Consider the following 144,179-nt stretch of genomic DNA (forward strand, 5'->3'; position numbering starts at 1 on the left):
ACCTATGTGATTGGGTCTCTTGAGTTCATAAGAATAATAGATTTGATTTGATTTAATTTATGTTCTGTTTATTCCTTTATGATCACAGTTATCAAAATTCTTTTTGTGCTTTCATGAAAGCTCTTTTAATAGTTTTTGAAATATTCTAGATTAATTTTTCATTGTAATAGGAAGATACTTTACTGTATCTTTACTGTAATTCTCTTGATGATCCTTAGTAATAGCACATCACATGAAAGGCTTACACTTAAGAACGCAAAATCTTCCTTAAAGTTAAAACACAATTCTTTTGAAGAACACTTACTAGCTCTTGTACAAACTCTTTTCTTTATCTATGGTGCCTTTGTTTGAGGTATGACTTAGTTTTTGATCTTTTACCATCTTTTGTCATCTTTGCCTAAGCTTTTATATTGCAATTTTTATTCATACTTTCAGTTTTCTCTTATATACGATTGTTTTATGGTTTTAGGTTTCTAAAATGTTTTAGATTTTTTCTTTTGTACTAAGATTAGCTTTCTTCTCTCAACTTCCTATGTCTATACTTTTTCCCCCTTTAATTTAAAGCGTTATCTTCTTCAGTAAAGTCTCTTCCTTGCATTGTGTTCTTATGTTCATATTATTCCATTTCTTGTTAATTAGCATGAAGGAATTTTTTAAAAAAGTTTCTTTTTCCATTCACGCCATCTCAAACTTGGGCCTCTGTAAAACTGGCAGAGAACAGATGTCTGGAATTAAAGCATACAGTTTATAAACACTAACTTCTAAAACCAAAAACTGTTCTTTTCAGCAATAAATTTGGATGGTCTTCCCAGCTCTTCCTTAGGAAAGACATTCTTGATTAATTTTTGCCATTTTTACTTTACCCTATTTCCTAAATCAGGCCAGTAGTCACGGAGAAGACTTGTAAGAAACAGGGGATTTGGGAAGGTATTGGTGATTCCTGAGATGTGGCTTTTCGTTGTGTTTCTGTAAGTGTCCTGTTTCAGATGGGACACAAAAGAGAGTGTTTGATCATTAAAGAACCTATGGGACTTCCTGCAAGAGTATGGGTCCTGGCCACATTACAGCTTGGATAATTACATGCTACCTATTTGAATCCCCTGGAGAGTTTTGATTGGATATGGTGGGTATTGTTCACTTTCTGCCCTAAACAGTTGTGTAATACTGCTGCGTGTGTCATTAAACAGCTGCTATATTCCACCCAAGGGGCGTCTGAAATTCAGTTGTGGATGAAGTAAATGATTCCTGTATCTTGTGTCTTACCTACCACCACAGGGGTATTGCAAGACTTAATTAATAAATGTTTGCAAAGGGCCTCGGGATTTGCTGATGGGTGAATGTGCGGAGAAATACCAAAGTATTGATTTGAATTTTCTTTCAATTCCATGCACAATGAGGGACTTCCTCCTTTATGCAAAGTTTAAGGTGATAGCCTCCTTTCTTCTGCTGAAAAGCTATATATGTTTAATATATAGGACTTCAGTGTGAAACTCTCTGATGGTGATCTATGTTAGATTTCACATGGTTGAGGTCCCACCTGTGAATGATGAGGCTCAGCCAGTTAGAAATTTGCTGTATTTGGCTTCTGTTCAAACAGCTGCTGCTCAGGGAGTATTTAAAGTAGAAATGGCAGAGTGGTGATCGTTGTTTATTCGTTCTTTTGGGTTTGCACACTGCAACCATCTCTAACTTCCTAGGCACTTTTCAAACTCTTCCAAACATGCAGTGATCAGATTCATGCTGACATTACAATCTTTCAGCCCCAAATAAAATTCTCCATCAGATTAAAGCCCTCCACTCCCAATCATCCATCTCAAGGAAAAAAGCCTGTTAATACGGTGCAATCTATCCTGAGGGTGAATAGATTCAAGCTCTAGCAGATTAATCCAGGAAGCACATTTCAAAGTGAAGGGCCCTTTACTGAAAATAACATTCCCTAAGCTTCCAGAGAGACGGAGCAGTAGTGGTTGCTACAAGTACAGAGAGGTATGAAAGAAGAACTTTACGTGTATTAGACGAAAGAAAAGAAGTGTAAAAACATAAATATTTGGGGGTCTGCACCAAAGTAAAGAGGGTGTTCTGCACATATCTACACAGCCCACTTGAGATTCTTTGTTGTGATTTTATCATGTCCCTGAATGCTAATTTTATTGCTCTCATTTTAAGGGTGCTTTAAGGGAAATATTCTAGTCTTGTGGAATGCTGTGGAGGCGTGAAAGTGACAGGTAATGGGTGTGATGCAGGAAACCCAGTGATTCCACTTTCATGGTCCCATTGAAATATAAAGCTACTTTTTTGTGCAGGTTCTGTAAGTGGGCTCCATTGGGAGATGTTTAGTTTTCAGAGTTATTCTCTCTACGGACCTGGTCCAAAGTAGATGGAAGACAGTTGGAGTCTTTCCACTTACTTGAGTGTACTTTGGGTTTTAAATTAGGTACTAAAATTCAGGAAGAGTCAACATTAGAAGAGGCTCCTGAGCCAGATACAAGTTCCTCTCATACAAGCACAGACGGAAATCATTTGTTCTGTTGATCAATGGGCATAGATGACCTGAAATAAATTGCAATGGGGCTGTCTCGCCACAAGTTTCATAGGAGGTGTGTAAGACATGGATTAAAGGAAGAGGTGTTAAATATGTGGGCTTAGATGCGCCTCAGCCTTCCCACTTCCTCCTGCAGCTCTCTCACCTGCTTCCTGAGAGATTCCACCGGCAGACACCTTTCACATTAGCTGCCTGTGCCCCTCCACTCCAGCCTGGATTTCTGTAAGTGAGAAATGTGAGCCACAGTCTGCAAAACCACCCCCAGGGTCTGCATAGAGGCATGCTTGGTTAGGAGCTCTGTCTGGTTATAGGTGCAGGTGGAGGAGACAGGAGCAGTGCTGGCACAGATGATGTCTTCCTAACCATAGTAGGACTCCCTCGGACTTCCTCTTACACGTTCCCTGTCAAACTCCTCTGCTAGCAGCCCTCTGGCTGGTGTTTCGGCCTCTGGCTTTTAAAGCCTCCTCTCCTTGGTCCCTCTTATCCCCGGTGAGTCACGGGAAGGAGTTCAAACATTCCCCCGCCCCCACTAACTGCCATGTAACAGAAATCAAATAGTAATTGAAATGCAAACGAATAATCCAGCAAACTCACTCACCCAACATGAACACTACTGAACTCTAAACAGCACAGATGTAAGTTTAATCTACTTGCTTGACCTGTTTATATGTAACTATAAGTTAAATGCTTCCTAGACATAGTTGCTGAAGGAGAAACTTCATGAGTGGGGATCATTTGGTCTGGAGAAACACTGATGATGACCAAACCCAAATGCGTGTTTATCTCTTTACATCTTCTCTGAGAAATGTTCAATTTCTATGTAAATTTCAGGTTCTATATTCTAGACCCAAGAACTCAAAATCCTATTAAGGGCAATCATTACTAGAAAGCACTTCGATACTCCTTGGAATGTCTGTTTGCTACACGAATAAACAAATGTGATGCTGCTGAGTGCTGTTTTCTTTAACATTGATCACATTGCACTCAGAATGATATTTAAGACGCTATAAATGTGACTATCAGTCTTGTTCCATCAGACAATTTAAAAAGCTGCTGTTACATTTGCTGATATCAGGCACTGATTCACTATTTCATATAAATTCCTTAGAACAGTAACTGTCGGTTTACTTGAGCATATAGTAACTTGCTGTGGCTCTGATTTGTGATTGAGATCTTAAGGTGCAAATTTAATACAACTAAAAACATTGCAATAATTGTAATATTCCAAGGTGGTCCTGTACTTATTCATTTCTTAAGAGGCCAACTCTCTGTTTCTGATTTAACAGTACAGGATGGTTATGTCTACACTAGCCAAAAACTTGGAAAAGGCCATGCAAATGGCCGTTTCGAAGTTTACTAATGAAGCGCTGAAATACATATTCAGCGCCTCATTAGCATGCAGGCGGCCGTGGCACTTCGAAATTGACGCGGCTGGCCGCTGCGTGGTTCATCCAGATGGGGCTCCTTTTTGAAAGGACCCCAGCTACTTCGAAGTCCCGTTATTCCTATGAGCAGATAGGAATAAGGGGACTTCGAAGTAGCTGGGGTCCTTTCAAAAAGGAGCCCCGTCTGGATGAACCACGCGGCGGCCAGCCGCGTCAATTTCGAAGTGCCGTGGCCGCCTGCTTGCTAATGAGGCGCTGAATATGTATTTCAGTGCTTCATTAGTAAACTTTGAAATGGCCATTTGCGTGGCCATTTCGAAGTTTTTGGCTAGTGTAGACACGGCCCATATGTCTTTGTGGACAAAACCTTTATTCTATTCTGCTTGTACTAACAAAATGTACCCAACCCTCAAGACTCCTACTCTGCCTGTTCCTTTTTCACTAGCAAAACAATAGGAGGACAACTCTGAGGAGCAAGTGGCCAGAATAGGCAAGTAGCTATCCTGCAGATGACTATTTCCTCATCTTCCCCAGATGAACTATAGGAAAAAGTTTATGTGAAATATCTTCAGAATGAGAGAGATTCCATCACTGGTGTATCCAACACTCTTCCTTTGACTATCTGTTAGAATTAAAATCATGATTATCTGTGAGTTTGATCAGCATTGGTCTGCTGGTTACATCAGCCTTTCATTTACTTTTCCCACAACATCAAGAGGCAGTAAGGGTTTGATAAATCTTTCTCCTCAGATTAAAGGACCCACCTTTAGGTGAGATTTAAATTTAGTGTTTTTCTTATAAATCTCATATTTGAACTGATGGCTACCTGTTCTTTTCTTCACCTGTCCACAAAGAGGACCTTCTTCATGGTCATTACCTCTACCCAAAATTTTGAGGAAGGTGGGGGCTTTGAGGGTAGATAGTGTTTTTCAAGGACAAAGTATTATGTCCTCATCCTAATTTTTTTCCTAGGCTAACATTTCACATTAACAAAGTCAGTCATCTCCCAATTATTTTTCTCTGAAGCCACATCAGACTAGGAAGGATGCTGCTTTCCACATTCTTGATGTCAGGAGGGCACTGTTTTTTCTATCTGGGCAGAACCAAATAATTTAGAACATTATTTGCTATTCAACTAGTCTCCCCAGCTGTTCATCTCATTTTCTGTTAAACCCAAAGTGTCCACAATCTCTTCCCAGAAACACTTGAGCTGGATTTTGAGGTGTTTGATTTCTTGTTACTAATCTGCCAAAGTACAACCTGGTCTTAGGAAGTTAGCCCCTTTCATGAGATGGTATTACTTAAACATGTTCCCATTGCTAAGATGTGCAAGCTGTAATGTGGACTATGATATCTACTTTTTTCCAACTGTTATGTAGTGGTTTATTGTTCTAGATTGGCTGCAGCCCTTGAGAGTGCAATATCGGCTTTGGTACTGGACTCTGTTCCTATGTCTCCTGCTCAAAGGATACTACTTGGAAGCCATCTGAAGAGAAGCACCCTTGGGTCACCCCGCGGAGGAGGAGAGGTTACTCATTTTGTGGTCTAACTAGAGATCAAAACATGTATCCTTCTGGGTTCTCCACTGCTTTTCACCTTTCCCTTTTGCCAAAGTGTCTTACATGATGGAGAAGGAACTGGAGCAAGTTTGCCCATGCAGCACTGTCTATCTTTGGTGGAAGACATGAGGATGAGTTGGAGACATACGTAGATCAAATGGACACTGCTGTTGAAACTCTCCAATCAAAGACACCTGAGGTGCATGTGTATCTGAAGTGGAGCACTCATAGGCATGTGCACCTCAAAGAACTGCGGTTACTTCACAAGCTGAGTGACTTCTTGCGTAATGAGCTCTGTATATTATCTTCTCCTTTCCAGAACAGCAAGATATGAACATGCTTAAATACCATGAACTCTCAAACATCATGCCTCCATTGTTCACTCTTCAACTAGTCTTTTTGTTAAAAAATGACCTACCAGGTGTAAAAATATGGGCTTGTGCCTGTTATTGTTGCTTTAATAATCAAGTAGATGTAGACAGTGCTTGAAACGTTTGTTTTCTGTTTGTTTTGTGCATTAGCATTTTCTTCATCTTGTGTTTGGAAAACTGTTTGATGACTGGAGAACCAGTGAAATGGTGACAAGAGGCAAGAACAGGAGTTCAAAGTAACTGAGAAGGGAAAAGGACTTTAAATTGCTATGCTAAGTCTTTTTTGTGTGCGGTTAATATTTGTTCTTCAGCTGCCATTTGGGAGAAAGGAAGTATTTTCCTCATCCTCCTAGTGAAGTGGTAAAGTTCAAACGTGTGTGACCCTATGGGTCATTCAGAAAGATCTGGGAGGAACAGCCTTGAAATATCTAATATTTCTCAAGACTAAAACAAGCAGGAAAAACCTAAAACCAACCAGGCCTTCTTTTTATGTAGAAATGAAGGGAAAAAAATCTCTGCAGGTTTTTCAGATGACATCTTGTATATTTGTAAAGTCTTCCATTCATTTATTTATTCTTAGCTTAATCTTACAGCCCGTGCAAGAGAAACTCCTAAACTCTGCTTTGGTGGTTTATGTCATACGTAACAGTTGTGGCAGATCAGAGGCTGCAGCTGACAAGTGCCTGGTGGAGGGTGAACATTTTGGGTGCTGGACGAACTCCTTTTTGTTCTTCTCCTAAGTTCCCAGAGGGTGCAGTCCTGCAGGCTGGATAGGCAGCTGGGGCTCATCAGGAGTCAGCCAGCAGCAGGTTGCAGTCAAGAACCTGTGACCAGTTAAGGCCTCCAGGCTCCCTGTAAAAGGCTTTCCCCAGGCAGCGAGAGGAGGAGGTGATGCCCAGAGAGAAGGAGTCTGGAGGTTTGAGAGAAAGGCAGAAGAGGACAGAACAGGGGGAGCCGAGTGACACCAGCCACAAGGCACCAGAGGGAAGTGGTGGGTGACGAGGCCCAGGGAAAGGTTGCTGCCCAGGGGCAGGGGCAAAAGCCTCACCAGCTCCGTCCTTTCCTGTGGTCCCTGGGCCAGAGTCCAGGGCAGTGGGCAGGACTGGACTTCTCCTACCCTTCCCTTGGAGGGCTGCCCAACTTGGGCAAGCCCAGGGCAGCTCAAGACTGGTGGAGAGGGTCCCACTCCACCCCCTACTAGGACTGGCCTGTGATGAGAATGGCTCAGTAGAGGGAGACCCTTTCCTTCAGGAAGACCTCGGGCAACAAAGGGGACTCTGAGTCTCTGAGGCACACAAGGAGATGCCTGGAAGCATAGGACCCCTAAGGAACTGATGAGGGATTTGTCACACAGTATGAAAATAAAGTACCTTTTAGTAGCCAGGTGATGCAGTAAAGGTGTGAGGTGTGCACACCTATCTAAGAGGTGCAGTTAAAATCCATGAACCCCTGGCACTGTGGTTAAGGCACAATAATGACCTAATCTGCCGCTCTCTTTTTTTCTTCCTTTTTAGCATCTTGATCTTTCCTTGGAATCATGTAATCTTAGCTTTGTTTTTATTGGGCTAGTCTTAAATGACAGGCTCTGAAGGGGAGAAAGATTTGGGTACAGGATTGTGCTGGCAGTAGCAACAGCCCATAAGATGAGTCTAGAAAGGTCTGGATGCACATGATCATAGCCCTGTGCAGATACAAACTTTGCACCTGCATCGCACTTGAGATCCATGAACATGGTCTGTGGATATCCACACCTGTGGATGTAAAGCAGATAGCTGTGCATTTGCTAGGCTCAACACATGATCACAACCTGTTCTCTTCTGGGTGGACTTGCTGTTCTTTCCTCCTCTGATTAGCTGATTCACCTCACCATTTCTTTGCAGTCTCTCTACAACAAGTAGACTTTTGACCATGAAAAGAGAGAAATGTCAGAGACTCAGTGAAGCCTGTTTAGGGGGTGGGGGGATTATTCGCTGTTGCTATTGATTTCTTGTGGAAGGTGCTGTGGTACTGTAACCAACCAGGCTCGGGTTCCCCAGAAACGAGGCTGCACCCAGAAGGTGAGTGTTATATTTGGTTTATTGAAAGCGCGTGACACCCGCGACGGGAGCCCTGGAGACGCCGCAGTTACCAGTGGCGGAAAACCCGACGCGTCGGAGCTTCGCTTGGGGAGAGGCTCTGTAACAGGCCTCCTAACACGAGCTGATAAAGCTTAACTCATTAACATAAGATTGCCTAAAATTGCCTATGCATTCCTTATCACTATCTCTTGTGGCCTACTGCCAGCATAGACTTGAAGTGTTGTCAAGCGTGCTTTGTTTTGCAGGTGTTGTCATGGTTAGTTGTTTTGCAGCTTTTCACCTTACACAGACTGGTTTGTTTAGGATTTCTCTGAGGGTTCACAGAGGGGTCGGACTGCTCTCATGAGACCCTTACAAAAGCTTCTCGCACCCTACAGGTACTATAGTGGTGGATGGCACTATAAAACCCTGGGTAGAGTCAGTCCTTACACTGCCAGATTCCATGCTTTTTCCTTCATTCCTGTGATCTTCCCATCCCCCTTTCCTTCCTTGTCAGCGTCCCCTGTCCCTTCCTCCTTCACTTTGTTTCTGTGACCCTATTAATTCACATGCTTTGCCATCCCATCTAGTGGGATTTGTGGGAGGTATTTGGCAGATTGTACCCTGAGTGGAAAAACATCCAGTACATGGGCAAATAGTTAAATGCAAGAAGGCCTGGAGATAACGTTGGTGAATGACTCAGCAAAGGGAAAGCTGCAGAAAAGTAAAAAGAGATTAGGAAGGACTGAACCATTTTTGAGGACAGATTTTAACCTAGTGTGGACAGCAACTGACTCATACCCCCAAAACAATCCTATTATACTTTCTTGTTGTCCTCCAAACCACTCCTAAAGGGCTGCCTTCCATATGGTAAGGAAGACCTTTACAAACTTTTCCAGTTAAAAACAATACTGCGATTAATATAGTGTATGTATGCCCTTTAAATTCTTAATTGTCTGGCTATAAATCTAAATTTAATAGTGAATGATACACTTTAGAAGGTTGTGCAGGCTGTATAGATTAAAGCTGAAATTTCTTCAAAAGAACAAAATGCACTGATTGATGTAATTTTTGTGTTTGATCAGCGTTTACATCTGTTAGTAAATTTAAATAATGAGTTAAATGGTATTTAAATGGCAACATATGAGGGCGTATTCTTTACATAATTACTTCAGATGCTTTTTATAGCTTTAGGATTTGTGCTTGTGATAGTAGGTCTATCATGTTGCTGCCCAACTGTCTGTGTGCCATAATATTCTCCTCATGATGGCTTTCACCTTGTTGAAGAGGACATTCGTTAGGTCTCCCTTTTAACCGGTAATGATAATTTAGTCACGAAGCGTGCATATTAACACTAAAGTAACTTGAATGACGTGAGAAAATGTAACAGTATCCACACTCAGTGTTTACTTTCTTGAAGCATTTTACAGCTGTCCCTGAACTGTTGATCTCAGAGTACCCAAGGATGAGGGTAATTTTGATAAAGGGGTGGAATAATGAAGAGGTTATGGTTGAAAAATTTAACATTTTTAAATTTAAGAATTTTTTAAAATGGTTTGGTTTTGATGTGAAACTTTAATGGCACTGGAGTTGTTAGCAATATCTTTCTAATGGTTTGATGTCAAATCCATGCCTAGTGTGATGGGAAGTAAAGACGACTCATATTGTTGTCCAGATAGTTTTGATCAACACAGGTCTCTATCTTCAAAGGTTATAGAGCCCTAGAAAATTTCATGGCCTGTTTTGGATCACCAGCTCTGGGAACTGTTCCTTATTCCAGAGAACATACAGCCCCCCTGGCTCTTGATATATAGAGCTGGTTTTACTTTTCTGTAGTCACCTGTTCAAGACCTATGCCCAGAAGTGCAGAGTGTATGTATCTATCATGACTATTGTATATAAGAATTGCACTTTGGAGAGTGATAGTGAGCAGTCTTCAGGCCTTGCAGATTTCCCACCACTGGGGATGGGAATTCTACTTTCCATAGTTGACTAACAATCTGTTGAGGAATCCTTAAACTGAGGTCTCCCAGCTGATAGTGGGAGAGGAAGCCGTCTACACATGGTCTTCAGCACCTCTATTCCCTAAGCCAGTGTGCAGTGGAGAGACTGGTTGAATGGCTGGATTGTACTCTGAATGAGACAGGTCCAGGACATAGCAAAGTAGTTAAATGTAAGAGGACATGGAGATAATGTTGATGAATGACTCAGCATAGAGAAAGCTCTAGAAATGTAGAAAGAAATTAGGAAAGACTTTGAACCTCCCATAGTCAAACCTCCCATTTCATAAGAGAGCTCTCATCTACAACCGGTGTAAGGAGTAGTGATGTGTGCTGATTAAAATTAGCTTGTATGCCATTCTTGGCACCCATGCAGGGAGTTGCTGACTCCTGTCCTAGAGGATCTTGTTCCATAGACAACACTTACACCTTAAGAAGATTGAATTTTCCTGAACTTGGCTTATTTAGCTGTGCTGTATTTTAACAACTCTGAATGGTTCTTCCTCCAACAGGGTGTTTCATTTCAGCCATCCAACTATCTTGGCTCATATAAACTTGTTGTTCTTTCACATTTGCTAGTGATTATTATTTCAAAATTGTAAATCATGAAACAGGAGTTTATGGGAAAAGTATGGTTCCATAAGTTATGAAGTATGATTCCAGTACTGTTTTGTATTTGTCCTCGCCCCGCACTGATGCCTTAGCAGATTTAGATGTGTGTGCACAACTGGCATATAAGGGACATGTTGTAGCTTATTGTACAAAACCCCCCACGTTGATTAACCCTCTAAATCAAAACCAATATAGCGCCAATCAGTAATTTAAATATTTTTCCATTAGGGTGAGCTGGTTCCATTGACTTTTGCTCCACATTTCTTCCCTGTGAGTAGCCCTGCTGCTAGGTATGGAAAGTCCTATACTGTAAAGTTGGAACCCTGGGAAAATAAAGACAAAAACTGCATGAAGAAGTTCAAAAGAAATAAAGACTAAGAATGAAGTTTTCAAGCTATGTTCCAAGGCAAGGACTTTTCATCTTTAAACCTTTGAATTGTGAATCAAGGCAGTAAAACTTACTACTAGGTTAAAGTTTAAATGGCATAGAAAAGGCAGAAAAAAGATTAAACATATTCTGTCTGGACAGTGGAACAAAGACTTTGAATCCTTGTCTATGCACCTGTCTATAGAGTATCTAAGTTCCAGGAGTCCCACAGAGGACATGCAATGAGCACTCTTATTGTTCGTATTAAGAACTGAAGTAATTGAAAGGAAAAGTAAGGTAAGGAAAATCAGAAATCAGATGTGACTGCCTGTATGGTTAAAAAATAATTTAAAGGGAAAGTGACTATCAAGCAGTTCATATTATGGAAATATGACCATTGAAGATAAAATAAAAAACATCTATTATTCTTTGAAAGAGTTTTTTCCTCTCCAAGACTTAAATATCATTTGAAAGCCAGCAGTGTTCACTGAGTACCTTACTGGCCAGTGTGAGAGAATCTTTCAAATATATATTTATTTAGTTTTTGGATTGAGGAAGTCTGATGCTGAAGCATGGGAGGAGGCTGTTTTTTGAGGGGAGAGGGAAGTAAATGTGAAAGTCCTTGGAACTGAGTAAACAGATTACACTTACATTTTACTGAACTAAATTTTCTTCAGTTGTCTTTTAAAACACCAGGTCCTGAGTCCAAATTTACCTTTATGAAACAGCTTCCTGTTGATAAAAGAATAAAAAATGTAATCTTTCACAGTCTAGTTAGTAAATTGTGATATTCACTCAGGTTTGAGTTTGTGTGGAGTTGTCTATTTTACAAAAATATCTTGTCTGCCAATTCAGCTGTTCACTATGTGGGAAACAGGGACATGCATTTTAGAAGAAACAGGTGGACCTAGAGAAACTTTTCTGAAACAAATGAGAGCTTTGAATCATGATGAGGGCAACATTAATAATTTCTGGAGCACTTCTGTTTAATGGCAAAAGATAATACACAATGAAAGAGGTAAATATTTTTCAAAGTACATTATGTGTAATGTTGCCTTCAGATACAGATGTGTAACCATAGTTTGCAAAATTAGCTACTATGACAGCAGTTAGTATAGATTTACAAGACACTCAGATACGCACCCCCCATGTGTCTAAGATCAATACGCAACACTACATATTGAATAAAAACATGCACCAGGTAATGATGCATGCTTGCTGTTTGTATTTTATAATGTATATTATAATGAAATAAATTTTATTTTTCCCTGTTGTTTTTTTCCTTAGAGGAATATATAAAGCTCAGTCTGCATTAAGGAAATTTGCACTGCTGAAGATAATTTGATGCAGTTCTGTTAATGTAATTCACTAGCACAGACAGGTGTCAGTACTAGAAATTTGGGCTTACTTTAGTATGAAATACTTGCCTACTTAAATTTTGGAATGTTCATCAGTGTAACTACATAAATAATTGCACCAGTACAAATTTGTCCATTGTAGACTGATCTTCACAATTAATGTGGAAAATTCAAAATGTTTTAGTATCTTAACTGATTACCAATGAAATATGTAATTAACGATTGAAACTTTGGTTAACTATTTGGGGGATATAGACATGTGTAGTATTGTGTGTAAAATTAATCAAGTATCTTTTTCAAATATCTTTGAACTTTCTATTCAACAGACATGAAAATATTCAGTTAATTCTTCTCAGAAAAATATATATGATTTTATTTGAGATCTGCTTGCTTTGCTTTGGCGGAAGGAGGTGAATTAGTAACTTATAAGTCCATCTAAAAATTACAATGACTAGCTTTGCATAAGTAATGGTGCCTTCCAACCTACCTGACCTAAGTTAGTTTGCAAACTGCCGACTTTCTTCATTCATTTCAGAGTATTCAACCAACCATGTTAGTCTTTCATTTCAAATTTTAAAATTCTGTATATAAATGAGAGGTATTGAAAATAATTTTCCTAAAATGTTCCTAATTATTAAGATTTGCCATGATTCAGTTTCCACATGGATATTCCTTTAATAGTCCAAAAGACCAAACTTTGATTATATCCCAAACATTAGTGTAAGTATATACTTAGTCTTATATTCTACCTACAATATTGATACAAGTATTGGCCAAAGAAGTTGCAACAGGAACTGGTCTGAGAGATGCATTCCCCATGTGGTATGATTCCAAAGGGGTGAGGAAAAGCTCTGACAGAGAAACCCCCACAAAACCTTGTTTTTTGTACATTGCAACAAAGAAACACCATAGAATCATAGTCTGGTCCTGGTCTGCTAGCAGACTTAAAAGTAGCTATCCTACAGCAAAGAAATTTCAGGACCAGACTCCAAAGAGAAATTTCTGAGTGACAATTCATCTGCAAATTCGACACCCTCAGCTCTGGCTTAAACAACGACTGCGAATGGCTGGCTAAATACAGAAGCAGCTTCCCCTCCCTTGGTGTTCACACCTCCAGATCAACTGCTGGTAGTAAGCCTCACCCTTGCTGACTGAGCTAACCTTGTTACCCCCACCCTTGCTCTGGCTTATTTATACCTGGCCCTGCAGATTTCCAAGACCAGCATCTGATGAAGTGAGTCTGTGCTCACGAAAGCTCATGCTCAAAACTTTTCTGTTAGTCTATAAGGTGCCACAGGACCCTTCATAGAATCATAGAACACTAGGACTGGAAGGGACCTCGAGAGGCCATCGAGTCCAGCCCCCTGCCCCAATGGCAGGACCAAGTACTATCTAAACCATCATTTCTCCCATCTGAAACCAGATGAAAGAGTTCAGTAGTGAAAGCTGCTCTCTTCATGTTTTTCTCCTGGTCTAACTTTACTATATTTCTTCCTAACTACTGGAATAAATAATTCTTTATTTATAAATTAAATAAGCCAGTTATTCACAGTATTTGGGTGTACCCAATTAACAATCTTTTTTAAAATAATCTATTTTGCCAACCCAAACCTTAAATAAGTTTATATTGATATTCCAAGGATCACTACAAGTTTAACCAAACAATCCTTCTTTCTCGCAAGTTCATTCTTTTTTGGTCACGTGTTTTGAGCCAATTATCCATGCCAATACCCAATCTCCATTAAATACCACAGTCCACCCTTTTCTAATATGGGGCTATATTTCTATTAGGGGATTTTGTTTCCAAAGACCAACGTTTCAAAGTTTGAACTGAAATGAATTTAGTTCCACTGTGAGCTGAAGTGCCTGATGTGATGGGTAGATTCTAATTATGTGTGTTTCATGTGGAACTGGATTAACACATACTCATAGAAAGAATAGATAAAATGAGAATTGTGCTGGTGCAAATTTCTTCCCTTCATTATATTCTGCAGCCTTTCCATCTTCTGATCTAATTTTGTCAGATTTTACAAGCTAGGCATCCAAGATGACCCTACTTATCTGGATAAGAATGCTCTTGGGAGCATTTAAGGTGATGCTTAAGATGGAGCTGAATGGCACCTCTTCCTCCCGGCAGTGCCCTACAATGAGGCTGTTTGACACTGTGATGCTGAAGATGCTCGCTGTCAGATGAGTGAGAGAACTAAAATCTTAACCATGTGTGATAATTATAGTTTTCGAGCTCTTTCTCACAAAACAAAAAAACAAAATGGTGGTGGTGAAGGGGATTGTTACCTATTCCCTCTACCTTGGCCAATATCCAGTTTGGAAAATTACATTTTTCCTATCAAAATTCTCAGTAAAATTCATTTGGATGGAATATTTTTCACATCTTGTCCTAACCTGTTAAGTGTTGCTAAATGCTGTTAGCTGCTGTTTTTCACATCGTAGATGCCTGTATTTCACAGTTGGGTTAAATTATTCTTGCTTGTCAGTGATTTTTTACAACCAAGGATTCTAAAGTACTTTGGGATGAAAAATTATAATTTTTGAATATATTATTCACTGCATTGTCTAGTCTTAAAGGAGGGTAAATCAATTAATGAGAGGTTTGTAGATATTTATTGTTTTGTGTAGTGGATGCATCCAATTGGCATCTTAAAAGCCTGGGCTGAAAATTCATGGTTTTTTTAAACCTATTTTAGTTTATCTCATGTACAGTGTATTGTAGTCATACCATCATTAATTTGTGGAACTTATGTTCAGGTGTGTACTGTACATCATGTCACTTGGTGTCTGTCTTCATTTGTTAGCATGTGAGTGGTATTACTTTTGTCTCCAGTGCAATAGTATGTTAAAGTACTCTTTCCAAAGTTGAGACTCAGGCTTTGGCCATGTAACTCAGTACAATCTGGCACAGTATGGGCACATATTTTAAGGAATCAGAGGCTATGATGTGGTGTCAGGTGTAAGAATCTGGAAAGAGAACTAGGTGGTATCATTTATCCATATTATGCAGTCTGTCACTTTCTGCTTTTATGGAAGGGAGTACCTGCCCTATTTCCGTAGTGTAAATGTATGTCTCAAAGTTAGTTGGAACTGCTGGATTAGACATTCTGTTTTACTTCCATATATTTTCGAAGCAGAAGAGTTTTGCCCTGAATACTGTGTAATAAATGTTGGATAAGTAATCGTTGCCTAAGGATGTAGGGGATTCTTTCTCACTTGAGTCTTGACACGGGGCTTGTCTACACTACCACCTTCCTTCGAAGGAAGGATGGTAATTCAGGTGTTGGGAGTTTACTAATGAAGTGCTGCTGTGCATAGGCAGCACTTCATGAAGCAAATCCCGGCCCCACGGCAACTCTGAAGTTTTAAACTTCAAGGTACCGGCATGCGTCTAGCTGTGGCTCGCCTGCTGGTACTTCAAAGTGCTGGTGCAACTTCGCAGTCCCCTTACTCCCCAAAATGTTAAGGAGTAAGGGGACTTTGAAGTTGCCCCAGCACTTTGAAGTACTGGCGCGTGCGCCATAGCTAGATGCGTGCCGCTACTTAGAAGTTTAAAACTTTGGAGTTGCCGCGGGGTGGGGGAGGGATTTGCTTTAAGAAGTGCTGCCTATGCACGCCAGCACTTCATTAGTAAACGCCCAACATCCTAATTACCATCCTTCCTTCGAAGGAAGGTGGTAGTGCAGACACAGCCAGGATGTATTTGAAAAGATTTATCTAAAGTTGCTGAACTAGATGAAGGAATCGCTAAGTGAAAATCTGTCCCGTGTTATGCAGAAGGTCAGACTGGATGATCCTAAGGGTCTCTTCTGGCCTCTGAATCTGTATTCAGAAGTGCAAGGGATCGTATCACAGTCTGCTTTGTAGTATTCAGGTATCTTGAGTCTTAGGCTGTGTGTACACTATGAGATAAAATCGATTTTATTAAAACCAATTTCTTAAGGCTGGGTTTTATGCATTTGATTTTAAGCATCTTCACCTTCCCACATGCTCCCCATAAAATCGACTTACTGCTGCCACACACAAGTAGCTTAAATAGAGGGCTGCTGCAGTGTACTGTGGGAACATATCCCACAGTTCCCTGAGCTCCGTTGCTTTCTGGCCCCACAAGCAGATGAGGGTATATGATGCCATCTTCCCACATTTCATTCCCCTCTTTCCCCTGCCATGTTAAGTATGCTTAAGTAGACATCCTTTTATTGGTTTGGGGTCAAGACACATGATGCAGCTGGGTGCGGGAATATTCCAGACTATGTAGCGCCTCCAGGGGTAAGGAAGGAGGGGATGTGGGGGGGTCAGGACGACATGTAAATGGCTGAAAAGTTTCTCATACTTCCAGACAAGCGCGACCGCACACGCAGGCTAGCTGACGCATGGTGGGGTGGGGTGGGGAGCCAGGGCTGGAGCCAGGCAGTGCAGAAAAAAAGCAGGGGTATATACAGAACTACAAACCCCACAGCTGCACTCCTAGCAAAGAAAAAGAGAGATTTTTCAGCCTGTCGTGACCGTACAGCCACAGGCTTGCAGGTGCTGAATTGTAACAGTCCTGTTGCTTAATTCCTCTGCAACTGAGAGCAGTGGAGATGTAAGAGGCCAGGCTGGAGAAGTGTGGTGCATTGTGGGGCACATACGGGACATCTGTGGAGGCTAATGAATTCAATTTAAAGATATGGTGCCTCCTCACTAACCTTCATTCAGAATTTTAAATTCAAATTGAACGCTATACCCATCAGGTTACTATAATTGTAGGATTTCGATATCCTGTTGATTTTAGTGGTCCATAAATCAAGCTAATGGAATTTACAGTGAGGACAGGCACTTGGAAAAATCTGTGACTTAAAATTGGTTTTTATCTCATAGTGTAGACATAGCCTTCGTTTGCTTGTTTTAACTCGAATGCACTGGGAAAAGTGTTTTTTTCCTGGGCTAAAGCCATGCCTACGCTACATCATCTCCAGCAGTGCAGTTGTGCTGCTGCAGTGCCTCTGGTGAAGATGCTCTAAGCCACTTGGAAAGAGCTTTATTAGCTTAATGACTCCTGCCTCTGCAAACTGGCAAGCTCTCCTACTCGCATAGCACTGTCTACACAAAGTGGTATAACATGGTGCTGAAAGGCTGTGCCTGTGGATTGTTCACACCCTTGAGTGATTGTAAATTATGCTGAAATAATTTGAAATGCAAACCTAGCCTTAGAGAGACAAAGCTTCTCTGTCCTGTAGACTGAGACCAGGTACTTGCATAGCTGGAATTGACTTATCTACAATCGACTTACCTGCCCTTCCTCACAGAGGGAGAATGACGGGATAAACTCTCCCATTCACCTGCCTTACTCCTCGTGATACTGAGGAGCACATGGGTTGAATCTTGACCTCTGATAGTTAGATTTTGTGCATCCCTATTAGGCACACAAAATCAAACTCCAAAAGATCGACCCTGAGCTTGACCAGGACGAATTTCTGGATAGGGAAGACATACTCTGAGGTTTGGAGACAGCCTTCGGTGCCTTGGGCCTTTCTCCTGCTTTCATTAATATTTCTGTAAAGTCACTCATACTCTCTTTCCTCACACAGTTGAGAAGACTGACTCTTAAGTACCTTTGGCATGGCACTTTCATAATGTAGGACATTTCTTACAGTCTCTAGAACTGGGACTTGTCTTATTTTAGTAAGATGTTCATCTTTGTGACTTTGCATGCTACCTTCTCTTCTCAACCCACCTGTAACACAGGCCCATTGTTTAGGAGCACCTCAGTCAGCAATCACTAGGCTTTCTGTCTGTCACAGAGGTCATGGAAGTCATGGGTTTTGTGACTTCCTCTGACCTGGGTGTTTTCTACAGCAGCCAGTGTGGCTGGGTCCAAGGCTGCCCAAGGAGCTGGCGCCAGGGAAAATTGCTCGGGCAGCCTTGTGAACAGCCATATTGGCCATAACTGGAGTGGCTCTGCAGCTAGCTGTTCAGCTGGCCCCACCACCAGCCACACCAACCCACTGCTGGAGCGGCCTGTGGCCAGCCTGAGCAGTGGTTCTGTAGGTGACAGAAGGAGTGACTGGCTTCCCATCAGAAGGTGCAATAGCCCCTGTCCCACAGCTGGTGCCCCTGCCCTCAAGATTCAATCAGGGTATTTGTGGCATCTCTCGTGGACAGGTCATAGGTTCTGATTTTTTGTTTCTTGCCCTTGACGTGTCCAAGTCTCTTACCTAAAATACCCATGATTAAATTGTACTCTTAAGTAATCACTAGATATATCAGCCCTTCATTCACATATAGGCTACGTCTACACGTGAAGCCTACATCGAAATAGTCTATTTCGATGAATAACGTCTACACATCCTCCAGGGCCGGCAACGTCGATGTTCAACTTCGACGTTGCGCAGCACCACATCAAAATAGGCGCTGCGAGGGAACGTCTACACGCCAAAGTCGCAGACATCGAAATAGGGATGCCAGGCACAGCTGCAGCCAGGGTCACAGGGCAGACTAGCGCTTCCGGGGCAACAGCTAGCCGCTCCCTTAAAGGGCCCCTCCCAGACACACTCAGCCTGCACAGCACGCGGTCTGAGGAGCCACAGGCACACAGACCCCGGGCACCGCAGTCATGGACCCCCAGCAGCAGCAGCAGCAGCAGCAGCAACAGCAGCCAGAGGTCCACCCAGCCCTCCCGACAGGAGCAGGGCTTGCCCTGCTCCATGCCATGCAGGAGGCAGCTGAGCACCTCCTTGCTACCCTGGAGGAGGAGCTGCCCCCAGGGCAGCAGGGCTCAACCCCCAACCCTGCAGCACCCCGCCCCCCCCCCCGCCTCACACGCCGGCGGCTGTGGAGCTACCCCACCAGCACCGACTGGTGGGAGCGGCTGGTGCTTGGGGAGTGGGACGATGACCGCTGGCTCAGGAACTTCAGGATGAGCCGGCAGACATTTATGGAGCTGTGCCAGTGGCTCACCCCCGCACTCAGGCACCAGGACACCGCCATGCGGTGTGCCCTCCCTGTGGAGAAACGGGTCGGCATCGCTGTCTGGAAGCTGGCCACTCCCGACAGCTACCGATCCGTGGGACAGCAGTTTGGTGTCGGCAAGGCCACTGTCAGGGCTGTCCTCATGGAGGTAAGAGAACCCACGCGGGGAGGGCAGAGCAGGGGAGGGGGGCCAGGGCAGGGGAGGGGAGGGGAGGGCGGGGGAGGCCAGGGCCGGGGAGGGCAGAGGAGGGCCGGGCAGGGCAGGGCCACGCACACCCTGCTCACCCCTCATTGGTGCTGTCCCATGTGCTTTCTCTGAAGGTTGTGCGTGCCATCAACGCCATGCTCCTGCACAGGCTCGTGAGGCTGGGGGACCCAGATGCCACCATCGCGGCCTTTGCCACCCTGGGCTTCCCCAACTGCTTCGGGGCTCTGGATGGGACTCACATCCCCATCCGTGCCCCGCATCACAGTGGAGGATGATACCTGAATCGCAAGGGCTACCATTCTGTCATCCTCCAGGCCTTGGTGGACAGCTGTGGATGTTTCCAGGACATTTATGTGGGCTGGCCTGGCAGCACCCACGACGCCCGGGTTTTCCAGAACTCAGGCCTGTGCCGCCGGCTGGAGGCGGGGACCTACATCCCCCAGCAGGAGATCCCTCTGGGGGACACCACCATGCCCTTCTGTGTCATCGCAGATGCGGCATACCCCCTCCGGCTGTGGCTCATGCACCCGTACACGGGCCATCTCTCCGCTAGCCAGGAGTGCTTCAACGAGCACCTGAACCACGCGCGCCAGGTGGTGGAGCGCTCATTTGGCCGCCTGAAGGGACGCTGGAGATCTCTCCTGACCTGCCTGGATGCGGGCCCCAACAACATCCCCCTGATTGTGGGTGCCTGCTGCGCCCTGCACAATTTGGTGGAGAGCAAGGGGGAGACCTTTTTCCAGGGCTGGGCTGTGGAGGCCGGCAGGGCCGACGTCCAGCCACCTGCTGCCCCCAGTCGGCAGGTGGACCCCGAAGGGACCCGGGTCCGGGAGGCCCTGCGGGCCCACTTCGATGAAGAGGCTGCGAGGTGAACTCTGCCCAGGCCCCCCACTGCCTGCCCCTTCCTCCACCACACTCCTGCCCTAACGCCCACACCATGGAGCACCCAACCGCACCCCCCTCCCACTTTTCCTGGACAAATGACAGCACGCACTTGTGGCTGAACTTAAACTTCTTTTTCTTTGAGAACTTTTTTTTTTAACTATAAATATATAAAACAAGAACAAACTATATACAACATGTGGAAACAAAGTCATATGTACAAATAAAACAATCGTCACAAACAAGTGTCCTCATTAATAAAAAGAAAACCAGGGAGGATAAAGGGGAGAACTATTTACATGGGGGGGACGGGGCAAACGGGGGCCACAAACAAATAAGTTAAAACTATATACAAGGGGGGGGCCACGTCCCGGGCCCCTCGCCCCTACAGTCTGGCACTGGGCGTGGGCGGCCGGGAGCCCCGCCATGGCCGCAGCCCTGTCCTGGGCTGGCTGGGGGCGGGGCGGACTGTAAGATATGCCCGGCAAGTCTCAGCTGGCTCCAGGGGTCCCTCGGCGCTCCGGCCCTCGGCGGTGGGTGGCGGGGTGACGGCGGACGGGACGGTGACGGGCGGAGCAGCTGGTGGTGCGGCTGGTGGAGCAGGCACGTCGGGCGCTGCGGCGGCCGGCGTGGCATGGGGGGCCAGGTAGTCCACCAGGCGGTTGAAAGTCTCCATGTAGGCCCCCCATGCCTCTTGGCGCCAGGCCAGCGCCCGCTCCTGCAGCTGCAGGTGCTGCTCCGCGACCTCCAGCTGCCGTCGGTGGATGGCCAGCAGCTGGGGGTCCGTCGCCGTCGGCTGGTGGTGGCGCGGGGTCTGCCGTCTAGCCCGCCGTGGGGCCGGTTGGTCCTCGGCCGAGGGGCTGGCCTGGAGCAATGGTCCCGGAGGGCTCTCTGGGACCACTGATGCCTCGCCGGCGCTCTCTTCCGGTTCTTCTGATGGTGCAGGTGCGGGACACAGGAGAGGAGGGGGGGAAGAAGAATGGAGACAGGCGTTAGTGTGGGCCCCGAGCCATGGCCTTTGTCCCCCCAGCCCTGTGCTGCAGGTTCCCCATCCCCGTGAGATGCTGCTGTGATGGATGGGGTTCAGGGGTCCCCCTGCCCTGCACCCCGTCCCCTGGTGGGAGCAACTCTCACTTCACCCCGCAGGGTCTGACAGCAGGAGAGGTTTCTTAGGCCACAGATGCCCAGTTTCTCCCAGGAGTGACAGCATCAGCTGTTGGAAGAGACAGTCCTTCCAACCCGTTGTGGGGAGAAGACCCCAAGGAGGGTCCCTCTGGGATGCAGCTTTCCCCCTCCTCAGGCTGGCTGCCTTCCAGCTCTCCCTTCCCCTAGCCTTTACCTGTGGCCCCTGCCCTCCCTCCCCAATACCAAGCCAGCTCGGCTCCTCCCTCCTCTTTGTCAGGGCAGAGGTGTCACCTGCCAGCTGTAGCCCCAGGATCATCCTTTGCCCCTGGGAGCTATTCGGCTCTTGTTGCTCATATGTAGCCTGAATCTCCCTTTTGCACTCCCCCCACTCCATCACATGCTGCTGCTGCTGCTGCTGCTGCTGCTGCTGCTGCTGCTGCTGCGGGGTGTCCCACCCCCTCCTCCTGGGGGCCCCGCGAGGTTCCGCTCCCCCCTGGCCCGGGGATGGGGCATGGCACTGTCGTGCGGGGTGGGGGGGGGCAGGGGCTGATGCACTGCTGTGAGGGACATGGCCCTGCTGTCCTTGGGGCCATGGCCATGTGAGCATGTGGGGGGCCCTGGACACACATCTATTACCCCCTGCCCCTCAAGCCCAGGGGTGTACACCAGAGGGGGGTACCTACCTGTCGGTCCGCTTCCACGGTCTGGAGATCCCCGGGGGGTGGAGGCCCAGCTGCTGCTCCGGGATGGCAGGAGGAGGATCTGCAGCCCGGATTCTGCAGAGGAGGAGCCCCCCTCCTCCTCCTCCTGCCGCGATGTCCCGGGGGTGGGCTCTGGGGGGGGGACCCCGGGGTGCGGGGCTTACCTCCGGGGCGGACTCCGGCTGCAGGGCCTGCTGGGGCTCGTCGGCCGAGGTATCAAGGGTGACCGGAGGGGAGGAGGTGTGCCGGGAGCCCAGAATGTCCCTGAGCTCCCTGTAAAAGGGGCAAGTGACGGGGGTGGCCCCAGATCGGCTGGCCGCATCCCGGGCCCAGGAGTAACCCTGCCGCAGCTCCTTCACCTTACTCCTGACGTGATCAGGAGTGCGGGCAGGGTGACCCTGGGCAGCCAGGCCATCGGCCAGCTGAGCGAACGCATCCGCGTTCCGCCTCTTGCTCCCCAGTACCTGGAGCACCTCCTCCTCGCTCCAGAGCCCCAGCAGGTCCCGCAGCTCGGCCTCCGTCCAGGAGGGACCCCGCTGCCGCTTGCCAGCCTGGCTGCCCTTCTGGCTGGGCTGGCTGCCCTGGCTCCCCTTGGGGGGGGTCCCCTGGGGGCGCTGGGGGGGCTGCCGGGCAGCCATCGCAGCTGGGTGGGTGGCTGAGGGACGTGCAGGCTGGCCGCGTGTCTGGGCTGCTGCCTGCACATTCCCTCAGCTTCCTGCACAGGAAGGGAGGGGGAGGGGACCTTTAAGGGGCCACTCCATGCGGCCACCATTGAGCTGAGGGGCTGGAGAGAGCGTCTCTGAACCCCTCAGCTGATGGCCGCCATGGAGGACCCGGCAATTTCGACGTTGCGGGACGCGCAACGACTACACGGTCCCTACTTCGACGTTGAACGTCGAAGTAGGGCGCTATTCCTATCCCCTCATGGGGTTAGCGACTTTGACGTCTCGCCGTCTAACGTCGAAGTTAACTTCAAAATAGCGCCCGACGCGTGTAGCCGTGACGGGCGCTATTTCGAAGTTAGTGCCGCTACTTCGAAGTAGCGTGCACGTGTAGACACGGCTATAGAGTTCTTTAGGTATGGCATAGTCAATGCAGTTCATCATCGACATCATCATCAACAACCATGGGCTCGGCGACCATTGGCGTCCGATGTCTACGTCACTATTTCCTTCCATCTTTCTCTGTCCAGTGTGGAGTGGCTTAGTTTCTGTAGACTAGTTCCGCACCAATCTACTACATCATCTATCCATTCTCTGTGGGGTCTGCCTCTCCTATTTGAGCTGTCCATTATGCTGAATACCAAAGGCTTGATATTGTGTTCATTGTTTGTTCTGCAGATATGCCCGAATAGCTGTAACTTGGTTCTGTTTTGGCTGTATCTTCCTATATAATTCCTCATTTGTGACCTTCTGCATGCATCCTATTTTGATGATCTTTCTGTAACAGCTCTTCTCAAATGCCAATATCCTTCTCTTTGAATCTTCATCACCCATCTCACATCTGTACAACATTTCTTTCCCTGACCAAATGACTTTGCAACCGCACGTCTCTGCCATTGCTGTCCCATGCATTTCTGCCAGTCCAAGTATATTGCATTGGTATCTGATTGCTTGATTAGTGATGTGGACCTTGTTTGTCCAGGCAATATCTGAGCTGGTATTTTACTGGTTAGTCATACTGGCATCAGATTTCATTTGTATTGGTGTTTCATGATTAGCACATCGACACTCATCTGACCAACCCCCATCCTTTATCCAGCCTTGGGACTGGAATGGAACCCCTAGAGGCTTCACAGTGGAGTTGAATGCAGTTGGGTGGCCATAATAATGGCAATATTTAGCCATGATGAACCCTTGCAGAGATGCCACTGTGGGTATAATTCTACTCAAAGAAAACAGTCCTGTGCCACAACAACTGAAGACTAGAACCAGCGACAACGTGTAAGGTTTTTAATTCACATGTGATAAAACTTTTATCGCTGATGTTAGCCAGCTGCATGTATACCCACTTAATCTCATTTCTATGTGCAATCCATATTAGAGTTTAGTACTCTGTAAAATAAATTACAAAAGCATACATGTACAAATTTAGTTTGGTTAAAACACATTATGGGAATAGTCAGAAATTATGGCTTGTTTGAAAGAATTACCATCAATTAGACAATTGCACATATGAATTAAAAATTTGCTGTTTGCAAAACTTTTTCCTGTTTAAAAATATCTATTACTAAGTTTTTTTTTTTAACATCTGGCTGAGTACCGGACACAAATATTTGAGAGTTAGCCTTTTGTCGTACAAGTGAAGAATATTGTGCTCTTTCTTATTATTTTGCTTGAATTGGAATTGATGCCACCACAGATGTGCTGTAGTTCCTTTTTACATTCAGTGCCTGTACGGTTTTAAAGGAGCCTGCAGGCTATCTATTGTAGTTAGCTTCTCACAACACTCAGGGCCCTGTTTTGAATGGCTTGTGCATGAAATACACATTTCTCTTATTTCTGTGTGTTGGCAGTGTTGCTCCATTTAGAGGTTTATAAATTTGACTTTAGCATTGCTTAATGCTATTTTTAAAAAATACTACATTGAACGTAATCTGGAAGACCTGTTTTGGTATTTGGTGTGTCTGCTCAGATCATGTAGAGTGAGTCTGTATGGGTGTAGTTAATGAAATAAATTATATAATGTTTTGTGTCCTGCCTATCTTCTGTTTTCTGGACTTGGCTAAGGCTTGCAACTGCAAAGGTAAGGTTAGGCTTCCCTTTTGTGTTCAGATAATGTGACTAAACTCTTGTGGCTGACATTTCTGTTTAAGGTTTGTGAGGCTTGTCCTTTGTTTTAATCTTTAAGTATCTTAGGAGTCATCCATAAAGGATATGGGCAGCAGGGGAGTTGAGGTGTGGTGGAGGGGGCAGAGTAAAAATTCTGGAAAAATCTGCAGCGATCCTTTCAGGATTTCCACTTTGTTCCCTTTGGCTGTAATAAATCTTTGAAAATGGTGCTGTGGAAGTGGGTAAATGAAAGAGAGCTACATGGGGCTAAGGAATGGTGATGTTCTTTTGGGAGTTCAAGGCATTTATACAGCTGAGAAAGAGAGTAGAGAGCTCAGTATTTGATAAAAGCTACTGGAGCCCTCTAATTTGTTGGTAATAAAAAAGGGAAAAAATGGGGAAAAATTAGGTTATTCCCTTGTTTAATTTGCTAGACTGGCATTAATTCTTCAGTTCACTACTATACCAGTTAATTTCAATATCTACTCAGCATTCTTGATTTCAACAGGGGAGAAGGTGGATGCTGAGGGTTAAAAGGGTACAGAATTGAAGGGGGTGAGAAAATGGAGCTTGGTAGCAAATTGTGCAGTCCCCTTTTCACAGCTATACTGGAATCCCATCTAATTTTTTTTTATTTCATGTACTTTAAATTGTGGATTTGTGACCCCATTTTATTGTAGCTTAAACAAAGTCATTTTTGTTGGAACCTATGAAAATAGGAGGGGACCTGAAAATGAGAAACACATGCATAGAGAAATACAATGGAAAATATCTCTTGACAGATTCTAATTTTAAAGTTACTGAATTTTTTAAGATTACATAGATGTACAGACTGATGGAATATAATTTCTTCATTGGTTTAAATTTTACTTGCTAACAAACAACTCCATATTTTTCATATCTACCTATTCTGGTAATATTTTTTGAATTTCTGTTTCAGCTATAAATGGTCATAGTCTGCATCCTATCACAATATCAGTGGGAGGTTTTGAATGCAGACAGCTTTCAGAATCAGACATTTCAATCAATTTTTTTTCCTATGTTTGAAAGTACTGAAAATATTTTTGTATTTCCTAACTTTGAGATAGAAGCTAGAACACATTCCTTTATAAGTATTTTGATAACATAGAATAGAAGGATTTTAATCATGAGTGCTCCTTTACCTGCATGCCTGTCAATATGTTGATGAACAAATAATCTGTTAAAACAAATATGAATACAGTTAGGAGAAAAGGCGTTGCTGACTGCAAAGGGGAGAAAGTGCTTCAGTATGGCAAAATCATATTTTAATCACTCTGAGGAGTAACAGATTGTGTTATGGCTGGTCTCTTATTTAATGCTTTTTTAATGAATTTTATGACTGCCATAAAATGTATCTGTGCATAAGAAATGGTAAACAATCTATATAGTATGTTTGTTGTCTTTCACACTGAAATAATGTGGATTTATTTTTAAAACTCTGAATCTTCTACTACAGGTTGGACCTCTCTAGTCTGGCATCCTAGGGACTTGGCTGGTGCCAAACTAAAAAATTTGCTGAACCATGGGAGGCCAGTATTGTCTAGCAGCATTATGAGCACTTCCACTGATTACTGGGACCTTGGATAACATTTAAGGGTAAATAACAGAACAGAACACTGAGAGCCAGGGCTAGTGACTGTAAACAAATGTTATGGGGCCATGGAAAACTTGGCCACACACATGGCAAGTGGACATCTGGCTAACTAAAAATCATGTTGGACCACGGACCAGTGAGTGACAGATTAGAGAGGTTCAACCTGTAGTCTAAAACCTGCCCGAATGTCATTTATATTAGTGACTTGCATGACAAGAGTTCTTTGAGAGGGATCAAATGTGCAGGAGTCTCCCAGCTGTTCAGTTAAACTTTATGAACATAAATTATTTTAGTAGATTAGGTGGTAGAGAATTGCTTGTACTACACTGTGTGTGATTTAGTAATATACTATATGCAATGTTCAAACTTAATTCCAAATCTACACACTAGTGAGCACTTGAAGGTTGATGCTATGATGCTGTGTTTAGCCCATTTATGGCACCAGTTTCCTGTGCTTAAATGCTGTGGGTTCTTGTGCAATTAAAGCTTCTAAATTTCTTAACAGGTATCTGCAACATTCACATTTTAATTTTGCATTAAAAGGCTTAATCATGAATCATTGAAATCAATGGGAGCAGAATTAGGTTCTCGCTTTCTGTGAAGTCTTCTATAAAGTCAGCAAACCTGTCTAACCTGAATTCAGTAACTGACAAAGAGCTGATGGCACCCACTGTAATAAGAAGATGTAGCTATTAAGACATTTATATTTCTAGCAAGTCAGTTGAATACCTACTGTAAAGACCCTGTGAAATGAGTTAACTAATTTCTGGGCTCACCTTCAAATTCAATATTGATGTTAGTTAATAATAGTTTAACTTTTCCTGTACTCTTAGCATGTGAGGTAATTTTCCCAGAAGATGCCAGAGGAGTTTTTGTTAGTTGAGGCCATTAGTCCTTACATACTCTGAATTATGGAATGGACTGTCATCTGCCCTCACTTTGCTATCGCCCTCTGAGTTTGTCCGAGAATTAATATTTTTGATTAAACAACGAGAAGTCCTGTGGCACCTTATAGACTTAACTGACATTTTGGAGCATAAGCTTTTGTGGGCAAAGACCTGCTTTGCCAGATGCAATGTAGTGGAGGTTTTTGATTATTTAAGCTAGATCACTGTCTGGTGTCAGTCAGGATCACTCCAATGAGTTCAAAGGTGCTATGCTGATTTTTATACCATCTGTGCATAGTTTCTAAATTCTGTGCATCCTTTAAGTGTTTTAAAGCAGGTAAATTAATTATAGACCTTCCTATGTCTAGATCTATCATCCTGAATGGCTCAAGGGATGTCTGAGGTGGAAGCTGGAAGTTGGGCAACTTGTGGATTCGTGAGATGAGCAGCCTGTTAACCATAATAGTTCTGCTGCTCTAAACCTCCTGCTGAGGAGGAAAATGGGCCACAAACCCAAGAGGAGATTCTGTAGCAGCTGGAGGCCAGGTGGGAATGAATCTTGGGAGCAGGATGTTTATGGCCTGGAGCCAAACTTGGAGTTGAAGGAAGTGGAGTACGGTAGACCCCCGAGTTATGTGGGGATTGTGTTCCTCGCAACCCCCACATAACTAAAATTTTAGGCCGGTTGGAGGAAACAGGAACCAGGCAGCCTCCTGGTTCCTAGCTCTCCTGTGCATGCAGGAGCCAGGAAACTGACTAGCTCATCCGGGCTGATCAGTTTCTTGACTCCGAGAGTGGCAGGGACTGGGAACCAGGCTGCTGCCTCGTTGCCATCTCCCTGATGCTTGCGAGACCCGGGAAACTGTCCAGCACTCAGGAAACTGACCACCAGCGCAGGGGAGCCAGGAACCAGGCAGCAGCCTGGTTTCTGTCTCCCAGCTGCTAGCAGGACCGGGGAAACTGACCGGCCATGTGCTAATCAGTTTCCTAGGTCCTGCAAGTGCAGGGAAGCTGAGAACCAAGTGGGAGCCAGGCACGACTTTTCCCAGGCTCCCACAGCTAGGGGAAGGTGGGGAGAAGCCACACTGCTGCAGCTGTCCGCCCCCTTGCCTCCCCCTCTCTCAAAGCTGAGGCAGCTAAAACTCGTGGCTCTTCTCTCTGCATAGGTAATCTGAGGTGATACTAGACTGTGGGAAGACAAGATTTGATACCACGGCACTGCAAAAGATCTCATCTGTGACTGATGTTTACACTTGGGTTCACACCTGATCCACTCTCTCATATGCAAAATTTGATTTATTTAGGATTTATTTTACAGGAGTAGAAAACACAGTTTTAATGAATAAGTCCTAGCACTTTTTTCCCCATGACATCATGAGAGAGATGATAAGCTGAGGGTAGAGGCTAGTCTCCTTTTTTATAATGTGGGGTTCTTGAAATCTAATTGACCAAAGTAATAAGATGTCTCTCTTCTTTCAGCTTCTTGGAAAACATCTCGTGGAGAAAATAGGAAAAGTACAGTGGAACCCAGGGCAAGACTAAGGACTTCTATTACATCTTCTGATGGGGTATGCGTACGTTACAGATTTACTCCAGAGTTGTTCCACAATAAACTATTCTGGAATAATGTGTCTACACTACAGACAATCTCCAAAATAGGCAAAAATTATTTTGAAATAGCATGTTGACACACAATAGAGTGAGTTTCAGATTACAGCCCCTGGAAACACTGCTCCAGCACTGCTCCAGGGGCTCTAAGATGAAATACTATGTCTGCACAGCAGCTTCATTTTAAAATAAGTTACTCTGAAATAATTTAGTTTGAAATAGCCCCTATTCCCTGTCTATACAGCCCCTATTTCGAAATACCTATTTCAAAATAGGCACTATTCCTCATGGAGTGAGCTTTACAAATTTCAAAAAAATCTTGAAATAGTGGTTGTGTTGTGTAGATGAGCACATATTTATTTCACAACAACATTGCTGTGTAGACCTATCCTGGATTGCTTGAGCATGACCTTGCTCCTAAAGGCTTGGTGACACACTAGAGCTGTGTCTACACGTGCCGGCTACTTCGAAGTAGCCGCGCCAACTTCAAAATAGCGCCCGCCACGTCTACATGTGGCGAGCGCTATTTCGAAGTTGAAATCGACATGAGGCGGCGACATGTTGAAGTTGCTATCCTCATGAGGAGATGGGAATAGCGCCCTGCTTCGAAATTGAACGTCAAAGTAGGGCATGTGTAGCCGATCCACGTCCCACAACATCGAAATAGCAGGGTCCACCATGGCGGCCATCAGCTGAGGGGTTGAGAGGCGCTCTCTCTCCAGCCCCTGCGGGGCTCTATGGTCACCGTGTGCAGCAGCCCTTAGCCCAGGGCTTCTGGCTGCTGCTGCTGCAGCTGGGGATCCATGCTGCATGCACAGGGTCTGCAACCAGTTGTCGGCTCTGTGGATCTTGTGCTGTTTAGTGCAAGTGTGTCTGGGAGGGGCCCTTTAAGGGAGTGGCTTGCTGTTGAGTCCGCCCTGTGACCTTGTCTGCAGCTGTTCCTGGCACCCTTATTTTGATGTGGGCCGCTGTGGTGTGTAGACGCTCCCCTGCAGCGCCTCCTTTGATGTAGTGCTGCCCAACTTTGATGTTGAACGTCGACGGCACCAGCCCTGGAGGACGTGTAGACGTTTTTCATCGAAATAGCTTATTTTGATGTCGCTACATCGAAATAAGCTATTTCGATGTAGCATTCACGTGTAGACGTAGCTTAGAAGTGGATCTTGCAGGGTTTGCTTTAATGGATGTTGTATGAACCTGCTAAACCAAATGCTGAAGGAGTCCCCATTTCCCTGGTACTTCTAGAAGTCGCAAGAAATGAGGGAAGTCCGTAGGAGAGTTTCTCCTGTCAACCTCCCACTCTGAGGACAGGGAAGAAATTCAACCAAAGATACCTACTCCAGCTACACTATTCTTGTAACTGGAGTTGCATCTCTTATGTCAGTTTTCTCCTCTAATGTAGACCTGCCTACAGTGAACAAGTTAACTTCAGTTCTGCTGAAGCCTTTATGCGGATACGCGAAGTGAAGTATTGTAATTGATTGCTTTCATAATGAGAGTCTTCATGAAAGACTATCTTTGGGATAGTCAAGTTCCATACCCGAGCATTTTTCTTCATTGTAAACATTACACCTTGAAGAGAAGACTTTGCTGGCTATAATTGATTATTTCCCTTTTTTTTTCTGATGCACTCTTTTCCATACCTTTAACAGCTGTGTTCTGGGCAAGATTTAATAGGAATTTGCATCAGAAGGACAAATTTTTTCAGTAGGACAAATGGAGTTTGTAATATACTTGTTTCTCCTTCTTTTCCTTCTTCATTTCTTTCTTTCCAACATCTTTTTCTATGGTATCCTCCTCCGTCCTCCTCTCCATTTAGATTGCATTACAATTATTTTCTCTCTTTTTTAGGAAAAGGTTTAGAAGAATGGGTTTCTGTTGTCCTTTGTATGACTTTGGTCACAGTTGATTTTCTGTTCCTGTTAATCCATTTTTCAGCAAATCATCTTTATAAAATAATAGCAGGCATAGGTAAGTATTTCAGTCTTTTAACCCTCAGTTTATTTTTAAATTATCAGTACACACAGGTCAAATCTTCAGATTTTGCAGTGCTGTAGTAGATATTGTACACATTTTTCATTTAGTTTTAAGAATGGCAAAATCAGAAATGTAGAGAAATTCAGAACTGAAGTTTGCTACTGCAACCACCCCATACACAGGCAATAAAGCAATATTGTTCTATACCAGAGGATTTGAATAAGTTTTTGTTTCCTGGTTTTGAAAGAGGAGTGTATAGAATTATATGCCCCAATCAGCAAAGCACTTACATGCTTATCTTATGTCTGTCTGTATAAAAGAACAACAGTGAGAAAGGGTCAGTGGACTGTGTTATCACATTTACTATTCAGATGAACTGGTGTCTATATAGTATCTTTTCCAGCATAATTTGCTTTTACTTGGTGATATCTCAAATTATTTTTATTATTAATTTTATTTAATTAATTTTTATTAATTTTTATTTATTTATTTGAAAAAGTGTTTTGCTGATATTTCCATGAAGGGGAGAAACTTGTTATAAACTCATTTGCAATACAGGAGGGCTGTACTGTTAAGGATGCCTTTGTATGAAACATGTGCATGAGTATTTGGGGATGAACGTGTTAAGGACAGAATTACGTTATTGCACCCTCTTCTAATCACTTTTTCCCCTCTTGCCAGCTAAGGTGTTGCACATCTGTGACATGCTGGCAGTGCACCCAGTTGTATAGTGGAGAAACCATCAGGTTAAAAGCTAGACTTGTATATTTGATCCCATGTGTGAATTGTTTTATTTTTCTCTCTTCCAGTTACATAGCTTCTTTGTGGTTTTATAAATATTTCAGCAGCACTTCTGAAGTCTACTTGATCTCTGTTTTAAACATATTAAATATAAATGCAGCAACAAATCTATGGGAAGTCTGTCTGTAGCTGTGCAAATGCAAAAATCCCACTGATGATATTTGTTTTGTTATCTGTACTATCTGCACTATCATATTCCAGCTAGTACGGTATTTAAGAGTTCCTGATTTCACTGGTCTAGAACAGGGGTCAGCAACCCCTGGCATGCGTGCCAAGAGTGGCACATGAGGTGATTTTCATTGGCGTGCAAGGCAGGAGCTCAGCTGCACTCCTCCTCCCCCATGCAGGTGGGAGCTTGCTCAAAACCATGCCGCCTGTGAATTAACAAAAGACCAGCTAATGCTACCAACCATCACCTAAATGATAAAGCTCTGCATCTTCATTTATTTGTTAATGAAGCTGTTGTAAGTTGGACTATTAGGCTGTGTCTGCCCGGGCACAAATCTTCGAAATAGCCATATTTAGAAGATTACTAACGAGACGCTGAACTGAATATTCAGCGCCTCATTAGCATTAGGATGCTTCTGGCTGCAGCGCTTCGAAAGCACATGGCTCGGAGCGTCTACATGGGAGTCCTTTTCGCAAGGACCCCGCACCTTTTGAAATCCCCTTATTCCGATCAGTAAGCAGGATAAGGGGATTTCGAAAGGTGCGGGGTCCTTTTCGAAAAGGACTCCTGTGTAGCTGTGCCGAGCCGTGCGCCTCATTAGTAATCTTCTAAATATGGCTATTTCGAAGATTTGTGCCAGGGCAGACACAGCCTTAGTGACTTTAAAAAGTTTTACTGGCACTCGGACCATACATAGAGGTTAAAAGGTCAAAGGTCTAGAAGAACCAGTCATCCCTGAAGTCTATTTTAATGCCTGAACTGTAAATGAAAATTTAATATACAAACATAGGCAACTGCAGGGTGTGGTGCAGATTTCATTTCAAGTGTCCAAATAGAGCAGAACCTGTTCCCCTCTTGTGAATCTGACTGGCTTTGCAATTACAGCATTATGTTGTCAAGCCAATGGAGCCATGGAAGAACAGTTTAGCACTAGATTCAGTTGAAATGCCTCCTATCTTGTACCCCATAAAAATCCTCTCAAGTGCTGAGCATATGAATTTGGGTTAGGAGCCAATTTGGGTTTATTTGAGCATATGAATTTGGGTTAGGAGCTTTATGGATAATGTAATTTATGGATAATTCTCCTGATTTTTGGATATGAATTTAATTAGAAGGGGAATTTGTACAAAAGTTTGATGCACCCACACTCAGTGAGTAATATTCTCAGAGGGATAGCTGACGACCCCTACGTATTACTCATGTGAGAGCATAAACTTGAAGTATGGACACAAGGATACTTTCTGATGAATACCTTATGGAGATATTATTGCAACCATAATGCAAATATTTTATCAGTTCAGCTGCATTTGCTTCACCTATTTATCAGTTATAAAGGCTTATTTTGTTTTATTTTCAGCTTTCATTTCCTGAACTGTTCTGAAGGCAATTGTTTGCTTGCACAGACTAAAGCTGAGATCCTGCAATCTGATCCATGCAGCAGAGCTTAGTGACTTTTCTGGGTCTCCATGCAGTCACAGGAGCCAGCTCCATGGATTCAAGTGCAGGATCTGGGTCTAACCTTGTGAATATAAATTTAAAAATGAATTTTTCTCATTCAATCTGTAATCAACACTGATGACTCAGTCTCATGTAATCATGTTGAGTGCAGTGGCATTTGGAATTGTGTTACGTCAGTGAGGGCAAGTCTGCACTGGAGCTAACATTACACTCATGCTGTGCCAATGGGAGAGCATAACTGCCCCATCTCCATGAGGAGTGGAAACTGTGTCTGCCATAGAGCAGCGTGGACAGTGCAAAATTTGTGTCATTCAGGGAGGAGAAAGAGGGTTTTTTCACAACCCTGAACAACATAAGTTAGATGAACTTCAGAGGAAGCATAGACCTGCCCTTTCTTTACTGCCCTTCAGTACCTTTTCTGGGTTGTTTATAAATGTCCTTTCCAACCCCTTCCCTCAGAAAGTGGCAATGCTTCCTTTGAAATAAGCTGTAAAACTACTGCCTTGTTCTGAAATGATCAAATACATAAGAATGGCCATTACTGGGTCAGACCAAAGGTCTGTCTAGCCCAGTATCCAATCTGTTGACAGTGGTCAGTGCCAGGTGCCCCAGAGTGGGTGGATCAAGTGACTTGTCTCCTGTCATCCATCTCCAGCCTATGACAAACAGAGGCCAGGGACACCATTCCGACCCCCCGGCTAATAGCCTTTTATGGACCTAACCTCCATGAATTTATCTAGCTCTTCTTTGAACTCTGTTATAGTCCTAGCCTTTGCAGCCTCTTCTGGCAAGGAGTTCCACAGGTACACTGTGCGCTGTGTGAAAAAGAACTTTCTTTTATTAGTTTTAAACCTGCTACCCATTAATTTCAGTTGGTGTCCTTTAGTTCTTATATTATGGGAACAAGTAAATAACTTTTCTTTATTTACCCTCTCCACACCGCTCATGATTTTACATATGTCTATCATATCCCCCTCTCAATCTCCTCTTTTCTAAACTGCAAAGTCCCAGTCTCTTTAGCTTCTTCTCATATGGGACCCATTCCAAATTTCTAATAATTTATTTGCCCTTTTCTGAACCTTTTGTAATGCCAACATATCTTTTTTTGAGGTGAGGAGACCACATTGGTATGCAGTATTCAAGGATGTGGGCATGCCATAGTTTTATATAGGAGCAGTAAGATATTCTTTGTCTTATTTTCTATCATTTTTTAATAATTCCTAACATCGTGTTTGCTTTTTTGACTACCACTGCACACTGCGTGGATGTTTTCAGAGAGCTATCCATGATAACCCCAAGATCTCTTTCCTGATTAGTTGTAGCTAAATTAGCCCCCATCATATTGTATGTATACTTGGGATTATTTTTTCCATTGTGCATTACTTTACACTTACCCACATTAAATTTCATTTGCCATTTTGTTGCCCAATTACTCAGTTTGGTGAGATCTTTTTGAAGTTCTTCATGGTCTGCTTTCATCTTGTGATTATTTTGAACAGTTTAGTATCATCCGCAAACTTTACCACCTCACTACTTACCCCTTTCTCTAAGTCATTTATAAATAAGTTAAATAGGATTGGTCCTAGGACTGACCCTTGGGGGACACCACTCATTACCTTTCTCCATTCAGAAAATATACCATTTATTCCTACCCTTTGTTTCCTGTCTTTTAACTCAGTTCTCAATCTATGAAAGGATCTTCCCTCTTATCCCATGACAACCTAACTTACACAAAAGCCTTTGGTGAAGGACTTTGTCAAAGGCTTCCTGGAAATCTAAGTATACTATATTTACTGTATCCCCCTTGTCTGCATGTTTGTTAACCCCTTCAAAGAATTTCAATACATTTAGTAAGACATGATTTCCCTTTACAGAAACCATGTTGACTTTCACCCAACAAATCATGTTCTTCTACGTGTCTGACAATTTTATTCTTTAATATTTTTCAGCTAATTTTCCCAGTGCTGATGTTAGACTTACCAGTCTGTAATTATCATGGTTGCCTCTAAAAGCCCTTTTAAAATACTGGTGTTATGTTGGCCATCTTCCAGTCCTTGGGTACAGAAGCTGATTTAATGGATAGCTTACAAATCACAGTTAATAATTCTGCAATTTCACATTTGAGTTCTTTCAGAACTCTTCAGTGAATGCCATCTGGTCCTGGTGATTTGTTACTGTTAAGTTCTCCTGTTTGTTCCAAAACCTCCTCTAATGACACTTCAGTCTCAGAAGTTCCTCAGATTCATTACCCACAAAGGACAGTGCAGGTTTGGGAATCTCCCTAACATCCTCAGCTGTGAAGGCTGAAGCAAAGAAATAATTTAGTCTCCCTGCAATGGCTTTATCATCCTTGATTGCTCCTTTTGTATCTCAATCATCCAGAAGCCCCACTGGTTTTTTAGCAGGCTTTCTGCTTCTAATATACTTAAAAAACATTTTGCTATTACTTTTTGAGCTTTTGGTTAGCTGTTCCTCAAAATCTTTTTTGTCTTTTCTTATATTTTTACATTTAATTTGGCAGTGTTTATGTTCCTTCCTATTTACCTCACTACACTGGACTTCCACTTTTAGAAAGATGCCTTTTTATCTCTCACTGCTTCTTTTACATGGTTGTTAAGCCATGGTGGCTCTTTTTAAGGTCTCTTACTATGTTTTTTTTTTTTAATTTGGGGTATACATTTAAGTTGGGCCTCTATTATGGTGTCCTTGAAAAGTATCCATGCAGCTTGCAGGGATTTTACTCTAGTCACTGTGCCTTTTAATTTCTGTTTAACAAACCTTCTCATTTTGTGTAATTCCCCTTTTCAAAATTAAATGCCAGAGAGTTGGACTGCTGAGGTGTTTTTCCCCCCACAGGAACGTTAAATGTTATTATGTTATGATCACTCTTCCCAAGCGGTCCTGTAATAGTTAACTCCTGGACCAGATCCTGTGCTCCACCCAGTACTCAATAGAGAATTGCCTCTCTCCTGGTGAGTTCCTGTACTAGCTGCTCCAAGAAGCATTCATTTAAGGCATTGAGAAATTTTGTCTCTGCATCTGGTCCTGAGGTGACATGCACCCAGTCAATATGGGGATAATTGAAATCCCTTATTATTATTGAGCATTTTATTTTGATAGCCTTTCTAATCTCCCTTAACATTTCAATGTAACTATCACTCTCCTGGTCAGGTGGCCGATAATATATCCCTACTGCTATATTCTTATTAGAGCATGGAATTACTATCCATAGTGATTCTATGGAACATTTTGATTCATTTAAGATTTTTACTTCATTTGATTCTACATTATCTTTCACATACAGTGCCACTCTGTCACCCGCATAACCTATTCTGTCCTTCTGATATATTTTATATCCTGGTATGATTGTGTCCCACTGATTGTCCTCATTCCACCAGGTTTCTGTGGTGCCTATAATGTCAATCTCCTCCTTTAGTACGAGGTACTCTAATTCACCCATCTTATTAGACTTCTAGCATTTGTGTAGAAGCACTTTAAAAAAATTGCCACTGTTGATTTGTCTGCCCTTCCCTGATGTATTAGATTCTTTTATATGTGAGTGACTGAAGAGCCTTTAGCTGTAGTGGAAATGACGTGCCGTTATAATTACACTTGCCTTTATAAAACAGTTGGTTTAGTGGTGCTAGGAGTTTAGTAAGAGTTTAAAATGACCTCTTGCTTTAGGAAGCTCTTAAGAGGATAACAAAGATTTAAAAAATATAAATTACAAAAGCCTCTGAGATTGCCTGTAAGGTGATTTTCTGTGATCATAGAGAAGAGCTAATACTGAGGCCATTTAGAGTTGTTAAAGTGAGCACAGTGCTAACTGTAGAAAGCCGTGTGTGGGGTGAGTTGCAGTATTTGGGAATGTTTGTGCATAATATTTGTAGGCTGTCTTATCCTCCTAGTACTGTGCAGTCCCCCTTAGAGTTGTAACTTTATTCCCATATCACTTGAAGCAGTAGTCTTGCTCATTGTTTTGAACAACCATGTTATACCTACCCATCTTTGTTCTTTACATTGGCTGCCTATAAAGTGATGGATTAATTTTGAATTGGCTCCTGGGTTTCTAATTCCCTTAATGGTGTATTGAAAATGGCCCTGTTGAAGTTGCCTTTTTATTGATTAGTTGTGCTCAAAAACTCACGTTCTGTTGCTTTTTAGTTTGGCCTTTGAGTATGTGGAGACTTCACGTGAGGAATTTCCTTTCTCCTGACATTTATCTCAGTTAATCCTTCCCTGGTTATATAGGACTTAATTTTTTTCCTCAAAGGTATTTTTAGTATGACCGCTGTTGGTGCCATATTTGTTCCTTTCTTAATTACATCTCTCTCAGATTACCTACATTTATAGTTATAGGTAGGCAGTATTGTAGTAGGTGAAGTATGGCAATGCCTTAAGATATTTTAAATCTTTGTGTATCTCTTCTGCCAGAAACAGTCGGTAACAACCAGGGCCTGGCTCAAATGAGTTACTTTTCATCAATCTCACGTAGAACTGGCTCAAGCCCCCACCCAGTTGACTGTGAAATTCACACACCCTTGAGTGCTTCCCCACTCGCAAGCACGGAGTCTGAATGTAGAAAACAAACTGTTAATGAAAGAAGAAGAGAAGTCACATGGCATTAGCATGGGAAAACACCACACCCAGAAACCAACCCACAGGTGACTGTTCTAGCTCAAATGGATTGAACAGTGCCCTTTGCCTCTCAGGCAGGGTTTGGTGGTGATGAGGAACTTCAACTATCTGGATAGATACATGGTGAGAAACTAACACAGCGACACACAGACTATCCAATAAGTTCTTGGACTGCATTGGAGATAACTTATTATTTCAGAAAGTTGAAAAGCCTACTGGGGTGAAGCTGTTCTAGATTTGATTTTAACAAATAAGGAGGAATTGGTGGAGAATTTGAGAGTGGAAGGCAGCTTGGGTGAAAGTGATCGTGAAATCACAGAGTTCACAGTTCTAAGGAAGGGTAAATGGGAAAACAGCAAAGCAGAGATAATGGATTTCAGGAGGACAGATTTTGGTGGTAAACTCAGAGAGCTGATAGGTAAGGTCCCATGGGAAGCAAGACTGAGGGGAAAAACAACAGAGGAGAGTTGGCAGTTTTTCAAAGGGACATTATTAAGGGCCCAAAAGCAGTCAATTCCTCTGTGTAGGAAAGATAGAAAATATGGCAAAAGAGCGCCTTGGTTTAACCAGGAGATCTTGCGTGATCTCAAAAAAAAAAAAAAAAAAAAAAAAAAAAGGAATCATATAAAAATGGAAACAAGGACAAATTACAAAGGATGAATATAGGCAAACAACACAGGAATGCAGGGGCAAGATTAGAAAGGCTAAAGCACAAAATGAGCTCAAACTAGCTATAGGCATAAAGGGAAACAAGAAGATTTTTTATAAATACATGAAAAGCAAGAGGAAGACCGAGGATAGGGTAACCCCATTGCTCAGTGAGGAGGGAGAAAGGGCAACATGAAACTTTGAAATGGCAGAGATGCTTAATGACTTTTTTGTTTCAGTATTCACTAAGAAGTCTGAAGAAGGAATGCCTAACATAGTGAATGCTAGTGGGAAAGGGGTAGGTTTAGAAGATAAAAAAGAACAACTTAAAAATCACTTAGGAAAGTTAGATGTCTACAAGTTACCAGGGCCTGATGAAGTGCATCCTAGAATACTCAAGGAGCTGATGGAGGAGGTATCTGAGCCATTAGCCATCATTTTTGGAAAATCATGGGAGACAGGAGAGATTCCAGAAGATTGGAAAAAGGCAAATATAGTGCCCATCTGTAAAAAGGGGAATGAGAATAACCCAGGAAACTACAGGCCAGTCAGCTTAACTTCTGTGCCAGGAAAGGTAATGGAACAAGAAATTAAGGAAATCATCTGCAAATACTTGGAAGGTGGTAAGCTGATAGGGAACACCCAGCATGGATTTGCAAAGAACAAATCATGTCAAAACAATCTGATAGCTTTCTTTGATTCAGGATAACAAGCCATGTGGATAAGGAAGAAGCGGTGGATGTGATATACCTAGATTTTAGTAAGGCATTTGATATGGTCTCACATGATATTCTTATCAGTAAACTAGGCAAATACAACTTAGATGGGACTACTATAAGGTGGTGCAAAACTGGCTGGATAACCATACTCAGAGAGTAGTTATTAATGGTTCTCAAACCTGCTGGAAAGGAATAACAAGTGGGGTTCTGCAGGGGTCTGTTTTAGGACCGGTTCTGTTCAATATCTTCATCAACGATTTAGATATTGGCATAGACAGTACACTTATTAAGTTTGCAGATGATACCAAGCTGGGAGGGGTTGCAACTGCTTTGGGGGATAGGGTCAAAATTCAAAATGATTTGGACAAATTGGAGAAATGGTCTGAAGTGAACAGGATGAAGTTTAATAAGGACAAATGCAGAGTGCTCCACTTAGGGGAAGGAACAATCAGTTTCACACATACAGAATGGGAAGCAACTGTCTGGGAAGGAGTATGGCAGAAAGGGATCTAGGGGTTATAGTGAACCACAAGTTAAATATGAGTCAACAATGTGATCCTGTTGCAAAAAAAGCAAACATGATTCTGGGATGCATGAACAGGTGTGTTGTGAACAAGACATGAGAAGTCGTCCTTCCGCTCTACTCCGTGCTGGTTAGGCCTGAGTTGGAGTATTCTGTCCAGTTTCTGGGCGCTGCATTTCAAGAAAGATGTGGAGAAATTGCGAAGGGTCCAGAAAAGAGCAACAAGAATTATCAAAAGTCTAGAGAACATGACCTATGAAGAAAGGCTGAAAGAACTGGGCTTGTTTGGTTTGGAAAAAAAGAAGATTAAAGGGGGACATGATAGTGGTTTTCATGTCTAAAAGGGTGTCATAAGAAGGAGGGAGAAAACTTGTTCTTCTTGGCCTCTGAGGATAGAACAAGAAGCAATGGGCTTAAACTTCAGCAACGGAGGTTTAGGTTGGACATTAAGAAAAAGTTCCTAACTGTCAGGGTCATCAATCAGTGGAATAAATTGCCTTGGGAGGTTGTGGAATCTCCATCGCTGGAGATATTTAAGAACGGGTTAGATAAATGTCTATCAGGGATGGTCTAGACAGTATTTGGTCCTGCCACGAGGGCAGGGGGCTGGACTTGATGACCTCTCAAGGTCCCTTCCCGTCCTGGCATTCTATGATTCACACCTTGCAAGCATCAGCGCTTTTGAATGTTTCAGAGAGTGAAGGTTTAACATTGACTTGAGCTATGCTCTAATAAAGAACAATTTAAAAACATTCAGTTTTATAAACCTTAGAATTTCACAATGTCTGTGCTTCTCACAGAGACCTGTGGTGTCTGAAATTCACTTCCTGGAGCTCTTTGTTTGTGTGTGTAGTCTATCATAATGAGAGATGATGGGGAGAGATTAGGTTATTAGGAATATTTTGTTTATTGTGAGTGAATGCTTCTTTCCTTTATTTTTTTACCCACATAGTTTGTGGTTATGGAGTTTTCTTCTTGTTTTGTTATTTAATAACCTGTCATTGGTTTGGTTTCATTTAATGGATTTGAGTAAAGAGGTTCTGAAACAAGAGTTTTTGAGATTTAAATGGCTTTGATTGTACAAGACAAAATATGGCTTCCATAAACTGGAATGCAGATTCAGAAGCTGAGCTTACAGAGGGCATATGAGAAGTCCAGGATGCACAGAACCTTTCTCTTTGGAAAACACAAATGTAAGTTCTATATTTTTTCTTGCCAAGTGGATGCTTTTAAAGTCCACACAAGAGGGCTAGGCACTTCCTAAAAGGACCGTTGCCAAGGTAGTTCTGATGAGCAGCATAAGCAAATTTAAATTAAAATATTTCCTAAATAAAAGTTGCATAAATTCTGAATAGGCACCCACATAACAGTAAATTTTACATGCCTGGGAATTAATGCACCCTACTATGTATTACTTTGTTCCATTTCAAAAAATGCATTATTCATTTAAAATGTACTCTGCTCAACTTAGTTCTTTAAAAGGATGCTCAAACGTCTATATTTTAGCCCCATGTTTAACTTATGGAAAAGTAAACCTTATTTAGTATGTAAGCAATGCCTCTGTATATGAAATTTAACGCATTTACTGAATTTAATGTAATTGAAAAATACAGAATTAAAACTAATGTACAAAAAGCAGTACCTGTTTGGTTGATTCTTATCATTATTTGAAACCAGCAGGACCGAAAGCCACTGTGGAATGGGGACAAGGTGTGAGAGGGCCAGCTCCGTCCCTAGGAAGGGTCAGGGCCTAGAGCAGAAGGGGTGGAGCTTAGGGTGCTCCCTCCTACTCTGCAAACAGCGGCAGCTAGAGCTCGAGGCCCCCTTGAAAGTCTGGGCCAGGGGGCACCTGCATCCTTTGTGCCCACCCCCCCACCCTGTCAGCAGGCCTGTTTGAAAGGCATACATATACAATATATAATAAAACAAACAATAGAAATATGTTTGGAGGTATTCAGAAGCTTTCCTTTTGACTCATAAAAAATTGTTTGGGTCCATAGTGACCAAGAGAAGGAACGTGGATTTTCTAGTATGGATGTACCTGTTCCTGCTAGCATCTGTCCCCTTCTTTTCTACATAGCTGCCTGTCTAGTAGCTCCATCCAATTCTGTGCAGGGGCTAGAAGGTAACTGGGTTGTTAGAATTTAATAATGATCCATATAAGAATGATTCCTCAAGAAGCACATGAGAGTGGTTGGCTTGTGAAATCAGGCGCTGAAGAGGGGCTGAATGGAGGTGCAAAATCAGGAGTTGCCAGGAATGGGCTCTTGGCCTTTTAATCCTTTCTGACATTGTCTTGTGATTGTCTTTATCAGTTCATTTGGTGGACTGGCAGTTTCTGAAAAAGATAAGTTGTTCATTGTTTCATTCCTGTGTTTTAGTTAAACAGATTCTGTTGCCAAGGGTTTGTGCCAGTATAATGAACATTCAATTTGTATCTAATCTTTCCTTTTGTGAAATACTTGGAATACCAAAATTGTCACACACACTTAAATTCTCTGACAGCTACACTTACCTACATGCCTCCAGGTTCCATCCAGCACACACCACACAATCCATTGTTTATAGTCAAGCCCTTTGATACAATCCCGTCTGCTCCAATCCTACTGATAGAGACCAAAAACTTCGAGATCGCTATCAAGCATTCGTAAAACTTAATTACCCACCAGGAGCAGTAACAGACAGACAGGTTGGCAGGGCCAAAGAATACCCAGAAACCAACTATTTCAAGATAGGCCCACAAAGGTCAATAACAGAACACTACTTGTCATTACCTATAGTCCCCAGCTCAAACACCTGCAACCTACAACTGGTACTGGAGCGTGATGCTACACACCAAGAGACCCTGGGTGAGACGCATGTTCTCTCCTACAGAAAACCACCTAACCTCAGGAAAATTCTCACTAGCAACCACAGGCCATACTAATTATACCAAATATACTATCCAATAAGTTCTTGGACTGCATTGGAGACAATTTTTTATTCCGAAAGGCTGGAAAAGCTCCCGGGGGAAGCTGTTCTAGATTTGATTTTAACAAATAGGGAGGAATTGGTGGAGAATTGGAAAGTGGAAGCTAGCTTGGGTGAAAGTGATCATGAAATCACAGAGTTCACAGTTCTAAGGAAGGGTAGACAGGAAAACAGCAAAGCAGAGATAATGGATTTCAGGAGGACAGATTTTGGTAAACTCAGAGAGCTGATAGGTAAGGTCCCATGGGAAGCAAGACTGAGGGGAAAAACAACAGAGGAGAGTTGGCAGTTTTTCAAAGAGACATGATTAAGGACCCAAAAGCAAGCTATCCCACTGCGAAGGAAAGATAGAAAATATGGCAAAAGTCTGCGTTGGCTTAACCAGGAGATCTTGCATGATCTCAAAATAAAAAAGGAATCATATAAAAAATGGAAACAAAGACAAATTACAAAGGATGAATATAGGCAAACAACACAAGAATGCAGGAGCAAGATTAAAAAGGCTAAAGCACAAAATGAGCTCAAACTATCTACAGGCATAAAGGGAAACAAGAAGGCTTTTTATAAATACATGAAAAGCAAGAGGAAGACCGAGGATAGGGTAGGCCCATTGCTCAGTGAGGAGGGAGAAACGGCAATGTGAAACTTTGAAATGGCAGATATGCTTAATGACTTTTTTGTTTCGGTCTTCACTGAGAAATCTGGTGAAGGAATGCCTAACATAGTGAATGCTAGTGGGAAAAGGGTAGGGCTAGAAGTTGAAATATAAAAGAACAAGTTAAAAATCACTTAGAAAAATTAGATGTCTGCAAGTCACCAGGGCCTGATGAAATGCATCTTAGAATTCTCAAAGAGCTGATAGAGGACGTATCTGAGCCTTTAGCTATCATTTTTGGAAAATCATGGGAGACAGGAGAGATTCCAGAAGACTGGGAAAGGGCAAATATAGTACCCGTCTGTAAAAAGGGGAATGAGAATAACCCAGGAAACTACAGGCCAGTCAGCTTAACTTCCATGCCAGGAAAGATAATGGAGCAGGTAATTAAAGAAATCATCTGCAAGCACTTGGAAGGTGGTAAGGTGATAGGGAACAGCCAGCATGGATTTGTAAATAACAAACCATGTCAAACCAATCTGATAGCTTTCTTTGATAGGATAACAAACCCTGTGGATAGGGGAGCAGCTGTGGATGTGGTATACCTAGACTTCAGTAAAGCATTTGATATGGTCTTACATAATATTTTTATCAATAAACTAGGCAAATACAACTTAGATAGGACTACTATAAGGTGGGTGCATAACTGGCTGGCTAACCGTACCCAGAGAGCAGTTATTAATGGTTCTCAATCCTGCTGGAAAAGTATAACAAGTGGGGTTCCGCAGGGGTCTGTTTTAGGACTGGTTCTGTTCAATATCTTCATCAACGATTTAGATATTGGCATAGACAGTATGCTTATTAAGTTTGCAGATGACACCAGGCTTGGAGGCGTTGCAACTGCTTTGAAAGACATGGTCATAATTCAAAGTGATCTGGACAAATTGGAGAAATGGACTGAGGTAAACAGGATGAAGTTTAATAAGGACAAATGCAAAGTGCTTCACTTGGGAAGGAACAATCAGTGTCAGACATACAGAATGGGAAGACACTGTCTAGGAATGACTACAGGAGAAAGGGATCTAGGGGGTATAGTGGACCACAAGCTAAATATGAGTCAACAGTGTGATGCTGTTGCAAAAAAAGCAAACATGATTCTGGGATGAACAAGACACGAGAAGTCATTCTTCTGGTCTACTCTGCACTGGTTAGGCCTCAGCTGGAGTATTGTGTCCAGTTCTAGGCACTGCAGTTCAAGAAAGATGTGGAGAAATTAGAGAGGGTCCAGAAAAGAGCAACAAGGATGATTAAAGGTCTTGAGAATGTGACCTATGAAGAAAGGCTGAAAGAGTTGGGCTTGTTTAGTTTGGAAAAGAGAAGTTTGAGGGAGGACGTGCTAGCGGTTTTCAAATATCTAAAAGGGTGTCATAAGAAGGAGGGAGAAAACTTGTTCTTCTTGGCCTCTGAGTATAGAACAAGAGGCAATGGACTTAAATTGCAGCAAGGGAGGTTTAGGTTGGACATTAGGAAAAAGTTCCTAACTGTCAGGGTCGTTAATCAGTGGAATAAATTACCAAGGGAGGTTGTGGAATCTCCATCTCTGGAGATATTTAAGAACCGGTTAGATAGATGTCTGTCAGGGATGGTTTAGGCAGTAGTTGGTCCTGCCATGAAGGCAGGGGGCTGGACTCGATGGCCTCTTGATGTCCCTTTCAGTCCTAGTATTCTATAACTCTATGATTAATCCTGGAACTTTTCCTTGCAACAAACCCCATTGCCAACTTTGTCCACATATTTATTCAGGAGATATCATCACTGGACCCAACCACATTAATTACAGGATTAGGGGCTCATACACCTCAGCCTGTGTTATATACGCCATCATGTGCTAGCAATGCCCCACTGCTATGGACAAACTGGACAATCACTTTGCAAAAGAATGAATGGACACCATGCAGACATGAGGAATCTGTATACACATAAACCTGTCAATCAGCATTTCAGTGGAGTAGGCTATAGTGTTAAAGACCTGAGAATATGCAACTTAGAACAAAGAGACTTTAACACCAGATTCCAGAGGGAGACATCTGAACTGCTATTTATGCTCAAATTCAACACCTTGAGGCTAAGTCTTAATAGAGGTAGCAATTACCTTATGCATTACAAAGACAGCTTCCCTATAGTTCATATTCTTCGTGATCTCAAGCAGGACACTTAATAAGTAATTTGCTCCCCCCCCCCACTTTCTGTCCTATTTATCAGATTTGTCAGTTTTTATTTACATTTTTTTTTAATCTCTGTGTTATAAAACCGTCATGCCATTTCTGGTACAGCACTATCTCCAGATCTGAAGAAGTGGGTCTGCCCTGTGAAAGCTCATCACCTAATAAATTATTTTGTTAGTATTTAAAGTGCTACATGACTATTTGTTTTGTTAAACTAAATGAGAATGTACAGTTGAGGTATCAAAACCTAAAATTTTATCGCAAGCTTATGAGTGTGCTATTTGAGTGACTCACGTTTGTCACTTCAGCTGCTTGATGTGGATTTGGCACTGTAGTTTATGTTTACATATAGTTTATTCTTTGTATCTCTTTGATAATCATATGCTATATCAGTGGAGCCCCATGTCAGTAACCATAAAAAAAACTTCATGAAGCTTTTCAAATAGCATATTTTGATTTAGACAGTTATTTCATTACTCTTAAGAAGCCTTCTCCACTCTTTTTCTTTCATGTTTAATGTAGAGGGACAGAATGGCTATGGGCTAAATAAAATGTGACATTAGTGTAATTTTTTTCTTTCACGTTTGAATTGATATTAATTTTAAGTGGCCTTTGGTTCTTTAAAGTAATTTGATGCACTTCATTGTCATCATCAGAATGAAAGTACTAAATTGTGACACATTTCAAAGAATATTTCAAATACTAAATCTGGAGGTTACATCTTTATTAGTGCTTGATTACTTGACCCATATTTCCTAACATGATTTCCCTGCTGTAACTTGAAGTGAGGTCATGTAAGTCTAGTATCAGTTGACCTTGAGAGTTAAACCTAAATTTTTTTTTTAAGTTTTTTGCACAGTTGTTAAACATTATCTTTTTAAATGAAGTATTTAAAATTTTTCCATATACTAATATATATTTACAATTTATTTCACACAACTAATATTTTTCCAATCAGCTATGAACAGTAGAAATGCATAGTACAAAAATTAAATAGTATCAAACAATTATGAAAATACCTTCTGTAACACAAGTGGTGGTGGTATATTGAAAGGATGTGTGATAATGGCTAGCAGATGTGGTTTGCCATCTCACCACCACTAATCAGGCTAACATGGTATTACTTCAAACATTCAAATTCCTCCAGACAGCAGCCGTTTAGTTCTATTTTTAAACAACTTCCTGTTTTCTCTGGTCTCATGAAAGTGGAATTTTCCACAAAATTATACTGATCTGAAGCCTAGGAATAATTTAGGAACAGTGGCAAGTTAAAAGTCAGGTATCTCTCTTGAAACCCATCAGATTAGAAACAGGGAATTTTATGGTAGCCCTGTGTAATGGCTGTATTGCCAGCTTTTCAGTGGGTAAGCCACTGGCTTTTACTCTGAGATACCAAATCCTAAAACTTGTTTTGAGCCCCTTAATATCAAACCTTAAAACATCACGTTATTCTACATAGAAAGCTTACTGTCATCACATTTTAGAGATTTCCAACATGTAGTTGGGAAAATCTTTCTGACGTTCTGAGTCCATTGGGCAAAGGACACTAAGAGAATCTGAACTTAAGAGGCAAAGGGAGGTAAATATTTTGAAAACTCCTTGAAACCATTTCTAATTTTTTTTTTCTGAAAAGGATTTGTAATGTGTTGAATGTGAGACTATATGGTTTAAAGATGAATGTGAGACTATATGGTTTAAAGATTTGACCAGCATTGTTGATGCATTTGAATAATTTTCATGTGAGTTTACCACTTCTAAGTAACGTGTCCATTCCAAGTTGATTTTGATGCAGCCTTCGTGCCACACCATCATGCCCTCTGTTTCCCAGGGTGTGACTACTACTAATACAAATGGTCATGGTTCCAGTGTTTAATTTGTGCTAGAACTTGTCATGACTGAGCCCCAGCAGTTCTGGGCTTGGCAGTTCATAGCTCCAGGACTTCCATGCTTGCTGCTTAAGTTTTGAATACCAAAAAATTGCTTGAACCCCTGCACCTCTTTCATTACAAATTAAACGCTGCATCATACCAACTCCAGCTCCTTCTGACCTACATGCAGCTGGACTCCCCAGTTGATCTTTGCCTGTGCTGAAGAAGAAGCAGATGCAGCATGCTGAGGTGGCATCTTGAGCCTTTTTGGCCTGCTTCATTCTTCAGCTGGTAAGGAAAAAGAAGCCGGCCAGGAACTGAAAGCATCTCTACTCTCCAGCACTTTGTTGTGGGCATTGTATGAACATGGTGCTCTGTGCCCTCTTCTCAGAGGGTCCCTGGTTCATCTGAGGGAGGGCTGAAAAGGGCACTTCCACTGCTAATCAGATACTTGTCCTAGGGCTGGACAAACCTCTTAGCTCCCCCACCCCTGAGGCAAAAGGAAGAGGAGAAAGCAGTATCTAAGGGGAGACTGTGCAGCCCAAGTTTCTGTGCCTCAACTTGGAAAAAATCCAGGTGGCTTTTTCTCTTCTTCACGTGAAATCTCACTTATTAAGGACCCCTTTTCATCTCTGTCTCACTTATCTACTTCAGTCTTGTCCCTGGACTTGTGTGTCATGGGTGGCAGAAGAGTGCTGTCTTGTTTGCCTCATTAAATGGGATAAACTGGCTGAAAAGGGGAAGTAGGCTCTGACTCTGGATCTGCTTTTTCCCTTAATCTCAGGAAGGTTGTGCCAGACTCTTAGCTTATCTGTTTGTGTGTGCGCGTGCGTGCGTGCACACACACCTGCGTGTCAAATGAATGATTCCTTAGCAGGAGGAGGGCTTCCAAATATGGTTGCCATGAGCTAACTAAAAGAAAAACAGTTTTTTTTTGGAGCAGAGGCTATTGTCACTCAAACCCATTTGTGCAAAGGAGTGGCAGCCACAATGGGGTGGAGAGAAATGTAAAAAAACATTTGGAAACTTTCAAATGTTTAACTTGTATTGCAAAATTGCTTTTGGACCATCCTGAGGGTTTTCTAGTAGGTGTCACAGCTTGCCAGCACAGAAGTTGGACAAAATATTCTTTAAAGAAACTTGACATGCAACACTACTTTATTTCTTAGAATTCAGGGTTGGGAAACACAAAACAGGTTGCTCCCTAAAACACAGGCACAACTTGTCACACCTTATGCCAGGTTTCATGATAGGTTTGCTCCTTTTATACTTTGCTGCAGAGCACCGTAGCATGCAAGCAGCAACAGAAAACCCTGAGCATTAAAATGCTAGCTGTAAAATTTTAATACATGTTCTGTACATTGTATTTTTGAGGGCATGTCCACAGTGATACAGATTCCCACAAAACTATCTAATCAGTTGTATAGCTTGGACTCAGTGACTGAAATTTGGAAGTCAAGGCAGAGTAATCTATATTATACAGACTTTGCAGTAATTAGCTGGGGAGTTTGCCTGAATGGACAAGGAGGCAAAGCTGTGAATAATAATTTCTGTACCTCACATGGGCACCACTTACTTGATAGAAGACAAGAATTTACCAATGGTATCCATTTATACCAATGGTTTACAATCTGTAAAATATAACTCACATTTGGTTTTACAGAGGTGTTTTTGTGAATTATGCACAATTTGTATGTTACAGAAAGACTGAATTAAGTGTATAATCCTGCTCCCACTGAAGTTTCCTAAATTTGAAAAATTTGACAAGTTGAATGCCTCCAAAGGGAAGGAGAAACATTGTATAGAGAACCCTATTAGAAGGCAAAAGATTGAAGTCCTCACTGTGTTTTTATGCACCCAATGCTCAAGTAAACTCCTGTGAAAATCCATCTGACTTTGGGATTTGGCCATAAAAATAGGCTTGATGAAACAAATGCATAGGCGTGGCTGATTTTAAGACAATCCTTTAGTTGGAATGCTAACATTCTTCATAATGTTAGACTCATGGAACTCAGTTTAACAAGCTGATGGCTTAGAGGTGACTTGATTAAACTATGTACATATTGTCATGGAGAACAAATATTTAAAATGGGTTGTTTGGTTTAGCACAGAAAGTTATAACATGATGCAGTGCTGGAAGTTGAAGCTACATAAATTCAGAATGGAAATAAAGCATGCCTTTTTAAAAATTAAATTCACTATTGGAATGATGTACCAAGCATCAGTGTCGATTTGCTATCACTAACACTTTTAAAACTGAGACTAGATTTTTTCCAACAGATCATCTCTAGGAATTATTTTAGGGAGGGCAGTCTAGATTATCACCATGGTCCCTCCAGGCTTTGGAATCTATGAATACACGTTAAGCGTGGTTACTAAATCTAGTTGTTACTGTGACAGAATTTCATACTGACTTCCTTTTTTTTTTTTTTTTTTTTAAAATTCAGGACAAAGATGGTTTGCATGAAGAATATATTTACTGTGAAGGAGAATTTGTTTGCATGGTAGCTGAGATGGACAATGCAAATAATTGATAGGAAGACAAGTAACTGGCACTGTAATTTTTTTGAATTAACTACTAACTCTTGGAGTTAGATAATTAGCCCATTTGAAAATCCTTTCCTTCCCATTTTATTTGAATAACTAAAATAGAGTTCATGTACAGTAGACTGAGTTTCCAATATGCTTCATATAAAGCTTATGAAATATTAATACAAATCTTCAGCATTTTTGCTAAATGTTAATATTGAACTGGCATTTGAAAATGAGGAAATAGTTCAGCATAAGTAGTTCTTGTAGTATGCTCACACTAAACTCTGATCTAGTATTTTTAATCCTCTCTCTTGTTGAGCTAGAATATGAAATTAAGCATTCAGATCTGGAAACCTCAGTCTCTGGAGAATTTTGCTCTTTTGGAAAAAGGCTTTCAGCACAATGGAACCATCTTATGTAGCTGGAATAAAAGCATTTCTGGAAGGCATTTCAATGAAGATATGAAACTGTACAGGCCATGCAGAGAATGGGGAAGAGAGATAAGGAAGAATATGGTTGAAAAAATATTGAAGAAATAGTTGGCTAACCCCATTATTTTGTACTAGGTTGGCTTCAGTACACCTACCAGAGAGAAACCTTTGAAACCTGATTAATGGATTACTATTAAAATGAACTTGACACCTGCTGACTTGCGGCATTTTTATATGTAAAATTGATTTGCTGATTCTTCATGATTCCAGAAGCAGCTTTTTAATATGTTTTTAATGTATACTTTACATCTGTCTTCATTGAAATTGATTAAACAAATTTTTGCTAATTGTGTGTGGTACCATAAAAAGTAATTTTTGCATTTGGAAATCAGTTGTTTTTTTCCTAAATATCTGCTGCATAGGGTAAGTGGTTGATATAACTTCAGTGTATAGATTAGCTTCTACTGTTAACACTTTTTTTTTATTTCCAGTGGCTGGAATTATTACAGCTGATTTTGCCTCAGGCATGGTTCACTGGGGAGCTGATACCTGGGGTTCTGTTGATATCCCTGTCATTGGCAAGGTAAGGAAAGGTTGACTTGCATTCACTATGAACTGTAAACTAGAAATAAATCATTTTAATATGCTTTCTGAAGACAAAAAATTGAGGGGGAGTGGTGTGTGTCTTTCCAATGTTACATACCTATCAACCAGCAATGTCTGGGAACCTTGACTAAAACTGTTGAGCCACTCCTCATTCTTTCCTGTGTATTGAGGTGCAGATCTCTCTTAAACTAAAGAAATTGCCTTGTTTCAAAGGGAGTATTTCTCCCCAATAAGAATTAGTTTTTTTATAAAACAAATGTTGTAAAAGCATTATATTTTAGTGTTCAGGTTATCCATTGAAGAAGTTTAATCTGTGACATATAAAATTTAGTTCAGAAAAGATTATGCGCTAAATCAAGTTATTTCTACTGTGCCTATTACTATGGTATTGGAACACCAAGGTGTTTAATTTTTAGTAATGCTTACTGGTACTTATATACTGAGATGTGTTGAAGGAGAGGTGTAATTGAGTGACCTTTCTGCAAGTGTATAAAATGTTTTCTTTTTAAAATCAGCCCTGGGAAAAAAAACAGGTCTTACTAGAAATGTACAGGTTTGTGAGGTCTGTAGTTAGTGCCTGAACACCAGTGAAATAAGTAATTTCCTTGTGACAATTCCATATTTAGCACACTAATGAAAGAAGAGAAAGAAAGTGATCTTTGATAAGCTAATTATTTTTGGTACTTGCATCAGAGTTTAGTAAATCAGCATGCTGCATCTGCAGTGCTAACCAAACTAATCTAAAATACTGGCCTCCCTGTGGAGGTATAGAAATGTCATAGTCCATGGAGACTTGCACTGCATTTATGCAGGTCTGCCTTTTCTGTCAGAGATTCAACAGACCTTCCTAGAGAAGATCTACAGTGCTTTAAACAACCTTAACATGGGGTTTAAAGAGATTAATGAATATCAGCCTTGTACTAAATAAATCTTTATCACTTGCTTTACCTGCTACAGTAATTGCCTCAGTGCAATGTAACACATTCAGCCTGCTAGCTTGCTGTTAATCTCAAATACATCTTTGACAAAAGAATCCATTTTATCTTCATTTTTGTATGTGTGTGCGTTCACACATGCCAAATCTGGCTCTTAATCAAGTCATTGAAATACTGTATGTGAGGCAGTTTAGTAATATGAAAGTAATATGGTTGATGAGACCATTTGTATGATATGCTTCACAAAAGCTCTATCTTATCCTCACTTAACTTTGTATGTGGTATAGCACATATGCCCTCCTTTCACATAACAAAATATTCATAGGCATAAATGAGGCATGGGCTCAAAATGGTGGCATGAGGTATATGCAAATAAAGTGTAAGCATAGGTTTGTAAGTGTATATGTGTACACAAAGGTACACACACTTCTTAGATACCAACATTTTGGTCATATATGTAAGCTATTTTAGATTTGATGTGTATATTTGTTTTTTTTTATTTTTCCACTCTGATTTCTGATCTGTTTTGCCAGTATATAAATGTTTCCAGTTTTCATAAAGAAAAAGTGGATTATTTTAAAAGGACTAGTCTCAAAATTATTAACTGCAATTTACAACAGCCAGGAACAACATGTAATAATCACTTTAGTGGTATTTTGTAATTAAAATCATTTTACCTTTTTATTTAGCAGAAAGGGTATAATTAAATTACCTATGCGTCTTCATCTAATGTCAGTCATGAGTAGCAATATCTGGTGTGTATCTAAGTGACTATTATATTAATGTATTTATATTTATCTGCATGGTGGCACCCCCCCATATATTTTCCATTTGCAGTATTGTAGACATGTTGGTTGCAAAATATTAGAGGGAGAGGTGGTGGGTGAGGCTCTATTTTTTAGGGAACAATTTCTGTAGATGGAAGAGGCAAGTTCATCAAGACTTCGTGTTGACTGCTTAGGCTAAACGAATCTGTTCCACCTTGTGTTTAGCTGTGACAGTCTGAGTCCTTTTCCCAGACCTGAAGAAGAGCTCCTAGCACCTCTGCCTTGTCAATCTAATGTATTTTCCAGACATTCAAGAAGTTGAGGGAGAGAAGAATGTTTATGTAGGTCAACTAGTTTCACACTAAGAACGATGGAAGATGTAAATTTTATTCTGGGAATGGCAGAAGCGCTTGCAGAATAGCTTAAAGGACCTGCATAGATAGCTGCATGGCAGAAGTCACAGAACTCTGAGAAATGACTGGAAATGAGAAGGAATATTGATGGAACCAGGCCTGCAGATGGGAGGGTGAGAAGGCAGTTGATCTGGGGCCCAGCAGTTAAAGGGGCCTGGGACTCCCAGCTGCTACCACTGCTACTGCGGCAGCAGCCTGTGCCCCAGGCCCCTTTAAATTGTTGCCAGAACACCATGCATGGCACTCTGTGTGGCTCTGAGGGCTTAGAGGGCAGGGGCATGTGCCACGCTCCTAGTTACATTGAGGACTGGTTGCTCCAGCACCGCCCCTTCTATCCAAGACCCCAAGCCTTGTCTCGGGGCCTGTGGTGGCTGTCAGCCCTGCTGGATGGAGCAGATTGCCTGAGGGTATCACTAAACTTGATATCAGTGGATAATTAGGAGCGGACATAGCCTTGAAATATATAATGAGCTTTATCTGATGCACTGGTGGAAGGGATTCATAATGGGGTATGATGAGGCCATCCATTGGATCAAGAGATCACCGTAACAGCTGGATGGTATATGCACTGAAGAAGCAATGTGTGTGTTTCGAGGATGGAGAGGATGGCCAAGACTTTCAGAAGTGCAGTCCCTCACAGTGCCTTTGCAGTCAAGTTCCAAAGCACCTTAGGGCAAATTAAAATTGAACATAGAAGGCAATGCAAGTGGTTGGGTATTTATCTCTCTTGCAAAATCAGGCTGCATATATTTTGAAACTGTCTGTGTCTGGTGCACAATATGCCTGGTAAACAGGAAGGTGGTGTAATCGGGGCGCTGGATTGAGAATCAGATGAACCTGGGTTTTATTTAGAACTCCTTGCCAGAGGATGTTGTGAACACCAGCACTTTCACAGGGGTCAAAAAAGAACTAGATACATGCATGGAGATTATGTCCATCAATGGCTATTGGCTGGGATGGGTAGGAATGGTGTTTCTAGCCTCCTGTTTGTCAGAGGCTGGAAGTTGATGACAGGAGAGGCATCACTTGGTGACTGCCTGTTATGTTCACTCTCTCTGGGGCATCTGGCATTGGTCACTACCTGAAGAAAGGCTAGAAGGACCTTTGGTCTGACCCAGCATGGCTGTTCTTATTTTCTTATGTTGCTTTCATTTCTGCCACTCACTTGTCATGTGGCCTTGGGCACATCTCTGTATCATGCTGTGCCTTAGTTTCCCCATGTGTAAAATTGAGATTATATTTGCTTTTCTTTTTAAAGTGCTTTGAAATAAGTATGAAAAGTTTATATGAGAAGGTTTTATTCCTAAATTCTGCAGTGCAACCCTGATAATTTTCCCGTCCTATTATTTTCTAAATTTTCTTAAGTCTTTAGAAAAACACTTTTGTGTAAGAGGAATAGAAATGCATTGCGCATAACTGTATGAAAGAGCTTTACCATTGTTTAACCTCAACTTCCAGATAACCTAAGGCTGAGCAGTTGAGACTGAATTGTGCATTTATTTGAACCATTCTTGATTGAGGGGTGTGAATTTACTCCTTACATTTAGATGATTATTTTATACTGTATTTCTTGACCCTTCACGGCTGTGTTTGAAGCTTGTGGTTGCTAAGCACTTTCTGCCTCCTTCTTTAGAAATCAGTCACAAGACAATGACAGGTTTGAGACTGTATTTGAGAGGCTGGCAGAGCGGTTGGCTTTTTCTTATACTCGCAGCAATCCTCACATATTTCTTGCTGCTGAGCTGCTAAGACCATGACCTGTCTGATGCTGTAATACTTCTTCCCTTTTCTCCTTTGACCCAATGTTTTCAGAGTTTCCTTAGAGTCCTGCCTGTGAACCACATACGCTGCAGCTTGATGCCTCTGTGTGTAGCTTTTGGGTTTGCCCTTGCTCTACAGTTGACCTTGCGAGGTCTTTCTTTGCTGTAATGTTTATATTTTATTCATTTTCAAGGTAGAGTGCTTACCCTCAGAGTTGTTGTTCTCAAATAAGTACCAATCTCCATAGCAAAGAAATTTACAGGGAAGCTGTAATGCTAAGACTGTACAGACACATGAAGCTTAAATGTCAGTCAAGTCATTTCTGAGGGTAGAGCTTTCTCTTCAATAAGATTTCAGAATTAGAACCATTACTCGTACTAATATCTTTGTGGAAATACATCAGGTTACAGCAGATGTTGCACCAATAGTCTTAGGATGAGAAGGAAGATTATTTTTGAGGCATTTTCCCATTGAACAGGCCACTTAACTCAGAAGAAGGCAAATAACTATGGAGCTGTCCAGACTTCCACGCCTTAAACATTAAACCCTAAGCCCACATTTTAGATCCTAAAGGAAAGGGGCCTGATTTCCAAAAGTACTAGCTTCCTACCACTCCCATGGAAGTCAATGTGCGAAGGCAGCTATCCCTGAGTAGCAATAGGATTGGAAAACTGGCACAGGCCAGGGACAAGGAAAGGGAGATCTCCATCTTCCCTGAAAGACACATTGACCAGAGACAAAAAATTTTCCTTGCTTCCTGCCGGAAGAAGAAAAGGGTTAGTTGTAAGTGAGGCTGGAGACACAGGCCAGGGAGAAGATCTACGATTCAGTGCCCAAATTTCATTATTCTGTATCCACAAGTGCACATCCAGTGACAATAAGTTTATTGTAGATGGAAAATTAGACCTCTAACTGGCTGATGCACCCACTGTTGCTAACGAGATGAGCAGTTACGGAATTAATCTGTGCCCAAAGATGGACTTAGAAGCAAAAATGTTCCATCTTGTCATTTTAAGTTAGGAGCTTGTTTTTCAGAGGTGCTGATGTACAGTCTTTTCCCAGGGTTCCCTAGTGGAACACAGCTTTTTGGTGTCCACCCCTTAGGCCAGCCCAGACAGAAGCATTCTGGAAATACCCATCCTTGAGATTCCAGTATAGAAGTCTCAGCATTTTAACATATGCAGCTCTTGGTCACAGTTGTGTCTCACATGTGGAATTTCAGTCTCCTGCCAACACAATGTCACTTGTGTATTTTGCTTGCCCTACCGAGATCGACCCACTACTCAGATCTTACCTTGGTGGCTGCTTCTGGTGCAGCTCCTTGGTTATTTTGTTTGTTCAGTATCTCATCTGCACCCTCTCAAGGCACCAGCCAAATCCCCTTTTACAGGGACCTCAGGTGAATCCAGTAAACAGGAAGAAGAGCCCAACAATACAAACCAATTTTACTTTAAAAAAAAAAAAAGCAATTGAAACTAGCCTGTGACTACCCAAGAGTAGCTAATGGGACAATTATCAAGGAGCATGACCATGTTTCCCAGTGCTGAATAAGGTATACCAGATAAAATTCCAGTGGGCTCAATAGCAATCCATCAGAACTATCAGGTACAAACATTCAAATTAACATGAAGTTGACTGAACCCCTGTTAAAAAGAAATACTGTGTAGTTGGATACTTTTTATTTACCTTCTAATCTTTAAGGCTTCAGAGTTCACACGGGGAGTGCTCTCCCTCGCGCTCGCGCTCTCTCTCTCTCTCTCTCTCTGATCTTTCTGGCCTGGCCCATTGTGTCCTCAATGCCTGGCCGGGGCCTTTGGAAAACCTGCCTCTTCTGGCACAAGGTGTCATGTCTTCCTGAGGCAGCTCATGGGGGAAGTATGCAGGGTTACATGCGTGCCAACATTTCTGCTAGAGCTCACCCCAGAATATGGCCAGCAGCAGCCATTCAGCACTGAGTGTGAGGGATGGAAGCAGCTTATCACTTCCTGCCTTGCAGTGTTGAGAGGCAGCTAACATCTCCAGGCTGCTGCTGGCCACTGATTAACCGAAGTGTCTCCTTGTCCTCTGGCTACGTTTTGTGCAGTAAGGGGCTAGCTAAGCTGCAAGGCTGCAGGGTGCACAGAGCCTCAGAAACCTGACTCTGGGGCCTTCAGCGAACACAGCCAGAGAGTTGGCTCAGCAGGAGAGGGCGTCTGAGGGACAGAACAGGGCCACGTTCCTTGGGGGCAGGACTCAGGGTGGAGGTGGAGTGAAGAGGTTGCTAAACCCCTGCTGTGCAGGTTGCTGTGGAGCCTGCAGGCTCAGGGTGCAAATGGGCTGGAAATCACTCCCTTCCCCCCCCCAAGCACTTAGCTGAGGGGTACATGGGTTTGGTACTCACAGGACTTGGCACCTGGCCAGAGTTTTGGGCTTTCTTGGAGCACCAGCTCAACCAGGGACAGTGAGGGAGGGAAGGAACCTGCTGGTTAGTTTCTGGGTGAGATGAGCACTCCAACCAGATTAGTAGAATCACAGAATCCTAGGGCTGGGCTGGAAGGGACCTCAGGAGGTCATCGAGTCCAACCCCCTGCCTAAAGCTGGATCAACCATATCTAAACCACCCCAGCCAGGACCTTGTCAAGCCAGAACTTAAAAATATCTAGGGATGGAGATTCCACCACTTCTCTTGGTAACACATTTCAGTACTTCACCACTCCCCTGGTGAAATAGTTTTTCCTCATATTCAACTCACACTTCCTTCTCTGTAGCTTGACCATTGCTCCTTATTTTGCCATCAGTCATTACTGAGAACAGCCTATTTCCATCCTCTTTAGAGCTCCCCCCTGCAGGAAATTGAAGGCTGCTATCAAATCGCCCCTCAATCTTCTCTTCTGCAAACTAAATAAGTTCAGATCCATCAGACTCTTCTCATGTGCTCCAGCTGCCTAAACAATTTTGATGCCGTCCTCTGAACCCGCTCCAATGCATCCACATCCTTTATGTACTGGGGAGCCCAGAACTGGACACAATACTCCAGATGAGGTCTCACCAGTGCTGAATAGAGGGGAATAATAACTTCTATAGGGCTGTGTCTACACTACAAGGTAAAAACAAATTTAAATCAGTTAGCTTGATTTTACCACATGACTGTCTGCACTATAAGACCATTAGCTCGATTTTCGGTGAAGTAATTTCAAGATTACAAAATTGCAGTTACCTGACATGTATAGCATCAAGCTCGAATTCAGAGGTTCGGTTAAAGGCAAGCGTGGAAGCGCCACATCTTACAAGTGAATTAATTAGCCTCCAGTGGTGTCCTGTATGTAACCCATAATGCCCCTCAGTGCTCCGCTTTGGCCACTCCTCTCCAGTAAGAGTAACAGCGTGAATTTCCAAGCAGCGAACCTTTAGCTGTGGGCTCATATGAGCATGAGAGCCTGAGAAATGGCTTCTTTTTTTCTCTTCTGTTAGCAGTGTGCATGCATCTACCCATTCAAACAGCCTCTGCTATTTTCTGCGCTGCCTGGGGCCAACCTCTGACCTGCCATACCACATGTCAACAACGCTGTGCTGGGGGGCTTGCTTGCGTAACACACCAAGAAACTTTGTGTTCAAAACCCTTTCCCTCCCTGACAGGCACCAAACAGTCTGGGGCTTCCCTGTGCTCAGCCACATCATGCGGTTGCCCCCAACCTAACACAATAAAAAGATGTGCCTGCCATTCGGTGCTGACCGTGCTGCCAGTCACATGTTTAGGGCACTGAGTGCAGGAAAGATATTCTGGGCTTTGCTGTCACCGTGGGGAAGTCTCCCCTGGTGGTTAAGATACCGGGGGGCTTTGCTGCCATGGGGAAGGACCACCTCAACTGGCCCCCCACCCACTGACCTCCCCCCACCCATACCAGGCTTCACTGTCGCCAGGGAAAAGTTCCCCCCCAGTGGCTCAGGGGCTTGCTGCCACCAGGGAAGGAACAGCTCAACTGGTCATCCACTGACCTCCCGCCTCCTGTCCCCAGCCCACCTGGGCTTGCTGACACCGCGTGGGGGAGAGGGGAACCAAAAATTTTTTTTTTCCTGCACATTTCTATCCTCTTTCTTCTAACTTTAAAAAACAGTCCAGGACTCGGCATTAAGACTCTTCCCCTCACCGATACAGTGTGTGGAGAAACCAAAAATTCTTTCTTCCTACACACTTCCCCATTTAAGAAACATTCCAAGCCCCTGCATTATTTTCAGGGATCATATTTCAGCAGTGATGGGAGGTGGGATTCTCAGTGGGTGGCCAGTTGAGAACATAGTGCTGCATGAAAGCCTTACAGTACACTGAAAATCCAAATACCCTTTCCAATAACAACATTAATGAACAGGAAAACCAAAAATTCTTTCTTCCTGCATTCTTCTCAATTTAAAAAACATTCTGGCCTCTGCCTTATTTTCTGGGATCACATTCATGCAAAACATGTGGATGGCCAGTTGAGAATACAGTTGCTGCACCCAAGTTGGCAATGTAATGTATGGGGAAGCCAAAAATTCTTTCTTATAACTTTGAGCGTCTCTGCATTATTTCCAGGGATTGACATATTTTCAGGAATCAGGGGGGCAATGATGAAAATGCAATGGGAAAAGATGACATCAAGACCAGCGAGCATATGTAGCATGCTATGGGGATGAGGGAACTGTGGGATAGCTTCCCACAATGCCCTACTGCAACAGTCGAAGTTAGCCAGTTTGTGTGTGGCAGCAATGAGTCGACTTTGTGGGAAGCAAGGTGGAAGTTAGGATGGTCAAAATCGAACTTGTAATTCCAGTATTAGAAAATCGATAAAATTGAATTTATTTGTATCTCATAATATAGACGAAGCCTAGATCTGCTGGACATACTTCTCCTAATGCACCCAAATATGCCTTTAGCTTTCTTGGCTACAAAGGCACACTGTTGACTCATCCAAAGCCTCTCATCCACTGTAATCCCCAGGTCTTTTTCTGCTGCACTGCTACTTAACCAGTTGGTACCCATCCTGTAGTAATGCTTTGGATTCTTCCATCCGAAGACCTTGTTGAACCTCATCAGATTTCTTTTGACCCAATCCTCCAATTTATCTAGGTGACTCTGGATCCTTTCCCTAGCCTCCAATGTATATAACTATCCCCCTAGGTTAATGTCAGCTGCAAATTTCCTGAGAGTGCAATCTATCCCCTCATCCAGGTCATTAATAAAGATGTTGAACAATACCAGTCCTAAAACAGATCCTTGGGGCACTCCACTTGAACCCAAGTGCCATTGAGCCATTGATCACCACCCATTGGACCCGACTGTATAGGCAGCTTTCTATCCATCTTACAGTTCATGTGTCCAATCCATACTTCCTTAACTTATGGGCAAAAATGTTGGAGGAGACTGTATCAACAGTTTTGCAAAAGTCAAGGTATATCACATCCACTGACTTTCCCATATCCACAGAGCTAGTTACCTCATCATAGAAGTTAATCAGATTGGTCAGGGTATGACTTGCCCTGGCTGAATCTGTGTTGACTACTCTTAATCACTTTCCCCTCTTCCAAGTGCTTCAAAAATGGATTCCTTGTGGATCTGCTCCATGATTTTTCCAGGGACTGAGGTAAGACTGACCAGTCTGTAATTCCCTCAGTTGTCCTTCTTTCCTTTTTTAAAGATGGGCACTAACATTTGCCTTTCTCCAGTCATCTGGGACCTCTTCCAATCTCCAAGTTTTCAAAGATAACAGCCAAAGGCTCTGCAGTGACATCTGCAGTACCTTTGGATGCATCAAATCGAGACCCATGGGTTTGTGTGTGTCGAGCTTTTCTAAATAGCTCTTAACCCGTTCTGTCCCCACTGAGGAATAACCACCTCCTTCCCATGCTGCGTTGCCTAGTGCTGTAGTCTGGGAGCTGATCTTGTCCATAAACACTCAGGCAAAAGAAAAGCATTGAGTATTTCAGCCTTTCCCACATCATCTATCACCAGGTTACCTCCCTCATCCAGGAATGGCTCCACACTCTCCTTGATCACCCTCTTATAGTTAACATGCCTGTAGAAACCCTTCTGGTTTCCCTTCCCATTCCTTGCTAACTACAGTTCCAGTTGTGCGTTCACTTTCCTGATTACTCCCTGGCATTCTCCAGCAATGCGTTTGTATTCCTCCCTAGTCATCTGTCCAAGTTTCCACTTCTTACATGCACCCTTTTTGTTTTTAAGCTCACCAAGGTTTTCCCTTGTAAGCCAAGCAGGTTGCCAACCATATTTGCTTTTCTTGCTGCACATCGGGATGGTTTGTTCCAGTGCCTTCAGTAAGACTTCTTTAAAATCCTGCTGGTTCTCGTCAACATCTCTCCCCTTCATATTTGCTTCCCAGGGGATCCTGCCCATCAGTTTTCTGAGGGATTCAAAGTCTGCTCTACTGAAATCAAGGGTCTGTATTCTACTGCTCACCTTTCTTCTTTTTGTTAGTATCTTGAAATCTACCATCTCATGATCACTGCAGCCCAGGTCACCACCCACTTCTATTTCTCCTGCTATTTCTTCCCTGTTTGTGAGCAGCAGGTCAAGCTGCACTCAGCCTGTGGTCAGTTCCTTCAGCGCTTGTACCAGGAAGTTACCCCCAACATTCTCCAGAAACTTTCTGGATTAACTGTCTGCTTCTGTATTGGTCTCCCAACAAATGTCTGGGCATTTAAAATCTCCCCTTGACAACGAGGACCTGTGATTTGGAAGCTTCTCTTGGCTGAAGAAATACTTGTCTACCTCATCTACCTGATCTGGTGGTCTATAGCAGACACTAGCCAAAATACCACCTCTCTTGCTTCCGCCTCTAAGCAGGGGCTATTTCTACATGTAGTGCTGGGATCAGGATGTGTCCTACCAGGGAGAATATGAAGGAACAGCGGGGTTAGGGGGAGTTGTAATGTTGTCTAATTAAAATATAACAATATAGCTCACTGTTGCAACCATTGTTATAGTGCAACAAATCTTGGACAAAGTGTGCCAGGTGAGGTGTCGATGAAAAACTTATGATCTGCTGGTTATGATTATGCTATTTGTATGCATATATCATGTTTTGTATTTGAAGTTATGAATATGTGTTAGGTAGTTGTATATCACTATTTTTGATTCTCAGTAGACCAGTGAAGCATTTGGCCTGAATATTATGAAAACTCCTCAAGATGGATGGCCCATTGAGGAGTGAGTGACTCACGATGAACCTTGTAGGGATGGTAACTAGTTAACGTTTTTAACTCAGGACCTATTGCCTGGCCCGCCAACCCGATGCTGCCGGCATTCACCAGCCAGGGCCAATTACCAACATGCTTACTGGTTAATTAACATCCCTAGGACCTTGGGAGATGCCAATCCACATCTGCTGAGCCTTCCTGGGAACGTGCAGACTAGATGGGGATAGTGTTGTCCACCAGCAAAGAACTGAGTCATGCATGGACAGGTGACTTACCCATGTGACCCCAAATATCATTGTACTTTTCCCCAGAAAGAACCTTGGGATTCTCGCCACATGGGAGAAGATGTAAAAGGCTCTGGAAATCCCTCCATTTTGTCATCAGTTCTGCTTTTTACTTCTGGAAGTATTTTCCTACACACTGAAGTTTTAAACAAAGTACTGAATGACCCATCCAAGCTATGGATGTACTCCAGAGACTTGACTTAAGCCAGCGGTTTATTCTATGGCTGTTACAAGCTGGAACCAGGGACTTTGCAACTCTTGTGTGTATTTGATCCCTTTAACTAATTTTCTTTTTTTTCCTTTCCTTTCTTTTCAATTTTAAATACTAAAGAATTGGCAGTGGGGTGAGTTTTGGGTATGATCTGAGTTATAAATTGACCTTGGGATCACTGTTCACTGTAAGCTGAGCACTTGAGCAGCCACCTAGGAGAGAGTCAGGTCCCACACAGCTGATTGGCAGAGAGCCCACAGCCACTCACACCCAGCAACATATATTTTACAGGTGGCGTACATGCGCACATGCCTCGGTGCCCAAGATTTCCTCTGCACGTGGATGGAAATAACACTACTACGCATATAGCTGGTCCTTTGGGCTCTGCAGAACCTGGTCTTAGATGAGATTGGTTTCATACCCACTCATCTATATAAGGAGTGCTATGGGTGATGATACAGGGGAACTGGAGTGTATGAGGTTACTGCTTGTATGACTTTTTGTAAGCCTGCATGGTTAAACAAAAGTTCTCATTTGGAGTACCTTGTAAGTGAGGGATCCCCAGTTTTGGGCTGTGGGAGTTTGTCCTGAATTCAACACCCTCCGAAGTATCAAACTAGTATGCCTTGCTACAGAAGCAAAGGGGCCAAGCAGGGAGAAGACAGTGAGAGGGGAATCGTGTAAAGGGCTGATGGGTGGGCAGTATAGGCGACACGTAACCAGGTTCTGCCTGGAGCTTGCCTGCACTCACCAGCCGCTGCAGTGCACTGCCAGTGCTGGCTGGAAATGGGATGGGGGTGAGGCTGTGCTGTTTGACGGCCAGCATGCAGTGAGGGCTGGGCTGCACTAATGCAACAGCAAGGGAAGTGGCTGACTTTGTGTGTTGTGCCTTCACCCTGCCACCCTGCAGGCACACACACCCTCATTGTCAGATAATAGACCCTCCCATTCACCATCAGTGGGTATCCAGCCCACTGCATGATCCACCAGTATTGATGGGGAGTGTCTGTGGTGTGGGAGGGGGGATTGTCCTATATTGGCTATTTGCCCATTTTTAAGAAAGTGTCAGGACACTTGCAGGAGGACTTAAATATTGTGCCTTTAGAAACAGGGCGTCTGGTCACCCTATAGCCTGAGAGACTTAGGAGCACAACTCCTAGTGAAAGTCATTGGGGATTGTACTCCTAAATCTCTTAGAGTTTTCAAAAATCTTCCTTTTTAAAGGCTAAACCCCCTTCCTTGAAAAGGCTGAAAAGTATTGTGCCCTTACAATTTCCAGAACGGTGGTTGTTGTGTGTGCTATGCATTTTAGCCAAAAAAAAAAATGCCAAGAGATTTTATTAATTATATTAACACGATGAAGCTTTGTCTCCCACTTGATAGCCATCAGTTAGCTTACTTCTGAAGTTTGACTCCTGAATAGCAATGCAGATTACATGTTTACTGTTCCCAAATTTATTTATTTATTCCCAGTGTAATCTTAGCGTCATTTTTATCATTCGCTGTGTGATGTATCTTCCTAGCATAGTGCTCAGTATTGACCATGGGTCCCTCTGTGCTTCCAGAGCCAGTGCATTAATGCTGGGTTTTTTTAGAAAGGAGATAGTATAGTTCTAAATGGGCCTCAGTATATAATTTTCCTTTGGCAGCAATTATTTTCTTCTTCTGCTACAGTGGCTACTATACATCTTCTTTACATTAATAGTGTTATAAATACATTCAGGAGCTGCGTGGAGGGTAAGAGTATTTTCAGTTTCTTATTCTATAATTCCAGATAATTACTTGGTGTAAATCAATTTTGTCTGCAGTTTTCTGCAGATTATTTTATTTAAATTAATACTATTTTGATATGTTTACTTTTGTGTTCTTATTGTTCACTCTTTTTCATGCTTCCTTTGGAAGTGTAAAAACTCAGAAATCCAGCCACAGAGACGGGGCTCTCAAAAATATATCAGTATTTGCTTTTAGCTTGCAGGACTTCACATCAGCATCATTGCTCTTATCTTAAAGCTGCCATTTCAAAAAGTGCTCTTTCATAGTGACTGGTGCTTAATTGAATAGTTCCCATTAGCTGTCTCTTTCTCAATTTGATTTCTGTACTTAACATGATGAATACAGAGATTTGTAAGAGCAACAAGTGCTACTACCCTATTAGCTATAGCAGGAAAGAAAATTGGCACGTTTCTCTAATTAAACATGCTGGTTTTTTTTAGAATTTCTTTAAGAAATTCCTTGATTTGTGTGCACCAGATGATAAAATTTCTTAGTGTCAAAATCTCTTAGTAATGTAAAATATTTCTAGGTCTCAGGCTAGGCTGTTCTATGTTTTCAAACTAAAAGCTATCCATAAGGGACATTTTTTTAGAGTTCTTTGAATAGTGTCCCCATGGATGCTCCATGTCAGGTACGTATGTGCTTTAAATTGGAGATTTTCCATAGTAGTACCCATACAGCACATTAATGCACCCTACTCATCCTTGTGTTATGCAACTCCCATTAAGTCTGTAAGCATAGGGTTTTTGTCTTATAATTGGACATGTGTTGCAATCCCATTTCCATGAGAGAACCTCAGCACCTGGCTATTCTCTCCATTAGCTGCTATCATTATGTGTGGTGTATGTGCTGAACTATAAATTTGGTGATGTTGCTGATAGTTGCAATCTTTTAAATGTTGCAGGATTGCTTGCTTGCTTTTTTTTTCCTTTTCTTTCAGTGGCCCACTTTGATGTATGGCTGGCTTTCACCCTTTTTCATAGTGGGGGAAAAAGCAGCTTTGATTCTGTTTATCCTGAGAAATTTTACAAAATACTCTATGTCAGCTTTGAGCCAGTGGAATTTCCTTCTTCCAAGTTTCTTGGGATCATTTTCTTTTTTTCTGAAGTCATGTTCCATCTTGTAAAGATCCATAGCTGTCTTCAAATTCACTTTTATATACTGGAAAGTTGATTTAAGACATACAGTTTTCTAGGAGAATACATTTGTCATTAAAATGTAAAAATTCTTTCATGCAAGCAGAATTTTTTCCTACTAGCAATTGGCAGTGTGCAGATACACTGCTATGTTTCTCTGAGCTATGTTGCAAATGATGGGATTCTGAGGTGTACGTGTGTGTTGGCAGTTGCTAGATTGAGGCATTAAAAAGTAATAAACAGCACTTGTCCCCCTGCAGTTTTCCTTTTAGAGTCTTGACTTAACTTTGACTTAAACACTTGTACTCTACAGAGCATAGGTAATCTACAATTCTCCTCCACCTCACTCTGTCGCAAGAAAAGTTATCTTCTAGCTGACTCTAGGAGTACACCAGTTGTTGTCCTCCAATCTCTGTAGACATTCTCAATGTTGTCCAAGGTCTTCCTCTTTTGCATTTTACTGGTGGGCTCCATGTGAGAACTTGATGGACTATCCTGGATGATGGTTTTCTCAGAGTGTGGCCCAGCCAACCCTACTTTCTTCTCTTGATTTGAACATCAAGTGGTTCTTGTCCTTCTCTGTTCCAAAACTCGTAATTTGTGACAAAGTCTTGCCATTTGATGTAAATAATGTACCTCAGGCATCTGTTTATGAGTGCCTGTGTCTTGTCATTTGAAGACTTTTACTACACCAGGTCTCAGTTTTGTCTTTTTAGATATTATTTGTAAACTCCATATTTGACAAAGTGTCTTGAATGCAGCTGTTGCTTTCCCTATCATGGCATTGATGGCCTTGTCTGTTCTTCCATCTCTGCCCATAATACTCCCCAAGTAAGTGAACTGCTCTACATCTTCCAGGTCATCTTCTTCCCTTGTGATGGTGGTGTTGAACTCGTGGATCCTAATTCTCTTGGTCTTTCCCTTGTTAATACTCAGTTGAGTCACTGAGGCAGTTTTGTCTAGTATTGCAACCTTTTCTTCCATGCTTTCATGTTGGTGTAAAAGGAGAGTGACATTGTCAGCAAAATCAGTGTGCTCTAGCCATTTGAAAAGTGTCCACTGAATGCCCTGTTGTCCTGCTCAAAATCTAATCCATAGTGATCAAGAACAGGAAAGGTGATTAATATAGGCACCCTTGTCACACTCCTGACAATATGCTGAAGGATGCAGTCAATGAACAGTATAAGCCTGCAGTTTTGGGCATGTGTGAGACAGAATGGACACAAACTGGGCATCTACGCTTTGCAACAGGTGAAACCCTCATCTACTCAGGACATGAAGAAGAGGGCACACCACACACAGAAGGTGTGGGCTTGATGCGATAAAGAGAGGCATATGGTGCTTTAATGGAGAGCACAGCAGGATCATCCTGTAGAACCAAAGCCAGATTCTACACCCAGGTGCAGAAGGTACTGATTGTACAATAAAAACAAAAAAGCAGTCCACTAGCACTTTAAAGACTAACAAAATAATTTATTAGGCGATGAGCTTTCGTGGGACAGACCCACTTCTTCAGACCATAGCCATACCAGAACAGACTCAATATGTAAGGCACAGAGAACCAAAAATAGTAATCAAGGTTGACAAGTCAGAACAATTATTATCAAGGTGAGCAAATCAGAGAGCAGAGGGGCAAAAGGAGGGTGGGGAAAGTCAAGAATTAGATAAAGTACGTAAAAGAGCCCCTGTAATGAGCTAGAAAATTGTATCCCAGTTCAAACCACATGTTAATGTGTTGAATTTGAATATAAAAGAGTATTCAGCAGCCTCTTTTTCCAAACCACTCTGAAAATTCCTTTTCAGTAAAACACAGACTTTCAGGTCATTAACAGAATGGCCCACTCCATTAAAGTGCTGACTGACAAGTTTGTGAATCAGGAGTGTTTTTATGTCTGTTTTATGCCCATTAATTATTTGTCTAATAGAGTTTGAAGTCTGTCCAATATACAAAGCATCTGGGCATTGTTGGCACATGATGGCATATGTGATGTTAGTAGAGGAGCATGAGAATGTGCCTGTGATTCTGTGAATAACCTGGTTAGGTCCAGTGATGCTATCTCTAGAACAGATATGTTGGCAATGGGCCTTGTTGCAAGGAAAAGTTCCAGGATTGTTATTCCTGTGGTATGGACTGGCTGTTGCTGAGAATCCTCATAAGGTTGGAAAGCTTCTGTAGGAGAGAACAGGCTTGTCACCCAGGGCCTTCTGGAGTGTGGCATCCTGATTAAAGATACGCTATAGGTCTTTAATAATGCATTGCAGTGGTTTGAGTTGGGGGCTGTAAGTAATGACCAGTGGTGTTCTGTTCTTGGCTTTTTTGGGCCTATCTTGGAGTAGCTGATCTCTGAGTGTTCGTTTGGCCGTGTTGCCAACCAACAAAGCAGCTGAGGAATGCAAAACAGATTTTAATGAGAAACTCCAAAGTGTTTTGAACTAGAAAGCAAAGAAGGATATCTTGATTTTGATGGGTGACTACAATATGAAAATTGGAAGCATAAATACAGGAAGAGAACAGACCATGGGAAAAGAAGGCCTAGGCAACATGAATGAAAATGCAGAGCACTTCAGTGAGTTTTGTTCCTTCAATAGTTTGGTGATAGATGGTAGAGTTTTTCCACAGAAAGAGATCCATAAGGTTTTAGAGTCTGTTAGTAACAAAAACAATTTACTTAGGAGAACTCAGTACATGGGTAAGATTATCTTACTACGATAACTAACGCAAATATATATTTTGTGTGCAAGAGTCTATCGGGTTTTTTTTGTTCTTTGGGTTTTTCTGTATGTTTTTAGAAGATACAGCAGTCAAACTTAATTGAATGATTAGCAGCAATCAGAAGAAACTTACAATGCTTTTTGGGAAAAATATGATCCAAATTATGTTTTATACCTCAAGCACATATTAACTCGCTTGTACTTGGGATAACCTTACTTGGGCTTTTTTGTGGTTATTTGTAGTGGGTGGTTATTTGTTCTCTAGGCAGCCCCAAACATATACTAAGCACTTGACTGACAGGGAGAGTTAATATGGAGAGATTAGTTTGGTTTTTTGTAATGAACAACGAGGTATTCTGAGGTTCTGTAGCTGTCTGAGGTTATGGCTACACTTAGAGTGGCGTGAAAAGTACAGACTGCCTGTCCTCCAACCCTGGCTATAAATAAGGAGTGCCTCAAGAATCCAAACTTCTAAATGAGCAGAGCTAAAAATCTGAGGCTATGTTTAGATTATAGGGGTTTCTTGGGAGAAGTTTGTATCGGAAGATATCTTGCAACAAAATTTCTGTCAACAGATCACATCCAGACTTAGGGGCAGATCGAAAGAGCGATTTGCTCTGTCAACAGAGAGCAGCCAGACTGCCCGGCCACTCTACTGGCAAAGTGGCCACCAGGAACCACAGCAGACAGGGTTGAGCAGTGTCCTGGAGGCCTTTTAGGTCGACAGAAGGCGCCACGGAACATCCAGACTGGCATTTTGTTGACAGATCTCTGTCAACAGCAGCGTTCTTCCCTGTGGTGAGCAGGGTAAAGTTGTTGACAAAAGCACTGTGTTTTGTCGACTTACTGTTGAGAATGCACTTGGCAAGCTGCACGCTCCCTGAGTTTTGTCAACAAAGCCCTGTAGCCCAGACATAGCCTGACAGTATAAGGCTCTCTACATGCTTGTGTAGTGTGTCTGCTGTCTACACTGTTGTTTTTCATATGTAGCCTCTTGCTGCTGGAATCTCTTCCCACCACAGGAAGGGCTTTACCAGCAGGGAACAACCACGCCTTTTTCTTACTACCTCTTCCCAGCCAGAGCTTTTCACTGTTGCGTGTAGCTACATACTAGAGCGTGGCTGCAGCCTGCTGTAAAATGTACCCTGCTGATGAAGACAAGGTCTACATAATGTAGTTGCTCGTCACTTTTTGGTGGAAATATACTTTGCTTTGAATTGTACTACTTACAGCTTGGTTAACTTATTTTTAATATCATAATTTCTATGCCAGACTTCCTTTCTCTTCCTTGACTTGTCTTTTCTCTGATGAATTCTTTCTTTCTTGTTCTGTCGTATCAGTCAATATTTGTGTACCCACAGAATGTAAAATCTTGAAGCTGTAGGTAGCGTGGTATTGAATTATTTGGTGTGGAAATTCAAATGCAGAAGCTGTAATTATAATGTCTCTAAGGTTCTTTGCAGCTGTGTTAAATAAACCTTAGTTTTTTTGGTGGAGCTTGGCTTACTACTTTCAATGTACCTATAATGTAAATTAAATTATTCCATTCATTGCGGAAATTTGAATAGTAATCCTGTGACATGATATTTTAGAAAGAAAAGTAAGTATTTGAGCATCTTTCTACTGGGAACTCCCTCTTCTGACATGTAAAACTCCTGTTGTCATTTAGGCTGGTGTGTTTCCTTTGTAGCCTTGAAACTCCCAAAGAATATTTACTGTGTTTTTAAATAATTGTTTTTAATCACGTTATTTTACTTTTTTAGTTTGCTGCAGTGTGAACAATGAACTTGTGAGCAGCAAATCTAGCATGTGGATTGATATCATTACAAAACCTCCACAGCCAGTTGTCAGAGCGTACACTTTTCTAGATGTTGCTTGCAGTTCTGTGGTTGTAGGAGAAACCTGTAACAGTAGCAGTGCAGATCAAGTCCTTGCAGTCTCATGAAGTAATGATATCCCATATTTGTTTTCATTCCACAGACATTGCATGAGTCTCTGTCTTGAACAGAATATACCGACGTGGAAAATTGGGATGTTAAATGTCCACAAGGCATTGGTCCAGTAGCAAATGTTCCAGTTCAATAATAATAATAATACGTAGCGCTCAGACAGTAGTGATGCCACTTGCATCTAAGGCTACATCTACACTACAAGATAAATTTGAATTTATTAAAATTGATTTTGTAACTCTGGGTTTTATAAATTCAAATTTGGGTACCCTCACCTCCCCACAGGCTTCCCACAAAGTTAACTTATTGCTGCCACACTCAATCTCCAAACATTGACTGTTGCAGCAGTGCATTGTGGAAACCTATCCCACAGTTCCCTCATCCCTGTCACATTCTAGGTATTTTTACTGGTGCAGTATGGGAAAAAATGCCCCACGAGTTATGTGATGTCATCTTCCCACATTGCATTGTCCTCATTCCTCTCCCGTGGAAAGCGAATGGCCATTTTTTCCAGGAGGAAGGAAGGAAAAGTAGGGCATCAACAAAGATCACCAAATTAACTGAAATCTCTTGTTTCTATAGCTGAACTGCTTTTATAACTGTAGCTGTAACTGAATTATCAAAGATTTTTCAAAAAACAGCAGATGATTGCAATAGGCTTAAACTGCAGCAAGGTGCCTGTGTCTTCTCAACTGGCCCTTCACCCACTCTTCCTTGTGTTAAGGGGGCTAAAGCTTGAAGAAAGAGGATAAAAATGGGTAGGAAGAAAAGATTTTGAGCTTCCCAATACATTTACACAGAGTTGTGCAACACGGTGGGTGGGGCTCACCAAATTTCAGCAGATGGTGGTGCTCAGGTTGGGGGTGGGGGCAGCCCCGATTGACTGCTAGGGTGCTGGACAGGGGGTTGGATGGATTGGAGGATGAAGGGCCAGTTGACATGGTCCCTGAAAATCTTTTTGGGCGGGGCCATGGGTTCCATGATGCAAGGGCCAGTTGAAGTGGTCCCCCTGGTGGGAGCATGCCCCCCCAAATATATTTGGAGGACTGTGGGGGATCTGTGGCTTGAAGGCCAGGTGAGATGGTTCCTCCAGCGGCTGCAAGCCCCCGAGAAATCTTAGCCACGGGGGGTAGACTTCCCCTGGGTGACAGCCAGCACCCAAAAATCTTCCCCGCCCTTGGAGCCCTTACCACGCACAGCATGGTCCGCACTGAACAGCTGGCACATCCTTTTATTGGGTTGGAGGCTAGCCTCGTGGTGTGGTTGGGTGCAGAAAAGACACTGACTGCATGTCGCCTGTGCGGGAGGGAGGGAGGGAGGGAGAGCTCTGCACAAATGTAAACTGCAGCAAAGAAGTTTCTGGGCCTCTCATATAAGCACAACCTCCCCAACAGCCTTGCTGCCACGTGGTACGGCGGGGCAGGGGCTGGCACCAGTGCAGAAAAAAAACAAGTGCTCTGCTATCAGAGGTAGAGACAGAACCATGAACTCCGTGTTGGGGCTATTTTTAATGGGTAGATGCGCTCACAGCACTGATAGCAAGGACAGAAGCTTCTCAGCCTCTCATACAAGCATGACCCTAAGTAGGCTTCCTGTTACCTCACTCCTGCACACTGGAGAGCAGCAGAGATGGAAGCACCCAGGGTGGAGCACTGTGGGGTGTTGTGGGATACATATGGGACACCTCTGGAGCCTAATGAATTTGATTCAGAGACCTAGCACTTCCACACTAGCCTTCATTCGAGCTTTTAAATTCGAACTTGATGGTAACCCAGCCAGTTTCGACAATGTTATGATATCAGTATTAGTGCTCCCTTAATCAACCTAATGGTATTTACAGACTGTGACATTGTAATATTGAGCTAACTGCCTTAAATTCACACTTATCTCAGTGTGCGGATGTAGCCTCAATAAAAACAAAAACTCCTGTGATTTTTTTGTACCTTGTAGTTTTTGTCATTTGAAAATTTGTATTTTTTCAGAATTGTTCTGCCATCTAGAATATAAATGTATGCTGATGATTGCCAGACCCACAGTCAATCCCTCGTGGAATTCATACATGTTCTGCACACACGTGCCGTTCTAATGTTACATAATTGCTTACTTGTGGCTTGTTCTCCTTGGCAATATTTATACATGCTTAATTCTAGTTAGTATTTTTCTCCACAGATATTCACTGTGGACACAAAAATTATAACTGTAAAATTAGCCTATTTTGTCCTTTGGATTGGTTATGCTCTGGCCTATTGGTACATCAAGCAATTTGCTGAATTAGGCATGGCTTCTGATTCACGTGTCTGTGTTGGCTATAACCTTAAAGGTTCCTTTGCTGTATTGGTTAGCTTGTGGATGGTTCTGGACAGGTGTGCAGACTAGGAAAATGTCTGCATTCCTGCGCTATTATCCAACCCCAGTCCTTGGTCTCAATGCTGCCTCTTCTGTGGGAACGTGAGTTGATTACGCTGTTTTGCAAATGTTCTCATGCTATGTTGTTTGATCAAATCATACTTCTAATGACTTTTTTTAAATTCAAGATTGTTTAATTGGTGAGAAAGTGGATTGTGTGTTCCCGTGGGACATGCAAATTTAGGGACAAATCTGTAGGACCCTTGAACAAGTAATTAAAACTAGAGGCCCTGTTGCAGCTCCGCTTGCAATCGGGAGTTAGGCTGGAAGAAAGTTCCAGACAGAAACTTGTTGGAATACACATCCAAAGTGTATGTATGGGCCATGCCCTGCGCTGGCTGGGAAGAGCTGGGGCTGGTATGTTGGCAGGGGGTGGGGGGTGCTCCATTGAGAAGCTGGGCTCTGCCCCAGGCTGGGTGGGGGAGGGGCTGGGACTGGCCTGGTGGTGGAGGGCTCCTTTGGGAGGCTGAACGGGCCCCACGCTGGCTGGGGGGAGGAGCAAGGACTGGCATGGTGCAGGGTGGCTCTGTTGGGGGGTGCTGGGCTTGGCCCTGCACTGGGTGTGGGAGGGGCTGGCACGGTGCAGGGTGGGACTCTGTCAGGGGGCTGGGGCTGGCACAGTGTGACGGTGGGTCGGGGGATGTGGTACAACTTTGCCCAGACAGACAGAAGGACACAGCTAAATAATATACATGGTAATTCTTGGTTTTTTTCCTATCAACAGACATTTATCAGGCCATTTAGAGAGCATCATATTGACCCAACAGCAAAAACCAGGCATGACTTCATTGAGACCAATGGAGATAACTGTTTGGTCACCATAGTTCCATTGGCCTCCATGTTGCATAAATTTCTCTCACAAGCACCAGGTCAGCTTGTTATGTTTGTTTGTTTGTTTGTTTATTTCCTCAGTGGACAAAGAGGGGTTGCCCACTTGTGAAGGGACTTCTGAGGATTTGTTCTCTGCTGCCTTACAACTTGTATTGTTGTTTACATCATTGCCAAGTTTTAATGTGTGCAGATTGGAAATCTCCACTCTCTTTACACAAGTGTAAATGATAAAGCAGATGTGGTCAATAGAAACTTAATCTTGTGATTTTTACCACTAAGGGATTCTAAATACAAGGAGTGCCTTTTTTCCAGAGCAAGTCCGTTGTTCGCAAACTATGGAAACTACAGGTGTGGGGTGGAGATATGTTTTGTCTCTTGCTCTTCCTTTTCCACAGAGACTATGCTGAAGAGCCCAGACTGTGCTCTTGCAAGTGTAGGCTTGGAGCAAGTAGAATGCTGATCCAAGGATCATGGGCTAAGTGAGCCTGGGAAAATTCAGATTTTGTAGACAACTGCAGAGATCAGTTGCAAATTTACCACTGTCATTCCTTTGCTTTGGGCTCCAGGGAATGAGTCTTGGAGTGCCAGACTCTTCTGGGAATCATTTCACTCTGTCCTCCACTCTGTCCCACTTCAGACAGGACTAGTGTCATGCAAGCTGCATGTTAACTGACCATATCTCTCTGGGTACATCTACACTACTAGATAGGTGGACCCGGTCAGGGTTAGTTTTCTGGGGTTCGATTTCATGCCCCTCGTAAGGATGCACAAAATCAAACTATCAGGGGTTGACAGTTGACCCCGTGCTCCTCAGTCTTGTGAGGAGTAAGGGAGATCGATGGGAGAGTTTCTCCCGTTGACCTCCCTCAGTGAGGACAGCTAGTTAAGTTGATTGTAGATTAATTGATTACAGCTACACAATTGCCGTAGCTGGAATTGCATATCTACTGTCAACTTTAAGGTCTAATGTAGACCTGGCTTCTGTAACAAGAGCTCATTGCCACTTAGGCTTGAAGGACCTGGTATCTGAGACTGAGACCATCCGGCGCCAGTGCCCGTAAATTTCCTCCCTTTAGTTTGCCTCCCTGTGGTGAATCTCTGCTTGGCCAACTGATGCAAGTTGAAGTGGAATATAACAATCTCTGCTGAGCTAAACTCTGTGTTCAGGTTCATTTGGGTTAGGTTTGAAAGGGTTGGATGTGGCTGGCTCGAATTTCCACTCAGATTCACCCGATCCTGCTAATAATGAGCTGAATTTCATATTGCCTGTACTGCACAGCCAGCTTGCCACACAGAATCTTAACAGCCTCAATAATTCCCCTAACCATCCAATTAGACTAATAATAAAGGCTTAATTACATATCCACTTAATCGTCAGATTTGTTCATGGAACAGTTTTAATTGGTGGATATAGCTGTTGCAATTTTCCAGGCTGAACTCTCTCACCCATTTTTGCACACAGCTAAATTCACCCAACTGTTGTGATGATTGGGACTTGACCGGCATTATTAAGACAATAAAAAGGCTCCAGAATGAAGAAACCTAATGACCCACTGCTATTGCAGCACCTGTCTACCCACCACTGCCTGACCCTCTGATTTATAGTGCTTTGTACTGCACATGTTCCAGGAACTCCACGTAGCAAATGGCTTCTTTACAGGTTTCCAAAAATGAAGCTGTTCTGTATTCTGCCCAGGTAGTTCCCACAAAATGATTGTTAGAGACTCTGGGACCTGGAAGCCCCTTGGCTTTCTATGATTCAATAATGCACCACCTAAGCCATTTTGTAATAGATCCTTTAGTAGCCCTGAGTCTTTTCTTATTATGGAAACATATAAATTGGCTCATCCTGCAAAACCCTTCAGTTTTAAAAATGTAAAACCTAATTGCCTTATGGACATTGAAAGAATGGAGGCGCTTCTCTGGGGAGGTTTTGCACTGAACCGAAAGATGACAGAACGAGTGAGCGATTAAAAAGAATAGAAGAGTTAACCTCTTGATGCCAGGTGTTAGGCTTTCCCCCACATTTGTATTTTTCTAAATGGTTTTAATTGCTACTGTGATTTTTTTTAACACCACAAAGGTCTGGTTTTGTTTACTTTGGGGTTCAGTGAGCAAGCTGCTTATAGCAACTTCGTCTTATTCAATTTTTCCTTTGTGCTTTGAAATCAAGTGACCTATCCAATTGAGAATAGCGTTCCCTCATTTAATAAACCTCCTGATATCCCTCCTGTGCTCAGAAGACCCATGTCTAAGGTTCAGCCTCTGCTGACAATATTGGTCTTTTCTGTATTTTCCAAAAGTGTCTCTTTGAAATTACCTCAATTTAAAAAATAATCTTCAACTTCCAGTGTGTCCAGAATAATGAATCTGCTTTAACATAAATAATTTTTTATCAAAGCCTAAGAAAGGGCAATATTTTTTTTTGGAAGCATTACACCCTAGGGAAGTAAATGGCATATAAAAACGAACTTTCAAAGTGTTGGGCTATAGAAAAAGGAGCAGTATGTGATGGCAAAAAATGAATTTCTGTGAATTAGTACAACTCATTATTCGTGCTATACACACCTTAGTGCCTTACAATCACTGTACTTAGCTGGAATATAAAATAAAAAAACTGCAGCCCTTTTCCCTGGCCCTCAGTGGCGGTCTCTCTGATTGGATGCCACCTACAGCATGGCAGAGAGCATCAAGGAGTTAGAAGCTGGGAAACATGCAGAGTAACCGTTTCTTAAAGTGCATGTCACAAGTTAGCTTTATATGTATTCGGCTAACGTATTCTAGGCTTAGCAGACACTTCAGTGTCCACTTACTGCTCATTTAAGATGGGGAAAAAGATGCAGATCGAGAGAGCTGTGACAAAATGTCATTCCATAGTTGAATCCTTTTTAAAAACTGGAATGAAAGGTTTCAGAAGATAACAGATGGGTAACTTTTCAAGGGAGACGAGTGAGAGTGCTTAGAGAATTATGGCTTTTATAATGCTTCAATTCAAAGCTTTTGGTGGGCAGAGGCTCTCCGGGTTTTGTCTAGTACAGCGCCAAGCATATTGCACTTAACAAATAATAAAGATAGAGAAATGATTTCCTATTAATTTTCCTTCAGATATTTGCCCAGCAATCCACAGTGACCACAGCAACATTCACATCTGTAATCTGGTGTCAGGGAGGCAGACACTAACCAAATAATCTGCTCATGTCTCTGTTCACCAGCACTGTTTTAGAATGTACATATGCAAACCGGATGTAGGTAATTAGGGCTAGGGCTCACCCCTACAAAGTGTTGAGCATCCACTGAGTGGCTGAGAGTCCATAACTAACCCCGGCTGTAATAAGAGAATCTCATCATGGTGTACAGTCTTCATTTTCCCTCCGTGTCCTTTACATTGTGCTCATGGGAGTTCTTGTTGGTCAGTTTGAAAGATTTTTGAGTGTCATTTTTTTTGCCATATTTTAGCCAACTGATGGTAGCTAAGCAGCTGAAAGAGTTAACTGCTGACAATCTTGGGTTCCCATTTGTGCCCCAGTTCTCTATCATGGGGCTTGGGCAACAACATTAGGAACATCTACCAGTCATTAAAAATCTTCTTAATGTGTCACGTTTAGTTTGTTGACAAACCAGTCCAAAGGCTGAAAAAGGGATGTAAACAAAGAAGAGGCATTTCCTTCCCCCCCCCCGACCGCAATTCCACAAGGGATATTTCATGGAGATTAACTTGAAGTTAAGCATCAGATTGGAACCCCCTTGAATTCTGGGCATGTGCACATCTAGAAGAGAACTTGGCAGTTCAGGCTTAGCTCTTTGGCTCAAGGTGTTGCTAGAGAAGCCAGGCAAACTTTGGGTAGAGCCTGCCAAGCCTTGGGGCATTTTTGGTAACCAAAATAACTCACTACACTTTCCATTTTTAGTGCAAATGAAAGGAAATGTGTGTGCATTCTGTTGTGGAAGAGCTGTGAGTGCTGAGCTCACTGTACCTCTAACAATTCCAGAGCTCATCCTTTTATGTTTTGCTTTGTGATTGAGGAAGTAGATGAGACCAGAACCTCCTCACCATTAGAACATTAAAAATCCCCACTGAGGAGCCATGGTTTTCAGACCCTCTGTGTTACTTCAGTGTTACCATTGGATTCTGTAGCAGCTTAACACGAAGCCCAATTTTTAATTCAGCAGCTCTCACTGAAGGCTACTCAACTTTTCGTCATCACTCATCATTCACAGGGATAATTTTTGTCTACTTAATTTTTAAGTTACATTTAGATCAAGCACTTAGTGTTCATTGGCTTGGAATTAAGCATATTGTTTTTATATCTGCTTTATCATTATGACCACCAAATCATCAGGCTAAAATTTATCCCTGCCACTTCTTAATAGAGTACCTGCCTTGCAACAGTATCAGGAATGTTTTTTGGTTTATAGTGTGTCATAAAGCATCTACATGTAAGCATCTGTTTTTGCTAAAATGTGAACTTTTTATGACATTTGGGTTCAGTACACAAGGTCACATTTCAGTATTGGCTCTTGAATACTTTATTGTGACTTCCTAAATTTACCAGTATAGTTATCCTGTTGCTAGCTCTCACTTTCCCAAAGCTGCCCACCACGCTGCCCTGCCCTGCCTCTCAGAACCATTGTATTTTCTTGCCCATGACCCTTCTGTTTCCTTCTCCCAGCTGCACCACTTTTCTATGTGTGGAACATGTGCTCTGCATCCCCTTTTACTAAGCTGCCTTTTAATTCCCGCTTTCCCCATTTAGTTGAACTCACTTCTGCCTTGTCACCCGCAGGTTTGCTAATTTAAAGTAGAGCATGGCATGGAATATGACAAGGTATGCACATGCCAACATGAAGTTGCCTTCTGGTCCTGTAACTGACCCTTCTCTGCCTCTCCTCTTCCATTGGCTGCCCAACCCTACCCCACACTGTTGTACGTCATTCGCTTGTCAGTAATTAATCGGTGCCTCCTGGGCGGGGGGGCAGGGCAAGGTGGGGTTGGCTGCCTGCTGCCGAGTTTGAGGGGTACAGTGGGGCCAACTGTCTAGTGCTGAGGAGTGGTGGGTGGGGGTGAAGCAAAGCTGGATGCTGGCCTCAGTTTCAATATCTGGGACATTGTATTATCCGGCATCCCTAGTTCCCTGGGATGCTGGGTAATAAAGCTTACTATACTATTTCTATCAAAACAAAAAGCAGTCAAGTAGCACTTTAAAGACTAGCAAAATAGTTTATTAGGTGAGCTTTCATGGGACAGACCCACTTCTTCAGGCCATAGCCATACCAGAACAGACACAATATTTAAGGCACAGAGAACCAAACAGTAATCAAGGAGGACAAATCAGAAAAAAAGGATCAAGGTGCGCAAATCAGAGAGTGGAGGGGTGGTGGCGGGGGGAAGGTCAAGAATTAGATTAAGCCAAGCATGCAGACGAGCCCCTCTAGTGACTCAGAAAATTCCCATCCCAGTTCAAACCACGTGTTAACGTGCCAAATTTGGATATAAAAGACAGCTCGGCTGTTTCCCTTTGAATAGCGGTGCGAAATTTTTTTTTCAGTAACACGCATTCTCTTAAGGCATTAACAGAATGGCCCATTCCATTAAAATGTTGACTAACTGGTTTGTGGATCTGGAGTGTTTTGATGTCTGTTTTGTGCCCATTAACCCTTTGTCTAAGTGAGTTAGAAGTCTGTCCAATATACAAAGCATCTGGGCATTGTTGGCACATGATGGCATATATGATGTTAGTAGAGGAGCATGAGAAAGTGCCTGTGATTCTGTGAGTAACCTGGTTAGGTCCAGTGATGGTATTTCCAGAGAAGATATGTGGACAAAGCTGGCAGCAGGCTTTGTTGCAAGGAAAGGTTCCAGGACTGATATTCCTGGGGTATAGACTGTGGCTGTTTGTGAGGATCCTCATAAGGTTGGGAGGTTGTCTGTAGGAGAGAAAAGGCATGTCACCTAGGGCCTTCTGGAGCGTGGCATCCTGATTAAGAATAGGTTGTAGGTCTTTAATAATTCGTTGCAGTGGTCTGAGTTGCGGGCTGTAGGTGATAACCAGTGGTGTTCTGTTCTTGGCTTTTTTGGGCCGATCTTGGAGTACCTGGTCTCTGGGTATTCATCTGGCCCTGTCGATTTGTATGTTTACTTCTCCTGGTGGGTAATTCAGGTTTATTAATATTTGGTAAAGATCTTGTAGTTTTTGGTCTCTGTCAGTTGGATCAGAGCAAATGCGATTGTATCTAAGAGCTTGACTGTAAACAATGGATCTAGTTATGTGTGCAGGATGGAAGCTAGAAGCATTTAGGTAAGTATAGCGATCAGTGGGTTTTTGGTACAGTGTGGTACCGATGTGGCCATCCTTCATTTGTACTGTAGTGTCCAGGAAATGTATTTCTTGCATGGAGTAATCGAGGCATAAGTTGATGGTGGGGTGTAGATTGTTCAAATCTCTGTGGAATTCTTCTAGAGTCTCTATACCATGGGTCCAAATCATAAAGATGTCATCAATGTATCTTAAGTAGAGGAGGGGTAATAGGGGACGAGAGCTGAGGAACCGTTGTTCCAGGTCAGCCATAAATATATTAGCATATTGTGGGGCCATGCGGGTGCCCAAAGCAGTTCCACTAATCTGGAGGTGTAAATTGTCCCCAAATCGGAAATAATTTTGTGTGTGAACAAAGTTACAGAGGTCAGACACCAGATTGCCTGTGGTGACATCAGGGATGGTATTCCTGATTGCTTGTAATCCGTCTTTATGTGGAATATTAGTGTACAGAGCCTCTACATCCATGGTGGCAAGGATGGTGTTATCAGGAACTTTTCTGATCTTTTGCAATTTCCTCAGGAAGTCGGTGGTATCTTGGATATAGCTGGGAGCGTTGGTGGCATAGGGTTTGAGGAGGGAGTCCATGTAACTGAATAGTCCGGTGGTAAGGTTGCCAATATTTGAAATGATGGGGCGTCCAGGGTTTCCAGGTTTGTGGATTGTGAGGAGTAAATAGAATAATCCAGGCTGCGGCTCAGATGGTGTGCCTGAGTGAATGAGGTCCCGAGTAGCAGCAGGGAGTTCCTTAAGTTGTAGTTGTAATTTCCTTTGGAATTCCAAAGTGGGATCAGCGGAGAGAGGTCTATAAAATGTGGTGTTGGAGAGTTGTCTGGCTGCCTCCTGTTCATAGTCTGATTTATTCATGACGACAACAGCACTCCCTTTGTCAGCTGGTTTGATTATGATGTCTGGATCATTTTTGACAGCATGGCGTTCAGCATAGTTGAGATTGTGTCTCGTTTGGCATTGTTGGTGTATAATGTCAGCCTGAGCATGGTTGCAGAAGCATTGTACTTAGAAATCCAGACTTTCACTATGACCCTCAGGGGGAGTCCACATAGAGTTCTTCTTCTTTTGTTGTTGGTAGGGGGGGTCGAGAGAGTCAGACTGTTGTTCATAGGTGTGCTGGAAAAATTCCTTCAGACGGAGGCGGCAAAAGAAGGCTTCAAGGTCACCACAGAATTGTATAAGTTCATGGAGGAAGTAGGGCAGAAGGAAAGACCCCAGGATAAGAGAGACTCCTCTGCTGGGCTGAGTTGGTAGCTGGAAAGGTTAACTATATTGTTAGTTGAGCTGTTGTTATTGTGGTTGAAGTATCCTGAGGAATGAAGTAATGTAGAAAATTTATTCTCTTTTCTTTTTTGTAGAAAGTGGAAGTGTGTTTTATAAATTTCTTTTCTAGCACTGGTAAAGCCTCGTACTGTGGGGTCTTGCATGGATGCCTGTTTGGTGATGATGATTTCAAGTTCAGAGAGTTCATTTTTGATCATCTTTTGTTTCTTGTAAAGGATTTTGATCAAGTTGTTCCTCAGTTTCTTAGAGAGCATGTTGCATAGATGCTCTCTGTGGTCGGTGTAGTATGTTGATTGTAATGGGTTTTTCACTGTCAGTCCCTTGGGTACAATGTCCATTTTCTTGCATTTGGAGAGAAAGATGATGTCTGTCTGGATCTGGGCGAGATTTTTCATGTAGTTGATGGATCTCCATTCCAAATGACAAAATGTAGTGCCTTGTATGTTGAATAGTAACAGAGAGGGAGCCATGCTAGTCTATATACTATCAAAACAAAAAGCAGTCAAGTAGCCCTAGGTGACATGCCTGTTCTCTCCGACAGACAACTCCCAACCTTATCAGGATCCTCACAAACAGCCACAGTCTATACCCCAGGAATACCAGTCCTGGAACCTTTCCTTGCAGCAAAGCCCACTGCCAGCTTTGTGCACATATCTTCTCTGGAAATACCATCAGTGGACGTAACCAGGGTACTCACAGAATCACGGGCACTTTCATCATATATGCCATCATGTGCCAACAATGCCCAGATGCTTTGTATATTGGACAGACTTCTAACTCCCTTAGACAAAGGGTTAATGGGCACAAAATAGACATCAAAACACTCCAGATCCACAAATCAGTTAATCAACATTTTAATGGAATGGGCCATTCTGTTAATGACTTGAGTATGCATGTTACTGAAAAGAAATTTGCGCACCACTATTCAAGGGGAAACAACTGAGCTGTGTTTCATATTCAAATTCGACATGTTAACACGTGGTTTGAACTGGGATGGGAATTTTCTGAGTCACTATAGGGGCTTGTCTGCATACTTGGCTTAATCTAATTCTTGACCTTCCCCCCTCCACCACCCCTCCACTCTCTGATTTGCGCACCTGGATCATTTTTTCTGATTTGTCCTTCTTGATTACTGTTTGGTTCTCTGTGCCTTAAATATTGTGTGTGTTCTGGTATGGCTATGGCCTGAAGAAGTGGGTCTGTCCCACGAAAGCTCACCTAATAAATTGTTTTGCTAGTCTTTAAAGTGCTGCTTGACTGCTTTTTGTTTTGATAGTATATAGACTAGCACAGCTCCCTCTCTGTTACTGTACTATTTCTGTGGTTCAGATTAAAAACAAATAACCGAAGCCATCCAATTTTCTCTTTTTAGATAGTTCTTGCCCTTCTCTAAGACTAGCAGGGGAAATTAAAATCATGAGCTTTTCAGTCTTACAATAAAACAGCTAGGAACGTGCAAAATGATTTATCATAAAAGCTGAGAAACTCAAAAAGTTTGGAGTCTGGGCTTGGTAGGATAAGTACTCAAAGCTTTTACACCCACGTGTGGCCCACTGGGGCTCTACCTGCAGCTCACAGACAACCTCCTCCCCCCACTTTCCCATCTTGTCCCTTCCTCCACATGCCTCTCACACACTGGGGCACCGGAGCCCCACACTTCCCTCATCCTCCTGCTTCCTCCCAGAGCTTGGAACTGTAAATCAGCTGTGTGCAGTGTTCCAACTCTTGGAGGGAGGCGGAGGAGCAGGTGAGTGTGGCGCTCCAATGTGGGAGAGGTGTGAAGGAGAGGGGCACACTGTGGGACCATGGAGCCACAGATGGAACTCCTGTGCACTGCAGGCTGCTGAGGCCCACTGAGGCTGAGGAAAGTCATTCATGAGGTCCACCCTGCTATTCCTGGTTTCCCATCCCTGGCCTGTGGTGACACTCTGCTTACACACTGTCCTGTGATAGGGCCCCTCTGTCCTTTCTTCTCTCCTTGTGTGGAACTAGCAGCCCAGGTGCCCCTTGAGAATATATTTAGAATCAGACAGACAAATGTGTCTCCCTTCCTCTCTCCCTGCCCTCCTGCCTTTCTACCCAAAATCATGGCCTCACTCCTCGCTCCCTTCGCATCTACTAGCTTTCTGCGCTTCTCTTGACCATCACCCAAAGACATCAAGTGCCCTAAGGAGGGTTGAGTACTGCTGCCACTAGATGTTTGGCTTCTCTGCCTGACTCCTTTCCTTTTGCTCTCTGTCCGCCCTGCTCTCACTGTCGCGTTCTTCCCTGCTGTGACCCTGCAGTGAGCTCTGCAGAGCAGGGATGGAGGCAACCTGTATGAAGAGCTGGCTAGAGAAGGAAGCTGACCTCATTTCTGTCTCAGCAGCCAGAAAGCACCTGCAGCATGGGGTGGCAGTGGAGATCTGGAAAACCAAACTGCTCTAGTGATGCTCGGCAGAAAAACAGAAATCAGGATGCACCATCGGGAAAGGGCCCCAAAAGCTCACTGCTGTCTCCAGGAGAATGTGTCATCCTAGCTTTCTGGTTGCAGTGTGCTTAGGTTCTTTTTTTGTACATATAATGTGTTGGAATGACACCATTATCGCACTGCCAGAGAAACAGTCCTCTGTTCCCTACTTGAACATTTTGTAGAAGCAGGCTAAGATTTTCAAAAATGAGTGCCTAATGTTAGGCTCCAAATAAATGACCTGGCTCACACAAGCTAAGCCTGTTTTGTTTTCAGCCCCAAAGATGGATTTTTGCCACCTTTCACATGGTAAATAAGCAACTTGACTTTCACAATACACCAAAATTCAGGCTAATCCATTTCACAACAAGCCAATTCCTTAAAGAACCCAAACACTCTATATGACTAGATACCCCCAGTCTGGGACTATGGTGGGCCCACTGTGCATGCCTGAATGCTCTCCACTTTGCTCCCACATTCCCTCTTTGCCCTTACTTCCGTGCCAAAAGTCATTCAAAAGAAAACAAAAAATTGAACAAAAAAACCCAAAACAGTAGAAGAAGCAACAAGCTGCAAACATGAACTAGTCAGCATGCAACTCGCAGGCCAATTAAACCTGAAATAAAATTCATTTTTAGACACTCCCCTTACTTTTTGAAAATATTCTTGTCATAAAATACCACTTCATCAGTGTTTGACTGACACCATGATGTGTTGCTATTGTTCTATAAAGAGATTCCCCAGAGGTCAGATTTTATTTAAAAGCCAGCATATCTAGAGCGCTAATCAATTGCTAGGCCAATCCTTCTTTGAGAAAATGCCCGTGTGACCATGTCTGTCAGGAAATATGGATGTGGTGCCACAGTGGAAGGCCCTGTGTGAGTCAAGTGGGTGCTGCCAAACCCCTGAGTCAGAAACACTCTGTGATGGAGCATTTTGCTGCAAAATCTGGATGAGGGAACTGGGCCTGATAAGCCCCCTGGTGTCTTCAAAGCTGAAGTCACAGAAATTTGTTTTTTAAAACACTGAATATGGCTATAAACTAAGGGCATGGATTTAAAGGCATGCATCTTAATTTTAACTTGCCTGTCCTGTTTTCTAACAAAGCCTTTGTAGGACTGGTTGTGTTTTCTGTCATTTGCTTTTGGCTGCCGTTATGCCACCTCTTTATCAAAGAGACGTTTGAGGTCCCCGCAGCTGCTGATCCTAAGCACAGAGTGCTGCTGAATGGGATGGACCAGAGTACCCAGCATTACTTGCCTCGGTGGGGAAAATATGTGAATGCTCGCTCGCCCACTCTCCAAGTCAGTCCTGAAACATTTGAGTATCTAAAATGGAAGATCAGATATTTTTCTATGGGAATTATTGCTTGTGTCAACTGCAAAGGGGAAAGCTGTAAAAAATAGCCTCCAGAAAGGAAGAAAGTAGGTAATAAATATAGAACATTTCCCTTACTGAATTTTGAAGCCTTATGGCATGAGATTTTTTTCTTTTTTGGGTAAAAATTACTCTGTGTAAAGCAAAAATAATTCTGGATTGGTTGTAATTGATTTCAACCTCCATTTAATGTAAGTGCATCTTATCCTCCTGCTGCCGTTGAACCCGGAACTAGACAAGGCACTGGCATGAGGGCAAGCTCTAAACTACTTGAAGTGATTTCACTACAGGCAGTGAAACTCTCCATATGTTATGAATCCCAGCAAGGCAGAAGCCTGCTATAAAACTAGCACTGTGATTCTTGCACATTCATGCTCTTCTTATCAGCACAAACTTAATCTGAATAGGGTATGCAGGTAACATAGCGTTGTGAGAATTATAGGTATTACCCTGGTTATGCTGGTAATTAAAACATCTGTTTTTGTTAGGGGGCAGAGTATGCAACTATAATATTTTGAAAAGTGTATAATGTAAAATGGTGTGGGTATATATAATATAAAATTGTGTAATGATAAACTAATTCAGCTATAATTGAGCACCATCTGGTGGTGAAATGAGGGAACAACTGATAAATTATGGCACCGGCAGAGAAAGTGTGCTCAGATAAGAGTTCCAACCTTTTTTCAAAAGACTTAAGTCTTAAGTAATAAACATGAGGCTAATTATAATCATAATTTTAATCATAATATTCCTTTCTAATAATTATACCTTAAAACAATTGTCTGTATTCTTTGTTTACAGTGTTTTGAGTGAATACAATCTCTTGTGTAACAAATACAAATCAAGTGTCATGAGCAAAACTTCTTGCCTGTGTGACTTCAACTAGAAAGCCTTTTTACCCTCTGATCCAAACAAATACTGAGCAAATTGCTACATATTATAGAGAACAGGCTGAATTATTTGCCTGGACTCATCAGTGCAATTGACAAAGCTTGGCTATCACAATTTTTGCTCCCAGCTAATCTTTCACTTTCATAGGACATTTTTGCCCAAACACACGGAGACTGTGGATCTCACTGTCCCCTGAACTGGCTGCTAGAGGATAGTAGGTACCAGTCCTCTGTTAAAACCTCAGGATGCAATGCAGTGTACTTCAGTTATTATGACACAACATGGTTACAGTGTGCAGCCACGGGGAATAAAAGCAAGAAAACAGCCATAAAATGAAGCATAAGCCCAGGGTATATATGTTCACAAACAAGTGGCTGAATGTCTTCATCTTATTTCTTCTCTATAAGTAATGGAGATCTGACATCAAGGCCACTGCACTGTGTGTGTTTGTGTGTGCATGCACACGGTACACACATGTGGGCATACATATAATTATTGCCTATTGGAGCCAACAATTTCCACAGTGAGGTCAGGGATTCCACAGTTCCTTTCGGTTCTAATTGTACAAAAATCATTACGCATAGGTTGCCACAGAAGGGTGAATGTTGCATTTCTGTGCTGAGCTGTGGCATCTGAAAACAGCACAACACAAGGGTATGACTGAATGTTGCAAAGAAGAAAGAAGGCAGGTGTGGGAATGGAAGCCAGGCTATGCTATCTGCTACCCACGTGTGCATTCCCTTTGAAAGGGGCTTTTAGGGAGAATGGAGCAAGATGTGGATTCCTTTTACCAAAGCCATTGGGAAATGGATCCCCTTAGTTCAAGGGGCTGAGAAATTGAATAGATGATTAAATTTGCTATGCACACACGTTACCTTTTCCATAATTGTGCCCTTCAGCTAATATCCATCACTCAGTACTAGATAAGAGCTGGGTGGTATACCCTATTACCTAGTGCATAAGGGAGACCAATTGTATCAATACCTGTATGCTATTCAGCAGCTGTGGAGTCATTTCCTGTGAGCTGATGGGAATAAGGGGACTTCGAAGTAGGCGGGGTCCTTTAGAAAAGGAGCCCCGTCGGGACAAGCTGCGCGGCTGTGAGCCTCATCAATTTCGAAGTGCTGTGGCCGCCCGCATGCTAATGAAGAGCTGAATATGTATTTCAGCGCTTCATTAGTAAACTTCGAAATGGCCATTTCGAAGTTTTTGGCTAGTGTAAACATAGCCTTAATGTATTGGATAAGAGTAGCTATTGAAGTCTGTTCTTTGCTATATCCATATTACTAAATGACGTAATCTTAGATTTCGCATGCACAATTTGCCTTTAAAATTGATTGTTTGCATAAAGTCTTGCAAACTCCTTACTAGTCAAATGGTTTTTTTCTCCATACAGAATATATACACGAAACATATGCTTGGAAGTGCTTTCTGTTTGCACTAGCTGTTTTTGTCACAATGACCAATCAGATTCACAAGTGGTCACATTCCTACTTTGGGCTGCCTCCCTGGGTCAGAGTTTTGCAAGATCTGCACATCACTTTACTGAGGAACCACCACAGAATCCATCATGTAGCACCCCATGAAACCTATTTTTGTATCACTACAGGTAAATAAAAACCTCAAGAACCATGAAATGGCTGGTGCAGTGTCTTGGAGGGGAGTGGGAATTTGGAAAGTTGAACAAATGCGTTGCCGTTGGAAAGGATTGTTGTAAACTGGATATTTTCATTAGGTGCTGCTTCCTAATAAGATGTGTTCACTTTAAAACTGGAATTTTCAATAAATAAATTAAAAATCTGGTGCTTTCCAGAGTGCAGTTCTGAGAATTCTTTATCTTTCATGCAAAGTTAGACTCTTAGAAACTCTGTTTATAAAGGAAGGAGCTGTTCCAGTGTAATACAGTACTGTCATATTACAGAAACAGTTTTATAGCTGCCTTCAGCTATAGTGTGGTGTGTCTACCACAAATAATAACAAATGTATATATCTGAATGTACTACAAAATTGGCAATTTAATAATGCAGTAATGTAAAAAATTTTCACATGCTTTTATTAAAAATTGTACTCTAAATTCTTAGCCATAATTTCAAATTGACTAGAAATTCTATTAAAGAAAATCATATTTAGATTGCTAATGGCTTCAAGGATAGCAGCTACTTACGATTTAGGCTACACAGAAGCGTTATTTTGAAATAAACTATTCTGAAAGAGATTTTGTGGAATAGCTTATTTTGAAGTAGAGTGTCTACACACAGTAAAGCCTATTCTGAAACAGAGCAATTGGACACACTATGCTGTATTTTGAAATAGGCCCTATTCCTTGTCTACATAGCCCCTGTTTCGAAATAGGTGCTATTCCTCATGGAACAAGGTTTACCTGTTTCAAAATAGGTCACCTGCTATTTCTAAATAACTTTGCTGTGTAGACATACCCGTAGTGACTCTAGTTTGTACCAATTCCGTGTTGCTGATTATTTGATACTGTTTTAAATGAATTCACAATCGTCTCCTAAGTATTTTATTTACTTCATTATTGATGATGCATTTGAAAATGTGTCCATAATTTAAAAATGGATCTTAAATAGGGTAATTTAAGTGGAAAGTGTCTATAATCCTACGGGAGGAGTAGTGAGATGGTGGCACTGAACTCAATGTAGAGATCTGGAAGTACAGTGATGTGGTGCATAAAAGACAGCGAATGAAGCTCTGGAAGACTTTGATTCCCAGGCTAGAAGAAAACTTGTCGTCTTAAGGATGTGATACACAAGAAATATAAGTATGCATCATGAGGGCGAGCAGAGGGCATTAGCATTGCTTTGAAACAGCCATTTGACATGTGCTTTAAATGTTATCATTAATTTATGGGCTGGCAATGACTTAGATTATGCTTAAAGCAGTAACTAGCAAGTTATAATATTTTAACAAGGGGAGAGACAAAAAGAAGGACATAACAGTTACAAAATATTTTATCAACACTTTTTCTCTTCCAGGCTGGCTAAATTACCTCTTTGACAGACTTGGATTTTGGCGGAAAATGGAAAATATTACAGAAGCATTAACGGGGCAGAAACCTCGAACTCATGATTTACAGTGGGCGTGGAAGATGCCATGAAGCACTCAGCCCCCACCCCTAAAACTAATATGCCATCAGCATAAAATGAGCTTCTCTTTAGTACGATGGATTTAACTTCTGAAACAATGAGCTTGTCAAAACTGAAATTCTACAGAACGTTGTTTGCAATGTGGCAAAAAAATTTGAAGATTTGCTTGGAAATCCTTTGGAGTTGGAAACACAATGGTATTTGGAACACAAAACCATTGAATTTAATTGCTAATCTTTACTGGTGTAAGAGATTAGTATGCCTGGTGTTGTATTTTTTAGGACTTGTGTATTCTATTACTGTACTTGGGTGGATACTCACAATGCATCTGAATTCATATATGCACAGAGAGAAAAACATAATGTACCTTTTGGCTTCAGTATCAGATATATAAATTGGCTTTGTGCCATTGTATACTGACGAGTTTGTATCATTCAATCTGCATGATGCAGCATTTCAGTATAGGACCAAGGAGTAAATGTCATTGACTAGGTCTTTTATTTTTAAATAGCGAGTTTTAAAATTCTATGTTTTGCTCATGGTTTTTAAACTGAGACTACATTTTTGTTGCCACAGTTTTGCAAATCCCTAATGAATAACTCAATTTTTCCCTTTAATTCATTCATTCACCTGTTTTCCTGCAGGTATAAAGTGTGGAGATAATCTACTGTAGGTACAAAATTACACCAATAGAAATGAAGCTCAGGTTTGAAAATTATCCCACTTACGCTGTTCAATACTAGGAAGTCTTAACTCCGGCTTTTCACTGTTAAATGTGTATATTTCAGAGGTGCCAGTCCAGATTAATGGTTTCCATTTTGTAGGCACTGCGCAAGAACATGTTTCCCACCTCAATGATCTTATGATTTGAGGAGACAAGTAGCATACTAATAATGGAGTCTAAACTGCTGTTCAAAATTCTTTATAATGAATGAAATCTTAAATTAATGTCTTGATTATGAAAGTCATATTTCAGTGAGAGAATATCCTAGAGCTGTTTGTAATATACTTATCAAATTAAAGCCTCTTACCAAGGTGCTATAGTGGGACATATTGGAGTTGGGGGATTAACTCAAAGAAGCAGATTTACAATGTGTCTTTATGGTCTAATTCTGGTTTCACACTTTTATAGGCTTGAGTAGCGTCATTCATTTCTATGGAATTGTATTTGACTGATCACAGATGAAGTAATGAGATAAAAATCAACCCTCTTCTTAAACTTGGAATCTATCTTTCAGCTGCCGTCCCACCAAACAAAATGTCAGATCTAGTAACTAAGCACTTGAACTCCAGTTACTACAGATGGGTCATCACCTGTGCCAGTCCTGCTCAGCCAAGGCCTCTTCCATCTCTGCAGGTGAATCCCTCTTGACCTCGGAGGGACTGTGGCAGGAGAATATGGAGTGATGGGGTAGGGAGAAGCAGATGGGGTGGGGCCCAGGATAGGTTCTGGCACTCTGCTGAAGTGCTTGGCTCTGACAAAGTGAGGAAACTTTACTAGGATTTAGAAATGATGAAATATGGTTGATTGACAACTGTAGGGGCCTACTCCTGGGAGATGCAGAGCACCCAGGTTAAAGCCCATAGGAGACAAAGGAAAGGTTAACATGTTCCAAGAGAGGCCCTTGGAGGGTAATGGAGTATTGTTCCTTAGACAGTGTGGTTTGATGGAGATAGTTTTGTTTTCTTTAGTTATTTATCTAGTATGCTATCAAACGGTTCATGATGGCTTGTGTACATGTAGCAGACTGAACATGTTGTATCACAGGAACCATAATTCACATTTATAAGGAAGTGGAAGATTAAAATAAAGAAAAAGAAACTGATCTTGTAAACAATCTAGTTTCATTGTGTAAATGGGGCCATGTCCTGAGCTTAAGGAGCTGCAGCTATTCTGCACCTGTCCTGATCAGGCCACGGGTGTGTTGCACTGTCTTTGTGAAAGTGTGATGTAGTGCACCATTGTACACCATTCGTACAGTTATCTTTAATTTTCTCTTGTGTGGCTTGATGGTGCTAATACAGTTCTGTTTCTTACTAATGTATTGATCAGGGATTCAAATGTAGTAAGAGGGGGTTAGATCTAATGACAATCAATTGGAATCCCTTCTGAGCTAGTGGGAATGAGTGGAATGCAATATTACAATAAGTGGATTTAATTTTTGTAATTTGAGTAACATCTTTTGAGTCCAATTAGTCTTTAGCTAACCATAATATTTTGAAAACTGGTGTAAGTTGTTTTCTTTTGAAAAAATCAAAACATGAGAAACTTCAAAGGATAGCAACAGATGGGAATTCATTTAATGTGCTGTTGTCATAACTTCAGATAATTACAAACTGGTCTAATGACAGTAGAGTTTAGGGTAGAGAATTTAAGCTCTAGAGTGCCCTACTGAGGTTTGAAGAGAGAACAGTATTGATGTCGATTTCAGATTCCTTCATGTGGGGATGAATGTCTATGTGAATTCCTGATTCCTTACACAACTGTAGCAATGTGTTAACATTGCTCTGTGACAAACGCAGGTATCTGTATAAAAAAGAAAAGAGAGAGAAAAAGTTGCTCAAAGACTTTATGATCAAAATTTCCATACGTGGTGTATAACTGTAGGCGCATAACTCTACCTCTAGAAAACAAGGTGAAATTGTTTGAAGGCAATGGGAGCTTGGAGGTGTTCAACAACTTTGAAAATCAAGTTGCCTATTAACTTCCCAAATTTAGGCATTTGCATTTTTAAATGTTGCTCTGTATTTTTATTTTTATTCAGAAACTACAGAATTTTCAAGCTGTGTGGCCATGTCTATACCGTGGATGAGGGAATTTGACATTGCAAATGAAGTGCTTATTTACAAGTCTTGCACTTCATTTGCATAATCTCACATGATCCCGTTGTCTGGAGAGATTTTGGTAGAAAAAAAAAGCTGTGTAGATGAGGCTCTGTCAGGGAGAACCCCCTTTTTCAACAGAAGCCTTATACCTAATTATTTTCAGGGATAAGGGTTCTGTTGAAAAAGTGGGGTTTTGCTGACAGAACCCTGTTCACACTGGTTTTTTTTTCACCAAAATCTCTCCCGACAAAGCAATTGTGCAAGATTATGCAAATGCAGCACAAGATTTGTAAATCAGTGTTTCATTTGCAAAGTTGAGTTGCCTCATTTGCATTCCTCTGTTGTGAGGGGAACACCGTGTGGACATGGCCCAAATGTTTACAAGTTTTTGGTCTCAGTTGTAGCAGTATGTAGCAGCAAGGGTATTTGATATTTCAAATGGTTCTAAATGTAAGTAAGCATTCCTAATTTTCATTCATTTTCATTTTGAACGAGCCCACATTACTAGGCACCCTTAAAAGATCATTTGCTAAAAGCTAGCACATAATACAACATGCAGTTATTTTCTATGCAAGCCCTGTGCAAGCATTGTATGCAAGCTGTTGTTGTGAGATGGTGACTTCTTACTAATACCCATTATACCTATTTTCATATCTATAGGCTGTGGGGGAGTTCTCTTCACTATTTCCACAAAACGTTTTCTAACCTGCAGCTCAAAAATTCTTCAGGTCTGATCTGAGGCAGAGTCACTGTTTGTTTCAATTTTTCCTCTTCCCACGCTCTGTCAAGCATGCTCTTCAACCGTCTTTCAAATGCTGGGGATCCAGAGGCGCTTTCCTGCAAATTAAGTTTAGAAAAAGAGAACTTCTCTCCTGTTACTGATAGCTTTTGCAAGGAGGGAAATATGGATATTTCTTCTTGCATAGAGAAACTGTTGTTATCTGTGTAAAGTTGTCTTGCACTACTATTCTTCTTAGAGACACTAGCAGTTGGGTGAGGATTATAAAAGCTGCCTCTTGGGCCATAAGAGATTCTAGCAGAAACTATCTGTGTGGGCAGGTCAGTTCCACTGAAGGGTGTGAAATCCTTGGAGTGTTTCTGGTCTGAAAAAGATTAGAAATATTAAATAGCTTCCCTCTCCTTCTCCACCCCATTAGGTGCTGCTATGGGCTCGATTACCATAGAATCTGAGCACCTGACGATCTTTAACATATTTAGCCTTTCAGCAACCTTGTGAGCTATGGAAATAAGTTTATATCCATTTTACAGGTAAGGAATTGAGGCATAGAAAGACTACATGATGTGAGAGCAAGAAATTTAGGTCAGGGCTCCCCAGGCCTAGATTAACACTCTAACCCTGCTAACCATTAAAATAAAAAAAGCAGTCCAGTAGCACTTTAAAGACTAACAGAATAATTTATTAGATGATGAGCTTTCATGGGACAGACCCACTTCTTCAGATCATAGCTATACCAGAAGAGACTCAATATTTAAGGCACAGAGAACCAAAAATAGTAATCAAGGTTGACAAATCAGAAAAATATTATCAAAGTGAGCAAATCAGAGAGTAAAGGGGCAGAAGGTGGGTGGGGGAGGTCAAGAATTAGATTAAGCCAAGTATGCAAAAGAGTCCCTATAATGACTAAAAAATTCCCATCCCAGTTCAAATGGAATGTTTAGCTGTTTAAAATTTACAAGGCAATGAGTCTTAAATATGTCCACAATTTCAAACTTGGGTGCCTGTAAACTTAGACACCTGCATCCATGTTCAAGTATCTCAATAAGAGAGCTGATTTTCAGAGGTGCTGAGCACCCAAATATGAAATTTTAGCTGATACAGTGTAACCAGTTTGGAATTTTTTGTTGAAAAATAATAATTGTTTAACAATTCCAGACATTTTCTTGGTTTGGGCCTTAAAGTGTCACGGTTTCCTAACCAAGTCCCAAACATACAACAAGAAATCAGACTTCAGATAAAGTGCAAATCTAGAGCAGTGCCAGTGATAGCCTGTGACAAGACCATGTTCAGCTTGGTTTAGCCAATCCCTAAATAAGCAGGATTGGTGCTGTGCAGTGCACATGTGGAAGACCTCAGTGCAGTTGGAAACAAAGATGATCCAGTAGATGGCAACTTGATCTCAAACCAGCACTGAGCCAGTATGTTGGTGGAGGCTAACCAGCACCCTGATCCTGTAGGTGGGATATTAGAGGAAATGGAAGTACACTTGTCAGTAAAGATTCCAGGCCATTTTTTCACATAGGTGTTACCCCCACAATGTCCTGGTCACATTGCAGTTTGTCTGCTTAAAATCCTGACTGCGTTCCACCAACCATGCTGGCAGGTTAACTGAAAAGGAGCAGAGCCTTGCAACCTGAGCAGCATAAGGAGCTCAGGAAGGTGGCTGAGGTGAGGCAAGTGGGAATGTGAGAATGGGGTTTTTAAAGTGTCCTATAGTCTCTGGCAAGCTAGAAGGCTCTCATTAGGAAAAAGAGAGGGCACTTTTGCCTGGCTGTACTGAAAAAAGGAGATATTAGATGTCTAGGACTACCTGGCAGGTAACATGTACAGTGCAGGTAACCTTCTTTGGTTTTCCCCATTGTTAACTATGTGTGCAGCTTAAGATGCCAGGTGGGGAGTCTGATGTCAGAGGGAGGAGGTGAGTTTGTTGGTCTGCCATCCTGCAAATTTGAACTCTTGGGACTTGTCTTGGTGATTTGAAACCTTTGCAAAATATCAATAGTGATCCCCTGCCTCATTGGGACTGTCTGTATCTCTGCTCCACCTCTCTGAATTGATGTGTTAATCTGTCTCCAGTCCTGTCTTCAGTAGTCAACCATACCTCTTCACCATCAGGATCTCTGCAATTGTCTTCCTTTTACCCTGCAGGTCTGGTTCTGTTTTGAATGGACGCAGGTGCCTTTCTAAGTCTGAAGATATTTCCTGTTCAGTGCACGTGACTTGTGGACTGCTGCCATCGCAAAAGTCAGGATGAAAGAGAAGATGATGACCCAAATGCCTGAAATGTGATCTGTAGTGTGGCATGAATAGAATCCTCCTCATCCAGGCTCTTTTGCAGGACAGAGGGCTGTTTGTATGTCTAAGGATGTGTGGAGAGGGAGGAATAGGGTGTACCTCTCGTTGGAGGGAGAATTCATGATGCTGTGTTAGCACAGTTTCATATGGTGAATCCAGCTGCGTACACTGTCTTCATTCTTCATTTAGCTCTTTGTAAAAAGCCGATGTTTTCTTGCCCACCTGGAGTAAAATTAGTTAATGTCATATCAAAGATGGCACCTTGGTGAAGCTGTTGACTCTGGCAACAGAGGTAAAGTCTGGAAGGACTTTGCAGTGATTACTCCATCCCTTGACAAATTCAGAAAAGTGTGGGAATTTGGGCATGGAGGAGGGGTGGTAATGTGCATTTCAGTTGCTAGAACAGTTGCTCCTTACCACAGTGAATTCATCCACTGAGGCTGAGGCCAGAGTTAAGAACTCTTCGCTATAATCTATCTTACATTTTTCCTTTCTTAGCTTCAGGCCATTGCTCCTTGTCCTGCTATCTTCTGAGACTATAGAATTCCCTTTCTTCATTTATATTACTATCTTGGAGGTATTTATAGACTCTGATCAAATTCCCCCGAGTCTTCTCTTTTTGAGACCGTATAAGTTTAGTTCCTGCAGTCTCTTCTCACTTCTCTGATTGTATAATTCTTCTATCACTTTTGTTGCCTGCCTTTGTATTTTTTCTACTATTTTAAACACTGTTCCTAAATGCTAAGTCTCTGAACCAAACATGTGGTCTAGAGAAGCACTGTTAGGCTACAACTACACAGCAAAGTTTTTCCTGAGATAACAGCAGTCATTTAGAAATAACTTTGCTGTCATCTACACTACACATATGTTATTTCAAAATAAATTCACAATAGCAGGCGCATTGGGTCAAAATCTGTAAACCTCATTGTGGAAGGAATAGCACCTATTTTAAGGGCTGTGTTTACACTAGCAAGTTCTTTCGAAAGATTTTTTGAAAGAAGGGGGCTCTTTTGAAAGGTCCCAGAGAGTGTCTATACACAAAAAGCGTTCTTTAGAAAGTACATTGAAAGAATGTGGTGCTCTTTCAAAATTGCTCTTCCTTTCCGGTTACAGGAGCGCCAGTCAGACACTCCACAGGCCAGCTCTTCGAAAGTGGCATGGTAATACATGGCCCAAAATATGCTAATGAGGCACGGATGCAAATTCTCCATGCCTCATTAGCATACAGTCATGTGATTTGGAGTCCGGAAGACCGTTGTTCTGGACTCCAAAACGCCATGTAGAAGCGTGACCCTGGGGGAGCTTCCGTAAGCTATTTCCGTAAGCTTCCGTAAGCTATTTCAAAATAACAGCTATTCCCTGTCTTAACAGCACCTAGGTTACATCTACACTGCAGAGATCTTTTGAAAGAAGCCCTATTTTAAATGGCATTTCAGCATGTTGCTTACAGCACACAATCCCTGGTGTTATAGACCCCTTTGCTGTTTGGTATGCTGTTCCTGTGTTGTGCCTTGTCCTCTGATTTAGGCATCCTTGGCCAGCCTGGCCATAGGTTGCTATGAATCACCTGCTGGGTGGTTGATGATAACCTAAACTCACATTTCCCCCCCCCACCCCGCCCCTGCAAAAATGTAGTGTGCAGAAGATAGCTCAGTTCCCTTTAGATGTAGGCTGAACACATTGAGCCAGATTTCAGAAATGACCTGGGTTTTGGGTGCAGTGACCCACGGGTAGCTGAAAAAATGTAAGCATGAAAACCTGCCTATACCAACCCTGAAGGAAGGTGTTAAGTATTCCTACTGCACTCTGGTGTTGCTGCTCGAAAATGTATGTGCAGATGTAAGAATGAACCAAGCTACAAGGACCCAAAATAGGTGTTCTAAGTCCATGAGTATTCGGAGCAATTCTTATCTTGCAGGATCAGACGTTATGAGAGAACTGACTGAGGTGATGGTGAGCAATGGATTCAGATTTCCTTTACTGGATCTGAATGGCATAAAGGGACCTGCAGCATTTTGTAATGTACTCATAGATGAGTGAATCCAGTAAAAGAGAGAACACAATGTGTTCATACTGGCATATTGAATAGTGCACCACTTTTTATAAGAATATCTAAGGTTCTTTGCAAGGTGGATTTAGCAAGAACGGCAGTGGACCTGGTGAATAAACTGAGTTTCTGAGGAAAATTAGCTGTCAGAAATGTGTAAGTGTATTGAATAATAAAAGAAGCATCCAAAAATGTGAAAAGAAGACCTTGTAATTTTCAGCAAACCTCAAGGGCAAAAAATAGAAGGAAAAATATATTTGAAAAGCATTCCAGCTCATGCTGCTTCACTTACTTGTGAATGGTGCATAAAGATTGTGATCCTGCAAATGGAGTAAGCAGGTTAGTCATTCTGTCTGACATGCCTACTTCCCCATGTAGACAAGGCCTCAGGCACCTGTCATCATGATGTCTGTCTCTCCTTTCAGATTTTAGAATGCACACAATTGGGAATTGCCACATCAATTGCTTGGTGTTTAGACTCTTAACTAGTGCAATTTCAAAGTGTTCATTTATAACGGTAAAACGGGAAAGATTTCTCATTGGCTAGAGCATCAAGAGTAGCTTATTTTCAAAGACAAAGGAAATGTCATTTTTCTCTTTGGAGTCAACTTACTAGCACCACTTTAGGCTTTGCTGCATCTGTCTGTTATGGTTTGGATGATAATCAGTAAGTATAATAGTAATTTAAATCACAGAATATGTATAGAAAATATAATTTTCTCCAAATGCTTCCTCACTTTGCCATTTGCCTATCAGCAGAAAATCATTGTCCTGTAGCCATATTCTGTTCCATTGACAGTATCTCTTAATTATATTTAAATGACAGAAAGAAGAAATCTGATCCTTTATTGCTCAGGGATGTAGTTTGACAACAGTCATTTACAGGGCTATCTCAATAAAGCAAGCAGGGAGTTTTGTTTTTAGGAGACTCAGAGAAACATTAATTATTGCAAGAAGAAAAACAGATTATACTGCTTAAAACCTGGAAAGTAAATCAAGCTTCATGAAAAAGGCATGAATGTTTTCTTCCTTACCACAACCTGGTCTTTTTGTTGGTAGTCGCAGAAAGCTGACAAAGTTGGGCAAATGGTCACCAAACTGGCTCCAGGGAATGTCAGTGGAGCCTCTCTCAGAGACTTGTTGCACTTCTTGGTTTGCCTTTTGGTTCATTTCACTGGATGGTATCTTGTAAAATAAATGTTTATTATTCATATTAATTGCTGGTGCAAGCACTGGTATATTTATTTTTCAAAAAGGTGGCTGTGACACGACACAGGCACTTTGGAGACGGCTGTTCAAAGGAATTAAAAAGCATACTGGGAACAATTTTTGAATTCTATCAAGCACTCTGGTTTAAATCAGAGATGCTGAATGATGGGCCCAGGTATGGGTCTCTCTAGCTGTAGTGTCAGGACAAAGCAGGGATGCAACATGTTACCTTCACTATATGTATCTTCAAAATATGTATCTTCATTTTAGTGGTGCCTGAGTAATAAGCATGTTTTAATTAAAACCAGCAAGAAGCCTTGTGGCACCTTATAGACTAACATCTGGTGAAGTGGGTATTTTCACATCAAATCTTATGCTCCAAAATATCTGTTAGTCTATAAGGTGCCCCTGGACTCCACGTTGTTTTTCCCCTCTGATACTTGTCACATTTGTTGATGAGCTCAAGCAAACAAAGGTTCACATTCGCCTGTCAAGGACAAATCTCAAATAGAAGCAAATTTTAGAAGGGTGTAAGCTGCTTTTGTACTATGGAAAAGGTTGTCCTTGGCTAAAGGCGGGTTGAATTCTGCAGTTAAAGCTTCTTGTGTATGAAGCTTGCAGTGTTTCCTACTGCAAATAATAGAACTTAACTTTTGAGCAGAGAATGAATTTAGCTTACAAGTTGAAATTAATATAAAATCATTCCTTTAAGAAATGTAGCACCATGTGTCAGACCATTTTTTGTTTCTAGTGGTCTTACTGGTAATCTAATGTAGAACCTTCAAATCTTCCATGCAGATAAAACTCACTAAGATCTTGTGCACTGGCAACATTTAAGGTTTTTTTTAAAAAGATTTTCCAATAATTATTAATAACTGAAAGATTTTTTTCTGCAGAGACTGGCAAATAATTTTTTCCACATGGAATTCCATGAGGAATTGTCCCTTTTAAAATGGCTTCCATCACCTATTGTCCTCAGTGGGAGTGAGGCCAATGGCTGGTGACCAGCAAAGATGCCTTTTTCTGAATGGTCAGCCCCTCACACTGCTGATACTGTCAGTGAAAACAAGTTGCCTTATCTCTTATGCTCCTATTACTTATCATAACTGTGTGGATATTGCTTGGTGTCACTAGAGGGCAGAAGTAAAAATAGTTGGTTGCCAACACTGTACTTTTCCATTCTGTAAGATGTTTGGATTTTTAACTTTAACCCTATATCTGAATTTCTTAGTTGTAATGCGTGGTTTGTTAGATAATTACAACATCCTTACATTCTTAAGTTGCTGATATCTCCTCAACCTGAACTCCAATTTAATGTTGGTGCTATGATTAAAGAATAAATGCAGTCTTCCTTGCGACAAAGGTTGAACAGAAGATTTATACAATACGCAGTTGGCATTTTAATTTTTCAGGACTTGGGATAGCCAGCTTCTGATTAAGCTACTTATTTTATTCTTAATGAAAATTCATCCCAGCCACTCACAGTTAACAAACGGGACTCGTTTAGTTAGGTTAAACATATAGAGTGTGTATCTAAAATATATACTATCTGGTACACAGTGACTGTGCTAAACTTGCCAATATCAACTATGATAAACATAAGTGTAACAGATGCATAATCCTTATTAGTATGCATCTGAAATGGAATAGCAGGATAAATAGGCCCTTAAAAGCTGTGTAGCTTATTGGCATGTTCTTCCTTTCATTGACAGAAGGTGGTTAGACATATTGTATAACAACAACCACAAAGTTCTTTGCTTCTGTGTTTGCAAGAGAGTGTAGGAGACAGATGCCAGACACAGTTCCCAAGGGATGCTAAGCTACCATATAAGGACATCATGATCTGAAGTGTGAAAAACTCGAGATCCAGATGAAATCCACCCCACAAATTGGAATGGGGAAAAGGGGAAAATGTTATTTGTTTCTTTAACTCTTTTGCAGTAAGAATGGACTCAATTACAGCTGGAGCATTAGGGGTATGAGGAGAAAGAAATGTCAATTTATTTTAATTGATACTTATAATAGCCTGCCATCGCCTCACTATTGGTTGATGACAAAGTTCAGATGGTGATAGTCTTTGCTTTTAAAATCTTCTCCAAACTTTCTTCTCATGCAAATCTTCCAATGCCAGAGGGGTTTGTTGATTTATATCCAGTTTTCATAGATCTGTCTTATCCTTCAGGTGCCTTACAATAAAATGCATAAACTCTATCAAAGTACAGCTGATAAACTGGAGATCCACCTAAATGACTCTCTCAGGCTCCTCTCCACAAAACAATAAAATCCTTTTGTTTATATATAGCTTTTCTGCATGATGTCCCTTGGAAAAGAAGTGCATTACCTTGTATAAGTTCTTATATGATAATGACGATGATGGTGATAATTCAGCCTGTTTTGTTAGCCATCTTTTCACTTTCCTTTCTTCCTGCTTCATGAGATTATCATTCATGCTCTTCATAGTCTCAAGTGATCTTCGAATCTTTTTCAGCTGAGTGACAAGAGAGAAATTGCACAGCTCCTAACAAGTTTTCTACAATTGTGTCAGTGGTCAGTGAACATTTAGGGAGAAGAGCTGACTCAGTATCTGACTCAATGGAGAGGTTAAATCTTTTATTTCCTAGACATAAGAAATCAACAGCAGCTTTCTTTGGTATAGAAGAGAATAAGAATATTGTTGTTGAACTGCTACCATTTTCACATGGCTCTTGTTTAATTAGAGCTCTCCCTTAATATTTGTTTCTGTTGCAAATTTGAACCACAAACTGCCTGGGCATTTAAGGGAAATAAGTATCTTATTTTCTTTCACCATACCTGAAATGACTCCCTGTCAATGGAGACCCTCAAGGTCTTAGCTCTTTTGTTGTCCAGCCAGTCCATAACACCACTGTCCATAGTCTTCCAGCTAGTGTCAGCCATTTTTTCTCTTGCTGGGGGGAGGAGAGGAGCCTCCTCTAGTGTGTGGTAATGGAGCCTGCCAGTGCAAAGAGATTCCCTACCTTGAAAAAATTTTACATTTTGATCCTACATTTTATTGTAATGTCAGCAAGTCTGTGTAAAAGTACCTTGTACTGGCCCACGTTAATGAGGATGTAGAATGAGGGTACAGAACTGTGAGGTGGCATTGTGAGTTTTGTTGCACAATGCATTGGAATGATGTCCTGACAACCAGAATGAAAACATTAAGTGGACAATGACCTCAATAAAAGAGCAAAGCTAGCTTTCCCAATTGGAGTTTTGTAATGTACTCTTGTTCATCTGATTGGTACTGTCATAAAAACTGAAGGTAATTAAAACCAGAGTATCTTAAACAAGGGAATATTTCATAGAACAACACAGACTCTGTTTAATAAAGGGTACTAGTATGTGTTTTACAGACTTGAGGCACTATAAAAGATCTCAGTGTGTTTATAGGATCATAAAACCTTTTCCAAAATATATTAATACTGTGGGTCCTTTCTCTTACCTCTCTCTTGCTGAAATATTGCAAGTCTGGAAAATGTTTCTCCCTAATGTATACACAAAATTAGAAGGATTTTCTCTCTACATCCATCTGAATTACCATAAATCACCATTTTGCTGGAAGAATATCACCTCCATCCTTGAAAAAATATATATGCTTTCTTTTCAATCACTTGTGTCCACAAGATTACAAGATGAATTTGTCCTTTGGATGTGATAAACAATTTTCTTAATTTTTCAGGTCCAGTTTTCAGACAGGTTTTAAAAGTTGCACAACTGGGCACTTGGAGACACATCAAGTTGTCAGCCAAACAGCTGAATGTATATGGTTGGCCAAGAATGCCAAGTGAAGTTTCCAGATGCAGCTTAGGAGATCTATTACAAATGTTGATGTTGGAATCAAAACTTAAACTTGAGAAGCTGTGGCATCAGAAATGCATTCCCATTGTCAAGGATGGAGAAACTAGCCCACTCCATGTGTATTCCTTGAAAAAATGTAGGGAAGGGTGTGTGTGTGTGTGCACATGACCGTTGAGGGGGAGGGGTGAGATTGTATTGTCTTCTATGGGAAAAGGCAGAAAGATGCATCCTTAGCTAGTCCTGTAGGCTTTAACCCTCTACCTTTTAGTGTTGAAGTCATAGCTATAAATTGATTATAATGTGGGTGAGATTTGATGGGGAAGCGAGAGAGAAGAGATTGTAGGTAGCAAGGGAAAGGTAGGAGCTTTAGTAGTGTTCACAGATGGTTACTCCTCTGGGAAAGGAAGGAGGCTGAATCTGTTTTCAGAGTAGCATTAAATTAAACCTATAAATCTTTCCGAAGGGTGAAAGTCAAGATTAAAATACAAGAGTTCAAATTGGCTAATCTAGGACTCCAAGGGATTTTAGGATTTACAATAACTTAATGAAACAGGGTGTGTAAAGGAAAGTGTTTCCAATGGGGGGTGGATATCGATAGCAAGTGGCCTACATTAAAACTACTGAATGAGGAAATTAGCTACTGATTGGTGATGCAGTGTACTGAAAGCAGGCTTAATGGAGAGACTTCTGGTCATTTACGATTTGAGGATGTACAAGATACCAGGCTGGGACATTAAGTAATGTTTTTGGTATTAAATAAGGATTTAATCACATTATCTGAGCACAGTATTTCATAATATAAGATGTTATCAGTTTTTCTAAGCAGTGCAAGTGAAAGGATTTGGACATGAATTTCTGTGGCTTTAGCTGAAGTGACGCTTAAAGACAAGAATGATCATCCTGGGGAAATTAATCATAAGGAAACTACAGAATGACACTTCCCTGGAATGTTTTCTGATTTACAGAAATTACTAGAAAAGCCATGTTTGAGAGCTCCAGGAGATTGTTACAATTTGACACACAAGTACATACTGTGATGCTCAAATTGCCATTCAGATGTATTATTGACAATTTGCCAACATGAACACAAATCAAGTACTCAGCACCTTAATAAATGTGCTTGTTAATTAATTAAACCATTTGGCTATGTCTACACTAGAAACATCTGTCAATAGAAGTTATCTTGAGGGAACCTCTGTTGACAGATTGCTGCTACACACAACTTGCTCTGTCGACAGAGAACTACTACAATGCACAGCCCTCTGGTGACAGAAAGTGGAATGGCAGCTCTGCAAACGGGGCTGCCCGGCAACCGGAAGCCCTACCCTGTGGATAGAGTGTTATGCCTCAAATTTTTGAGGGATAACTCTGTTGAGGCAAAAGCACAGTTCTGTCAAGACTGTGTCAACAGAAGCTTTTATGAATGTAGACACTCCCTGAATTCTGTCAACAGAACTCTCCAGTGTAGACACAGCCTTTGAGTCTTAAACTGTCTGGTTATGAAACAACTTCTAGTAGATAGTGAAGGAACAAAGTGTGGAGAATGCACCCTTGGGATTCTGTCAACAGTAGAAACTTCTGGCACTAAACGGTATCACCGTCAAGTCCTGTGAGAAAAGCTTAATGGGCACGAGCAAGAGCTGAGTTTAAGACATTAGAGTTGAGAGACTTGCCTGATCTGACTGCTAGGGTAAGTCCTCAGAATAGCTCTGCGTATCTGCAAAGTGTTGGAGTCCCTGAGAGCTTATCACATACCCAAATTCCAAGCCTCTATATTCAGATCAGCACTTAGGTGTTAAAATTAACACACCAATATCTGAAATTATTGCTTTCCCTCCTTGCCCTCTCACACCACAACTCAAGGACTTAAAAATGGTCTGAAATGTTGCTTCTGTGATTAGTGTGCCTGGCTGTTAGTACAGAAGTGCCTTTTAATTTAATCTATAAAAACAGCATGATGTTTCAGAACCAGCAACGTCAGAAATTTAAGTGTATTTATCTCCGCCCAAACACGTAGTTCAGACAATAATAGTGCAGACTTCTCCCTATTGTTCCCTCGTATGATATTAACCCTGGCTGGGAGTAAAACAATTGTTTTGTGGACCCACTTCAGAGCAAAGACTATCTATTGTATGCAATTGGGTTTTGTGTGTAAAGGCCTGGATGCAGCCAGGGACCAAGCTGAGGCTGCCAGCTCTGCTGTTCTCAGGACTTTGGTTACCTTCACGATAAAATATCTGCATTCATTATTTTCTAGATGAAATGAGAGAGCTCGTGTAGCTTTGTGGCTAGGTGTTTGCTTATTGATATGTGCTGCCCAGCATACAGTGTGCTCAGTTACTCCAAGAATTACATTTCTTGAGATATCCTGGTAGCACAGTGTCAATGTTTACTTGTGGCATCCTAATAGAAACATTACAGATTGCATCATAATGGCGATATGCCAACATGGACCACATTTAGTTTTCTAGAAGATATTATATGTAATCTAGATTTGAAAAGCCATATTTTTTAAAAGGCTTCCATCCAGCCTCCAATTTTTTCCTTGTAATCAGTGGAATCTTCCTCCTAAGTGTCACTGGTAAACTGTTCGCTCGTGTCATCCTTGGCAGACTCCAGAAGATTGCTGAGAGGGTGTACCCTGAATCGCAGTGTGGATTCCGCACAGAGAGGTCTACCATTGACATGGTCTTCTCTCTAAGGCAGCTGCAGGAGAAGTGCAGGGAGCAGAGAAAACCACTCTACATAGCCTTCATCGACCTGACCAAGGCCTTTGACTTGGTCAGCAGGGATGGTCTGTTCAAACTGCTCCACAAGATAGGCTGTCCTCCATGGTTACTCAAGATGATCCAGTCGTTCCACGAAAACATGAGAGGAACCATCCAATATGACGGCGCATTATCGGATGCTTTCAGAATCAGGAGCGGCGTCAAACAAGGATGCGTGCTTGCTCCGACATTGTTTGGGATTTTCTTCGCACTCCTCCTGAAGCATGCCTTTGGATCTTCAACAGAGGGCATCTTGCTGCACACAAGATCTGATGGGAAACTGTTTAACCTTGCAAGGCTGAAAGCTAAGTCTAAGGTGCGAGAAGTCCTCATCAGAGACATGCTGTTCACAGACGATGCTGCTGTAGTGTCTCACACAGAAGACCAGCTTCAAAAACTGCTGGATCAGGTCTCCAAAGCGTGCAAGGACTGGGCTTACCATCAGCCTAAAGAAGACGAACGTACTCGGTCAGGATGTTGCTGAATCCCCATCAATCAGCATTGACAACTATACGTTAGAGGTCGTCCATGAGTTCGTTTACCTCGGGTCCACCATCACTGACACCCTGTCGTTGGACACTGAGCTAAATAGGAGGATCGGAAAAGTGGCCACAACTCTGTCCAGACTCAGCAAGAGAGTTTGGAATAACAACAAGCTGTACACTGACACCAAAATGGAAGTCTACAGAGCCTGCATCCTCAGCACCCTCCTTTATGGCAGCGAGACTTGGACCCTGTATGCCCGCCAGGAAAAGAGGCTAAACGTCTTCCACTTGTGCTGCTTCAGGTGCATCCTTGGAATATCATGGAAGGACAGAGTTACCAACACTGCCATCCTCGAGCAAGCTGGAATCCCAACCATGCACACCCTCCTCAGGCAGCGTTGACTCCGCTGGCTTGGCCACGTCCACAGGATGAATGATGGAAGGATTCCAAAAGACATCCTGTATGGTGAGCTAGCCTCTGGCAAAAGACCTGCCGGATGCCCCCAGTTGCGTTACAAAGATGTCTGCAAGAGAGATCTCATAGAGGTAGACGTCGAGCTGGACAACTGGGAAGAACTAGCAGACGACCGCAGCAGATGGAGGCAGGGGTTACACAAGGGCCTTCAGAAGGGTGAGTTGAAGATCAGACAGCTAGCAGAGGAGAAACGAGCACACAGAAAGCACAATAAGGACTTGCCAGACACCCACTACATCTGCAAGAGATGCAGCAAGGACTGTCACTCTCGTGTGGGTCTTTATAGTCACAATAGACGCTGTAAATGAAGTCCTCAATTGAAACTTTAAAGGGTGCGATCCATAGTCTATGCAGACTGAAGGATGCCTACTAATCAGTGGAATGTATTGCTGGTGCATGACATGATGGATTTGATTTTGTTGGCTCAAATATCAGTATGTGTCTCTGATTTGCAGGTGAAATTAATCCCACCTGTAAAATTCCAGTCACGAAGTGAATATTTTTGAGCTATTTTATTTTACGGCGAGTAAGAATGGTGCGCTAAGTACCAATACCCTAGTGAATTATTTTTACCTTTGCTGCTATGCCACATGCTCTCTTTACTATGCACTAGAAGTCTGTTGCTCCAGTGGTTTGCAAACCTTGAGGCTGATCCCATTTTGGGAATTCAGGTGGGGGGAAATTCCTTGGAATTTTTTGTCTCAGATTATGTTGTCATTTTAATGTAGGAACTGAGTTTATATATGTGTCTGGAACCCCTTTAACTTAAGCTTTGTTTCAAATACTTGGAAACTTAAAATCATTATTGAATCAATGCAACATATTATTAAATAGCCAAACAAATGGGTCAGGCAGTGACCTACTTTCAGCTGCATGAATTTTACCAACCTTGAAGTGGTGATTAATTTGATTTCTCAAGGCTTGGATCTGTACGTTTGCTGGAAGTTTGAATGACACCCCATTCCCCGCCACACACAGACATTTACCCACACTTCCAGTTAACGGAAGGCTGAGTCTTGCCTAGTCCAACTCTAAATTAACCGTAACTACTTCTGCATTTCTATTTTGGTAAATTATAACCATTGCAATTAGGTACGTTACTAGAGTAATAATGAGGATGTGGCTAGATCTCGTTCCCTGACTTGTTTCATTCCGGAGAGGGCAACTAGGGAATTATTTACCTTTTAATTGTAGTTCTCTGAAGGTGGGACCCTCTAAGGATTTGTGCTCATGGGTCAACTGGTGTGACCTTGGGTACTGAATAACTAGATTAAATTGTAAAGTTTAGAGCTGGTCATAATGAGTTAGTACAAGAAGATGCCTTGAGGGGTCTATACGGTATAACATAGCCCCCCCAACTCCCAGATCCTTTTCAGACTAATTATAATAATTATAACTTAAATAGAACTAAAACCCCAGCTCACAAGAAGTGGTGAGAGGATGAGTGTGGCTTTAATAGCGGACACCATATTCCGAGAACTCAATTATGAGCAAGTAATTTCCTTTTCTCCAAAAGGTAATTGGCCTTTTCTAACTCCTTGTTCTTACAGATGATGGGGAAGTTGTAGGTTTCTGCTGAGGAAGGCACTGCATTGCCAACAGGAGATAGATTTGTAGAGTAATACAGAGAAATGAAAATTAGCATTAGACTTAATCTCTTTTTTTGCAGTAAAAAGAAAATGACCTGAGCCACATGAAACACTTAGCAGGATATGTGTAAAAACAGAAGTTCTTTCAGATCAATGTGGCTAAATGGGTGCTTCAGCAAGGTGGTAGATTTACAGCCCTGGAAATAAGAGTTTTTCATTCTCCCCAGGAAGGTACAACATAGGCTTATTATAACATTGTTGCTTGCGATTGCATCTTATTGTCCTGTTGTTGAGAGACCACCTCCAGAGGTAAGTGTGTTATTTGGTTTTAACCTCTTGGCGGAGACTGTCAACAAGTAGGCTAATTAGTGCAAATCGTGGCAGCAGATTCACTATGAAGAATTTTATCTTTCTCCTTTTACAGTCACACTCAAATTATATTTTTACTGCACAATTTCAGTAGTTCAGCTGGCCTCAGAATAACCCCACCATATTGTGCAGAGTAGCTTGTGGAATTCTTCTTAACGGCAGTTTCCCCCAGTTCTTAACTATCAGATGTGGTGTCCAGTAGACCACTCACAACATGAGCTTACAGCACAATAACATTTTAAAGAGAACTACTCTGCTGACGTTCATTCAGATTCAAGAGTGACTTTTCATCTGACCGTGTATGTGATCCTTTCCCATAGATTTTCCCTTAATATTTGAGAACTCAAGCTGTATTAGTACAAATATCCACAAATGGCAAATTTTAAACTTGGAGGCGTGCCAAAGGAGAGCTGTCTGACTGCGTACTTGATTGTAAAGACTTTGCAGTTCGTGCTGTGTTGGCTAGTTGCAGAACTCAGCCAATAAGGTAACAGAAACAATACCATAAGGCTTACACAGCTAACCAGCATAATTAGAATAGCAAGCGTTAGCAAATGATTTGGAGTCCTGCAGAGAGAAGGAGTTGGTGAAACGCTGTGGCTTCATTCTTAGGTACTTTTGGAGATTTGAGGTTTGGAGCGAGTAGGAAGTGTAAATCCATTTGCCCCTCACCTGGCACTTCTGGCTTAATTAAACTATTTGTACTGTGAAACTGGAAGGTTTTACCAGTCTCAGTGTGGACAGTACTGCTGATAATAAAAGCGGAAGCTTCACACCGACATCCCTTTTACATGCCCACAACTCTTCACAGCCAGCTCACATCAGACTCCTTTTTCAAAGCATTCCTCTGGTGTGGAACCAAGCTAAATGCAAATTGTTGTCCTCACATACCAGTGGGCTCTTCCCAGCTATGAGAGAATCAAAATTCTAGCTCTGACAACCCACACAAGTTGAGAAGATCTTGTTGCACAGGTAGTAGTTGTTTGCTTTTCCTAAAACAATTCTCTAGTTTCTAATATAATTGCAATATGAGAAAGGTCAGGGCTTTGGTCTATTTCAAAATGCTGTACTGTTTAATGCCATTAATGAAAGTCTTGACATATCCTAATAACTTTACAGGTTTTGAAGGCAAAGCTGCATTATACATTCAAGGGTGACTATTTTCAAACTCTAAGGAAGGGTCTAAAGTGGTTTGCTACTCTGTGTACCTGAAATAGGCTTGTTGCTTCTGCTTGCAACATATGTTTAACTAGCAAAATCTCCAGCTCACGTTTTTAACATCTTGGTCAGTGTCCTTCAATAGCAGAGCTGTAAAAGATGTAGTTACTATAGTAACACTTTCAGTTGCCTAAGTGACAGTGTTCTTTGTCATCAGAAAACAATCTGTTCCAATAAACACCTTGAACTCAGTGTGTATAAGTGCTGTGTCCTGATCTAGTTCAGACAAGAAACAACTGGAAAGCCATGTTTGCTATGTAATTTCTAAACACTTCTTTTCTGTCGGAAATGTAACATTTTCCCTATTTTTAAAAAAATATTTTTTAAAAGAGAGAATGCTTAGCGCTGCAGTTCTCAATGGAGTTATTTATGTAAAAATGGCTTTAAATACGGTCATTTATGTCACAGTAACCAAAATGGTCTAATACCGACGAAACACACAGGCTATCGAAGCCCTATAGTGTTTTATTATACAGTACAGTAAACATACCTAGCGAAACTCCACTCCTTAAACATCTCTTTTAAATATCTTCATAATGTCTTCTCTTTCTCCTGTTCTTAGTACTTGTGATGCCATGTCAGTGTGTCTCCTGCCTTCTGATAAATGATGGAATATGTGCAATATGGAGAGAAGCAGCAGCTTGTCTTCTGAGTCCTTTCCTTGGGCCATGCTCAGCCCTGAAGAAAGTGGTGGTTAATGGAATTACACCTCTTCTCAGACCGAATTCAGAGCTGCTTTGTATCTGCTCTGAGCTGGAGGGAGTGGGACAGCATGTTGGAAGAGTTCAGTTCAGCAGGTAGGCAGCCACAGTGCTCTGATTCTGTGACTGGTTCTGAGCTAGCCGTGACCCACTGGTGAGTCCCACCACAAAGGAGATGGGGACAGTTTCTGCTGCCTTGCACCACCAGAATCTGGCCCTCTATTTCTAGGGGAGAAAGACAAAGTTTGGTTTAAGTTCCCACAAATCCCTGGTGCCTTTCAGACTTCCATTAAGGACCAGTTATAATTTGGATGCTTGCCCACAAGACGATGGACTAACATTTCCTCCTGTCCCCTGCCTCACCCCTTGCCCATTTCAGTAATGCCAGCAACTAACCACAGCCAGCTCTTACGCTACTACTTAGGGTCCGATTCGAACCAGACCTACAGGTATAGTGAAAGTCTCCTTATCTCATTATCTTTCCCAAATCTTCATTCTCCAAGTTTTGCCATTTTCATGGTAACAAGTATGAGAGAGGTAGCCACAAAAACAACAAGAAGTCCTGTGGCACCTTATAGACTAATAGATTTTTTTTTTGGAGCATAAGCTTTCATGGGCAAAGACCTGGGTTGCAGCTGACAAAGTGGGTCTTGCCCACAAAAGCTTATGCTCCGAAAAAATCTATTAGTCTGTAAGGTGCCACAGGATTTCTTGCTGTTTTTGCAGTTTTCATGTTGCCTTTAAACAAATATATGCTTTCTTAAAACCGCTTCTTATTCATATCATTTCCCTAGCTGTTTACATCAGGATTGTTGTGGTGTGTGTTTGGAAACAAGTGTCCTCATTTTTAAGTATACCCTCAAAATATGCCAAAACAAAAGAGCAGTCATGTAGCACTTTATTTTATTTTATTTTGTTAGTCTTTAAAGTGCTACATGACTGCTTTTTTGTTTTGATAGAAGACAGACTAACACAGCTATCTCTCTGTCACTACTGAAAATATGCCTTAAGTGTACAAAGATGATAGCTGAAGCTGCCGGAGAAGTGAATCCAGCTGAACCATGTGGAGTAAACTCTCTCTCTCTCTCTCTCTATGTATGTATGTGTGTGTGTGAGAGAGAGAAATGGTTCGGAGGTTGGCATATTTGTGAACAGTTGTCTTTGAAAAAACAGGTTTTCCCTCATTTAAAATTTTTGTTTAGTATTTACAGAAATTCAGTAATAAGAGGAAAACGAAAGTATTGTTTCACTCATTCCTTTTTCCATTACAAAAGCTGGACCCCCTCCAAAGTCAAAAAAGGTTTTTTACAAATTTTTTTTATTTATTGAAGGGTTTTTTTTTTATTTTTATTTTATTTTCCCTTAAGAGAAGCCCTTCTACTACTACTAATTTACATTTTAATTCCATGCCGTGTTCTCTGGGCATAAGATCTTTTGCAGCAGGGAGAGCTGAAGAACGGTGCAACAATTGTATTATTGAAGAGCTCCATAACCACAGAGTGGGAAAAGCAAGATCGGCTGTGATTTTTAGAACAGATGCCCAAGCAGAGTTGGCAGTTAATTAAAAGCACCATCTACTTAATGATTAACTAATCACAGCATGATGGCGTTCAACAGAGATGCAAGAAACTTCTCTGCTGGATTCAACAGAGAAACTCCTAATGTCTGCCTTCAGGGTACCATACTTACAGCAGTTTGCTTTTGCATTACCAGCAGAGACAACACAAGCAGTTAGTCTAGCAAATTTCATTAAACATTGCTTAGTTAAAACTTCAAAAATGGGACGGATGATTCAACTACTGCCTGAGCTGTAAATACCAGGATGTTTGTCCTTTGGAATAACAATCCATAGCCCCTCCTTCCAAGGATTTCAAAGCACTTTACAGATATTTAATTAAGCTTCACAAATGAGTTATGCAAGTGTTTCCACTGTTACAGTAAGTAAATTAAGACAGGCAAAATTACTTGCTTAAATTTATATTCATAGTCTATGGAGTAGCGGAGTGTTCTGATTCTCAGTCTTGGACAGGCCCAATGGTGGGCAGGGCAATAGAGGCAGTGTTACCCTGACCTGGTGATTTAAAAGGAGCTGCTGGAGACTGGCTGAGGGAGGGAGGGCAGAGCAGCATGCTCAGGGTGGCTCTGAGGACTCACTGCCCTGGCCTCACTCATTATGAGAGAGCAGAGTGACACCCCTCCCTTGCCTTGCCAAGGGGCCCAACAAGTCTGTCAGCCCCGGTCTTTGTCTTGAAAAGATGTACTATGCTTCCCTTCTTTGCAACGGAAGTGCAGACTCCTCTTTCAGATAAGTCATGTGGAATGGATTAGCTCCATGGATAACTGACTCGAACCTTAGCTTGGAGTTCAAACTGAAAATGTTTGGCTAACCTTATTATATGAGTTTGGTTGTAGCCTTGTGAGGCCCAGGAAGTTAGAGAGACAATATTGTGAGTGAGATAATATCTTTATTGAATCAACTTCTGTTGGTGAGAGAGAGAAAATATTTAGAGCAGTCGTCATCAGCCAGTTTCGGCTTTCCCTACCATGCTTCATGCTCAATCCGTGAAGATTGCCAACTCCTCCCAAGACTTGTTTGTTGTAGGTTTCTTTGTTTCCAGAGACGATAGTGGGGATGGCTAGGCCACACTCTCAGACAACCAGCATCCAGCATAGTGTGTCAAGCTCTCACATGGAATCCGCAAGGAAAACACAAAACAGGAAGACCTTGGACAACGTGGAAAAGATCTACTGAGAATGACGGACAATGACTGGGGTGCTCCTGGGGTCAGCTAGAAGTTTTGTCTCAAGACAGAGTGAAGTGGAGGAGACTTGTAGATGACCCATGTGCCACTCAAAGTACAAGGGTTTAAGTCAAGTCACCAGCCAGTAGATTGGGATCTGCTGGTAGATTCTGGAGCTTTCGATAGGTGATCCTAACTGGGTTGGCCAGGAGGCTATCAATTGCTGATGCTGCTCTTTCCCTTTGCCTTGGGGCTGCTTTCTGGGAGCCTCCTGATGGCTGTTCAGGGTGGAGGAGGCAAAATAGGGGAGCACTGATGTCAGGGTGTTGCCCATGTACTCCATCTCCACAGAGTGCTGGCGGACGTGACCGGGTTTGGGATGGAGGGAGTTTGTTTGAAGCTGCTCCTATGTGTGGCCATGCTCAGCATCCTTACAGGAGCAATGCACATCTCTGTCACACACGCCCCGCCTGACCCACCACATATGCGTGGTGTTATTGTTACTACTTATTTCGAAAAAGTGTGTACTGCAATCTAATTCAATACTAATGAAAAATACGTCTCTGTATTTCAATCCCGGTTGGGTCTGGAGAAATATGGACAAAATACGATGGAAAAAGGTAGTCTTGTGGCATTTCCATCCTAGCTGGAGGCAAATAATCTCACTGGGGGGAAGGGAGGATCTGTTCTATTAGATTTCTACTCAGGTGGTGTGAATACAATCCCAATGCTCAAAGTGGGTCAGAAAAAGGGGAGGAAGTGTCATTTGCTTTTGGAAAAATGTTCTGGGGTTATGTTAATGCCTCAGTGAAATGTTGAATTTTAATTTCAGTTAATGAACAGCAAAAGAATTGGCCGGCTGTCAAGCTAACCATTCCGTTGTAGTGGGAATGATTCAGTCTCAGCTAGCTTTTAGAGTATGTGATCGGCAGTCAGGAAATGAGGGTGGTGTTCTTGTCTCTGCCATTGATTTGCTGTACAGCTTTGGGAATTAAAGTTACTGGATCTTTGTTTTTCAGTTTCCTGGTCTGATGCATGGAGGTAACCCCTGTCTATTAGAGCTGTCTGTTAATGTCAGTAAAGCACTTTGAGATTCTTGGGTGATGCATCCTGTCATTCTAAACCAAACCTCCAGATACAGGCTACAATGCTTAGTCTTCTGTTACATTAAAAACAAAACAAAACAAAACAAAGCAAACCTTCCCTGCAGGTAGGCAAGTCTAGTTTAGGAGAAAATAGCATCTATTACCTCCTTTGTCACTATTATCATGGCCAGCTGTGTAAAATTAGCTTTTTTGTTAAGCGACACTCTCATGGAAGGAAGAGAGAGAAATATGAATGTTGTGCTTCTGAGACAACCGCGGCACTGGCGACAGTCTGGGTGGTGGTGGTCTGCGTTCTGCATACTTCTTTATATAGCAGTAAGACAATGCCTTCATTGACTCTTGATAATCCACTCCACTTTCCTTTGTTCCTCTGCTTCAGTGGTTCTCAACCTATTTACCATTGTTGGTCTTATATGGCGCACACTGTGTGTTATGTGGGCTGCACCCACCCAGTATATGTACTACCTGTATGGTCCTGAGTCTTTTGTGTGGGCTGTAGCCCTGTGCTGATAGGTTGAAAACCACAGCTCTACTTGTTCTTGCTGTGCTAGCCACTGATGAGCTAGAAGAGCAACCCTTGTCCAGCCAGTGTCATGCTGAAGTGCCTACAGAGGGAAAGACCAGCCATGCCATCTAACTGCAGTGTCACATAACATACTTAACTTGTGACCCACTGGGTAATTGTTTCCATCAGTGTCAGTACTGGAGTGAGATGCAATGTAAAGTAACCATCCTGTCCCTTTCGTAGTCTGTCCCAAATAGTCCAGTCCACCAACAATAGCACTACCTATTGGAGGGATTGATCGTTGGGTCTGTTTTTCTTTAGGATAATTTGCTGAATCTGCTGCAGACAGAATTAAGTTTGTTCTGTTGTGCTTGCCACCTGGCGGTCACAGCACTTTAACTAGACTCAGCAGAGTTGGGGTGCCACCCACTGGGTATGATGTATGGCCCTCTGGGAGCACCTATGTTGCTTTGGGTGACTATTTTCCTGCTAGGTGAGTTACTTGTGATGACAGTCATCCTAAGGGAATGAAACAAAGCCTCTCTGAGCACATTGCCCATGGGAGCTACGCAAAGAGCTTTTCCCTTTATTCCTACAGTGAGATCGTTAATAGTGGGGTGATCCATGCTGCTTTCAGCAAGACGTACTTGCGAGCCTAATCCTGCAGTTTTTATTCACAGGCTTGGATCGAGACATTGGCATTACAGGCAGAGCTGTCCCATCTGTAGGACAGCTTGGGGCAGTTGCTGTCAGCTTTACACTCTTGGGGGGCGGGTGGGGCAGCCTGCAGCAGCCACCTCAGTCGTCCTATGGAGGAGTCCCAGTATGGTGCAGGGGATTACCACAGTGACCTGCCAGCCTGTTCCACTCCACCCTGCCACACTGAGCTGCTCTCTCCCAGCATGCTGTGCTTGGCTTCACTGACACAGCGGAAAGCAGGGTCCCTGGTCCCTTCCCACCTCTGTGGAGAAGTGGGGAATGGTGGGCTGGGAGAGGGTGGTGCAGAGCAAAACAGGCTGCCAGACTGCTTGAAACATGGAGCCATATGTATCACATCTCGTAGTACTGGAACATGCCCTGCACTCATGGCAGGACCTATCACCATCACTGGCCATTATTTTTTTTTTTAATCTAACCTGCCCCAGACCCTTGAAAGTCCCCCTCAAGGATTGAGCTCACAACCCTGGGTTTACAAGGCTGATGCTCTATGTGTGGAGGTGGGGGGGGAACCCCCTACTGCCACTGCCCTGTGCCAGGCCCCCCCAGTAACCTCCTGGCTGATGTTGCTTGGGGGAGAGGGCTTTGGGCAAGGGAGTGGCCCTGGGGCAGAGCTTGGGGGAAAGAGTGGAGTGGGGGTGGGGGTGGATTAGAGGTCGAGTGAGGTTGGAGTAAAGGTGGGGAGGGGCCTGTGGTGGGGGTTGGCCCTGGGCCCTGCACCAGGGGCACTGAGGGGCGGTTGCCTGGCCCCCTAGAAACAATTATGCTTACAGGCCTATGCCAAGAGCTTGGGAGTCCTGTAGACACACCAGAAACTCAGCTTTCAGAAAAAAAAATAAAAAAAGCAAAAACACAAAGTAAATGCCCAGCCCTCAGCATCGGTAGAGAAGCCTGGAAACGTGAGTGGAGTGGGACAGTGATGTCTGCCCAGGTCTGAAGACAGCCTGGAATAATAATTGTGAGTTTGGGTGAACTGTGCCATGTATTTCAAAGGGGCTATTCCCCCCACCCCACACCGGTCGGGGCACCGCACCATCACCATCACCATCACCCCCACCACTCGGTGTGACGGGACAAGAAGCATGACCCGGGTCCAGCCTCTGTCCACCTGTAGAAACTCCAGCAATTAGGATGGAGATAAGAGCCCCCTGATGCTCTCATCCTGCCAGTGCAGACTCCTACATCCAGGGATCGTTTTCTTGGGGAAACTAAGAACATGGGAGTGTTTCCAAGGAAGAGCGGAAACCCTCGCGGCCACTCCTAGGGGCCCCCTTGGCATTGCCACTACTTCGTGGAGAAGGGAGAGAGAGCCGAGCCACTTCCCCTCCAAGAAGCTGTAGGGCCATGGCATGATGGTGAGGTCATGAAAGCAGAACCACAGTGGCTTAGCAATGTGGTAAGCCTGGGTTTGCTTGAGTAGCCCTGCTCCAGACAAAGCTCCTATTGATTGTACTGAGAATTTTGTCTCCGTGAGCCTCCCCGGAAAGAGAGTGTAGTGCAGCAGTTCTGTTTCCTGGGTACACATTCATGCACACGCACACACATAGTGTTCCAGGTTCTGCCAGGGAAAGGATGTGCAGCCACATAACTCACATCAGAAACTACATTAGCATCTGCTGCTGCATCCCTTGCTCTTCTCTTACATGTCAGACAGGGTATTTATTGAACAACGGCTGCTTGGAAAAGCTACCCAGACCGAACGTCAGGTAAGTCTAATAAACTCAGCGTATACGTTGTCCCTGGGGTATTCTTTGTTATCTTCATCCTTTTGGCCACCTTCTGAGAACTGCAGCTGTGTTCACCCCAATCCCTTGTAAGGATATAAAAGTTGTGTTTTGGGCACTGAAGTGTCATTTTTGTTTTTAAAATAGTTCTCATTACTTGGCCTGTGACTGGTAGGTCCAGTTTGTTCACATTCTAATTCTACTTGCCGTATGTCTGATTGTGACAGCTTGTCCAGTGGGGGGGTCATTGATCTATGGGCATGAAGGATTACACTTTTCATAAATAGTCAAGATATCACATGTCACTGGCAGCCAGCGAGTTATTAAGGATATTGTGTGAGTTAAAGAGCCCTTGCAGTGAAGGCTTTCAGCTGGCTTTGTACAGCAAAGCAGCTACCCAGAGGGAGAGTAGCTCGCCAGGCTCTTCTTTCCAGGCCGTGTGATCTCAGTGAGCAACCTTGGACTATGAGTTTCTGAGGGGTTAAATCCTCTGACGGGGGTCGGAAGAAGAGGCTGTGCATTAAGCCGTAAGGTTTGGTGGTGGGATTTTTCAGAGACCCAGGAGAGAGTGAGGAGCAAGACAGCCCTTTCAGCGGTCAGGAGAACAGTTGTACTTGCCTTGAGGTTTCCATAGAAGGGAGTTGTCTGTCTGTTACTACCTTGGTTTTTTCTCAGAACATTTGGTAAATTAACAAATTACTTGAGAAAATATTTGATTCCTTGTTACACATTGCTGTCGCAGGCTGGAAGTCCACCTTCTGTTGAGTATTGAGAACAGTTTTAAAATGTAAACTGTTGCTTTAAATTCAGTGCTTCCCCCCTCCGCGCCCCCGCTGGTTGTGCTTATGGGCTGGAGGATCCTGTAAGGAACCCCGCAACCTGGGTCTAGCAGCAGTTAGTCTACAAAGAACCAGCACAGAACAAGGTGGGTTAAGTTATGCCTCTCTGCATGTGCTCGCTCCCTCTCATTCATGGGTTCTTGTGCTTTAAAGTCTGGATTTTAAGAAATAAAGTAGTGTTGGGCTGCAACCTTCCAGACAAAGTATTTTCTATGTTTAATCTGACTATTGGAAGTATTCCTTCACACAGTGCACAATCAACCTGCAGCAACCCCTGCCAGAGGATGTTGTGAGGTCAAAAGAATATCAGGTTCAAAAAAGAGCTAGATAAATTCACAGAGGATAGATCCATCAATGGCTGTTAGCCAGGATGGGCAGGGTGGTTGTCTCTAGCCTCTGTTTGTCAGGGCTGGGAATGAGCGACAGGGGCTGGATCACTTGATCATTTCCTCTTCCGTTCATTCCCTCCTGGGACACCTGGAATGGGCCGCTGTCAGAAGACTAGATACAAGGCTAGATGGACCTTTGCTCTGAACCAGTGTGGCCATTCTGAAGTTATCTCCTCTGTATGTTTACTCTGAGTGTAATACTTTACAAGGATCCAAATTGTGCTACTGCTTGGCAAAGGACCAACATTGTATAAATAATTTCTACCAGCAATTCTTCATCCAAATAACTTCTTTGCTCTTGGGGAGTAGTCTGATGGGCAGGAGCGTCCAAGCAACTTGTTAATCAAGACTTACTGTTTTTAGGGCTACAGCTAAAACCCTTGGATCAATACTTTGATCCATCAGGCTATTTAGCAGGTCAAGTGAAGACATGCCAGATTGACAGATGATCACTGTCCTGTTGACCCCGTTATTCTACCCTGAATGAAAGAGTAAGGGAAGTTGATGTGGGAGTGTCTCCCATCGACCGTGCATGGTGCAGAACCTGTGATAACTCAACTTGAGGTACGTGGACTCCAGCAACATTTCCTTCCTGCATAGCGCTCTGTAACTATGGACTGCTGGGTCCTCAGCAGGGTGCAATAGGGCAATATGCTCCAGCTCCCCACCCACCTGCACCCCCATTGCTGTCCCTCTTCAGGGGCCCTTCTCATGAGAGACTCTGTTTGAAAGAAGTCAAAGGGTTACTACGGACTGGGGCAGTGGAGTGTGCTCCATGGTACTGTTGGAACCCAGTGTTTTATTCCTGCTGTATTTGATCCCCAGAACCAAGGGAGGGCTCTGACCCATTCTGGAGCTTCATGGCCTAAACTGATACCTGCTAAAGCTCAAGTTCCATATGGTTTTCCTGGCCTCCATCATCCCTCTAGAATCCAGGAGATTGGAAAAGGATGCATACTTCTGTATTGCTATATTTGAGGGGCATAGATGCTTCAATGGTTTGTGATGGGGGGAAAGCTACTACCAGTTCGTGGTTTTCCCATTTGGGATAGCCACAAATGTATGTTGGTGATGGCCACCCATTTCAGACAATAGGGTTCAGATCTACCCTTACTTGGACAATTGGCTCATCAAGGATGACTGCCACTTCAAGGTCCACAGGTACATGGATCTTCTGCTGTACCTGCGTTACCCCCTCGGCCTGTTGGTAAATACTAAAGAGCTACAGTTAGTGCCCCTCCAACTCACTGAGGTCATAGGTGTGGTACTTGACTCAAGCCTGGCAAGGGCATTCCTCCCTCCAGACAAGTTCTGTGCCCTTGCGGACATCATAGCCTGGCTGAGTGCTTCTCCTGTCACTACAGCCAGGGTTTGCCTTCAGTTGCTTGGACACATGACAGTCTCCACTTACATGGTCAAATACTCCAGGCCTCAGATGCACCCCCTCCAACGGTGGCTGGCATCAGAACACAAGTCCTCCAGACATATACTCGACAGGGTGGTGACTGGTCTAGCCCAGACCATTCTGTCACCTGGTGGATGAGACCCAAGAATATTCCAGCGAGAGTTCTGTTCTGGGCCACTCTCTACTCCCTGAAATGGGCATTGGATGTATCAGACCTGGGCTGGAGCACCCCTCATGGTGATCTCCGGACCCAAGGTCCATTCAGGAGGCATTCCTCCACATAAATGTCAAGGAGCTGTGGCTGGTTCGCAAGGGGTGTGAGGTCTTCTCCCCTCACCTAGTGGGCAGTGTGGTCTCGATCTTTACAGACCATACATTCACAAGGTTCTTTGTCAATTCTGTGGGCGGCTCAATCCAGCTCTCTGTGTCAGGAGGCTGTCCATCTGAGGGACTTTTCCATCCAGCACGGCATTCACCTGGAGGCTTGCCACCTCCCAGGAATGCGGGGTAGCTCTTAGCTGAGCAAGCAGTTCCCTCCACACAAGTGGGCTCTCCTTCTGCAGGTAGCTGCTACACTCTCCTGGAAGTGAGGCATGCCCCAGGCGGCTCTCTTCACTACAGCACAGAATGCAAAGTGCAAGTGTATGTTCCTTGGCAGATGCCGTCCTCATCCCATCGGTGGGTGACTTGTATGCATTTCTTCTGATTTCCCTCATCGCCAAAGTTCTGGTGGAAGTAGGAAGTTTGTGCTGCGTTTGGGCCGCACCACAGAGGGGAGGGGAGTGACTGCCCACACCCTCATTGGAAGTGGGTGGGGCAGCACTGGGAGAGTGTGAGAGAGCACTGGTGGTGTACATGGTTCTCTGTGCACCCCCTCTCTCCTTGTTCTCTGCTTACATGGTCATTGATGAAGCTAATTCCCAAAGATGAAACTGAAACACATCATAGCTGTGACAGTGTTGGCTGTCCCCATTAGTTGATAGCTAGTTAACACTGTCCAAAGTGGGATGAGCTAGCAGGAGCTGAGGGTCTGAAAGTGAGCTGCAGATATTTGTATGTTTGTTTTTCCATCTTTCTGAGTGTGACCTCTTTCTTTTTTTCTTTACTCTCTTCGTCAGACGTAGCAGCTGACTTGTGCTCTGAAAGAAACACTAACAGAAAATCAATATTTGCCGAATGGAGAAAGTGGAAACTGCCCAACTAGCAGCAAAAGGATGTTTATAGTTTAAATCTAATAATAATGGAAAATAAAATAAATTGCAAAAAAGGGATTTGAATTTCCCTTTTAAATTCTGAAGACTCAAAGGAGAAGAAATTGTCTTGTACTGGAAGCACCGAATTGGGATTAGGGATATCTGAAGTTGATTTCCAAACTGCCACAGAAAGTCTGCTTTGGACAGATGTATGAAAACTGATAAAGGTGCATCTCATTTGAATACAGTAGATTTTGGATTTGGAGATTTTCCCCTGCTGTTACTCTCTCATACTATGGATGAACCTGATTTTAGCACTCCATAAACAAAGTTTTCACTAAATCTTTCTGATTTGTCATGACATTTCTCAGGGTAGCTGCTTATAAAAATAGTTTAAAGCAATTCTTTTAACATATGTAGCTGCAGGTATAAGAGAAATGTGGGATTTTAGTGCTACTACAAGAAATTACACTGAGGAAGAAAATAATGCAGCACCAAGGACCTGGACAGTGTTTTCAGTGTTCTGCTGCAAAGTCCTTTAATAAAAATAAGTGAAAAGACAGAACGAAGGAAAAAAAAACATATGTATTCTAGAGCCTAATCCTACAAGATTCACATTAGGGAATCTTCCACATAGATTTGCCTAATCAGGCCCTTAATTTGCAAAAAATGGACTGGATTTACCTTGTTTAAAGGGTGGGATATGTATTTATCCTTCACATAATAAGTTATTTTACAGTTTGTCTACCCACTTCACAAAGAAATGCTATAGTATTCTATATTCAGCACACTTTAGCTAATGCAGTATTCTGAAGTGGAAGTATCTCAGATTCATACCATTAAAAAGTGTTTGCCTTTCTTAATAATAGAAAATTCCAAAAAAGGTCACTCTGTTTAAAACAACCCTCCTGAGAACGATCTAGTTAGATGAGATAAAATAAAAAAGACATGTAGAAGTTGAATTGACCTTGCACAAACTTAGCCAACCTCGGCAGTTGCCTGCCAGATGTGTGTTCCATTATTTAAGTGATACTCCAGTGTCAGACTCCTTCTGCAATGTGTGGACGTGCTGACCCAGGCACTGGTGTTCACGTGCTTAAGTACTGCACACAAAACCAAAACAAAAACACAAAAATCCTCTGTAGAGACAGATTGCCCATTCCAGTCTCCAAAGAGATATTCATCTTTATTTGAATAGTCAGTTGGTATGGTCCAAATTTCTCAGAGATGCGCAATCATCTTTAGGGAAAAGATAGCACTTCAGAAGATTTGGCTGGCTAACAGCTCTCTCTCTCTCTCTATAGCTATCTATCTATGCAGATTTTAATTAATCATTAGGCTTTTACCATATGAAAAAGCTTTTAACTATTTTCATTTTCCTGAATTTCCTTGTAGTTTAGGCAGCAAATGCCGTAATAACCAACAGACTCTGATTATTTATTAAAAAAAATAAAAGATACTAATGACTCGTATCCTAGAACATTAACAAAATATGAAGCAAATGTAATGTTTGCCAGCTGGCTTCTTGTTTATGAAGCATTCTTCCAGCACTCAGGATAAATGCCAAAGGAAACCCACTCAGCATCTACCTCTTTGCCTGGAAAAGCCTGAGGAGACAAAATGGTCTTTCAACATGCCCTGTGTGACAGTTAATGGAGTTGATACAAACAAGGGGGCTGTGAGAAAACTATGTGCTTGAGTCACCCTCCACCACAGTAGATTCGGAGAAGAGTGATGTGAATATGCAGATGATATTTATTGAAAGTAAGCCAGTGGAGAGTTCAGAACTGAACATGTTTTCTGTGTCTGGTAATGATATCTTGAGAGCATTGTGAAATGTTCTACCAGGCAATGGTAAGCAAGGTCCTTGGTAGATTCAAAGCAGCGTAGCTCTGTTGGTGCCCTATTGAGGACTGGATTTGTCATGTGGAGAAGGTGAGCTGAAATAGCTAGATACAACCAGTTCAATCTACATAATGAACGGTTTCAAAACAACAGTTAAAAACATATTGTGGATGGTACAGAGATCAGGGATTTGTACTGTGCTGTGTTTTTGGTAATTTGTAATTGATTTCTTTCACAAATACAGCTCATGTGCTTGAAGGAAGTGTGGTGGCAGCTGCTGCATGACCTCAATGTCTTCTTTTTTTTTTTTAGGAGCCAGCTTAAGAATTTCACAACTTGCTTAACGCCAGATTTAATTTGCAGTTATGTAAAAAGACTGCTTGCACAAAGAGAGGCTGCTGGTTGAAACAGGGCCTGAAAGACTTGGAGCATTTAGTGTGTGCAGCGGAGCATGTCAAAATTAAGCTTGTTTTCTGAGGATGGGCAGTTTCTTTGATTTTTCTCCCCCCCCCCACTTACTAATGACGTGTGTAATTATTTAAAGACTTACACATGCAGCTAAGGGGGGAAAATAAACCCTTGAGTTGGTTGGAAAAACTCCATTTAGTCTTAAACATGGTGCACAATGTGAGAATTATTTGGACATTAGTATGTCTGGTCACGTGAGTGACAGTCAATAAATTTCTGTCTCCATTAGTTTTTATTCTGGGGAGTGCCCCTTAAATTATGATATTTTGAGCTTTTAACATCTGTCTAGACCAGTTCTGGTCTGTAACGTAGACACTTGTTTATAAATTATTTTATTTATTTTATTATTAATTATGATTGCTCTTTATTTATTTATTTATGTTCTAGAAAGTTGGGGCCTGAGCCACAAACCAGGCCCCCTTTGTGCTTGGTGCTGTACAACATAGACCTTTCCCCAAGGACTTAGCATCTAAATCTAAGGTAAGAGACAGTAACCCTTTTTCCTCCTCCTCACTCCATTCACTTTGCCATCATCTCACATGTAATAACATGGTACCTGTCTACCTCGGAGTGGTATTGTGAAGACGGCTGCTTGAATAACCATAAGATACTCAGATACTATAGTAATGGGAGCTATAGAAGTACCTGCAATCACAGGGGTGAGCAAGGTATGGCCTGTGGGCTGCTTTTGGCCTGCCAAGACTTTGGATTCAGCCCACAGCCCTCCGGGACCCTCAGGCAGGCTTCTTGCCTGACACAGCCCCAGGTCACTCAGAGTGGCTGGCTGTTGTGTGCTTGTGCATGTAGGCGCCTTGTGCCCTTTGTCGGGTGGGACACCTCACTCTGAGACCCCAAACCCTCTGCTGTACCCCAGTCTCCTACCCTAAACTAACCTCCCTCGCAGACCCTACACCCCCTCCATAAGTCAGTGCAGCCTTTGATCACTTACCAAAACCTTGAAGTGGCTCGTCCCATCAAAAATTATTGCTAAGATGAGGACGATACAAACTAAAACCCATCTGTGTGCATTTGCCAGCCAAGCCAGGTTGTTCAGGCGCAAAGAGGAGTGAGGCAAGCATGAGTTGTGCTCCTTAACAGCATTGTCAAGTACTCACATCCCTACTCCTTTCTTCAGCAGTGAGGTGAGCTGAGGGGACAGCTGAAAAGAAAAGCCACTTGGCTGGAGCAAAGGGTGGGGAGGGAATGTCAACCCTCAGTTGCACTTTAGCAGTCTGTTATACCGCATGGCTTGAATTCTTCTCATCCCACAGTCTCTCTCAGCTCTTTAAAAATCCAAACTCAATATGTTTAGTTTAAAATTATTTAACAATAGTTTAGAGTTGTGTGAGGATTTTTTTATTTTAAATATGAATAGAACTTAGTTCTTATCTTGGCTGATGGTATCTGTCTCCCCTTCCCCACCCCACATGCTTGTGGTGCAAACCTTCATTTAAATGAAGTTCACTTCCTTCCCCCATGTGAAGAAAGGCATACACAGTCTCCCCATCATCACCACAAGGTTAGCAATTACAAAAACTGGGCTGTCTTGCACACAAAAAGTAATATTATTAATGATCAAAAGTGTATTTTAGTAGTCAGTGGTAGCAAAACCAACAACATAAGTTACTTTACTAAGAAAATAATACAAAGCACACGAGCTAAGCTGGAGTCGCTAAAAACTGGGTACTTTTACCCTAATTTTACACAAAAGACCACCCCAGGGTTATGCTCATATACATTTTATTACATGTCACCCTTAGATTAAATGAAAAAAGGGGGAACTAACTTTCAAGCTGTACTCCGGAGCTGTCAGTGCCATCCATCCTTGGAAGACAAGGATGTGGCCAGGGCCCTGGGCTGCCTCCTGCCCTCACCAGCCAGCCAGCCAAAACCAACTCCTCCAGAGAGGTGATGGCTAGAAGCAGAAAAAGAGGAACTCGTAGGCTGTGGCCACACTACCCAGGGGCCACGTTCATGAGGCAGTTTGGAAGATGCTAATGAGGGGCTGACATGAATATGCAGTGCCTCATTAGCATAATTGCAGTCAGGGGCTATTCGAAAGTGCTGCTTTTGGAATGCACACTGCTCATGTAGGCGGGGGAGGTCTTTCGAAAGGATCCTCTGACTTCAAAAGCCCCTTCTTTCTATTTGGTTTCAGGAAGAAGGGGCTTTCGAAATTGGGGTCCTTTTGGAAAGCCTCTGTCTACACAGGCAGCATGTGTTCCCTTGCAAAAGGGAGGGGTAGTGTGGCCAAAGCCTTATAGTTTTGCCCCCATCTTTTATATGCTTCAGTCTAGTCCCACTGCTCCAGGACTCTGTATGACTGTGAGTCTTCAGTTAACAGCAGCTGGGACTTTGATCTTCTCTTGATGGGGCATTTCTCTTTCCTGGGTGGATTCTTTTGCAGGGCTCAGCTCCTATTATTCTCCGGCCATCAAGGTGCTGCTGGCAGCTGGTTATCCAGTCGGGATGGCTTCAGGGACTGATTTCCTTGCGCGCGCGCGCACACACACACACACATGCACTCACAATTCCTTCGCTCACAAAAAGGAAAGCTCACTTTAGAGAAAGCAGTTTCTTTCACAAAGAGGAACAGCCAGGATTTCTTACCAACTTATAACACTTAAGATAGACTTAGCAGCTACTACAAAACAAAGCTTACGGAAAGTTACAGGACTTAAAACCAGCAATAACTGAAAGTTACAGAACTTACATCTGCATTGTACTGAACTGAGCCGAGCCTTAATAGTTTCTCCCCTGAGATATTATTTCAAATAAAGCTCTTCACAGGCCAGAAATGCCTTTTCTGATTTGGGCCTAGCACCTCTCTCCTTTCTTCCCCCGTGCATCCTTCAATTACCGTCCTTTTGTTTCCAGGTGTTTCCAAGGTCTCTCTTTGGGGTGGGAGACAAAGGTACAGCAAACTTTATATAGACTTTCCATAATTACTTATATAGAATTTCCCTAATTACTATTACCCAAACCTTTATTAGATTCCCCAGCTCCCTTGTGGAAAAGTACAGAATTCCAGATGGGTTTCAGTATCAGGTGACCAGATCACCTGACTTTGTAGCACCCCAGAGTCCCTGCGTCAGTGCAGTATGGCACATCTGCAGGAAGGCCCAGCCTACTCACAATCAATTATCCTCATTGATTGGCCATCAAGCCGTTGTAGTCCCTGAAGTGTCAGCAGGGAGTGTACCCCAAACCAATGAATATGAAAGTAAAGATATATAGGTCAATAGTCTTATCTTCAAAGATAATCTTCATCCATATAAATGGGGCAATCCTTTTCTGGAAATCATAATCTTTGCAATGATATGTTAAACTTTATGGAAAATGGCTCATGTATCTTAGTTATATCATACTCTTAGCATAAGCATATTTTCAGAAAGCATACAAAATATTATGTAACAGTCACATAAACAGTTACAACTTGAACTGAAAGAGGTTTGACAGAGGTGTGGGAATTACCTCGACATGAATTCTCCCTCATGCTTATTCCATTGGGAAAAAACAAAATATTTCTATGCCTCTGAAGAGCATCATTCCCACCTCTGAAAGAGCATACCGTTTTAATGCCAGTAATTGCTCCCCCTGTAGATTAGCAGGGCCTGAATTTTAAAATGTTATATACCGAGCTGGGCGCACACAGTGTGAAAGTCAATCGAGTGTGAATTCATCCCATAAGAGGCATATGTCCCACATAAAATCTGGCACAGAAAATATAAATTTCACCCACGTATTGGCCTAATTTGAGCTGGCAAGTACCATGACTATAGATGCAAACTGTTTATTACGTTTCTGTTTGTGGCCTGGGGTTTGGAATTTTTTGAAACATGGGCCCAATAGTTACATGTTGGTATTAAATTAAATTTTGGCTTCTTTTAACAATGTGTCAAGTTTCAAGACTTTTCTCTGTAGACGACTGACGCCTTCACACACAGTCCTTCGTACGCTCCTATCTCAATAGACTCAGGCTTCATTTTCATTTGAGACTTCTTTGATGCAGCACTTTCTTTACCTGCATGAATTAACACACCCATGATGCTTAATTATCTTTGACAGCTACTGTTACGTAGCATCTGATCATTGCAGGATAGATATGCTGCTTGTAGACTTGAGCAGCTATGATGCAGCTGAAACTGATTTTTTTTCTGTGCATTTTTCTCATGCCTAATGGTGAAATACTGTAGTTAAGATTTTACCTGCTAAATCAGTAAAACTGCAGAGGACTGAAGAAAAATGCTGGGGAGAAAAATCTGGACACATTGTAGAAAGTATGTTTAATTTGGATCCATTATCATCAGTGGCCAATACAATTCAAATAGAGTTTTCCTGAGCTATGTCGAAAGAAGTGAAAAAAGAATTGGGCCAAGTATATATGAAATGGGCCTGGTCATCTTAGTAGCATGTAGCAACATTAATATGTATGCTACCTTATTTAAATAAACCAGCCCTTTGTAGATATCAGTATTTCAGTTGCTGCTGCTAAGAGATTTTTCTCTGGATCTTAACGCTAATCTAGAGGCCTCTGTTGTTGAGCAGTGATTAAGGGGAATATATTTTCCATGTACAGCTCATGCACTGAAATTTTTGCAGATTTATTAATTGCAAGGGTCTCCTGCTGTTGACTTTGACAAAGAACTTGTTTGTTACTAACATGGACTCAGAATTCCATAAATTTAAATCTCCTTTCCTTTCACACCAAATGAAAGTGGAGTAGTTAAGGCTCAGCAACTGTAAAGCGAATGTAGACCATCAAGAGCAGAGCCTGGGTTTCACAGTAATTAGTTAGAAACCAAAAATGCAGATTCCAATCAACTGAAATATTTTACCAAGGCATGCCAAGTTTTGGCCAATCATTTCAATTGAAAAGAAAAGGAAATTTTTGGAAATGTCAGAACTGTTCATTTATATATTAACGTGCTATTTTGTTTTGATGTTTCAGATGAGATTCTTACAGTGGAGATGGCTCAGGGGCTGCTCTGAAGCAGGTCAAACCCAGCGTTCCCAGGTGAGTTCTCTAACCACCAAGCTGCAGAAGAGCTCACTAAATCTCTCCTGTTTAAGCTGTTCGACTTTGTATAAATACTTCAACAAGTAATGAATCTTGGATAGAAATACAGGTGAGTCCCCTAACCACTAGGATATAGTCATTCTAATTGTCTCGCTGGCCCAACAGCTATTCGTGTGTTTCCTACCAGACTTGGCTGCTCTAGGAGCACTGAAAGCCTGGCGACTGTAGTCTGAGAATATGAAGACTGGGTAATTTTATGCCTGACGTCTCCCCAGCAGTAGCATCAAGGTCCTGGACAAACCAGCCAAAGTCATGGGAACAGATGGCATAATGTAGAAATGCCGAGATGATATCACTATATTTAGGAGCAAGTGGGACTCAAACATCTTATTGCTCTGGAAAAGCAGGGTTTTCAGCCATTGTTTTTAAAGTGTCCGTGTGTGGAGAGAGCAGAGAAGGATTAAAGCGTATAGTCAAAGGCAGCTGTAAGAAGCCACCCCAGCAAAGCCTTCAAACAGGAAAGCCACTACAGGGATGACCTGGCTACACCCATCTGACCTATCCGAGTTTTGCCTTTTACTGGCAACAGGAAGAAGGATTAGTGGTATCTAGGGTTGCCAATCTTCCCAGGTAGTCTTGGGGTCTCCAGCAGTGAAAATATTAATATTTTAGTCATAGGTTATGTCATGTGATGATGAAACCTCCAGGAATACATCCAGCCAAAATCGACAACTCTACCTCATAACAGCTTCAGCCAGCTTTAATACAGCTCTGAGCTAGCGCAGTTCTGTTAAGCTGTCCTAACACGAGTATGCCTGGGCCCAAACATGAAATTGTGAAAGCAGGCTAAATCGGAGACACGTGATGTATGAGCTTTAGCAACATGTACTGTTCCGAAGAAGTTACTGGAATGGAACGGAACTGTACGGCACAGTGTGAACCTCCTGTGCACTACCATATCAAGAGAGATCACAGAAAGTTTGTCACATAGTAAGAGCTGGTCAAACCTGGGAATTTTGACATTTTAAAAAAAATTGCTCTAAACCAAAACAGAAAGTTTGAGATTTCCTACTAGATGACCTTTCCAAAAATAAATAAAATATTTGTGAGGTCAATAAATACATGTTTTGATGCGAGTTTAACTTTTTATTTACTATATTTGATTTTTGATTTTATCTTTTATTAAATTATAAAAAGTAAATTTCAAAACAAGCCGTTCTAAAATGACAAATGGAAATGTTTCATTCAAATGTTTGCTTTATGAAAATGCTTTCATTCAATTTTTTTCCCCACAATGGAAGGATGACAAAATACATGTGTTCCTGCAGAATATTTTTATATTAGTTAATATGCATTTTCTTTAAATAAAATGTTCTATTTGAAAAATTTTGACTGCCTCTTCATACAATGTTCAAGGGCGAGTCTGTGCAGCCAGAGAAAAAGAGACAACATTGTAGCTTGCTTTGTGCAATCTCTTATTTTCCAATCCTATTCTTAGTTAGCTCCCTTAGGTGGCAGTAAATGCAGTGTTTTAGTTGAGAAATGTCAGTTTTATTAATGCACACCACCAAGTACCATACAAGCAAGTCAAATGCAGAGTAAGTGATATCTGTGCTTGTCCTGTGGTGGAGCTTAGTGATGATTTGAGAAGAGAAAGCATGGTTCAGTCTTCATGCTGGTGCAGTCCTGGACTTTGTGTGAAAAGGGCAAATGCAAAAATTGCAGAGTGTATAATGAATGTGATATGTCTCATAATAAAATAGCCTGGTAAGAAACTACGGGCAACAAGAAGACAAGTTTTGGTTCATTCAGTACAGTTTTCTGCACATTTCCCCAGAGGTAATGGGACAACATCCAAGTAATTAAGTGTTGCGTAATTTTGCAACTTGTTCCTGTCCACAAGTGCTTTTTGTTCAACCTATGGCTCTTGTACTCTATCCCAAGCAAGTCTATACCTATAAAATCCCAATCCAGACCTCAAGGTTTTTAGGGCAACCAAATGTGTTTTCCTGGCTTTAAATTATTAAAAATATAATGCTTCATCCTCTAACCTCTTTTATCCTGCCAGTAATTTTAAATCACAGAACAATTCTCATGTAGTAGCTATAAGAGCAAATGAAGAGTTCTAATCAAAAGCTTCCCATTTATTATTTATCTGTTTTGATTGTTTTAATGGAGACTAATATATCAATGCAAACAAACACTGTCTGTCTCTCATACTGAACTCTAAACACAAGGGTTATGGTTACTGACCTGAACTGCCAGCAGCGATTTGCAAATAGGCAGTCTCAAAAATGCAAATGGGCACTCATTTGCATATTTGCTTACAAGCAGGCACTGTTGCTGACACAAAAAAAGCTGGGAAATGTGGTTCTGCCAGTGAAACCCCACCTTTGTCAGCAGTCTCTTATGCCTGATGTTTTCCAGGCATAAGAGGCTGCCAACAAAGCGGGGTAGTTTTGCTGGCAGATGCACTTTTACACAGGTCTTTTTTGTGCTGGTGGCAGCATCTGCCGGTAAGCAAATATGCAGATGAGTGCCAATTTGCATTTTTGAGCCCGTCCATTTGCATACTGCTGCCGGTGGTTTGGGTCAGTGTAACCATAGCCACGGTAATTCGAATATTTCTGTTTCTTTGCAAGAAATCTATATCCTGTTTTGTAATGTAGTGCCCATATGAGCTTACTGAGGTTATTATTGGCTTGTCAAGTAGGTTGTGTCACAATTCCATTTCCCTCATTCTGCCATGTTATGTAGTATCTTCAAAGAGTCTCACTGATGTCAAATACAGTGTGAATGAGGTTAGTAAGAATCAGGCCCTTTACAAATACACTATAGCTGTAGTGGAAGAAGAGGTCACAACACTAGACAAAATTGCCTCAGTGACTGGACTGAGCATTAACAAGGGAAGGACCAAGACAAAGAGGATCGTCCAGTCCAACAACATCATCATCATCATCATCACACTGAGAGGGGATGACCTAGAAGATGTGGAGCAGTTCACCTACTTCGGTAGTATTATGGGCTGAGACAGCGGAACAGATAAGGATGTCAATGTAACAACTGCATTCAAGACTCTCAGTCCCATATGGAGTTCACAAATAATATCTGCAAAACCAAAACTACATATCGTCAACACAAATGTGAAGAGTGTGCTCTTGTATGGACGTGAGACCTGGGGTACTAAAAAGTCTTCAAATCACAAGCTACAGACATTGATAAACAGATGTGTGAGGTACAACCTTCACATCAAGTGGCAAGACTTTGTCACAAATTAGCTTTGGAACAGAGCATGACAAGAACCACTTGACGTTCAACTCAAGAGGAGAAAGTGGGGATGGCTAGGCCACACTCTCAGAAAACCATCATCCAACGTAGTCCATCAAGCTCTCACATGGAACCCACAAGGAAACACAAAAGACGAAGACCTCAGACAACTTGGAGAAGATCTACTGAGATTGAAGGACGACTACTGGGGTACTCCTGGAGTCAGCTAGAAGAAGATTTTTCTTGAGACAGAGTGAAGTGGAGGAGACTTGTAGGTGACCTGTGCTCCACTCGGAGTACAAGGGTTTAAGTAGTTAAGTAGTATAGCTGTAGATTCATAGGAGAAAAGCCTCAGTCTTTTTCCAGCTGTTTCTGTAACCCACACACCTATGGATGGTTAACTGTCCCATGTAGTGGTACCTAGATCACTTCACAGAGAAAGAATAAGTGTCCTCTACAGCCTAAGCTGAGAGTCAGATGGCCTTTCGCTCGAGCTGTGGAGGCACCTGCACTAAGTTCCCAGTTCTGCCTAGGGGCGTTATGCGTTCGACACAAAGACTTCTCATGAGCTGTATTAGGAATTTTACTCATCCATTTTTGTGTCAAGCAACCTGAGGGCAAATTCAAAATGTTGTTGTTTTGGCTAGAAAATGTTGAAGGTGAAACTTTTCTCATAAATGGTCGGTTTAGATGAAATGTTCCTTGGGAAAGTGCAGACGGTGGGGGGCAAAGGTGATACCTTCCCACTCAGCACCTCCCTGCCATTATCCAATAGTGTGGTGGTTCTGGTGCTCTTCTTCAATGCTGGAGTTCTGATTAGCAAGCTGTTTTCTAAATCAGACAGAGCAGGGACTTGTACCAGGCCTCCCGTGTCCTGAGTGCCTTAGCCAGTTGTGAAGTGGATCTCGGTCTCTCTCTCTTTTTGTAAGATATTCTGAAAGGTCTTGAGTTCCTCCCAGAGCTTTTTTTTCTGGTGGTATGTGCTAGTACTACATACCAGCACCTTCCCACCAGGGTTCCCTCACAACAGCAAAGGGACCATGAGCTGGAGCCCCTGCCCCATGGGAGGCTGCCATGGGGCTGGGAGCCAAAGCCCCTGTTTGCCCTGCAGCAGCAGGGGCCAGGAGCTGGGTTGCCCACCACCTTTCCAGCAGTTCCAGCCATGAGAACCAGGGGGAAGGAGGGTAGAAGAAGAAGAAGAGCTATACTGGCTCCTCATTTTTTTACCCAAAAAAAAAAAGCCATTGGTTCTCCCTCATGCAGAATGGGACAAGTTTTGAAATTTCATAGTCTGAGAGGAGAAAATAGTTTCCTGTCCAGCTCTGTTTGTGGCTCCCTTCTTACTGGCTCGCACACACTTCAAAAACATCCTTAACTTCATAATTACTTTCTAAATGGGAGCTGCAGGGTAAATGGAGAGTAGCTGTGTCAAGGCTGTTCCCCGCTCTGGCACGCCAAGCGCAGGAAGTGGAGGTTTGTAAGAGACCTTAAAAACACTCTGCCTCTATAGGCTTCTGCTTTAAAGCTTCCCAAGGTCACAGACTCCCTGACCTTGGGAGGTAGCTGCTACCACCTGAGTGAGAAAACTTTACAATCCAGAAAGAGACACTTGGTAACCCCAAGCTCTTAACCCTCTCTTAGGAGAGGGCTTGAAAACAACGTGGAAGAAATTAAAGTGCAGTCTCGGATAGCTGACCTTCAGTCTTGGGCAGGCACACTGCACAGAAGCTCCTCAGCCTCTCACACAAGCACAACCCCCACAGCCTAGCTGCCACAGGGTGCAGTGGGGCAGGAGCTGGTGCCAGCACTGAAAAAAAGAATCTCAGCCTCTCCCGCTATGTCCTGTGCAGGGAAGTAGCCACCACTCTGTGTTGGGGCTAGTTTTAATGGGTAGATGCAGTCGCCTCACTGATAATACAGAAGGAGGTTTTCTGGCCTCATACAAGCATGACCCCCCAAGCCTAGCCACCACGGGCTTCCTGGTGCCAAATTCAAATTCGCAGGCTTCCTGTCACCTAATTCCTGTGCACCCGGAGAGCAGCAGAGATAGAAGTGGACAGAGCAGACAACCGTGGGGCATTGTGAGATACACACGGGACACCTCTGGAGGCTAATAAAGTCGATTTAAAGACATGGCTGCCACACTTGCCTTCATGTGAACTTTTAAATTCAAACTTGATGCTACACCGACTCGCTTTCCACGGTGTTATATCGAACTCCGCACTCCCTAAAATCGACCTAATGGTATTTATGGTGAAGACAGTGACATTGTAAAATCGAGCTAACTGCCTTAAAAGCAACTTTATCATGTACTGAAGACGTAGCCTCCGGAATAGCCGAACGCTCTGCACTCTCTTTTCTCTTGCAAAATGCAGAGAGGCTGCTCCTCAAATATGTCAGCAGCGGTGGTAGCAATTGTAAACAAAAGAAAAGGGCAGGAGGCACTTGCAGGTGAAATGGTGCAAGAGAGATAATGGAGCATTTGGTCAAGCAGTTGGGAAGGGAGGTATTTCAAGCAACAGAGGGTTGGCTATAGTGTTTCAGAACTGGTCACAGCACGGAAATGGAGCTCGTGGTAAGTCCCCCGATGATGAGAAAACATCAGTGAAAGCCTAGTTTGAAACAGTTGTTCCAGGACTCTGTTAAATAAATGTGATCTCAACAACATTTCTAATGCTGATTAGAGTGGACATTTTTATAGGGCTATTCCAGGCACCATTTTATGTTTTAACCATGTTAAACCTTCCAGTAGCAGGGAAATAAAGAGCTGTTACTCTGCTTCCTCTGTACAGATATGACAATGTGATAAACTTTGGCTTCTGCCAATTTAGAATTTTGGAAATACCCAGGGGTTTTAAAGAAGAGAACGGCCAGTGTATCATCATGGATGATTGCCTCCATTTTTACTGGTTGTCGTCATCCAAAGGGAGAAAGGAGGAAAATTGTCTCTGCAATGAATAATTTACTGGCCATCCATCCATTGCATTTAAAACCTTTACGTGGTTTTTCTACTCCCTGTTTCTAATAAACATAATTTCTTGTTTTCATCCACCCTGCCTGGCACTAGAAGACCCTGTTTAGACATCTTGCTATGGATTTGATCAAACAAAATGAATCCCTGGTGCCATAAGAAGCCTGCATTGAAAACTTCTCCTGTGGCTGTACCTTTAATCATGCACGTATGGGTCTTCATGCCTCAAAATGGTTGCCAACATGCAGATTTCCGCCACGGCATCACACAGATAAGTTTGGGAAAAATCAGCTTTTAATTAGCCCATGCCACAGTCATCAACTTCTTCCACTGTTTCCTGAAACTTTTAAAAATGTAAGCGCAGGGTCTGTGATTGTACCATCTTTATGATGATGAATGCAAGCACACCATTGCATTCATTTGTGCTCTGTTCTATTTGATGCTCAATTATGAAATTGATATCATGAGATACTATTATTCAGTACTATGGTTTTACTTCAAATCTGTGATGAATATTGACAGCTTCTTTTGTAAGATTTTTGGATTTAAAATGAATAATCTTTTTTTTTGTTTTGTTTTTACTACTTCCTCACACAAATAGAAAAGATCAGAAAAACTGAAAGACATGCTTGAAAGCAAACAATGGTATTAACTGCTGAAAATCATATTCAATAAAATTAAATCCATCTGAGCCCACAATGCACAGTAGCAACAAGGAGGGTTTAATTGGGTGCCCAGCCAAGAAGAACATGGAAGAGAATGGAAGGAGATTTTCGTGGATATTACCATGATAGACCCAAGCCCTGATTGTGTGGATCTGAACATCTCTGAATTTGCGAAAGCTTGGATCTTGACCTGAACTTTGTGGCTTGAGCAAACCTCTATGTTTTTCTCTTTGAACATTATATAAGTATTTTTATTTCTCATTTACTCTTCCAAACACTGTGGGCTATTTTCTTGAGTACCTGTAGCGTACAGTGCGTTTGTGGATTGTGCTCTTCTCTGTCTGTAATCTTCACCAAAACAATTTAGGAGCAAAACTGAAAGCAAAAGTTGTTAGAAGGTCCTTCATTCCATCCTTATGGAAATTACCATGTTCTTTCCTTCCACTTCTTTATCCCAATTCACAACCATTTCCACTGAACGTAGTTGCACTTTGCATTTATGGGGGTGACTTTGTTAGAAAATTAAACCAGAAAGAAATGTGTCACTGGGATTTTTGTCCATAAGAGAGAGATCTACATTTGCAAGGTTTTCCCCTTGTAATTGCAAGACAATACAAAGCACATCTAAAATGAACAGGATATTGTGTAAAATGAATTAGGAAATTAAAGCAAATGGTTGTGCCTCAAAAATAGATGTGTTCCCATAACCTTTCCAGAGCAGCACGCACTTCTGAGTGTTCTGTGGGGCCAGAATAAATAACAGTTAAAACTTGTATTTTTTGCTATCACCACTGTGGTGTTTTTCCTTTTAATATGCTGATGGAATCTAATATACTGTTAAACGAAAAAAATAAAATATACTTCAACTTTTTATTTAATGCTAAAGCAACACAAAGAATTAAATTCTTACACAGCCTCTGCTTTACTGGCTTGCTGAGATGTAACTGACAGCAGAATGTGACCAAAAATATTTTGTATCACCTGAAGAAAAAACATGGGCACTTTCTGTAGTAGGAAAAGTTGGATGTGTTTTTTGCAACCTACAGCATTAGCTCCATGTAAATGATACCACAGCTATGTGAATCGTGATTCTTCCAATTTGATAAGGCAGGTATCTAAGAAACCATCCATTGTGTGGGGTTTCCATGGCATCCTAATTAAAGTTCCAACTAGAGATTCAATGGATTTGGGGTGCCTTGTTCCCCAAGGCTGTTTTGAAAATCCCAGCCTAAAACAAGTTGGATGTTAGTCAATATGCAACATGCCAAGTAATTTACTGAACTCCATGGGGTGTCCAGGCAGTTGCTCACCTGACTCTGGTAATTATCATTTCTCAGCCAAAAAAAAAAAAGTACAGGGAACAAAAGTGGTAACTCATTGTTCACCTGCCTAATTTGTACATGAGCAAATAGCTGCATCAGACCACCTTCCCACTGGTTGGTTTCATCATCTGTGCATGCACAAGGTCCATTCTGGAAGCTAAACAACAAACACCTATGTATCTCAAGCATGTAATTCTTCAGAAATGCAAAATACCCCATTTCTCTCCCATTTTACTGATGCAAGTATGAGTCATTCAACTGTTGAGGAATTTTTCTGTGTGTGGTGATTCATTACTGAGACAAAAACAAGTGCACTGGCCTCTCTGTGTGTGGAAGAGAAACATGCTGGTGAGGACTTCACCTTCCTTTTTCTATCACGCAGGAGTTAGCTTCTTGAATGTATTCCTAATGTTTTAGGGTCAGGTCTGACCTTGTCTAGGATTGTGAGTGTGCTTGGTCATTGGCTGCAGAGCCATCTTTTAAGATGGGCCCAGTGGAACTCTGCTTCTTTATTCACTGACTATGGTTTCTCCCCTGTTTTATTCTAGGCATCTAGAACATGGCTCTCCATCTCTGATCAGGACGTTGCTTGAGCAGACTCCTGTACAAACTGCCTGATGCAAGATACTCAGGCAGTGAATGCCCACTGTGCTCTCACCTTCTCTTGGGTGTACAGTCCCACCAGGAGATCATGTCCTGGAGCTGCACTACAGAGCAAAGATTCCCGGTTACTGACTTAACCCATGAGGTTGGTGCTGTATCAAGTGGCATGCTTGCTTTGCGCCTGTTGCGCTCTCCTTGGCAAATATATAATGGGTACATTTTAATTCTATTAGCTTTATTAAAGTAGTGTCTAGAGACCCCAGCTGTAGTCAGGACTCCCTTGTGCTAGGCACCATCCAATTGTACAGAAGGAGACAGCCCCTGCCGTTGAGGGCTGGCAAGCTAATTAGACAAGACTGATAAAGGATAGGCAGCTGTGCAGAGCCCCGTCACAAGCCCCAGGGCAAGTCGGGAAGGAGGCCCAGCTCTGCACCCGGGAAGGGAAGGGCCTAGGGCAGTGGTTCCCTACAGGGGGTCTGCGAGGGTGCTGCAAAGGGGCCATGAAAAAATAGAGAATAAATAAGAATGATCATAGAAAATAAGTTTTAAATAAATTACAAAGTTACAATCTATTATTATTTTTAAATTAAATATCTTCCAGTAATGTTGTTAACTGCGGTCTGAAAATTTATGTTGGAGTTTCCTTTGTCATGTAATGCAGCGTGCATAGTGGCTACAATTGGCTTTGATGGGGGCCACAAACGGTTTGGGGGAGATGGGGGGACACACTAGTGAAAAAGTAGGGAACCGCTGCCCTAGGGCATTCGGTCCTCACCGATGCTGGGACCATGTCGTTGCCCTCGCCCCATTCACAGCCGTGCACAGCGGTGCTGCCATGGCACTTCAAAGAGCCCAGTGCTCTGGTCCCCTTTGAAAGCCAGGTCTGGGGGCAATCACTCCCTCCCACAACCAGTGGGGCTGAGGATAGCAGGGAAGACAGAATATCTGACTGCTCCGTCATGCAGCTGGTGAGTGGCAGAGAGTGTTCCCTCTGAGCTGAGCACTTGGGCAGCCACCTGGGAGAGTTTCAGGCTGCGCCCAGCTGATTAGCAGAGCACCCACAGTCATCCACAGTGGGCTGCATGTGTTTGTATTGGTGGTGCACATTTGCACATGCCTTGGTGCACATCATAACATTTATTCTGCTCATGGATGAAAAAAATTGGAGGGAACACTGGTGGCACAGTGAGACCCAATCCAGCACCCTATCCACTGGACCACACTAATGCTGATAAATTGACGTGTTGAGCTATAATATAACTGTGTAAGAGCTGCAACCTTCTGTAAAATGTCTTCTTTCTGAGCACAGGACTACAGCAGGAAGGCCGTGTTTCCACAGAGGATGCTTGAGCACTGTAAAATTAGCTCTTAAAAAGCATTTCTGGAAGCCTCTTTTTGGAAGGACAAGTGCTTTAAAAATGGGATTCGTCATGGCAGGGAACGTGTTGTTACTCCTAGAGCGTGCTGGGACAGTGGAAGCAGAGTACAAACCTAGCTTGTTCTTGGGTCAGCGTGTACCTCCTCTTGGGAAGTGCTTTAATCTTTGTGAGGTTTCAGGGATGTCTCTGTAAAAGAAATTCATTGCAGGCAGCTCTTGATTTGGAAGGGATGATTGTGGTGTAATAAAATGTAGCATACACATTACACGAGATGTGGAAGGCTCTATCCTGCCTTACACAGTTGACTTCTAACAAACACGTTTATATTTATCTACTAAAGGAAATGTGATCAGTACATGTTGATGTGACAGGATTTGTGTTGAAGTTTAGCCACTGTAACTTAAGCACCAATTTTCCTCTGCCTCCTGGTAAGTGTGTTTTTCTGTGCGGATGTATGTCATTAAGTATGCCAAGTGTTCGGTGACACACACTGTCAGGCCACTGACCTTGAGCTGATAGGTTAATATGAAATTCCAGTCTGAACAAACAACACTCAGCCCACTTGGCTGTCAGACGCTGCACTATCAGTATAATCTAGGCCGGCGGCTCCCAAACTGGGGTCGGTGGACCCCCCAGGGGTATTGAAGGTATTGCAGGGGGCCCATGGGAGAAAAAAAGATAAATAAAAATGATCATAGAAAATAAGCTTTAAATAAATTGCGAAGTTACAATCAAGTAGTATTTTTACATTAAATGTCTTCCAATAATTGTCACAGACAGAGGTTGTCCGAAAAGCTGTGTTGTGGTTTTCTTTTTCTTCTAGTGAAGTTTATGTAGCAGCTAGAAATGGCTTTGATGGGGGTCTCCGAATGGTTTGGGGGTAGGGGAGTCCATGCTATTGAAAAGGTTGGGAACCACTGTTCCTCTGTTTTAAGGATTTCTGGGTATCTGCTGATAGATGTATTGTGGGTTGAATTATGGCATGAGGCCCTGCACTGAATGTCATGGGATCATCCCAACTTCAGCAGCACAGTCTTCCAAACCAGCTGCCTGGTTCTGGCCAGTTCTTTGGAGACCAGTAAGTTGAGAACTGCAGTGCACTATGGATACTCAAGAGAGGGGAGGGTCTTGGGAGGAGACACAATTATTTCCCAAGAAACCTGCTTCCTGTGGGGCTTTCTCAGGTCAGTGTTGTGGGTTGTGGTGTTTGTAGCCCCGCCTCCCCTTGTGGTGCATCAAGACACTTGCCATTGGACAGGTCAGGCTTGGACTGCATGAGAGGGTGCAAGAGTTATTACAAGTTCTCCCCGCTGCAAACCTGCTGAATCACCTGTCACAATGTGGCCCTGGGAGAGTTGGTGCTCTATATTGAGGACTTTCAGTGGAACCCGCATTGGTCAGTTTGTAAGGAACTGACTTGCTGGTTAAGAGAGCAAATGTCCATGTTCTCTGCCAGCTGCCACTAGGATGCAGGAAAAACAATATCCACTTTCAATGTTGGGGACAGCTGTTCCACATCAGGACGTTAGTCTGTGGCTACCTAATAAGTACTCACACTGACCGTTCATAGCTAGCTACAGTTGCACATGCTAAGCCAGATTCGTGCACACATGTTGAGTTTGCAGTGCAGTTTAGCCAATGATACTGGAAAATGTGACCCTCAAAGACTATTTAGCTCAATAGCTCTAAGGCCAGGACTTATGACTACATGAATATCCTCCCTGACTCTAGATTCCATCCACTGTTCTTGGTCCCTCTGTGCACTTCTCACAGTGAAATGTTGGTGACTCGGAAAGACACTTTGGGTTTGAGGTCTTATTGTTTAGCAGTGGTGTAATGCTGTTAATTGCTGGGATGTGATAAAGATGCTGATCTCCAAATGGTTGGTTGGGATCAGTCACCCTGTTTGAGGCACTGCCCAGATGGGGTTTGGGATGACCCCATGACATTTAGCATAAGTGGAACTTGTTGCATCTGTTCCTTTAGCTACTTGGTGGATAACTTTTAAAAAAAAATCTATCTCTGATGAGCTTCAGGGATGGAGTAATGAGTCCAGCATATTCAGCAAGCTGGGTTTAATATGGCAAAGGTTAAATGTTCAGAAATAAGGAGGCCCCCAAAATTATGAGAGTTACTTCAAGTTTTCTTCTCAACCTAGAGAGTTAGAAACTTTACTTTCAAAATGGAAGCTTGGCTTCTCCCCTACTTACATGCTTCTTGGATCTGAAGCATTGAAAAATACCCTCTCATGAGACTTGGGCTCAAATGGTGAGAGTTGGCAACAGTAAGGAATCTCTTCTTTGCTGCCTCCTGTCATTTCAGAGACCTTTCACTTGCTAAGTTATGCCTCGCACAGAAAGCAAATTCCCAGTTGTTCTGTTATATGTACAGCAGTCCCTTGAGTTATGTGAGGGTTGCATTCCCATACACCCTTGCATGACTTGAATTTCACATAAGTCGGGGGTGGGCGTTTGGTTTCTTCCCCAGTGGAATGCACGTTCTGCAGCTGGGGAAGCAGCAGGAGCACCCAGAGCTCCTTTTGAAAGGAAGTCCTGGGGCTGGGGTCGGCAGTTGGGGTTAAGCCTGGCGGTGGGTTGGGGCCATGGGAAGGGGGTTAAGCCTGGGGTGGGTTAGGGCTGCAGTGGGGTGGAGAGATGGACTTGAGCCAGGGCCACGTGGCCCGTGGGGGTTTGAGCTGGAGCTGCGTGATGGGGTGTTGACCCAGAGTTGCAGGGGGTTGAATATGGCTGCGTGGGGTGTGGGGGTTTAGCCGGGACCAGGGAGAGTGAGATTTTGAGTTGTGCGTGCTTAACTCGCATTAATGTGAGTTAAGTGCAACTTGAAGTTTCGCATTCCAAGGGAGCACCGTAATTACTTCTGAATAGCTGCTGGTTTAAGGTAAGAAATACGTTTTGACCTACAAAGCCGTACCATATTTGGGACCTAGCTGCCAGGCAGAGATGCTCGAGAAATCTGCCCCTGTTTAACAGCAGGCGTGGTCATAAGTTCACGTGGGTCAGCCCCTGAGGGGCTGCCAGCACATTATTTACTTGCATGGCCACATGCACAGCTGCTTGCACCTCCCATTGGCAGCGGATTGCAGTTTCCAGCCAATGGGAGCTGCAGGAAGTGGCACAGACTGGGAGACCCACTGTGGGCTAACCTGGGGAACAACATCCATCTTATTGTCTGCCCCTGGTTAAGGGGGACAGGGCTGGCAGCAGGCAGTTGCCTGGGCTCTGAAGCTGACTCCTTCATTGTTCGGGCAGAATTTTACTTTGTTAATGATTGGTCCCCACTGTAATGGTCATCTGTTTCCCTGGGCATTTGTTAGGGTGCTGGGTTGAGGTGAGGGGTACTCAGAAAGGAGTGGGATGGTTATCATTTTTGGGTGGAGGTTATACTAGTCTGGGTTGTTCTGTTCTGGTGAGATTCACGCAACCAAATGGGCCAAGGCAAAGAGGGGTTTGTATTGCCTCTCAGTGTATTTGTTTAATGCCTCCTGTATCTTACATTGCAGTCCATGTGCTGATACAGCAGAGGTTTCATTTTCCCCTGCATGTTGCCTAACAGTTCTAGGATGCTGCTGAGATCTACCCTTAGATCGTACGGGCAGTTTCCAGGCAGCACACATCAGGACATGAAATGAAGGAAGAGTGCTTTCCCAGGCTCTATTTGATACCATTGACTGCTTTCCTAGTCAATGAACTGTGAAGCATTACCTATAAAGGAGGCTATTTGCACTTCTGCACCACTTTTCAGGCAGATGGCTGAAAATATTTTCCTAGGCAGGCAAGGTGGGATGTGACTGGGGGAGGCTGTACTCATGGGTTGGGTGTGGGGTGTCTACCTGGGATTGAGTTATTGTTTCTTGTGTTACTTGCTTTGCAGAACTGCAAGCTGTCCATGACAATAAATACAGTAGGCATCAGTTCACACAGCAAGGAATATGCAGAGAGCTCAAACTGACATTTTAGTGTAGGGAAAATATGTTGCTAGCATTCAGTTTTTAAAGCTTTTCTTCAGAATTTGGGATGAACAGAATGACACATTTTGCCCAGTTGCAGTTAGTGTGGCCAATCCAGCAGCATGCTCCCTAAGCTGTATTCGTTCCAGCAGAGTTCTCCATCCATGGGACATTCGTTATGTTGTGGCTTGTACACTGATCCAGTGAAGTTATATATGGTTTTATGGCTATGGCTCCACTACACAGTTATTTCACAGCAGCTGTTTTGAACTTATTTCTAAATAACACAGCTACACACAAATGCATTCTGAAAGAACACTTCCAGACACACACCACTATTTTGAAAGAGTGTTACTGGGACCTTTATGGCTTATTTCAAAATAGCACTATTCCATGTCTTAATAGCGCCTATTTCAAATGATATGTCTCTTATTCCTCCTGCAATAAGGGTTACCAATTTTGAAATAACATACCTTCTATTTTGACTTTATTTTGAATAGTGTGTGTGTAGTGTAGACACTAAAAAAGTTATTTTGAAATAAGTGTTATCTCAAAATAACTCTGTAGTGTGGACATAGCCTATCTTACTTTTAAGGCAGAGAGAAAGAAAGGATGTAGGCAATCACAAAACCCTGTGTCAACATCAGTGTGAGAGTTTTTGGATGAGAGTCCAAATAATCTTGCAATAACTGAGAGACTGCTGGGAGAGACACCTGGCCACATCTCTAGGGAAGACTGCCTAGCTGTGCAAGCTGATGTCCTCAGTGAGTGCTGTCCAGCAGATGGTGGCTGTACATGTTGCTTCTGCTCAGAGAAGCAGCAAGTCATATCCCATGGTGATCATCCCGAGGTTGCCTTTTGGCAGTCTGCCCTGGACCATCAGGGTCTTTTTGGACAGGGTGCACCTGCCAGTGCAGTTCTTGTTGTGCTCTGCTGTCCAAGATTGTTAACGGCAGGGCAGGTTTTGGTGAACATTTGTGCTCCGATGATGTGATTTTTGTTAATGTGTTGGAGCAGGTTCCCACTCATTTAAAATCCTTCTTTGTGTTCTTCATTTCTATCCAGCCTGCGTGAGGGGAGTCACAGAGGTTGTACACAGAAAGCGCCCTCGAAAAATAGTACAAGGAGAAAGGTCTTTGAGGTGAGAAGTTCCTTGCTTGATCGGATGATCGGAAAATTAAGGCACAGGTACTCAGGCACCTCTGGACTACAGCAGAGTTCTCTCAAAGCTCTCACTAATAGAAAAGTAGAGATGTTTAAATAATCATCAAATCATTTATTTTAAGACATTTGTGACATTTTTCGAGTACATTATTTGACAAATAATTTGTTTTCACCCTTTTCCCAGCAGAAAGATGGGTCTATATACTATGCAAGTAATCTACTTTTATCCTGGACCTTGTATAGTCATTCACATTTGCCACATGGGTATGTAAATGCTACTCTTCTGGCCTGATAGCATTTTATACCCCACTTATATTGGTGTAAATGACTGTGCAGTGTGCAGGGCAATGAAATATCATATAACCCTTAAGAAAAACCCGATACGTGGCCCCCCAAATGCAGGGCTCGAAAACAGCACTCCATGAGTTTGCAAGGTTGGCCAAATGAGTCTAGTTTCTAGAGATGGCCTCTCTGGTGACACTCACTATTACTTTAGCAACAATCAGTGTTAATACCCAAAGTAGTTGTAATTCATTTGCCTTTGTGGCCGATTTGCATTTTACGAATTACAGAGTGACCGAAACATTTTGTAATTTTGTGGTTTGGTTTTGCCTTTACATCTCAACAAGCACTTAGCAGTGACAGCTGAGCAGCACTGAGGAAATGTTCTCCTTAGCCTGCCAGTATGTGTATGTTTGGAGAGGCCATTATCAAGTTGACATCATCGAAGGCTGGAAGGAAATGAGTTTGAGATGTGGGGCTAGGTGACTGCAGCCCTATGTTGGAGGGTAACTGTGCCTGAAATTCAAAGCCAGCTTCAGGGTCTGAAAAAGACCTAAGTCTGGAGGTTCAGGACTGAGGTGGCTTTAGATGTGAAGTCACCAAACTTTAACTAAATAAAAGTAGACAAATCATGTTTTCCTTCCTGGTCATATAAAAACATCACCACTCCAAATGCATCACTTGTCACAAAAGGTTATTTCATTGCATTACCTTAGCATTAAACTTCAGAATTAGAGTAAATTGTCAGCGCTTCCCCCACAAAAATAAGGACCAAGGCTTCAGCCCCGTCTGTGTGCAAACATGCATTAGCACAGCTAACAAATGCAGACGTAACAGCATTGGCTTCTGCACATGAAAACAAGAATGTTTGATGCACCTACACTTTGGCCGTGTCTGTGCTACAAAAGTTAACTTTGAAGTAGGGAGCCCAACTTTAAAGTCCTGGGAATGGAGTAGTGCCCTACTTCAAAGTTTAGCTTTGAAGTAGGGTGTGTGTAGATGTTCAACTTCAAAGTCTGTTACTTCGAAGCTGAGTGTCTACACACACCCTCCTTCGAAGTTAAACTTCAAAGTAGAGTAAGGACTTCGAAGTTGGGCTCCCTTACTTCAGAGTTAACTT

The 144,179-nt window shown here is 42.5% G+C and overlaps 1 protein-coding gene across 1 annotated transcript; it reads left to right on the top strand.

The window, feature by feature from the left end:
• The first annotated feature begins 27,900 nt into the window (after positions 1 to 27,900).
• LOC142020884 (plasmanylethanolamine desaturase 1-like) lies at positions 27,901 to 88,958 on the top strand. The gene is made up of 6 exons (XM_075009127.1): positions 27,901 to 28,018; positions 30,860 to 30,979; positions 51,054 to 51,145; positions 73,410 to 73,554; positions 87,240 to 87,452; positions 88,837 to 88,958. Exons 1-6 carry the CDS (start codon positions 27,901 to 27,903, stop codon positions 88,956 to 88,958), a joined length of 810 nt encoding a protein of 269 aa, XP_074865228.1.
• The last annotated feature ends 55,221 nt before the right edge of the window (positions 88,959 to 144,179 follow it).

Source organism: Carettochelys insculpta, chromosome 14 (genome assembly GCF_033958435.1).
Source record: "Carettochelys insculpta isolate YL-2023 chromosome 14, ASM3395843v1, whole genome shotgun sequence".
Lineage (NCBI taxonomy): Eukaryota > Metazoa > Chordata > Testudines > Carettochelyidae > Carettochelys > Carettochelys insculpta.

Coding starts and splice junctions, on each gene's coding strand:
- LOC142020884 (XM_075009127.1), top strand. CDS start 27,901: ATGGGCCACAAACCCAAGAGGAGATTCTGTAGCAGCTGGAGGCCAGGT. Junction 51,146..73,409: donor ATATCCCTGTCATTGGCAAG/GTAAGGAAAGGT, acceptor TCCTATCAACAG/ACATTTATCAGGCCATTTAG. Junction 87,453..88,836: donor CTATTTTTGTATCACTACAG/GTAAATAAAAAC, acceptor TTTCTCTTCCAG/GCTGGCTAAATTACCTCTTT.